General features: G+C 45.5%; 9 non-coding genes and 2 pseudogenes across 9 annotated transcripts; all 11 read right to left on the reverse strand.

Annotated features, from left to right (window-relative positions):
• Positions 1-12426: 12426 nt before the first annotated feature.
• LOC136573941 (U2 spliceosomal RNA) lies at positions 12427-12616 on the reverse strand. The gene has a single exon (XR_010786141.1). It is a non-coding gene; the product is annotated as a U2 spliceosomal RNA (small nuclear RNA).
• Positions 12617-19795: 7179 nt separating this feature from the next.
• On the reverse strand, positions 19796-19984 carry LOC136573914 (U2 spliceosomal RNA). Its single transcript, XR_010786122.1, has one exon. It is a non-coding gene; the product is annotated as a U2 spliceosomal RNA (small nuclear RNA).
• A 9406-nt stretch (positions 19985-29390) lies between these two features.
• LOC136574139 (U2 spliceosomal RNA) lies at positions 29391-29586 on the reverse strand. Its single transcript, XR_010786256.1, has one exon. It is a non-coding gene; the product is annotated as a U2 spliceosomal RNA (small nuclear RNA).
• Positions 29587-37287: 7701 nt separating this feature from the next.
• LOC136573859 (U2 spliceosomal RNA) lies at positions 37288-37475 on the reverse strand. The gene has a single exon (XR_010786076.1). It is a non-coding gene; the product is annotated as a U2 spliceosomal RNA (small nuclear RNA).
• Positions 37476-45652: 8177 nt separating this feature from the next.
• Positions 45653-45835, reverse strand: LOC136574151 (U2 spliceosomal RNA). The gene has a single exon (XR_010786266.1). It is a non-coding gene; the product is annotated as a U2 spliceosomal RNA (small nuclear RNA).
• Positions 45836-66390: 20555 nt separating this feature from the next.
• On the reverse strand, positions 66391-66574 carry LOC136574087 (U2 spliceosomal RNA). Its single transcript, XR_010786222.1, has one exon. It is a non-coding gene; the product is annotated as a U2 spliceosomal RNA (small nuclear RNA).
• A 7917-nt stretch (positions 66575-74491) lies between these two features.
• LOC136574160 (U2 spliceosomal RNA) lies at positions 74492-74669 on the reverse strand (annotated as a pseudogene).
• Positions 74670-82702: 8033 nt separating this feature from the next.
• LOC136574170 (U2 spliceosomal RNA) lies at positions 82703-82901 on the reverse strand. The gene has a single exon (XR_010786275.1). It is a non-coding gene; the product is annotated as a U2 spliceosomal RNA (small nuclear RNA).
• A 14056-nt stretch (positions 82902-96957) lies between these two features.
• On the reverse strand, positions 96958-97145 carry LOC136573860 (U2 spliceosomal RNA). Its single transcript, XR_010786077.1, has one exon. It is a non-coding gene; the product is annotated as a U2 spliceosomal RNA (small nuclear RNA).
• A 16994-nt stretch (positions 97146-114139) lies between these two features.
• Positions 114140-114263, reverse strand: LOC136574178 (U2 spliceosomal RNA; annotated as a pseudogene).
• Positions 114264-127899: 13636 nt separating this feature from the next.
• Positions 127900-128086, reverse strand: LOC136573876 (U2 spliceosomal RNA). The gene has a single exon (XR_010786092.1). It is a non-coding gene; the product is annotated as a U2 spliceosomal RNA (small nuclear RNA).
• Positions 128087-144179: the final 16093 nt, after the last annotated feature.

Consider the following 144179-nt stretch of genomic DNA (forward strand, 5'->3'; position numbering starts at 1 on the left):
ACTCTCCCTAACAGCAATCTCACACAACACGCCCTCAGGATCAGAAAATAAAAACTAATAGCAGAAAACTCATATGAAATAAAACAATAGTCCAGACAGGAGTGAACCCCTCCCCTGTCTGCGTGGTAGGTATTCAAACGAGGGGATATGCCACATGGTTGCTGCATATCCGTCAAATGAAAGTCAATAACCATTTCATATAGCAGTTCAGCGGACACGTCAAATGCTCTCTTTGACATATCACAATTCATGTCACCCACCAGAATAGTAGGTGACCTGCCCTGTAAAAAAAACATTATTTTTTCAAACAAAGCGCACCTTTGTTTCTCCACTGGTGCATATATGTTAATAACCCGGAGCGGTATATCTCTATATAACACTACTGCGGAGATACATCTCCCCGCTTCTATAACTTCACTACTATGTAGTGTTACCTCTTTGGAGTTCGTTAAAATACCGACCCCATCATTTTTGTTTTGCGTACTCCCAGACCATACCGCGTCACCGTAAGGCCATTCAGAAGAATTAATGTCAGCGTCTGTGCCGCACTCCTGCAAACAAAATATGTCGGCCTTTTCTTGCCGTAGTAAACTAAAAATCGCTGTTCTCCTGGCCTTCGATTTAAAAACACGTACGTTCTGGGAACATACCGAAATCATAATATAAATGGAAGCCTATAGCAACATTATCATGATACTATGCAACAGGACGTAAAATGAAACATTATGCATTATATACCTCTCCACTTAAGGTGGCTAAACCACATGATACTTAGGTAAGATGCAATCTCCTGGTGGCTCACTCTCAGTCCACGCCACTTTCCGCAGAACACTCCAAGTCCTGCGCCAGGATCTCAAAGGGATTACTTACATCCATGGGAGTCTCTTCACTTTTTATACATTTTCTTCTCTTTGCAACATTTTTTTCTGCAACAGTCACAAAGTCCTCCTCGCTGGAGTCAATAATATCACTGCCCCCCTCCCTCTTACCTGGGGCTGTGTCTGGGGAGGAAAACTCTTCAATGTTCCCTGAGGGATTAATGGGACTGTCCACCTCCCCAATAATTTCCTCCATTTGTCTAATCACCCCACACACCTGCTCCTCGGGCGTGCCACTCCCAATCTGTGGCTTCTGGCTTCCAATCCTTCTCCTGATGCCATCCTCCACCTCTTTGGTTTCCACCTCTGCTGTCTTGGACTTTTTAAGCACATCAGACTTATCCTTCTCAGAAGTCTGAGCAGGTTTTCCAGAGTTCTCTGCTGCAGTCACCACAGGTTTGGTGGTGGTAGTAACCTCACTCGCAGCACCAGATGTACCACCACTGCACTAGTAGAGGCTGCACTATCCATAGGAGTCGCACGGTTAACAGCAGTCTCACCCGCAGCAACAGATGTAATGCCGCTAGTAGAGGCCATATTGTCAGCAGACGCCACACGACTGACTATAGTCTCACGGCCGGTAGGAGCCGCACCAACCTTGGTTCTCCAGGCACCTCTGGATGGTAAGTTTAACGGGCAATCCTTACACATGTGGTCGGTCTCTCCACAGAGGTCACAACTTTTTGGTCTGGGGCAACTGCCAGTGTGGTGTCCCGACTCCTGGCAGTTCCTGCACACCAGGCCACTAGCACAGTCCTCTCTGGTGTGCCCAAAACGATTACAATTCCGGCAGAATGTGGGTTGCCCCGGATAGTACAGGTATCCCCTGTTCCCTGCAATTGTAAAGTTTGCAGGGGGGTGTGTCACGCCGCCCAGCTTAGTTGCGTCCATTCTGAGTCGAACACAAAATTTGTATTTAGAATTGAATATACCCAGAATATTTGTCATTCTTTCTCCGCCTTTTACGACTTCGCAATAGCGCTTGAGAAAATTTACGATCATGTCTCTGTCCGTATATGGGTTATAAACATGCAGTATGAGTGGTTTTTCTTGAATGCCGAAAAGAGGTATTACCTTGATTCCATCTAGTAGTGGGGTATCTTTATGGCTCCTCAACCACTCGTAGACTTTCAAGCAGACGCCTTCTCCGCAGAATGTGACATCATATTGACCGAGTCTTGGGAAGTCTTGGACGCAGAAGATCTCGTCTTTTGGTACACCGATCTCCACCATAATCAGATCCCGAACAACGTGCACAATGGTGTTCTTAGCTCCCATCTTCGTATCCACCATAAAACGAATTGTGTTTTGTAAGCCAGTCATCTTCAATAAACCTGTCGATCTCTCGAATCACAGGAACGTATACTGCCAAGCAGTAGGGTGATCACTAAGCCCGTCGACCAGACCAGAGTCACTTGGTCTTAGCCAAAAGGCCGAGAAGCGATAACCCGAAACGAGTTTCACCTGTAGCCCGGCCCGCCCAACTCCACTTCCAAGGCTTGAGGCAACACGCTCAGCCGGCACTCTGGGCGCACCCACAATGCACCCAGGCAGCTGGGAGAGTTTTAAAACTTTGCATAGCCCCGCCCCACGCCTTCTCAACCGCGCCCAGCCTCACACCCTCAGTCCTTCCTCTTGCACCGTGCTCACGCATCCTAGGCTTGCAGAGCCTGCTGCTGCTGCAGGACTCGTCAGCTCCCTACAAAGGATGGTTAAGCCGGCGATGACACTAGAAGCAAGCACTAGTTTGTCTCTGAAGGTGCGTCGGCCGGTCGGTTGGAGGGATCTCTTCGGCCGGCCGCATTTCGAGTGGGAACGGATGGAAACTTTTTACCTAAAATGAGGGAAATTGGCTTCGGCCCCATAGGGCTTTATTGCCTTCCCCTGGGCCAGCATTAGTAGACCCTAGTAAGGAGAATAATAGAGCGGCATGGTCATCCGAAGAACTTAAAAACATACAGCAGGCCTTTTTTTTCCCGCCATACATACATAACTACAGATTTTATTTTTTTTTTACATATATATATATACATATATACATACACATACACACACACACACACACACACATATACACACATATACACACACACACACACAATCTTAAATCTATCTTTAATCTATATCTACAAAATCTATAATTCAGAAATAATCCATATCTATATTCTACATAATTAATAAAGATAGATAGATAGACTCACATACATACATACATATGTAGGGGGTCAAAACACAGACCGTTGAGCTAATGCTGTCTGCCTCCAAATTGGTTTCAGGGTTGAGTACTCAGACAACACAAATGGTCAGCCACATGCACGATGAGAATGCCATGAGTGAAGTGAGTTTATTCAAAGAATTTACAGATGATGTAGGAAAGGTTTGCTGACGTATTGATTTGATTACTGCGCATGCCCCAGGCATGCATAACATCTGCAGATTTTAATTAGCATTACACATCTTTCAAAGGAGTCTCCTACACGAACAATGTATCAATGTCCCGTGACACCAGTAATAAAAACAAAACATTCCTTGACGCTTCTGCTAGAAGGGAGTGAACTCTCTCAAGGGAAAGAATGCATGAGAAAGAGGGGAAGCTGATAAGGATTCGAAGTCATTATTATAATTGGGTCTAACATTTTCTAGGTATGAGAGGTGAAATAAATACAGATACACGATTGAAGCAATACAAGCAAAGAGATACAAAATGGAGTCGCTGTAAGAAGACGCAACTTATAAACACATAAGTATTCTGTGAAATACACTTATCAATTTAAAAGGCATAAACGTGAATTAACCCCTCACATTCCCCCGTTTTGGACATGGAGTCAAGACAAGTATGACTCCTAGTCCATAAACACGTGATTCATATCGGCGAAGAGAAAGCTTTTTCAGTACATTTAGAAATACATGAAATTATAACCTTAATTGCTCTATAAATGCATAATAAAATCATCACAACTTGTAATATACTTTGTAGGATCCCCATAAACCAACCTCCTAAACCAGAAAACCAATTGGCAGGGTTCAAAGAACTAAATGTGTTACCCCACCAGCTATCTCTGGTTTCTGAGTTTTCATTTGTCCATGCAAACAGTTCTTTTGACGGAACAGGAACAGCCAAGAAAGGAAAACCAGTGGCACCAGGTGTGTGTACAAGTCCAACAGTACTTGGTGGTGCCTAACAAGGTGGTTTTGGGCATTGTCCCTTTGCACCCTCTCACAAGGGCAAAGCATGGAGTGGAGAGTCCAAAAGTCCATCAATAAACAAAATGTCCTTCATTTTCCTTCTCATGGGGGGGACAAAGGTAGGGCGTGAAAAGTCCCATTAGTCTCAAGACAAGCAACAGTTCTTTCAACTTTACTAAAGTAGGTGTGGTCAGCAGGACTTGACAGGGCCCTTTGACTCTGGGCCCTAGGGATTTTCCTGACACGTCTCTTTACGACCGCCCAATTTCCAGGTAGTAGGGAATGAGATCCCTCTAGGTTGTCTGGACCTGGAATGGGAGAAAAAGACTAGATTCTGGGTTACCATTAGTTGGTCACACAGGTGCTTTACATATCCGGCTACTATGTCATAGCCCTGCTGTAGGGCCTGTGGATGATACAGCCCCAATCTTGGCACAAAGCCAAATAACACTTCCTTTAACTTAAGCGTACCATCTAGTCTGTAAACCTTGTCTAAACTCTGCAGGTGTGAAGTGTGTACCTTCGTTTGAGTCAATCACTTCCGGTACCTCGTATCTGCGGATTACCTCATTCGTCAGCTCCTGTACGATTACATGCTTATTTACTTTGGTAACAGGGTAGGTCTCCGACCTGGAAAGACATCAACAACAAGCATATTCATACTTCCCAATAAGTGGGAGCTAAGTGTAGTCAAATTGCAATCCCTGAAATGGGTAGAGTGGTCTAGGCAAGTGTTATGTGGCAAATTTACTTCTGCCCTGTTGCTTACGGCAAAGGTCATGCAAAATTGGACAAGTGATGATGCAGCAACTACAGGAAACCCAGGAGCCACCCGTCCTTGTTCAAGCGTCGACATCATTGCTGCTTTGAGCGGGGTGCTGGATGAGGCAAGCATCGCCACCATGCTGAAGGAGGTGCTAGAAGGCCTGGAGTACCTGCATAAGAACGGCCAGATCCTCAGGGATGTTAAGGCTGGAAACATCCTCCTGGGTGAAGACGGTTCCGTGCAGATCGCAGATTTCGGCGTCAGTGCATTTCTAGCCACAGGAGGCAACATTGTCAGGAATAAAGTCAGTAAGACCCTTGTGGGCACGTCATGCCGGACGGCACCGGAGGCGACGAAGCAGACCAGAGGGCACGACCTCAAGGCGGACTTCTGGACCCCCGGTAGGTGTGTCTTTCCGTGCATTCGCTGGGCCATCATGGGGCACAGGGACCGTGGTGGGCAAGTTCTGTTGACTGTCCGCCATTCACCGTCCCATTTCTGCTGCTCCCCTATTTAGTCCATTTGTCTTTTTCTTCATTGCTGGCTTGTAACTGTAAAGTCTTTAGCATATCAAAGTCCAAGTTCATATCAAAGTAATCAAAGTCCAAGGTTTATATCAAAGTCCAAAGTTATTGTTAAATTCTTCTTTTCTTCTTTTCTTCCACGGCTTAAGGGCCGCTGCCTTTGCTGTGTGATCTGTGAGGCGTTGCCTCTTGTTTCTCTGCTGTAGGAATTGGTGTGAGCTTTCCACTTTGTCACCGCTGCACCATTCTTAACAAGCTGTCTGGCCTTCCATGTTAGGCCATAGTCATGAGCTATGCCAAATGCATACTGGGAGTCAGTGTAAATGTTTGCCGTCTTACCTTCTACCACTCCACACGCCTCAGTGAGGGCCTGTACTTCTGCTTCCTGTCCTGGGACATGCGGAGGCATTCTGCTTTTAGGACATCTTGTTGCGTGACCACTGCATATCCAGTGTGGAGTCGTCAATTACCCTGGTACCATCTACGAAAACAACTCAGAATATACATTATTAACAAGGGCTTTCAGTTAACATTTATTATGGCCACCTGTTCTGGCAACATGATGGCTTCCATTAGTAAACTTACAGCTTTTCTATTCTTGATGGAGGAAACACAAAAGGCTTAGTGATACATTGAGGTAGCTATTTGGGTCAGGAGTACATAAAAAAAAGTAAATCATCAACATATTACAAGAGGGTGGTGCCCTCGGGAATTGGCCAGGCGTCTAATATCAGCTTCATGCATCTGGTGAACTGGTTTTGGGCTATTCTGTGCCCCTTATGGCAGCACTGTCCAACAGTACTGCTTTCCTCTGAAAATAAATGCAAACAAATGCTGACAGTCTGGCTGGCCCTTTAAACTCTTTCCCTTTAACGGGGAACAAAAGGGGTATTGGCTGGGAAGACACATTTCTTAAGGGCTTTAAGTTAACATAAAGAAGAGACAGTGTCTGCAATTGCATCTTCCTGGACATGTGCCAGGGGGTACTGACGGACCAAGGGGGCTTAGAGCTTGCTCCTCTGCGTACGTAAAAGTGAGGACGGGTAGAGGTGTCGCTTGGTCTGCTGCCATCCGACATAAGGTCGGGTGACTTTCAGACCCAGGGTGCATACAAGCCTCACCGGACAGGTGAGGTTTGATACAACCTCCCAAGGGTCCCATCACGCAATTCTCAATATGCTTTCAGGACCTTCCAGCATAAGGAAACGAGTGAGGTATCGTGACCCTTTAAACATTACCTCAAGCGGTTCAGTTTCTGCCAGCTGAATTGGCACTTCTGAAGCCCCTTTCACAAATTACCGCTAAACAATCAGGTTGGTATTCTATTTCAAATAGATCATAACCTTGTTGTAAAAAGGAAAAAGAAAAAAAATTAAAAATTTAAAAAAAGATGACCTGCAATACCTAGATCACCTATATCTTCTCTCCCCCCCCCCCCCCCTTTTGAACTAGGGTACTTAATTGGAAGGGTAACCGAGTTCAAGGTAGTAGAAAAATGACAAGAGCACATTGTAGCTGGATTTGACGGGCCAGAAATAAGTGCTTGGGTTGCACTTGCGTGTATATGCTCCGGGTGTCATGGGGGGGTGAGGACCACTAGGGGGAGTTGGTTCAAGACCAACTCCGAAGATTTGTTAACCATTGCCTGTACTGCTGCCACCGCACAAACACATGAGGGAGCTCCTCGAACCACTGGATTCTGAGTAGCATCCAGGTGGCCGTGGTTGTCCCCTGGACTTTTGTGTCAATACTGTCACCTGGCCAGAAAATTCAGTACAGAAAAGAATAACGGATGAAGTATAAAAGGGTGAGAAAAAAGAATGAGTAGTTGTATAAGAGCGAAAACAAAGTGGACCAACGGGGGCAGTATGAAAACAAGGCCCAGAAAGGTGCAGAGTTTGGCAGCAGGTGTAAGTACAGGTATGGCCGTCCGTACGTTTGTTCTATAGAGCATTCTCAGAAACAGTATAATTATGACTTGTTGGCAGGCTTACAAATTATCAGCACACAGCGCCTACATCACACATTAACTCTCATCCGTTCATGCAGTCAAGTCTCATTCAAATATTAGTAAGAGTTCACACAGGACGTAACGCATATGATTCAACTGTCCTCATCTTGCAAACAAATGCATTCAATCACTGCCAGATTCCACAACAACCACTTTGCAAAACTAATGAAAGGAACACACATTTAGCAATTATGCACACGTCCGACCAGTGACAGAACTAACATTTACACAAAGTACAGCAAAAACAGTAAGATTCACTGGATTCATTACGGGTTTCATTCTATTCAAGCAAGCAGAGTTACTCGTCCAGTGTTCTCTGCTCTAATCTTTTTGGCCTTGAGCGGCACGCATTCCTTCTCTGTAAACTCTCAACATACCCCCCCCCCTTTTGGAGACAAGGGGTGGGGGCGACTTGCAGCTGCGGCTTTCACAAGAAGCACACATTCCTCTGTCTCTCTCGTACTCTTCCATTTCCAAAACCATACAATTCACACAATACATTCAACGTCTGTCTTTTTCCTCTGACTTAGAATTTTTTTCATCTCTCTCTCTGGAACAGAACAATCTTATATTTTTGCAAACAGTCAGAAATATCCAGGCTCCAAGCAACAAGAGAAACCTAATATTTCTCTGCACTGACTATCAAACCCAGACAGCAGAGGAGTAGTTAAACACATAAAAGAAAGGACAAAAGACTAAACGTATAACAAAAAATTAGATAGAAATTAGATTACATAACATGAAGACACACAGACGATATTGGTTATTTGACACATAATTATCCACAGATTCTACATGAACTTGCTTTATGTCCCAAAGGAACACAAACTATAAAAGAATTCCCTTTTTCTGATAATTACCGTATCTACACGTTTCTCAATCCATCTATTCTAACATACTTTCCCCAACTTTTGCTTATCTCTGAATCTTTTTTTTAGACTTTGTGGGTCTCAGATTCCCAAAATTCTAACTTGCTTTGTCTGTCCTTTGTTATTTCTCTAACTTGCTTTTCCATAGAGGCATACTCCTTGCCTTAAACATTTCTACTATATTTGATTATGGCCTCTACTCCTTTATCTAGACCGGCGTCTTTGATAGCTTTCGTGTGTTTTGTTCCGTACTGCCGCCAGAACTCATAGTTGAAAGTTCCTGCTCTTTTAAGCCCTATCAGCTTGTAAACTTTACGGGCTTGTTTATAACTGTCCTCCCCCTCTCTCTCCCTAATTATCTCAATAGGGGTCAAGAAAGTCGTAGACTGTCTGGACCCCATGCTAATAATTGGGCTTGCCATTTTTGATTTACCCAATCACAGAGTAGTGAGGATGCACAAAGCGTCCTCTGGGTAAATCTGGCTGTCACAAAGACCTATCTGGCTGTCACAAAGACCTATAGTAGTGAGGATGCACAAACGTCCTCTGGGTGCACAGAGCAGAGTAGACTTTTATGGACAGAGAGGAGACCACGGCTCACCTCTATACGCGGCTTTTGTAATCTTATAACAAATGACAGCTAGGAAAATGAGTGCGGCAGTCAAAGTACAACAGAAAGTTATCAGTTCAATGCTTCCAGCAGACAGCATGGCAATATACACATGTGGGTTCTTCCGTCTAGCACGGTTATCAAGAACACCGTAAATAACACAGGCAGAAGTATCCTATAAACATACAGCAACAAACCTTTCTGTCGACACGTGGCTTTTGAAGACAGGGGGGCTCAGATCTTTGAGTGGTAAGTCAAATGGCTTACCTTACAACGGTGTTTTGTAGATCTGAGGTCCCGTGTCCCCTAGTCCGGATGGTCAGCAGGCAGGGTTGTCAGATATCGGCTGCAGGTAAGGAGTTAAATTCTGGCCCTCGTTGGATGCGCCAAGTAATGTAGGGGGTCAAAACACAGACCGTTGAGCTAATGCTGTCTGCCTCCAAATTGGTTTCAGAGTTGAGTACTCAGACGACACAAATGGTCAGCCACATGCACGATGAGAATGCCATGAGTGAAGTGAGTTTATTCAAAGAATTTACAGATGATGTAGGAAAGGTTTGCTGACGTATTGATTTGATTACTGCGCATGCCCCAGGCATGCATAACATCTGCAGATTTTAATTAGCATTACACATCTTTCAAAGGAGTCTCCTACACGAACAATGTATCAATGTCCCGTGACACCAGTAATAAAAACAAAACATTCCTTGATGCTTCTGCTAGAAGGGAGTGAACTCTCTCAAGGGAAAGAATGCATGAGAAAGAGGGGAAGCTGATAAGGATTCGAAGTCATTATTATAATTGGGTCTAACATTTTCTAGGTATGAGAGGTGAAATTAATACAGATACATGATTGAAGCAATACAAGCAAAAAGATACAAAATGGAGTCACTGTAAGAAGACGCAACTTATAAACACATAAGTATTCTGTGAAATACACTTATCAATTTAAAAGGCATAAACGTGAATTAACCCCTCACACATACTGTATGCAAATGAGCCAGGTGTTTGGAAGGTTGATGATGTCACTCCTTTGTGATGTCATGAGCCAGGTGTATGGCAGGCTGATGTCACTCCATTGTGATGTCATCAATTTAGAAGCATTAATACCAGGCTTGGCAGCCATTTTAGTCAGTCTCTGCTGCAGCTGGGAGACGGGAGATGGTCTTTATTTCCACCAAGAAGCTGCAGAACTACCGGTAACGGCATCATTTTTATGTTATTCAATATAGGTTTTCTTGGTTTCATGGAGGGGGGGAAACTTTTGCCTTATCTCAAAGCAATGTAAAAATAACTTTGACAATGAAACTTAATAAATACATTTCGAGTTGAACTATATCATGTTTGTCTGTGATATTTTATAAGGTCTACAAACAGGGGAATGAGGGGAGGGTAAGGGGGGGAGTGGTAAGGGAGGGTAGGTATCTATGACACGGGAGAAAGAGAAAATAAAACAAAAAGGGGGGGGCGGGCTCCAGGATTGTTGTTTCTCTTTACGATTGTGGTTTAACCCCTTGAGTGGCGGGTTTCCTACCACCCTGTCGTGCCCACCAGGGCAGGTTTTTTAAAATTGTCTAATCATTGAATTTCAACTAATTTTGCAGTTGCGTCTCAAGAGCCATAACTTTTTCATTTTTCCATTGACATGGCCATATAAGGGCTTGTTTTTTGCGGGACAAGTTGTGATTTTTTTTAAACAGGGGGGAGGAAAAAAAGAAATGGGGAAAAAAGAAAAAAAGGGGCCATGTCATTAAGGGGTTAAATAATGTATTAACTTCCTTCTCTGGGTCATTACGACGCATGGATACCACATGTGTGATTGTATTTTTGGATTTTTTTACAAAGTAAAGGGAGACAAGTGTTTTTATTTTTTTTTTTATAATTTTTGACCTTTTTTTTTTTTTTTAATTTTTTTTTTTTGTCCCTTTAGGGGACTTCCACAGGGACCCATCAGGACCCCTGATCACATTCCAGGGGGCCGATGGTGACAGCCCTTTACATGCTGCAGTCACAGACTGCAGCATGTAAAGGGTTAACACAGCAGAGATTGGAGGTTTTCTCTGATCTCTGCTGTAAGAGCTGGTACCTAGCTGTCCTTTCACAGCCAAGCACCAAGCTCTCCCTGCCACAGAGACCATCGGCTTGCTTCTGACAAGCCGATGGTCTCTATGGCAACCTGTAAACAAAGCAGGAGGTTGCCGACATATCGGCAATATCTTCTGCTGGTTTTTCAAAGCCCTTGCACTGCTCTGTGTGGGTCTGTGCAGGCAGAGCACACTGACACAGCTTGTGGCATTGTGCTCTGCAGCTCCCATAGTGATATATAGCCCGGAAATCGTCCGGGCTATGTCACTATGAGCAGTGGAGCTCGTCCCGGAAAATTTCCGGGCGTGCCACTCAAGGGGTTAAACGTGTTACTCACATGTCCCTGTCTATAACCACCTAGTAAATAGGGGTGAGCTCGGGGCATCTATCCATATCGCCCAGGTGTGATACAATTTATCATAGCCTGACGGCTCATCTAGAAGCCTCGTTCTCTCCCTACGCTCTATTTCGTGGATCATTGTTATTTTTAGCGGAGTGCATTTTTTATGCAGCAAACAAGGGGGAGACAGCGGCCTACCAAAATCTAGTTGGCTGCTGCTGTGGCTTTCTTTTTTTTAAAAAAAAGGTAGGTTCCGTTCTTCCATGGTGAGGAATAGGCAGGGAGGTTCCGTTTTTGCCAGCTGGGGAATGCTTATAGGCAAGGCCTTATCCCTGGTGGTGCATGTAACGTCAGACCACGTTTCAGACATGCAGCAGCAGCGGCGGTGGCAGCAGCAGCATTCAGTCCGTCAGTGGCTGACAAACGAGCTCCATGCAAGTTTACATTAAACAGACACATTTCTTTCTTTACTGTATTGACTGCGGTCTGTAATCGAGCGGTTGAACTGTTTCTGTGTCCATGCATTGAATAAAGCAATACATCCTTGGAAAGTAGACTCTGAAGCGCGCATCCAGGGCCGGCCGGGGGGCCGCTTTTCGACTACCAGCGACTGCAGGTCACTCACACAGGCTGGTTGGAATGGCCTAGCATTATCCTGATCCGGAGGTGTAACTTGAAGCTGCGGGGCCCCAGTACAAAGTCTGGAACTGGGCCCCCAAACTATAAAGCTTCATTGATAGCATTGGTTTACAATGTGGGGGAAGAGAGACTTTATGGGCCCCCTAGGGCTCCGGGCCCCAGGTGCGACCGCACCCCCTGCACATACACCCATGACCCGAATACGTGGAGCATACAGACGCAGGCTGCCAGGATACGCTGTGCCTGCCCGATGTTTCCAACTTGGCTATTAGCGCAGCGGTAGGTACGAACTATAGAGTGCCGCTGGCATATGAACTGCTGTGTGTGTGTGTTGTTTTGCTTCCAGTTGTACCTGTGCTGTGCACACTCTGGCAGACGCAGCTGCTCAGTGGATACAATGTTGCGAGCTCCACGGCAGCAGACGGGCTGAGTGTCAATCAAAGTGCTTGGTTGTTAGCCGCCACAGCTGCGCTGCACCTCTTGCTCGTCGTTTCTGTTTTTGAATACTGAATTAAGAAAGGGGGTGCACCGGTCCTGGAGGTACTGCAATACCAGGTCAATGCGTGGAGTGGACAGAGCAAGCTCTTTTTCCAGCTCCCTGTTCTAAAAATCCATTTAAAATATGGTCCCCAGATAGGGGACGTATCAGATATTAAACTGATAAGAACAGATTTTTTAGTTAACATCCCCAACTAGTGGGGTGACTTTATTTTAACAACAAGAGTTTACATTCTATCAAAAAAACCATTAAGAACATTTTAAAACATAAAAATGTTCTAAAACGAAACTCTTATTAAAATACATGTTATATAAACATAAAATGGGCACTTGGTGGCATCACAATATGGAACTCCACTCACTTAAAAGCCATTTTCTGGATAAAATAGGAAAGTTTTTCTTATCTATTAAAAAGTAGTCATACATTTCGCTAAAACAAATAGATAAAACATCCTGCACCGATAAAACCTCATGCTTAAACAATAAAATGTTTCGGGCCTTCCATAGAGCTGCCTTCACGCAGTTGATGATCTTCCATGCCATTATCTTCTCGGTCCGCGTGGGGCACTCCAGACATCCATATAGCACGGTCTCTATCTTTATTCCTTTGATCCGGGTGATTTTCTTTACCAGAGGGCTTATTTCAGTCCATATGATTTTTGTAAAAAAACAAGTCCACATAAGATGTTGTACGGTCTCCTCTTCTTGACATCCTGGTCTTGGGCAGGCGGCAGAGTTGGTCAGCCCTCTTCGATGCTGGAATGCCCGGCATGGAAGACACTCGTGAACGCAGCTCCAGGCAAGGTCCTTCTGTGCATTAAAAAGAGAAATATTAACAGCTCTCCATATTTCTTTTGTTTTCTCTTCATTAAAATTGCTTGCAGGCGCCATAAAACCACTTTCCTTAATATCCTTATAAGTTCTTTTACTATTTAAAAGGTATTGCACCGTCTTACCACTAAAATTATATAAAATCACTATCTTGGCTAAAATCGTGTACTCACTCGTCAGGTTAAAAGAGTAGGGGGAATTTAAAACCGTAGAGAACCACCCATGTCTTCTCATAAAATAACCTGTGTTAAAACGAATAAAATACGACCAATAGTGATTCTTAAAAACAGCGCTAAGACACATGCTAAAATATTTCGTTAAAAGAAAAGCTCTAAAATCTTAGGGACAATAAAAAGCCTTCTGGTATACCCATCTTCTCTAAAACCTTAAAAAGATAAAAATGCGACACTCTGTCAAAGGCCTTCTCAAAGTCTATAGATAAAATGGCAATTTTGCCATGCCTTGACTTCGTGTTGCTGATGCAGTCCTTTAAAAGGTTTAAATTATCATGTATGGCCCTCCCAGGGACGCCACAGACTTGGTTTTGATGTATGATTTTATGTATGATTTCTTTAAGTCTGTTGGCGCATATTTTAGCCATGATCTTGTAATCGGGGTTTAGAAGGGTGATGGGTCTCCAGTTCTATATGTCTGTCTTATCCCCTTTCTTGTATAGTAAAGACATCTCACCCTTCCGCCATGACCCTGGGAGGCTCTTGGAATTAAAAACTTCTGTAAAAAGAGAATAAAAATCCTCTTTTAAAATTCCATAAAACGTGACATAAAACTCGATGGGTATACCGTCCGGACCAGGCACCTTGCCTGGTTTAAAACTACGTATGGTGTCTAAAATCTCCTGCTCCGAAATATTACGTACTAAAAGGCTCTGGGAGGCAGGGTCTAAAACATCTGTGATCTCCTTTAATGAGTCTTCCATAAAATTTATATCCACACTTTTAGTGTTAAAAAGATCCGCATAAAAACCATGTACCTTTCCTAAAAGACCCTGTACGTCTGTGACTCCATCCAGTTAATTTAAAACACATTTTTTATCTGTGATTTTCTTAAAAAAATACCTAGAGCAGGTCTCATTGTCTTCAAGGTGCTTGACTCTAGAGCGAAATATAATTTCCTTACCTCTCAGGCATTTGGCAATCTCCTTTTTTACGTCTAAAATCTCTCTAGTCACATCAATATCATGCTCTCTCATCTTGTACAGGGTCTGCAGACGGGTGTTTAAATTAGAATAAAAAGCCCGTTTTTCTTTGGCTTTAGAGATCCCAACCCTGATAAAATAGTCCTTAATCTTAGTTTTCATCTTTTCCCACCACTGGCTGGTGGGAATGTTGGGATCTCTTACCCGTCTGCACTCTTTAAAAAAGGTAATAAAACCTGCGGATCTTGTAGAAGGGACACGTTCATCTTCCAGGCATTCTTACTGGTTCTCCTTCTTTCGCCAAGGTTCGCTTTAAAAAATAAAACCTTGTGGTCAGAGAAAGTGTTATTAAAAACATCAGATCTAAAAGGTTGTACCTGGTGAGAGCAGAAGATAAAATCAATCCTGGAGCTGCAGGTGGTGTTGCTCCAGGTCACGCCGGCCTCTTCAGGTAAAAGCGGGTTGCATGTTTTAAAAACATCCGTAAGCAGGTGATCTGTTATAATATTTAACATGTTAGCCGTTTTATCGTAGTTCCTGCTTACGGAGTTAGAGAACCGGCGTTCCCCCCTTAAAACACAATTAAAATCTCCAGCTAAAATAAGGGGATAAGAATCGTTGATAAAAAGGGGTAAAATCTCCAACATTTCTGCTCTCACCTTTTTTTTCCGGAGAACCATAAAAATTTAAAAACTGACATTTCATACCGTTGATAAAAGCTCTGACCAATAAAATTCTGCCTGGTAAAATTTCATAAAAATTTTCAATAAAAACGTTCCCTTTAAAAAGAATGGCGACAGCTGCTGATCTGGACTCGTTAGATCCAGACCAGACCGATGGACCGTGCACCCAATCTTTTTCATACTTCTTATATTGGGATTTGTGCAGGATGCCGCATTCCTGCAGGAAGAACACGGAAGCAGCAAAAATGGTTAAGTAGTTAAACAGGGCAGCCCATCTCACTTTGCTCTCGAGACTTCTTACATTAAAAGTGAGACATGAAAGGTCCGCCATCATTGAGTGTGTGCGTATGTGTCTTGGAGTACGCTCACGATGTTCAACTTAAAAACCACACTCTCCGGCTACACCAGAGACCCCGCTGGAGCTCTCATACCCCCCCCCCCGCATCCGAATCCACGGTGAATAATGATGATGCTGGAGAGGAACTCCCATCACTCAGCTGACCCCCCAGGACACCCGAGGCAGGTATGTTTGACAGGTCCCAGATGGACGCCATAGGAAGTGTGTCCACCCCAGGGGTCGGCAGATCGCCTTCATGTTGCTCGGTTTTCCCCTCTACAGGGGTGGGTACTTCGCTCCTGGCCACTTCCTCGGAGGTTGCCCCCGCGTCCCCCACCTGGCTGGAGGGGGCACTGGTGGCTGGCACCTTAGGGGGACCGCCCGGTTTCGCTGCGTCAGCAGGTACTTCCGGAGGTCCCCCCCCCGTACCACCTCCGAGTACAGGGTGGCCTTTGAGCTTTTCCGCCTTTTCATAGCTGCCGTGCTTCCCCCGGGGTCTTCTGCCTCAGGTACCCTTTGCAGCCGGCGTCTCCTGCGGGCTGGGACCGGCTTCATTTGGACTCCCCCCTGACCCAGGGTCTTGGGGATGTGAGTCCATCGGCCGATCTGCAGCCCTCCTCTTGCTGCGCCGCTGCTCTTTGGCTTTACCTTCCTCGCTTTGGGGGGGTCTGCTGGTGGTATCCATGTCCTCCGGTTCCTCTCCTTGGGGGGGTGCGGTTTGGTCTGCTGGCTTCCTTGGCTGCCCTCGCTGCTCCGTATTTCGTGCCCTATGACGACATTCAAAAGAAAGATGACCAACTCTGCCGCATGTATCGCATTTTTTCGCCATAGGGCACTGGTTGGTCTCATGCTCTGAGCCACCACAATTCCTGCAGGTCACGCCGCAACTGTCTTTCTCATGGCCATATTTCCTACAGTTGCGGCAGTAGGCTGGTATTCCCGCGAAATAGGTCGCCACTCACGTTACCCAGTTTAAAACGAGCAGGCGGTAGTTTTAGACCTCCTGGGCACCCAGGGTCTTTTATACACGTGACCTGAAATCTCCATTTGGATGTCCAAATACCAAGCTCATTCATAATCTTTCCCATACACTTTACTGATTTGAAGTATCCACTTAGGAAGGCTTCTACTTCCTTCAGGTCAGCGTAGGGAGAATACATTTTAATCACCACAAGCTTGGTCACATCTAGGACGTGCTCAACCAGCTGGACACCCTCAAGCCGTGCATCTTGTTTTGTAGGAATCGCATTAATCAAATCACTGAAAATACCTTTCTGGGTAAAGGTAACGTCATAGGTCCTACGCTTGGGGTAGTCCTGTATCGCCAGTATCTCTCGTTTTTGAATGTTGAATACTCCCATGAGCACGTCCTCCACCACATAACGCAGGCCACGTGTACCCGCCGCTTCATCAGTAAAAATAACTCGTATGGTATTTAGTATCCGGGCGTATGCCGGTATTGAGTCTGGGTCCGCACCCATGACTCGTGTTATAACGCCTTACAACAACGCTGTTGTAAGTTTTACTCCTCAACTTGACACAAGGCCAAGCGGGCAAGGGGGATCGCAACTCGTTATCTCTAGGACTAGGCCCTCTCCCCAATAGCAGCAGGCGGGTTTAGCCCACCGAAGTGGGCGATCCCGCCAGGCCGAGGAGAGGGGTACCTGAGATACCCTCTGGCTAAGCTCTCCTGCACAAGTGCACTTGATCTTAGCCAAAAGGCCGAGAAGCGATAACCCGAAACGGGTTTCACCTGTAGCCCGGTCCGCCCAACTCCACTTCCAAGGCTTGAGGCAACACGCTTAGCCGGCACTCTGGGCGCACCCACAATGCACCCAGGCCGCTGGGAGAGTTTTAAAACTTTGCATAGCCCCGCCCCACGCCTTCTCAATCGCGCCCAGCCTCACACCCTCAGTCCTTCCTCTTGCACCGTGCTCACGCATCCTAGGCTTGCAGAGCCTGCTGCTGCAGGACTCGTCAGCTCCCTACAAAGGATGGTTAAGCTGGCGATGACACTAGAAGCAAGCACTAGTTTGTCTCTGAAGGTGCGTCGGCCGGTCGGTTGGAGGGATCTCTTCGGCCGGCCGCATTTCCAGTGGGGACGGATGGAAACTTTTTACCTAAAATAAGGGAAATTGGCTTCGGCCCCATAGGGCTTTATTGCCTTCCCCTGGGCCAGCATTAGTAGACCCTAGTAAGGAGAATATTAGAGCGGCATGGTCATCCGAAGAACTTAAAAACATACAGCAGGCCTTTTTTGCCCGCAATACATACATACATACATAACTACAGATTTTATATTTTTTTTACATATATACTATACATATATATATATATATATATATATATATATATATATATATATATACACACACACACACAATCTTAAATCTATCTTTAATCTATATCTACAAAATCTGTAATTCAGAAATAATCCATATCTATATTCTACATAATTAATAAAGATAGACTCACATACATACATACTGTATGCAAATGAGCCAGGTGTTTGGAAGGCTGATGATGTCACTCCTTTGTGATGTCATGAGCCAGGTGTATGGCAGGCTGATGTCACTCCATTGTGATGTCATCAATTTAGAAGCATTAATACCGAGCTTGGCAGCCATTTTAGTCAGTCTCTGCTGCAGCTGGGAGACGGGAGATGGTCTTTATTTCCACCAAGAAGCTGCAGAACTACCGGTAACTGCATCATTTTTATTTTATTCAATATAGGTTTTATTGGTTCCATGGAGGGGGGGAAACTTTTGCCTTATCTCAAAGCAATGTAAAAATAACTGACAATGAAACTTAATAAATCAATTTCGAGTTGAACTATATCATGTTTGTCTGTGATATTTTATAAGGTCTACAAACAGGGGAATGAGGGGAGGGTAAGGGGGGGAGTGGTAAGGGAGGGTAGGTATCTATGACACGGGAGAAAGAGGAAATAAAACAAAAGGGGGGGCGGGCTCCGGGATTGTTGTTTCTCTTTACGATTGTGGTTTAAACGTGTTACTCACATGCCCCTGTCTGTAACCACTTGGTAAATAGGGGTGAGCTCCGGGCATCTATCCATATCGCCCAGGTGTGATACAATTTATCATAGCCTGACGGCTCATCTAGAAGCCTCATTCTTTCCATACGCTCTATTTCGTGGATCATTGTTATTTTTAGCTGAGTGCATTTTTTTATGCAGCACACAAGGGGGAGACAGCGGCCTACCAAAATCTAGTTGGCTGCTGCTGTGGCTTTCTTTTTTTTTTTTTAAAAAAAAAGGTAGGTTCCGTTCTTCCATGGTGAGGAATAGGCAGGGAGGTTCCGTTTTTGCCAGCTGGGGAATGCTTATAGGCAAGGCCTTATCCCTGGTGGTGCATGTAACGTCAGACCACGTTTCAGACATGCAGCAGCAGCGGCGGTGGCAGCAGCAGCATTCAGTCCGTCAGTGGCTGACAAACGAGCTCCATGCAAGTTTACATTAAACAGACACATTTCTCTCTTTACTGTATTGACTGCGATCTGTAATCGAGCGGTTGAACTGTTTCTGTGTCCATGCATTGAATAAAGCAATACATCCTTGGAAAGTAGACGTCCGTTCGTTGGAGTTCTTTGCTCCCCGAGTGTTGCTCCATCTCTAAACGTTGGTCTGGATCTTCATGGATGAATACTGCCCATCCCACGTGGAGCGTGTATCTCAGCCCGCGTGGAGTGCTGCAGTCCAATGAGGTATTCCGTGCTGCATGGCAAGCCTCGGGCCTGTGTGATTGGGGGTCCGCTGCGGTCTGTCCACTCTGAAGCGCGCATCCGGGGCCGGCCGGGCGGCCGCTTTTCGACTACCAGCGATTGCAGGGCACTCACACAGACTGGTTGGAATGGCCTAGCATTATCCTGATCCGGAGGTGTAACTTGAAGCTGCGGGGCCCCAGTACAAAGTCTGGGACTGGGCCCCCAAACTATAAAGCTTCATTGATAGCATTGGTTTACAATGTGGGGAAGAGAGATTTTATGGGCCCCCTAGGGCTCTGGGCCCCAGGTGCGACCGCACCCCCTGCACATACACCCATGACCCGAATACGTGGAGCATACAGACGCAGGCTGCCAGGATACGCTGTGCCTGCCCAATGTTTCCAACTTGGCTATTAGCGCAGCGGTAGGTACGAACTATAGAGTGCCGCTGGCATATGAACTGCTGTGTGTATGTGTTGTTTTGCTTCCAGTTGTACCTGTGCTGTGCACACTCTGGCAGACGCAGCTGCTCAGTGGATACAATGTTGCGAGCTCCACGGCAGCAGACGGGCTGAGTGTCAAAGTGCTTGGGTGGTAGCCGCCACAGCTGCGCTGCACCTCTTGCTCGTCGTTTCTGTTTTTGAATACTGAAATAAGAAAGGGGGTGCACCGGTCCTGGAGGTACTGCAATACCAGGTCAATGCGTGGAGTGGACAGAGCAAGCTCTTTTTCCAGCTCCCTGTTCTAAAAATCCATTTAATATATGGTCCCCAGATAGGGGACGTATCAGATATTAAACTGATAAGAACAGATTTTTTTTTTAAGTTGACTAACCCTCCAAATGGGGGGCGTTTATTTTGAACAACACGTTTTGACATTAGACATATTTAGAATGTTCATATATAGTACATTTAAAAACACATAGAACATATTTAAAACATACCATAAAAAACATTCAAAACATACATTACATGTTGTTAAAATTCACATTAAAAAACACATAAAAGGGCACTTGGTGGCACTATATAATGGAGTTCCATTCCCTTAAAAGCCATTTTCTTGATAAAATAGGAAAGTTTTTCCTGTCCACAATATAATATTGATACATTTTATTAAGAGCCATAGATAAAATATCTTTCACAGATAAAACTTCGCGTTTGAAGACTAAAATGTTCCTGACCTTCCACAGAGCTGCTTTCACCGAGTTGACTATCTTCCATGCCATAATTTCTTGCGACCGTGTGAGGCATTCCAGACATCCATATAATATTGCTTCTAGCGTTCTTCTCCTCAGTCCAGTTATCTTTCGTATTAATGGTAAAATCTGAGTCCATACTCTCTTGGTTAAAAAACAAGTCCATAACAGATGGGTAGTTGTCTCCTCTTCTCCACATCCGGGTCTTGGGCACGCGGCGGTGTTGGTCAGTCCTCTACGATGCTGGAATGCCCGGCACGGAAGACAGTCATGGACGCAGCTCCAGGCCAGATCTTTCTGTGAATTAAAAATGTGGTTATTTATCTTTCTCCATATTTCTTTGGTTTTGCTCTCATTAAAATTACTAATTTGAACATAAAACCACTTTCTTTAATATTTTTTATCATTAATTTACTATTCATTAAAATCTGCGCACTTTTTCCGGTAAAATCATATAAAACCACAATTTTTTCTAAAATCTTATATTCTGGTGACAGGTTAAAAGAATAAGGTGAGTTTAAAACTGTTTTAAGCCACCCGTGACGCCTCATAAAATAACCTGTGTTATATCTTAAAAAATAAGACCAGAAGTGGTTTTTAAAAAGTGCGCCCAGGCACATGCTAAAATACTTGGTGTATAAAAAGGCTTTAAAATCGGTAAAGTCTTTTCCACCCATTATTTTTGGTTTCATCACAATCTCGCGTTTAAGTTTCTCCATCTTTGAACTCCATAAAAAGGTAAAAGCAGCTTTAACGATTTTGTTAAAAACTCTCCCAGGAGGGGGGAACACCAAACTCAAATATAATAAAATAGGTAAAATCACCATTTTGGTTATTAAAACTTTCCCCTCCATGGTCAGCTTTCTCATACCCCACATACAAAATTTCTTATTTATTTTTTGTGCCACCAAGTCCCAACTATTAAGACCTCTGTTGTCCTCGTTGAAGGAGACACCTAAAATCTGCACCGAGTCGGACACAGGAATGGGGACATCTGACAAGGGCAGGTCCCCGATGTTTAAAATACTACTTTTGTTAAAATTGAGCTTAAAACCCGAGGCGCAGCAATAAAACTCAATTTGTCTAATAGCCTTCTGGATCGACAGGGTGTCCTTTCCAAGTATTGCCACATCGTCCATGTACCCCACTACTTTGGCCTCGATTCCCCCCCCCCCCCCCCCCCCCCCCCCCCACCACCACCGGGCAGGGGGATCCCACGGATCTGCTTGTCCCGACGTATTGTGCATAAAAGAGGCTCTAGTGTGCACATAAAAAGTAGTGGGGACAAGGGACACCCCTGCTTCACCCCGGAGTTTAAAAGCACTTCCTGTGTTTTAAAACCATTTACTAAAATTCTGCTGGTGCAATTATTGTAAAACGCTTTAAGAGACAATAAAAAACCTTCCGGTATACCCATTCTCTCTAAAACCTTAAAAAGATAAAAATGTGACACACGGTCAAAGGCTTTCTCGATATCTATTGTTAAAATTGCCATTTGACCTTTCCTTGACTTGGTGTCACTTATACAGTCTTTTATGAGGTTAAGATTCTCCCATATAGCCCTCCCGGGCACCCCACAGACCTGGTTGGGGTGTACAATTTTGTTTATCACGGTCTTTAATCTATTTGCACATATCTTAGCCATTATTTTATAGTCACTGTTCAGAAGGGTGATCGGTCTCCAGTTTTTGATCTCGGTCTTGTCTCCTTTTTTGTATAGGAGAGACATGTCACCCTTCTTCCAGGACCCCGGGAGGGCTTTGGACATAAAAACTTCTGTAAAAAGGGAGAAGAGGTCATCCTTAAAAATACCAAAAAAGGTGACATAAAACTCTATGGGTATACCATTGGGCCCAGGCACCTTACCTGGTTTAAAACTTTTGATTGTGTCTAAAATCTCCTGTTCTGTGATGTCCCGTAATAAAATTTCACAAGAACCAGGATCTAAAACGTCAGTGATCTCCTTCAACGAGTCATTCATAAAATCAATGTCAACAGTTTTTGTATTAAAAAGATCCGCATAAAACTCATGCACTTTCTTTAAAATACCCTGTATGTCCTTGGTGCCACCGAGATCATCGAGGACTGTGCGTTTGTCACGTATCTTCTTGAAGAAGTACCTGGAGCAGGTTTCATTCTCCTCCAGATGTTTTACTTTTGAACGGAATATGATCTCTTTTCCCCTCTGCTCCAGGCACCGGGCGATCTCTTTCTTCACCTCGATGATCTCGTGGTCCACCTCTATATCATGTTCACGGAACTTATACAGGGTTTGCAGACGAGTGTTCAGATTTGAATAAAATATACGTTTCACTCTAGCTTTGGTGATCCCAACCTTGATGAAGAATGTTTTGATTTTTTGTTTCATCATCTCCCACCACTGGCTGGTGGGAGTGTTGGGATCCTTCACTCGTCTGCCGTTTCTATAAAAAGCGATAAAATCGGATAAAACCTGCGGATCTTCTAAAAGGGACACGTTAAATTTCCAGGCATTCTTTCCAGTTTTTCTTTTTAAAACTGTATCAACTTTAAAATATAAAAGCTTATGGTCAAAAAACACGTTGGTAAAAGAATCATATCTAAAAGGCAGTACTTGATAAGAGCAGAACATAAAATCTATCCTGGAGCTGCAGATCTTGTTGCTCCAGGTGACGCCGGCTTCCTCTGATGCGTTGGGGTTGCATGTTTTAAAAGCATCAGTGAGCTTGGCGTCTAAAATTACATTTTTTAACAAAGATGATGTTTTGTCGTAATTTCTGCTCACTGAGCTGGACAGCCGGCGTTCCCCCTTTAAAATACAATTAAAATCCCCCGCTAAAATTAGAGGATCAGAATCGTTTAAAAACGAGGGTAAAATCTCCAACATCTCTGCTCTTTCATTTTTATCTGTTGCACCATAAAAATTTAAAAACTGCCACTTTATACCATTAATAAACGCTTTGACCAATAAAACTCTGCCTGGTAAAATTTCGTTTATAACATCAATTAAAACGTTCCCTTTAAAAAGAATGGCGACCCCCGCCGATCTGGTCTCGTTAGAGCCGGACCAGACCGACGGTCCATGTACCCAGTCCTCTTGGTATTTTTTGTACTAGGCTCTATGCGGGATGCCGCACTCCTGCAGGAAAAAGACGGAGGCAGCAAAAATTGTCAGATAGTTGAAGAGGGCGACCCTCCTCACGTGGCTCTCGATGCTTCTGACGTTAAATGTGAGTCCCGACAGAGCAGCCATTGGAGACTATGGTATAACGTGGGTCTTCTCTTTAGAAGTCTCCGGGCAAGCCAAAGACCGCGCTGGCACTCCCACACCCCCCCCCCCCCCGCATCCGAATCTAACGTGAACGCTGATGCTGGAGAGGAACCTACTTCACTCAGTGGACCCCCGACGGTGCCCAAGAGAGGGATCTGCTTGAGGTCCCATATTGATTCGATTGTTTCTTGAATCTCCATGGGGGCTAGCAGGCCAGCTCCCATGTCCTTCTCTGTCCCCTCTGCCGGGGTGGGTACTTGGCTCATTTCCTCTGCCTCCTGGACAGGAGGGGACGGGGCATTCTGGGATGGCACCGCAGGAGGTACTTTCACCGGGTCCTCCAACTTCGTCGGGATCTCCGGTGTTCCCCCCTGCACCACCTACGAGTACAGCCTGTCACCTGAGCCTTTCCGCCTTTTTTGAGCTGCCACCGTGCCCCCAGGGTCCTCCGCCTCAGGCACCGTTTGAGCGGGCATCGTGGGAGGGCCTGGACCAGCTTCCTTGGCTCTACTACCTCGACCGCTTTCCCGGGAGGGAGAGCCTGTCCGCCGATCACTCACCCTCCGCTTGATGCTCCGCTGCTCCTTGCCTTCGTTTTGGGGGGGTCCACTTGCAACCTCCATCTCCTCAGGTTCCTCTCCTGGGGGGGTGTTTTCTGGTCATCTGGCTGCCCCGGCTGCTCTTTGGGTCCGGGTCGCCCTTGCTGCTCCGTCCTCTGTGCTCTGTGGGGGCAAAACGTATAGAGAGGTGACCAACACCGCCGCAAAAATAGCACCCTTTTCCTTTCTGGCATTGACTCGTCTCGTGATCCGTACCCCCACATTTCTTACAAGTGCTTGCACAGGACTCTTTTTGATGACCGTATTTTGAGCAAATCCTGCAAAAATCGGGCATTCCCGCAAAGTATAGGTCGCCATTCACCTTGCCCAATTTAAAACGCGCTGGCAGTAAGATCACTCCCCCCAGCTTACTGGGGTCACTTACACACGTGGTCTGGAAGTGCCATTTTGAAGTCCATATTCCAAACTCGTTCATAATCTTACCCATACATCTGACCGCTTTGAAATATCGTAAAAGAAAATCCTCAACTTCCTTCACGTCAGTGTAGGGCAAATACATTTTAATCACCACGAGTTTAGTGATGTCGAGGACGTGCTCGACTAACAAGACTCCCTCCAGCTTCGGATCTTTTTTTGTTGGTATGGCTGCGACCAGGTCCCGGAAGATGCCGGTCTCTGTCAGGGTCACATCGTAGACCCGTCGCTTCGGGTAGTCCTGTATAGCCAGAATCTCGTGTTTTTGTACGTTAAAAACGCCTTTAAGCACGTCCTCAGCCACATATTTCAGACCACGTGTATCCGCACTATCTGAAAAAGACACACGTACAGTGTTCTTTATCCGCGCATAAGCCGGTATGTCGGTAGGGCCCTCGCCCATTTTTGATATTGGAGAATATCACAAAAACCGCTTTTGTGATAAGATATGATAAGCACCCTCTCCTGGCCCGGAGACAAGAAGAGGCAGGGGGATCGCAACCCGTTTACCCTGGGAATAATCCCTCTCCCTGATGGCAGCAGGCGGGTGAAGCCCACCGAAGTGGGCGATCCCGCCAGGCAAAGGAGAGGGGTACCCGAGTTACCTTCCGGCTAAGACTTCCTGTACCAGGTACACTTGGTCTTAGCCAAAAGGCCGAGAAGCGATAACCCGAAACGGGTTTCACCTGTAGCCCGGTCCGCCCAACTCCACTTCCAAGGCTTGAGGCAACACGCTTAGCCGGCACTCTGGGCGCACCCACAATGCACCCAGGCCGCTGGGAGAGTTTTAAAACTTTGCATAGCCCCGCCCCACGCCTTCTCAATCGCGCCCAGCCTCACACCCTCAGTCCTTCCTCTTGCACCGTGCTCACGCATCCTAGGCTTGCAGAGCCTGCTGCTGCTGCTGCAGGACTCGTCAGCTCCCTACAAAGGATGGTTAAGCCGGCGATGACACTAGAAGCAAGCACTAGTTTGTCTCTGAAGGTGCGTCGGCCGGTCGGTTGGAGGGATCTCTTCGGCCGGCCGCATTTCGAGTGGGGACGGATGGAAACTTTTTACCTAAAATAAGGGAAATTGGCTTCGGCCCCATAGGGCTTTATTGCCTTCCCCTGGGCCAGCATTAGTAGACCCTAGTAAGGAGAATATTAGAGCGGCATGGTCATCCGAAGAACTTAAAAACATACAGCAGGCCTTTTTTTCCCGCCCGCCATACATAACTACAGATTTTATATTTTTTTTACATATGTACATTATATATATATACAGTGTATGTATATATAATATATATACACATATACACACACACACACACACACACAATCTTAAATCTATCTTTACTCTATATCTACAAAATCTGTAATTCAGAAATAATCCATATCTATATTCTACATAATTAATAAAGATAGATAGATAGATAGATAGACTCACATACATACATTCTGTATGCAAATGAGCCAGGTGTTTGGAAGGCTGATGATGTCACTCCTTTGTGATGTCATGAGCCAGGTGTATGGCAGGCTGATGTCACTCCATTGTGATGTCATCAATCTAGAAGCATTAATACCGGGCTTGGCAGCCATTTTAGTCAGTCTCTGCTGCAGCTGGGAGACGGGAGATGGTCTTTATTTCCACCAAGAAGCTGCAGAACTACCGGTAACTGCATCATTTTTATTTTATTCAATACTAGCGTACCCGTCGCGCGTTGCTGCGAAGACAGACATACATACATTCGTTGCTGCGAAGACAGACAGACATAGCTATCCAATCCAGTTATTTACACTTTGCTTGTCTGCCTGCGTGCCGTGGATTATTCTAGGGGTTTTCCCCAGCTCGCAACATTGTATCCAATAAGCGAGTTCTCCACTAAACATTGTTCTCCATGAAAGAACTGAGCATACCTTTTTTTAAAATGACGGCAGCAGCGACCAATGAGATTTTGTAGGCCGCTGCTTCCCCCTTGCAGGCTGAATAAAATAGCCGTTGTGTGGAACATCCAATTTATCCGGCTGCTGTGGCTTCTTGGGAAGATAGCCTAGTACATGTTTGCCCACTTCCAACTCCAATGGAGACTGACTGTAAATGGCTGGTGTGCTCTAGTATTTATGGTTCCAAGCTGTACGTGTCATTGCATACAGTCTATCTATCTATCTATCTATCTATCTGGGTTATTGCATACAGTCTATCTATCTATCTATCTATCTATCTATCTATCTATCAGGGTTATTGCATACAGTCTATCTATCTATCTATCTATCAGGGTTATTGCATACAGTCTATCTATCTATCTATCTGGGTTATTGCATACAGTCTATCTATCAATCTATCTATCTATCTATGACATCAGGAAATGAGAGAATTAGATTCCGTACGTAAAATTTGAACGCTAATTCTTTGGCGCTTTGAATTGAATAATCAAGTTGGGACCCATTAGCTTTTCCCATTTATGACATAATCAATGCTCGTGCCAAATTTCAAGTTTCTATGACATTGGGAAGTGAGAGAATTAAATTCCGTACATAAAATTTGGACGCTGATTCTTTTGCGCTTAGAATTGAATAATCGAGTTGGGATGAGACCTAAGGCCTTGCCCATAAGCATTCCCCAACCTCCAAGAACTGAACCTACCTACCTGAATGAGATTTTGTAGGCCGCTGCTTCCCCCTTGCGGGCTGAATAAAATAGCCGTTGGGTGGAACATACAATTTATCCGGCTGCTGTGGCTTCTTAGGAAGATATCCTAGTACTTGTTTACCCACTTCCAACTCCAATGGTAATTGGCTGGCGTGCTCTAGTGGTTCCAAGCTGTACGTGTCATAATAGAGCCTTAATGACATCACAATGCAGCTTTATAGAACATGTTGGGGCATGTTCAAGGGCGTCCGATGTTGATGACATCAGTGATGACATCACAATAGCAGGTGGCTTACTTATTCGATCTACGTGGGGGGGGCGTAACTTTCGACGACGCTCGCGCGCCATTTATCGTAGGATATTTGTACTATGCCTATAATCTTCCCAGGAGTGTACTCAACAACTTCCCAAAGTTTCATGGCGATCGGATGAATGGTGTAGTAGCGCATAAAGGACAAACACGCACGCAGACATGCACGCACGCACACAGACAGACATACATTCAATTTTATATATATAGATAGGTTTTATTGGTTTCATGGAGGGGGGGAAACTTTTGCCTTATCTCAAAGCAATGTAAAAATAACTTTGACAATGAAACTTAATAAATGAATTTCGAGTTGAACTATATCATGTTTGTCTGTGATATTTTATAAGGTCTACAAACAGGGGAATGAGGGGAGGGTAAGGGGGGGGAGTGGTAAGGGAGGGTAGGTATCTATGACACGGGAGAAAGAGAAAATAAAACAAAAAGGGGGGGGGGGGGGCGGGCTCCAGGATTGTTGTTTCTCTTTACGATTGTGGTTTAAACGTGTTACTCACATGTCCCTGTCTGTAACCACCTAGTAAATAGGGGTGAGCTCCGGGCATCTATCCATATCGCCCAGGTGTGATACAATTTATCATAGCCTGATGGCTCATCTAGAAGCCTCATTCTCTCCATACGCTCTATTTCGTGGATCATTGTTATTTTTAGTGGAGTGCATTTTTTATGCAGCACACAAGGGGGAGACAGCGGCCTACCAAAATCTAGTTGGCTGCTGCGGCTTTCTTTTTTTAAAAAAAAGGTAGGTTCCGTTCTTCCATGGTGAGGAATAGGCAGGGAGGTTCCGTTTTTGCCAGCTGGGGAATGCTTATAGGCGAGGCCTTATCCCTGGTGGTGCATGTAACGTCAGACCACGTTTTAGACATGCAGCAGCATTCAGTCAGTGGCTGACAAACGAGCTCCATGCAAGTTTACATTAAACAGACACATTTCTTTCTTTACTGTATTGACTGCGGTCTGTAATCGAGCGGTTGAACTGTTTCTGTGTCCATGCATTGAATAAAGCAATACATCCTTGGAAAGTAGACGTCCGTTCGTTGGAGTTCTTTGCTCCCCGAGTGTTGCTCCATCTCTAAGCGTTGGCCTGGATCTTCATGGACGAAATACTGCACATCCCACGTGGAGCGTGCATCTCAGCCCGCGTGGAGTGCTGCAGTCCAATGAGGTATTCCGTGCTGCATAGCAAGCCTCGGACCTGTGTGATTGGGGGTCCGCTGCTGTCTGTCCACTCTGAAGCGCGCATCCAGGGCCGGCCGGGCGGCCGCTTTTCGACTACCAGCGACTGCAGGGCACTCACACAGGCTGGTTGGAATGGCCTAGCATTATCCTGATCCGGAGGTGTAACTTGAAGCTGCGGGGCCCCAGTACAAAGTCTGGAACTGGGCCCCCCAACTATAAAGCTTCATTGATTTACAATGTGGGGAAGAGAGACTTTATGGGCCCCCTAGGGCTCCGGGCCCCAGGTGCGACCGCACCCCCTGCACATACACCCATGACCCGAATACGTGGAGCATACAGACGCAGGCTGCCAGGATACGCTGTGCCTGCCCGATGTTTCCAACTTGGCTATTAGCGCAGCGGTAGGTATGAACTATAGAGTGCGGCTGACATATGAACTGGTGTGTGTGTGTGTTGGTTTGCTTCCAGTTGTACCTGTGCTGTGCACACTCTGGCAGACGCAGCTGCTCAGTGGATACAATGTTGCGAGCTCCACGGCAGCAGACGGGCTGAGTGTCAATCAAAGTGCTTGGTTGTTAGCCGCCACAGCTGCGCTGCACCTCTTGCTCGTCGTTTCTGTTTTTGAATACTGAAATAAGAAAGGAGGTGCATCGGTCCTGGAGGTACTGCAATACCAGGTCAATGCGTGGAGTGGACAGAGCAAGCTCTTTTTCCAGCTCCCTGTTCTAAAAATCCATTTAATATATGGTCCCCAGATAGGGGACGTATCAGATATTAAACTGATAAGAACAGATTTTTTTTTTTTTTTTTCACCCTCAGATTGGGTTGAAACTTACTTTACTTTACTTTCAAGTAAACTGCCATTGCATATTTACTGCAACGTTCATCCCTTTCATCATCAGGCTTTATTACTGTTCTTAATTTTCACAAAAACAAAATTACAAAGAAAAGCATTCTATTTACAATCTAACAAGTTGAATCCACTTCTTCACCTTTAAACGCCCTCCGCATCCACCCCCCTCCTCCTCTTATCCCATAGGTAGCATATGAATAACTTTCCCAGTACCATTCTTACACTCGCATTCACACTCAGCTCTTCTCTTTTATACACATACACATTCCTCACATCCCACAGCACTTCTTTCACACATGACAAAAACAACCACAACAGTCTTTCTTTCACTCCATCACTGGCACCTAGACCGAACATCAGTACCTCAAAGGATAGAAACTGAATACCTGTTAACTCTTTACATAGCGGTCCTAATTTTTTCACCACTTTCTGGGCATAGGCACAATTCCAGAATAAGTGGACTATGCTCTCGCTGCCTCCACACTGGACTCTAGGACAGGTCTCTCTCGCTATTAGACCTCTGCTCCTCTGAAATTCTCTTACAGGTAGTACGCCATGCAAGCTCTGCCATACGATTTCTTTCTGTCTGCCAGTCATTCCATCCATTCTCACTTTCGCCCATACTCTCTGCACATTTCTTCCACCAACCCGATTTATCTCACTCACCCTTTCCCTACTCTCAATCATTCTCACAAGCAGACGTTTATTTCGGAGCATACTCACTTCCACTTCACTCAACTCATACTTCTCTACAAACTTTACAATCCACTCATACCACTTTGGAACCACGAACGCAACAGGCTTACTCAAGTCATTCTTACACCACTTCAACCTTACAAACAGTCACCCGGCCAAATATCTCATCATACACGACACCTTTCCCTCTCTCTCAATCACAGCCAACAGAAAAACTAATCCATTCACTCCAAAATAAACTTCCAGGTTCGGGAAACTCATACCACCATTCCTCCAATTCTTCACCACAGTCTCTCTTTTCAAGCGCTCCATCTTAGATCCCCAGAAAAAAACAAATAGAATCCTATTTAAACTCCTGAGCCTCATATAGTCAGGCGGGAAGATCATTGCCACATACAAAAAGATAGGCAGGATAATACTCTTTATTACTACTATTTTTCCCAGGAGACTAAGATCTCTCATTCTCCAGAAGGTCAACCGTTTCTCCACTCTTTCCTTTGCTGCCTCCCAACTCTCTTTACCATCCACAGAATCATTAAACATGATCCCCAAAATTTTGATTGGGGAAGTAGGCGGAGTGAGAGATTTAGGTTTGAATGTAGTGTCTGGACCAAACACCTTACATTCACTCTTTGACCAATTCCCTCTAAAAGCAGACGCACCACAAAAAATAGTCGCTAACAACTTGACTCTACGCACAGCACTCTCTGACTCGCACACCACACACACATCGTCCATATACGCACACACTTTTAACTCTTTCCCACCACTTCCTGGAATATGGATCCCTCTCACAACTTTATCTTTTCTCAACAGGCACAACAGTGGCTCAATTGCACAAATTAATGCGACTGCGGACAGCGGACAGCCCTGCCGCACCCCTGAACATCCACTCACCTTTCTTCCCACACACCCATTCACCAACACTCTGCTATACATTCCATTATACAAACTCTGAACTCTCCACACAAAATCACTTGGGAAACCCATTCGCAACAACACTCTAAACAAAAAACTATGAGACAATCTATCATACGCCTTTTCAAAGTCTATCGATACAACATACACACTCTTCTCTCTACTCTTACAATCCCACAACACATCTCTCAACAACACCAGACTCTCTTGCACTCTTCTACCAGGCACCGCACAGAACTGCTCTTCACTCACCACACATTCAACCACATCTCTCATTCTGTTGGCCACTATCTTCGCATAAATCTTGTAATCACAATTAAGTAATGTGATAGGCCTCCAATTTTTCAGACTTTTCAAACTTCCTTTTTTTGGTATCAACACAATCAGTCCCCCACGCATACTCTCAGCCACTTCCACATTCTCCCACATATACTTACACACCGCACACACATCCACTCCCACCACCTTCCACAACAGACGATAGAATTCCACAGGCAACCCATCCTCACCAGGCGTCTTATTCACAGCCATTCCTTGTACCACTCTCTCCACCTCATCCATAGATATGTCTCTCATCACAGATGCTCTCTCTCCCTCTCCGAGCTTACTCTCTAGCACACTCAGCACCTCACTCTCCAAACTCTCATCCCTCTCTTTCACCGCATACAGATCCTCATAGAACGCAGCCACTTCCTCACTCACACCATCCCCACTCACCTCACATCCATCCTCTTTCATCACCACCTCTATTGTTGGTTTCTTTGCAAAGACTTTTTTAAAGAAAAACCTAGAGCATTTCTCTCCATACTCCATCTTCTCCAGTTTGGCCCTGTATATGATACTTCTGCCTTTTTCTGTCATGTACCTGTTAATTTCTCTCCTCACACTCACCAACTCATCCTGCACATCCACACCATTCTCTCTCATTCTCTCCAAAAAACTTAGACGTGTGTTTAGTTTTGTGTACTCCTCTCGCCTTCTTGCTGCCAGTTTATATCCCAAAGACTTGAAATATGCTTTAGTCTTCTTTTTTACCCAATCCCACCACTGCAGATTAGCAAACTTGTTTTTCCTCTCACACCACCTGTTATACAGACACTCATACTCCTTTCTCACATCCTCACTCTCCAGATGACTTATATTAAGTTTCCACAGCCCCCTCCCATGTACCCCTCTCACATTCACATCCACACCACACAGCAAACACTCATGATCCGAGAAAATAACTGGTTTTTGTTGGTAACTTAACGGCGTAATATTTTCTGAAACAAAACAATAATCCAGCCGGGAATGAAGGCCGCCTCTATCAGCATGGTACGTAAATAATTTAGGATTAACTTTACATAAAATCTGCATATCTTGCAACCTAAAATCAGAAATAATCTCGGACAAAACCTTCCCAGACAAATCAAACGCCTTCTTGTCCAGGTCGCAGTTCATATCACCCACTACGATTACTGGCATTCTGCCCTGAATAAACAATTTAATTTTTTCAAATAAAAGTTTTCTCTCCTTCTTACTGCTGGGAGCATAAATATTTACCAACAAAAACTTAGTATTCTTATATATCAAAACCGCCGACAGACACCTCCCCACCTCGATTACTGTGTAGCTGTCTAGCTGCACCTCCCCCGACTTAAGCAATATGCCTACCCCATCATTTCTGTTTGCCTTACTACCAGACCATATACATGCCCCATAAGGCCATTCTTCAGGTTTTATGTCACCAGTAATCCCGCATTCTTGCAGGCAGAACACATCCGCATTCTCCTGTCTGAGGAATTTCAGTATGGCCGTTCTCCTGACCTTACTGGTAAACACACGCACATTTTGTGAACAAATGGAAAAACCCATATTTACATCCCCTTATACGTGCTGATTAAATACATCAGGGTGAGTACCCTATGCAAGATTCATTTATAAGTCTTCACCACTGTCAGTAGTAAGGACAAGGTCCTGCGCCACTTTTTCCAGCGGGTCGCCGGTTTCCATGGGTTTTTCTTTACTCCTCTCACACTTCCGTTTTTTAGCAGAGTCCCCCACCACTTTTGCGAACTCTTCATCGCTTGAGCCTTCAGGATCCCCACCACCACCCTCCCTCTTACACAGGGAAGTCTCTGGTGAGGAGAAACTTCTAATGTTCTCAGGGTCTGAGGGATGTACCGGGCTCTCCACCCCTTCAATTACTTCCTCCAGGTGTCTTATTATCTTGGACACCTGGGCCTCAGACACCTCAGCCGTCTCAGACATTTCAACAGTCTCTGGTGTTTTAGAAGCTACAGGCGTTTTACCAACCACTGGCCTTTTAGCTGCTCCAGATATTTTAGACAACTTAAGAACCATTGGAGCTTTAGCGGTTCCAGACACTCCAGCCTCCTCCAACGCTTTGGTAGGCACCTTAGCAGCCACTGCAGCCCAAGACATTTTTGCAGCCTCAGTTTTTGTGGCCTCAGACACTTTTACAGTCTCAGATACCTTTGGGGCCTCTACAGCTCCAGACACCTCAGCGACCCCTGCAGCTGCGGCATGTGCACCTTTGAGGTTTTCAACCCTCCTTTGTATGCCGGGGGATTTACCAGCTCTCTCTTGCTCTGGCGCCTCCTCCCACTCTCCTCCTGTTCTGGGCCTTATACTCGCAGTGCAATCCTTGAATATGTGATCACTGGAACCACACAGGTCGCACCGCTTTGGTTGCGGGCAATTACCAGCATGGTGACCAGTAGCTTGGCAGTTTCTACATACTTGCCCTTTCACGCATTCAGTTTTAACATGTCCGAACTCAAAACAATTGCGGCAGAAAGTGGGTTGCCCCGGATAGGTTAAATTGCCTCTGTTCCCTGCAATTGTGAAGTTGGCCGGTGGGTGCTTCACACCTCCAATGCTGTCGGCACTCTGTCTGAACCGGACATAAAACTTATACTTGCAGTTGAAAATGCCTAAGATATTTGTCTGCTTGTCTCCTCCTCTCACCTGGTCGCAATATCTCCTTAAGAAGCTCTTAATTAGTTCCACCTCAGTAAAAGGGTTGTAGACATGCACCAGGACTGGCTTTTCATGTATGCCAAACAAAGGAGAGATTTCAACTCCATCCAACAAGTCAATGTCCTTATGCTTTCTGAGCCATTCATATACATTAAAGCAGATGTATTCCTCCGTAAAAGTCACATCGTACATACCCTGCCGTGGGAAGTCCTGCACGCTGTAGATGGCTGCTTTAGGTACCTTCATCTTCTCCAAGAGAATATCCCGGACGATAAAGACGACCGTGTTCTTGTTGGAGTCTCCAGTCGGAACTTCAAAACGTATGGAATTCTTCATGCCGTACAGTTTCAGGGGTCAGCTGTCGGTCCAAAAACCACAGGAAAAAGATGCTGCTCCAAGCAAAAAACTGGGCGCACTCAGATCGCTCCTCCGACACAGACCGAGCCTTACACTTGATCTGAGCCAAAAGGCCGAGAAGCGATAACCCGAAACGGGTTTCACCTGTAGCCCGGTCCGCCCAACTCCACTTCCAAGGCTTGAGGCAACACGCTCAGCCGGCACTCTGGGCGCACCCACAATGCACCCAGGCAGCTGGGAGAGTTTTAAAACTTTGCTTAGCCCCGCCCCACACCTTCTCAACCACGCCCAGCCTCACAACCTCAGTCCTTCCTCTTGCACAGTGCTCACGCATCCTAGGCTTGCAGAGCCTGCTGCTGCTGCTGCTGCAGGACTCGTCAGCTCCCTACACAGGATGGTTAAGCCGGCGATGACACTAGAAGCAAGCACTAGTTTGTCTCTGAAGGTGCGTCGGCCGGTCGGTTGGAGGGATCTTTTCAGCCGGCCGCATTTCGAGTGGGGACGGATGGAAACTTTTAACCTAAAATAAGGGAAATTGGCTTCGGCCCCATAGGGCTTTATTGCCTTCCCCTGGGCCGGCATTAGTAGACCCTAGTAAGGAGAATATTAGAGCGGCATTGTTATCCGAAGAACTTAAAAACATACAGCAGGCCTTTTTTTCCCGCCATACATACATAACTACAGATTTTATATATTTTTTACATATATACATTATATATATATATATATATATATACACACACACACATACACACACAAACAATCTTAAATCTATCTTTAATCTATATCTACAAAATCTGTAATTCAGAAATAATCCATATTCTATATAATTAATAAAGATAGATAGACTCACATACATACATACTGTATGCAAATGAGCCAGGTGTTTGGAAGGCTAATGTCACTCCTTTGTGATGTCATGAGCCAGGTATATGGCAGGCTGATGTCACTCCATTGTGATGTCATCAATTTAGAAGCATTAATACCGGGCTTGGCAGCCATTTTAGTCAGTCTCTGCTGCAGCTGGGAGACGGGAGATGGTCTTTATTTCCACCAAGTAGCTGCAGAACTACCGGTAACTGCATCATTTTTATTTTATTCAATATAGGTTTTATTGGTTTCATGGAGGGGGGGGGGGAAACTTTTGCCTTATCTCAAAGCAATGTAAAAATAACTTTGACAATGAAACTTAATAAATCAATTTCGAGTTGAACTATATCATGTTTGTCTGTGATATTTTATAAGGTCTACAAACAGGGGCATGGGGGGAGGGTAAGGGGGGGGAGTGGTAAGGGAGGGTAGGTATCTATGACACGGGAGAAAGAGAAAATAAAACAAAGGGGGGGGGGGGCGGGCGGGCTCCGGGATTGTTGTTGCTCTTTACGATTGTGGTTTAAACGTGTTACTCACATGTCCCTGTCTGTAACCACCTAGTAAATAGGGGTGAGCTCCGGGCATCTATCCATATCGCCCAGGTGTGATACAATTCATCATAGCCTGATGGCTCATCTAGAAGCCTCATTCTCTCCATACGCTCTATTTCGTGGATCATTGTTATTTTTAGTGGAGTGCATTTTTTATGCAGCACACAAGGGGGAGACAGCGGCCTACCAAAATCGAGTTGGCTGCTGCTGTGGCTTTCTTTTTTTTAAAAAAAGGTAGGTTCCGTTCTTCCATGGTGAGGAATAGGCAGGGAGGTTCCGTTTTTGCCAGCTGGGGAATGCTTATAGGCAAGGCCTTATCCCTGGTGGTGCATGTAACGTCAGACCACGTTTTAGACATGCAGCAGCAGCATTCAGTCAGTGGCTGACAAACGAGCTCCATGCAAGTTTACATTAAACAGACACATTTCTTTCTTTACTGTATTGACTGCGGTCTGTAATCGAGCGGTTGAACTGTTTCTGTGTCCATGCATTGAATAAAGCAATACATCCTTGTAAAGTAGACGTCCGTTCGTTGGAGTTCTTTGCTCCCCGAGTGTTGCTCCATCTCTAAACGTTGGCCTGGATCTTCATGGACGAATACTGCCCATCCCACGTGGAGCGTGTATCTCAGCCCACGTGGAGTGCTGCAGTCCAATGAGGTATTCCGTGCTACATAGCAAGCCTTGGGCCTGTGTGATTGGGGGTCCGCTGCTGTCTGTCCACTCTGAAGCGCGCATCCGGGGCCGGCCGCTTTTCGACTACCAGCGACTGCAGGTCACACACACAGGCTGGTTGGAATGGCCTAGCATTATCCTGATCCGGAGGTGTAACTTGAAGCTGCGGGGCCCAAAGTACAAAGTCTGGGACTGGGCCCCCAAACTATAAAGCTTCATTGATAGCATTGGTTTACAATGTGAGGAAGAGAGATGGGGAAGAGAGACTTTATGGGCCCCCTGCACATACACCCATGACCCGAATACGTGGAGCATACAGACGCAGGCTGCCAGGATACGCTGTGCCTGCCCGATGTTTCCAACTTGGCTATTAGCGCAGCGGTAGGTACGAACTATAGAGTGCGGCTGCCATATGAACTGGTGTGTGTGTGTGTGTGTTGTTTTGCTTCCAGTTGTACCTGTGCTGTGCACACTCTGGCAGACGCAGCTGCTCAGTGGATACAATGTTGCGAGCAGACGGGCTGAGTGTCAATCAAAGTGCTTGGGTGGTGGTAGCAGCAGCCGCCGCCACAGCTGCGCTGCACCTCTTGCTCGTCGGTTTTGTTTTTCTGCTTTTGGAAACTGTTGTAGGAAAGGGGGTGCACCGGTCCTGGAGGTACTGCAATACCAGGTCAATGCGTGGAGTGGACAGAGCAAGCTCTTTTTCCAGCTCCCTGTTCTAAAAATCCATTTAATATATGGTCCCCAGATAGGGGACGTATCAGATATTAAACTGATAAGAACAGATTTTTTTTTTTAAGTTGACAAACCCCGAGGGGTATTTTTATTTTAACAACAAATTTCCAGACATAGTAAAAATGCTCATATAGTACATTAAAACACATTGTACAACATATTAAAACATACCATATAAAACATTTCAAAACTTGTCTTATATATTTACATGTTGTTAAAATCCACATTAAAATCACATAAAAGGGCGCTTGGTGGCACTATATGATGGAGCTCCATTCCCCGATCAGCCATTTTCTGGATAAAATAGGAAAGTTTTTCCTGTCCACAATATAATATTCGTACAAATCATTAAGAGCAATGGATAAAATATCTTTAACCGATAAAACCTCATGCTTAAAAACTAAAATATTTCTGGATTTCCATAGAGCTGCCTTCACTGAGTTGACCATCTTCCATGCCATAATTCTCTCGGTCCGTGTGGGGCATTCCAGACATCCATATAGTATTCCTTCCAGTGTTCGTTTTTTTTAGTCTTGTTATTTTCTTAAGCAACGGTAAAAACTGAGTCCATATCCTCTTTGTTAAAAAGCAAGTCCATATCAAATGCTGTGTTGACTCTTCCTCTGTGCATCTGGGTCTTGGGCATGCGGCGGTGTTGGTCAGTCCTCTACGATGCTGGAATGCCCGGCATGGAAGACAGTCGTGTATGCAGCTCCAGGCCAGCTCCTTCTGTGGGTTAAAAATATGATTATTAACCAATCTCCACGTATCTTTTGTTTTGCGCTCATTAAAATTACTGACTTGAACATAAAAACCACTTTCCTTAAAACTCTTTATCATTAATTTAGAATTCATTAAAACCTGTGCACTTTTTCCAGTAAAATCGTATAAAACCACAATTTTCTCTAAAATCGCATAGTCTTTGGATAGATTAAAAGAATAAGGGGAGTTTAAAACTGTTTTGAACCATCCGTTCCGCCTCATAAAATAACCAATATTATAACTAGAGATGAGCGAACGTGCTCGGCCCCGCCCCTTTTTCACTCGAATACCGCGATTTTCGAGTACTTCCGTACTCGGGCGAAAAAATTCGGGGGTCGTCGTGGCGGCACGGGGGGGTTGCAGCTGGGAGTGGGGGGGGGGGGCGGAGAGGGAGAGAGAGAGGGCTCCCCCCTGTTCACCGCTGCTAACCCCCACGCCGCCCCGCCTCTCCCCGCCCCCCGGAGCACCCGAGTGCTTTTCACCCGAGTAGTGAAGTACTCGAAAATCGCGGTATTCGGGCGAAAAAGGGGCGGGGCCGAGCACGTTCGCTCATCTCTAATTATAACGTAAAAAATAAGACCATGCGTGGTTTTTAAAAAGTGCGCCCAGGCACATGCTAAAATACTTTATGTATAAAAAGGCTTTTATATCGGGGAAGTCTTTACCGCCCATTATTTTTGGCTTCATCACTATTTCTCTTTTCAGTTTTTCCATTTTGGAGCTCCAGAAGAAGGTAAAAACAGCTTTTACGATTTTGTTAAAAACTCTACCAGGAGGGGGAACACTAGGCTTAAATACAATAAAATCGGTAAAATCACCATTTTTATGATTAAAACCCTCCCCTCCATGGTCAACCTTCTCATATTCCACATACATATTTTCTTGTTTATCTTTTGTGCCACCAAGTCCCAGCTGTTAAGACGTCTGTTGTCCTCGTTGAAGGAGACACCTAAAATCTGCACCGAGTCGGACACAGGAATGGGGACATCTGACAATGGCAGGTCCCCGATGTTTAAAATACTACTTTTATTAAAATTTACCTTAAAACCCGAGGCGCAGCAATAAAACTCTATTTGTCTGGTTGCTCTCTGGATCGACAGGGTGTCCCTTCCAAGAATTGCCACATCGTCCATGTACCCCACTACTTTGGCCTCGATCCCCCCCCCACCGGGCAGGGGGATCCCACGGATCAGGTTGTCCCGACGTATTGTGCATAGGAGAGGCTCTAGTGTGCAGATAAAAAGTAGTGGGGACAAGGGACACCCCTGCTTTACCCCGGACTTTAAAAGTACTTCCTGTGTCCTAAAACCATTGACTAAAACTCTACTCGTGCAGTTGTTGTAAAACGCTTTTAAAGACAATAAAAAACCTTCCGGTATACCCATTCTCTCTAAAACCTTAAAAAGATAAAAATGTGACACACGGTCAAAGGCTTTTTCAAAGTCGATAGTTAAAACCGCCATTTTCCCGTTTCTTGTCTTTGTGTCACTAATACAATCTTTTAAGAGATTAAGATTCTCCCATATGCTCCTCCCGGGAACTCCACAGACCTGGTTGGGGTGTACAACTTTGCTTATTACGGTCTTGAGTCTATTTGCGCATATTTTGGCCATTATCTTGTAGTCACTGTTCAGAAGGGTGATCGGTCTCCAGTTTTTGATATCCGTTTTGTCTCCTTTCTTGTATAAAAGAGACACGTCACCCTTCTTCCAGGACCCCGGGAGGGCTTTCGACATAAAAACCTCAGTAAAAAGGGAGAAAAGGTCATCCTTAAAAATACCAAAAAAGGTGACATAAAACTCTATGGGTATACCATCGGGCCCAGGCACCTTACCTGGTTTAAAACTTTTAATAGTGTCTAAAATCTTCTGTTCTGTGATGTCCCGTGATAAAATCTCACGAGAACCAGGATCTAAAACGTCAGTGATCTCCTTCAACGAGTCATTCATAAAATCACTGTCAACAGTTTTTGTATTAAAAAGATCCGCATAAAACTCATACACTTTCTTTAAAATACCCTGTATGTCCTTGGTGCCACCGAGATCATCGAGGACTGTCCGCTTGTCATGGATTTTCTTAAAGAAGTACCTGGAGCAGGTCTCGTTCTCCTCCAGATGTTGCACTTTCGAACGGAATATGATCTCTTTTCCTCTCTGCTCCAGGCACCAGGCGATCTCTCTCTTCACCTCGATGATCTCGTGGTCCACCTCTATATCATGTTCACGGAACTTATACAGGGTCTGCAGGCGAGTATTCAGATTAGAATAAAATGTCCGTTTTTCTTTAGCTTTGGCGATCCCAACCTTGATAGAAAATGATTTGATTTTTTGTTTCATCTTCTCCCACCACTGGCTGGTGGGAGTGTTGGGATCTTTTACTCGCCTGCAGTTTCTATAAAAAGTGATAAAATCAGATAAAATCTGCGGATCTTCTAAAAGGGACACGTTAAATTTCCAGGCATTCTTACCGGCTTTTCTCTTAAAAACGGTATCAACTTTAAAATATAAAAGCTTGTGATCAGAAAACACGTTAGTAAAAGAATCACATCTAAAAGGCAGTACTTGATAAGAACAAAACATAAAATCTATCCTGGAGCTGCAGATCTTGTTGCTCCAGGTGACGCCGGCTTCCTCTGATGCATTGGGGTTGCATGTTTTAAAAGAATCAGTAAGTTTGGCGTCTAAAATCACATTATTTAGTATAGCAGAGGTCTTGTCATAATTTCTACTTACTGATCTGGAAAGCCGGCGTTCCCCCTTTAAAATGCAATTAAAATCCCCCGCTAAAATAAGAGGATCAGAATCGCTAATAAAAAGGGGTAAAATCTCTAGCATTTCTGCACGTTCGTTCTTATCTGCTGATCCATAAAAGTTTAAAAACTGCCATTTTATACCATAATTAAAAGCTTTGACCAATAAAAGTCTGCCTGGTAAAATTTCGTTAATAGTATCAATTAAAACGTTTCCTTTAAAAAGAATGGCGACCCCCCGCCGATCTGGTCTCGTTAGAGCCGGACCAGACCGACGGTCCATGTACCCAGTCGTCTTGGTATTTTTTATACTGGGCTCTATGCGGGATCCCGCACTCCTGCAGGAAGAAAACGGAGGCAGCAAAAATTGTCAGATAGCTGAAGAGGGCGACCCTCCTCACGTGGCTCTCGATGCTTCTGACGTTAAAAGTGAGTCCCGATAGAGCAGCCATTAGAGACTAGGTGATAACGAGGGTCTTCTCTTAGAAGTCTCCGGGCAAGCCAAAGACCTCGCTGGCACTCTCGCACCCCCCCGCATCCGAATCCATCGTAAGCAGGGATGCTGGAGAGGAACCTACCTCACTAAGTGGACCCCCTACGGTGCCCGAGAGAGGGATCTGCGTGAGATCCCATATCGATTGTATTCCCTCCGGAATCTCCAAGGGGCTAGCAGGCCAGCTCCCGTCTCCATCTCTTCCCCTTCTTTCGGGGTGGGTACTCGGCTCGTTCCTGATCCACCGTTCTCGGAGGTGGCTCCCCCCGCCCCCTCCTGCCGGGGAGGGGGAAGGGCCCTCTGTGATGACACCGCAGGGGGTACTTTCTCCGGGTCCTCCGGCTCCGCCGGGATCTCCGAAGTTCCCCCCTGTACCACCTCCGAGTATAACCTTCCGCCCGAGCCTTTCCTCTTTTTGTTTGCTGCTGCTGCCACCGTGCCCCCCGGGTCCTCCGCCTCAGGCACCGCTTGAGCGGGCATCTTGGGAGGGTCCGGACCGGCTTCCTTGGCCCTACTACCTCCACTGGTTTCCCGGGAGGGAAAGCCTGTCCGCCGGTCACTCACCCTCCGCTTGATGCTCCGCTGCTCCAAACCGTCCTTCTTGGGGGGGTCCACTGGAGACCTCCATCTCCTCAGGTTCCTCTCCCTGGGGGGGTGTTGTTAGGTTCTCTGGCTGCCCTGGCCGCTCCTCGGGTCTGGGTCGCCCTTGCTGCTCCGCCTTCTGTGCTCTGTGGGGACAAGACGAGTAGAGGTGACCAACACCGCCGCAAAAAAAGCACCCTTTTCCTTTCTTACATTAACTCGTTTCATGGTCTGTGCCCCCACATTTCTTACATGTACTTGCGCAATTTTCTTTTTGGTGCAGAAGTCAGGCATTCCCGCAAAGTACAGGTCGCCATTCACTTTCCCCAATTTAAAACGCGCGGGAGGTAAGATCACTCCCCCGGGCCGACTGGGGTCACTTACACACGTGGCTTGGAAACGCCATTTTGAGGTCCAAATACCAAACTTGTTCATAATCTTTCCCATACATCTGACTGATTTAAAATAACGGAGCAGGAAATCTTCGACCTCTTTCACGTCAATGTAAGGAGAATAAATCTTAATCACTACGAGTTTAGTGATGTCAAGGACGTGCTCGACTAGCAAGACACCCTCAAGCCTCGGATCTTTTTTCTCCGCAATCGCTGCCAACAAATCACGAAAAATGCCGTTTTCAGTAAAAGTCACGTCATAGATCCGACGCTTGGGGTAATCTTGTATTGCTAGTATTTCGCGTTTCTGCACGTTAAACGCCCCTTTAAGCACGTCCTCGACCACATACCTCAAGCCACGTGTGTCCGCACTATCCAAAAAAGAGACACGTATCGTGTTCTTAATCAGCGCATAAGCCGGTATATCGTGTGGGCCCTCGCCCATTTTTAAGAGATGGTAAAATCACAAAGCCGCTTTGTGATATACAATAAATAATCGCCCTCCTCTGGCCCGGAGACCAGAAGAGGCAGGGGGATCGCAACCCGTTTACCCTGGGACTAATCCCTCTCCCCGATAGCAGCAGGCGGGTGAAGCCCACCGGAGTGGGCGATCCCACCAGGCAGAGGAGCGGGGTACCCGAGTTACCTTCTGACTAAGACCGCCTGTACCAGGTACACTTGATCTTAGCCAAAAGGCCGAGAAGCGATAACCCGAAACGAGTTTCACCTGTAGCCCAGCCCGCCCAACTCCACTTCTTCCAAGGCTTGAGGCAACACGCTCAGCCAGCACTCTGGGCGCACCCACAATGCACCCAGGCAGCTGGGACAATTGTAAAACTTTGCATAGCCCCGCCCCACGCCTTCTCAAGCGCGCCCTCATCCTAGGCTTGCAGAGCCTGCTGCTGCTGCTGCAGGACTCGTCAGCTCCCTACACAGGATGGTTAAGCCGGCGATGACACTAGAAGCAAGCACTAGTTTGTCTCTGAAGGTGCGTCGGCCGGTCGGTTGGAGGGATCTCTTCGGCCGGCCGCATTTCCAGTGGGGACGGATGGAAACTTTTTACCTAAAATAAGGGAAATTGGCTTCGGCCCCATAGGGCTTTATTGCCTTCCCCTGGGCCGGCATTAGTAGACCCTAGTAAGGAGAATATTAGAGCGGCATGGTCATCCGAAGAACTTAAAAACATACAGCAGGCCTTTTTTTCCCGCCATACATACATAACTACAGATTTTATATATTTTTTTACATATATACATTATATATATATATATATACACACACACACACACACACAATCTTAAATCTATCTTTAATCTATATCTACAAAATCTGTAATTCAGAAATAATCCTTATCTATATTATACATAATTAATAAAGATAGATAGACTCACATACATACTGTATGCAAATGAGCCAGGTGTTTGGAAGGCTGATGATGTCACTCCTTTGTGATGTCATGAGCCAGGTGTATGGCAGGCTGATGTCACTCCATTGTGATGTCATCAATTTAGAAGCATTAATACCGGGCTTGGCAGCCATTTCAGTCAGCCTCTGCTGCAGCTGGGATACGGGAGATGGTCTTTATTTCCACCAAGAAGCTGCAGAACTACCGGTAACTGCATCATTTTTATTTTATTCAATATAGGTTTTATTGGTTTCATGGAGGGGGGGAAACTTTTGCCTTATCTCAAAGCAATGTAAAAATAACTTTGACAATGAAACTTAATAAATCAATTTCGAGTTGAACTATATCATGTTTGTCTGTGATATTTTATAAGGTCTACAAACAGGGGAATGAGGGGAGGGTAAGGGGGAGAGTGGTAAGGGAGGGTAGGTATCTATGATACGGGAGAAAGAGAAAATAAAACAAAAAGGGGGGGGGGGGCAGGCTCCGGGATTGTTGTTTCTCTTTACGATTGTGGTTTAAACGTGTTACTCACATGTCCCTGTCTGTAACCACCTAGTAAATAGGGGTGAGCTCCGGGCATCTATCCATATCGCCCAGGTGTGATACAATTTATCATAGCCTGACGGCTCATCTCGAAGCCTCATTCTCTCCATACGCTCTATTTCGTGGATCATTGTTATTTTTAGCGGAGTGCATTTTTTATGCAGCACACAAGGGGGAGACAGCGGCCTACCAAAATCTAGTTGGCTGCTGCTGTGGCTTTCTTTTTTTTTAAAAAAAAAGGTAGGTTCCGTTCTTCCATGGTGAGGAATAGGCAGGGAGGTTCCGTTTTTGCCAGCTGGGGAATGCTTATAGGCAAGGCCTTATCCCTGGTGGTGCATGTAACGTTAGACCACGTTTCAGACATGCAGCAGCAGCATTCAGTCAGTCAGTGGCTGAGAAACGAGCTCCATGCAAGTTTACATTAAACAGACACATTTCTTTCTTTACTGTATTGACTGCGGTCTGTAATCGAGCGGTTGAACTGTTTGTGTCCATGCATTGAATAAAGCAATACATCCTTGTAAAGTAGACGTCCGTTCGTTGGACTTCTTTGCTCCCTGAGTGTTGCTCCATCTCTAAGCGTTGGCCTGGATCTTCATGGACGAATACTGCCCATCCCACGTGGAGCGTGTATCTCAGCCCGCGTGGAGCGCTGCAGTCCAATGAGGTATTCCGTGCTACATAGCAAGCCTTGGGCCTGTGTGATTGGGGGTCCGCTGCTGTCTGTCCACTCTGAAGCGCGCATCCAGGGCCGGCCGGGCGGCCGCTTTTCGACTACCAGCGACTGCAGGTCACTCACACAGGCTGGTTGGAATGGCCTAGCATTATCCTGATCCGGAGGTGTAACTAGAAGCTGCGGGGCCCCAGTACAAAGTCTGGAACTGGGCCCCCAAACTATAAAGCTTCATTGATAGCATTGGTTTGCAATGTGGGGAAGAGAGACTTTATGGGCCCCCTAGGGCTCCGGGCCCCAGGTGCGACCGCATCCCCTGCACATACACCCATGACCCGAATACGTGGAGCATACAGACGCAGGCTGCCAGGATACGCTGTGCCTGCCCGATGTTTCCAACTTGGCTATTAGCGCAGCGGTAGGTACGAACTATAGAGTGCGGCTGCCATATGAACTGGTGTGTGTGTGTTGTTTTGCTTCCAGTTGTACCTGTGCTGTGCACACTCTGGCAGACGCAGCTGCTCAGTGGATACAATGTTGCGAGCAGACGGGCTGAGTGTCAATCAAAGTGCTTGGGTGGTGGTAGCAGCAGCCGCCACAGCTGTGCTGCACCTCTTGCTCGTCGGTTTTGTTTTTCTGCTTTTGGAAACTGTTGTAGGAAAGGGGGTGCAGCGGTCCTGGAGGTACTGCAATACCAGGTCAATGCGTGGAGTGGACAGAGCAAGCTCTTTTTCCAGCTCCCTGTTCTAAAAATCCATTTAATATATGGTCCCCAGATAGGGGACGTATCAGATATTAAACTGATAAGAACAGATTTTTTTTTTTTTTTAAGTTGACAAGCCCTCCATATGGGGGGTGTTTTTATTGTTAATTGGTGTTTTGCAATTGTTAAAAACAGTACATTAAAACATATTAAACAACACATTAAAACATACCATTTAAAACATTCGTCTACATAAAATACATGTTAAAAATACAGAACAAGTTAATATCACATAAAAGGGCACTTGGTGGCATCATATTATGGAGCTCCATTCTGATAAAAGCCATTTTCTCGCTAAAACTGGGATTTTTCTTATCCACTAAAAAGTACTGGTGCATCTCATTAAGAGTAATGGCTAAAATGTCCTTCACAGTTAAAATTTCATGTTTAAAAACTAAAATGTTTCTGGATTTCCATAGAGCTGCTTTGACCGAATTGACCATCTTCCATGTCATAATTTTCTGAGTCCGTGTGGGGCATTCCAAGCATCCATACAGGACGGCATCTAATGTTAGTCTCTTGAGTCCTGTTATCTTAATCAGTAACGGCAATATCTTAGTCCATACTCTCTTTGTGATATAGCAGGTCCACATCAGGTGGGTCGTTGTTTCTTCTCCTGCACATCCTGGTCTTGGGCACGCGGCAGTGCTGGTCAAACCTCTACGATGCTGGAATGCCCGGCACGGAAGACAGTCATGGACGCAGCTCCAGACCAGATATTTCTGTGAATTAAAAATATAATAATTAACCATTGTCCAAGTTTCTTTGCTTTGTCTTTCGTTAAAATTACTTACTTGGACGGGGGCGTGGCCTGATGCGGAGAGTGAGAGACGTGTAGATCTCAGCTCCGTCTTTGAGACCCTTCAAAAGCGACTCCCAGCTATCCCAGCACGGAAAAAACTGCAAGAACAATCTCATAAACCTCCAAGGAGCATCATGCCAAAGAGGAAGAATGCAAAGACACCGCTGAACAAAGTGTCGGACTTCTTCTCCTCCCGCGGCTCGGCACAAGCACAGCATGCCGACAAAGATGGCGCCGTCCCGCGCAAAAGCACAGAAGCAGACAGAGAAGATCTGCAAACACCGACAGCATCTCCAAAGACAGCGGAGGCACGAGCTGTCAACGCTGAAACACAGAGCGGAGGCTCTCCGGGAGCTCGTCGGCAGGAAGGGGTGAGTGACAAAGCCGAAAGGCTTCATGACAGCACAGCAGAGCCACTTAAAACGGCGCTGATCAGCCCTCATTCCCCACTGTCAGCCCCCTCTCCCTCCATAAGCCCGGAAAAACAGAGACCCCGCTTCTCCTCCTCATCAAATACAAGTCACCAGCGACTTACCTTTGAAGAGGATTTAATTCACAGTGTTCCCTCCTCTAGTCTCCCAGCGTCTGAGGATTTTATTAAAAATATGATTCTTGCATTGCATGGATCCTTACAGAAGGACTTTCAAACCCTCTCTGCCACAGTTAATAGCTCTATACAAGACATGGAAATCCGTACAGACCATGTTGAAAATAAAATGAGTGAAATAACAGCATCTCATAACAACTTAATAGATGCTCATTATGCTTTAGAGCAAGAAGTAGAGCTCATTAAAAGTAAACTAACCGATATGGAGGACAGGAGCAGGAGGAACAACATCAAAATAAGAGGTGTTCCTGAGAGTGTTCCTCAAACAGAGCTAAAAAAGTTTCTCACTAAATTGATCAAAACCATTCTTCCCGACACCAGCGATCAGGACTGTATAATTGACAGGATCCACAGACTTGCAAAACCGAGCTTCTTGCCAGATTCTGTTCCAAGAGACGTGATAGCTAGACTGCACTTTTTTCATATAAAAGAGGAATTAATGATGACTTCCAGGAAAACCCATCCGCTACCGTCTCCATATGCGAACATCAATTTATTTACAGATTTATCACAGTCCACAATACAAGCTCGTAAATCCTTTGCGATGGTAACCGCAGCACTGAGATCAGCCAAAATCCCTTACAAGTGGGGTTTCCTGACAAAAATTTTGATCCATAAAAATAATGTCATGCATATTATTTCCTCCCCAGAAGCAGGTGAAAAAATTCTAGCGAAATGGGACATTCCGCTTAAAGATGTGATGCATGCTGTTAAACCTCAAGGATCCCAAACTCCATCTAATAGACGCTCACTACCCTCAACGCCACCAAGAGGAGAACAAACCAACCCGGAATGAACTACCGCCGTTTTGTCTAGCTGGGGCTTCAAGAAGCGTGAGTAAAAGAAGGGTCTTACCCTGCAAGGCGGACTTTTACCCCCCAAACACAACACAACAGGTTGAACTTGACACCTTATATAGGTTTGACTGTTGGAATATACAGGTCTTACACCAACTGGACAGTAGTCAATTAGCATATTACTACCCAAGAGAAGACCTATACTTGGTTTAATGTTTTATATTTGCATTGTTTTGTTTTTCATTTCAGCTGCCAGACGAAACTTTAACACTAAGCTTTCCGTAAAAATTTATTTTGTCTATTAAAATTTATTCACAAAATGCAAAGGGACTAAATACTCCATTTAAGAGATCAATGATCTGGAGAGACGCCAAAACAAATAGAGTAGATATACTCTGCGTACAGGAAACGCACTTCACAGAACTAACCTCCCCTAAATTTAAAAATAAAAATTTTCCCCAGATTTTTTCGGCCAGCGCTCAGAACAAAAAGCACGCAGGAGTATTAATAGCCTTCAGAGAGGGTCTCCGCGTCTCCATAGCAGAGCAAATATCTGACCCTAAGGGGAGATATATCATCCTGCAGGGCTTACTTAAGGATATTCCATTTACGCTTGCTAATATTTATGCCCCAAACAGCTCTCAGATATCTTTTCTAAACAAAACAATAAAAAAAGTCAGGAAGATTCAAAAAGGCAAATTAATTATCTGCGGGGACTTCAACATAATCCCAAACAAAGCACTAGATACCACAGCATCTAACAGAACAGCCGCAGTCTTACAACCTTGGTTACACAAAGAAGGTCTGTACGATACTTTCAGATGCCTTAATACCACTTCAAAAGAATTTACTTTCTTTTCCCCGAGACACAAGACCTTTTCTCGAATAGATCTATTCATAGTAGATAGATGGACTCTTATGTCTATATCAAACTCTTCCATAGGAACAACCACGTGGTCAGATCACTCCCCTACCCACATGATCCTCAACATTAACGCCCCTTTCAATCCCACGAGAGTGTGGCGTAATTACATAAATCTATTTAAAACTCCTAGCGCCCAAGATCAAATTAAAAAAGCGTTGTTGGAATACTTTGCTCTAAATGTAAACCCAGAAATAAATAGTTTCACTCTTTGGAATGCCCATAAGGCAGTGATTAGGGGAACCCTGATAAAGTTAAAGGCGCAAGAACGGAAAAATAAACAAGCCAGAATCAGCACGATACTGGACAAAATCAAAAAACAGGAAAAAATTGAACAGGACATCCCTCAAAATAATCTCCAGTCGGAGCTAATCCCATTGAGGAGAGAATTAAGGCAAATTTTATTAGATGATTTTAACAGAAGTCTTACTTATTCCAAAGCTAACTTTTACGCTAATATTGATAAACCATCAAAATTAATGGCAAATATGGTAAAAAAAAAAGCAAATAAAAGCCAAGATTCCTCACATAAATTGCGGTAAAAATCCTACAATACAGATTTCCCACCCACAGCAAATTGCGGAACAATTCCAAAAATTCTACGCCAGTTTGTACAATCTGAAAGATTGTATGAAGACTCCTCAACCTACACCGGAAATCATAGACAATTTCCTGAGCGGATTGGCTCTTCCCTCGCTGGGCCTGCAAAAACAAGCTCTTAACAAACCAATTTCCATGTACGAAGTCAACAAAGCTATAAATATATCCAAACATCATAAATCTCCGGGACCAGATGGGCTGTCAAATGAATATTATAAATCCTTTGCTCCCATCCTATCCCCATATCTAACCTCCATTTTTAACGAGGCTATGACAAAAGGTACAATGCCCGAGGAGATGCTCCAAGCCATAATAATAACGCTACCTAAACCGGGCAAGGCCCCTACAACGCCAGCTAACTTTAGACCTATTTCGCTTCTGAACACCGACACAAAACTGTACTCGAAGATATTGGCCCTGAGATTACTAGAGGTCTTGCAGGAGATAATTCATAGCGATCAGGTGGGGTTTACAAAGGGTAGAAATGCTGCAGACGGTGCAAGAAGAACCCAAAACCTAGTGGAAATTATGGGCTCAAGTCGGACGCCTTCTCTCCTCCTTTCCTTGGACGCGGAGAAGGCGTTCGACAGGGTCCATTGGGGGTTCGCATTTGCGGTCCTCAAAAAATTTGGAGTGGGGGAAAACTATCTGCAAGCAGTTCGAGCCCTCTATACGAAACCATCCGCTAGAGTGTTGGTAGACGGGGCCATGTCCTCCCCCTTTTTCATAACTAACGGTACCCGCCAAGGGTGCCCCCTTTCCCCCCTGTTTGTGATGATCATAGAGCCCCTGGCAGAGTCAATTAGGTTAGCCACCAAAATCAGAGGAATACCAGCTAGTTCACGCCAACATAAAATCGGACTCTTTGCCGATGATATCATTCTAACCCTAAGCGACCCCTTAAACTCCTTGAGAAAGATACGAGAATGCATATCGCAGTTTAGCAGCGTTTCTTACTACAAATTGAACTCAGACAAGTCGCAAATATTAGGAATCAATATAGACAAGAAACTAAAACTAAACATTCAAAAAGAATTCCTTTTTCAGTGGCATACAGAAATCCCTTATTTAGGAATCAAAATATGCCAATCTAAGACAAAGATCATATCATCCAATTTAGAGCCACTAGTAAATAAGCTCAAAAAAGAATTGGAAGACTTGGCCAAAAAAGAACTCTCTTGGTTCGGGAGGATAGCAATGTATAAAATGTTGATCCTGCCGAAGATTCTTTACTTCTTCCGCACACTATCTCATCCTATTCCCAAGAACACAATTGCCATCTTCCAAAAACAATTATCAGAGTTTATTTGGAATGGGAAAAAACCCAGGATAGCAGCATCAATCATGCATTTACACAGAGGGCAAGGGGGCTTGGGAGTCCCAAATCTTCTAACTTACTATCAAGCAATTATCATAAACCAATCTAGCGCTTTGCTGAGAGATTCACAACTCCCTCCCTGGGGACACATAGAAAAGCATAGAAACCGTAACAGAACTCTAAGCTCTCTTATACTGGCCTCTAGTCTGACCACCCTATACCCAGAGAGGATCACGCCATTATTGGCACAAAACCTCCCTCCCATAGTGGAGGAAACTCTGCACTGCTGGAACCTTCTAGCAAGCAAATACAAATCCGACCCCAAAGGCTCACTCACACAACTCCCTCTAGAAACTCTCTCATATTTCATACAGGATATAAACACCAAAGAGTGGAGCAGGAGAGGGATTAAATACGTGTCAGACCTCTTTGATATGGATAAACCTCTCTCCTTTAGCGCAATCCAGGAAAGATTCAATTTACCAAACACAGAAGCATATTCTTATATGAAGATCGCCATGTTTCTCAAAAACTCCCATCTAGAGAGATGTACTCTCCCTAAACAACTAGAATCTCTTCTCCAGAAATGCATTACCTCCCCTATTTCAATGACCAGAATATTATACGATAGCATAACTGGAAATATGAATAATGTGAAAAAAATGCACTTAATAAACTGGGAGAGAGATTTGGGGAAGAGTTTCCATCCTTCGGAGTGGCTGAAATCATTTAGGTGGGCGAATAAGGCCACCCTCTCAGCCAACTTACTCCAGACCCACCAAAAGGTGGTTTCTAGATGGTACTATACACCGACAAAACTAGCAAGATGCTTTCAAAACGCAGACAGTGAATGCTGGAGGAGATGTGGAGGAGAAGGATCTCTTTATCATCTGTTTTGGTTATGCCCCAGAATTCAGCCGTTTTGGAGAGAGGTTTTCAACAATATACAAAATATCACTGTAGTGAGGTTGCCGTACTCCCCACAATTGGCCCTACTACTTCTAGAGTGTGACTCTATTCCCAAAGAGAAAAGAAAATGGGTTTGTCACTTCCTCTTAGCAGCAAAAAATATTATTGCAAAAAAATGGAGAATGGAATCCCCCCCTTTGATTAAAGATCTATTAGACATGATAGCAGACCACCACATATACGAGAAAATTTACGCAAAAAACAATAATAATCTGCATAATTTTGACCAAAACTGGAAACACTGGCAGCAGTTTGAATTAAAAGAACAGTTTAAAGTTTGAATAGAAAATTTTGGTTTATAGAAAATTAACATTTTTTCAGGTAATCGACTAAGGCTTACATCGCCTCATACCTTACGAAATCCTACTACAATAGGAAAGATTATGTAGTACAAATCCAGACAATAATGCATGTTTGAGAGTTATAAGGTAACGTTAAGCTTATTATATACATATGCTAACTTGCAATCATTATAATGTATAAAGATGTAAACATTATGCTCCGAACAAATATCAAACACTACAAGGAAAATGCTGATACAATTTGTCCTTTCTTTCCTATGTATACTTACATGCCATGTGTATGTACGCAATGCTATGTATATCTTGAAAATGTTCAATAAAAAATTACTTGAGAAAAAAATTACTTACTTGAACATAAAAACCACTTTTCTTAATATCCTTTAAAATGACTTTACTATTCATTAAAACTTGTGGGCTTTTGCCAGTAAAATCATATAAAATCGCTATTTTCTCTAAAATCTTGTATTCTCCGGGCAGATTAAAAGAGTAAGGGGAATTTAAAACCGTCTTGAACCAATTGTTCCTCCTCATAAAATAGCCTGTGTTATACCGGATAAAATAGGACCAATAGTGGTTTTTAAAAAGAGCACCAATACACAAACTAAAATACTTTGTATATAAAAAGGCTTTAAAATCAGGGAAATCTTTTCCTCCCATCTCCTTCGGCTTCATCACGATTTCCCTGCTTAGTTTCTCCATCTTGGAGCTCCATAAAAATGTGAAGCATGCTTTAACAATTTTATTAAAAACTCTGCCAGGAGGGGGAAACACTAAGCTCAGATACAATAAAATAGGTAAAAACACAGATTTGGTGATTAAAACCTTCCCCTCCATGGTCAGCTGCCGCATGCTCCACATACAGATTTTCTTGTTTATCTTTTGTGCCACCAAGTCCCAGCTGTTAAGACCTCTGTTATCCTCGTTGAAGTAGATTCCTAAAATCTGCACCGAGTCGGACACAGGAATGGGGACATCTGGCAAGGGCAGGTCCCCGATGTTTAAAACACTACTTTTGTTAAAATTGACTTTAAAACCCGAGGCGCAGCAATAAAACTCAATTTGTCTAATAGTCTTCTGGATCGACAGGGTTTCCCTTCCGAGGATTGCCACATCGTCCATGTACCCCACTACTTTAGCCTCAATCCCCCCCCCCGCCGGGCAGGGGGATCCCACGGATCTGCTTGTCCCGCCGTATGGTGCATAAAAGAGGCTCTAATGCGCATATAAAAAGTAGTGGGGACAAGGGACACCCCTGCTTCACCCCGGAGTTTAAAAGCACTTCCTGTGTCCTAAAACCATTGACTAAAATTCTACTCGTGCAGTTGTTGTAAAACGCTTTTAAAGACAATAAAAAACCTTCCGGTATACCTATTCTCTCTAAAACCTTAAAAAGATAAAAATGCGACACGCGGTCAAAGGCTTTTTCAAAGTCGATAGTTAAAATTGCCATTTTTCCGCTTCTTGATTTTGTGTCGCTAATACAATCTTTGATCAGGTTAAGATTCTCCCATATTGCCCTCCCGGGCACCCCACAGACCTGGTTGGGGTGTACAACTTTGCTTATTACGGTCTTGAGGCGGTTTGCACATATTTTGGCCATTATCTTGTAGTCACTGTTCAGAAGGGTGATCGGTCTCCAGTTCTTGATGTCCATCTTGTCTCCTTTCTTGTATAAAAGAGACACGTCACCCTTCTTCCAGGACCCCGGGAGGGCTTTAGACATAAAAACCTCAGTAAAAAGGGAGAAAAGGTCATCCTTAAAAATACCAAAAAAGGTGACATAAAACTCTATGGGTATACCATCGGGCCCAGGCACCTTACCTGGTTTAAAACTTTTAATAGTGTCTAAAATCTCCTGTTCTGTGATGTCCCTTAGTAAAATCTCACGAGAACCAGGATCTAAAACGTCGGTAATCTCCTTCAACGAGTCATTCATAAAATCACTGTCAACAGGTTTAGTATTAAAAAGATCCGCATAAAAACCATACACTTTCTTTAAAATACCCTGTATGTCCTTGGTGCCACCGAGATCATCGAGGACTGTCCGCTTGTCTCTTATCTTCTTGAAGAAGTACCTGGAGCAGGTCTCGTTCTCCTCCAGGTGTTGCACTTTCGTACGGAATATAATTTCTTTTCCCCTCTGCTCCAGGCACCGGGCGATCTCTTTCTTCACCTCGATGATCTCGTGGTCCACCTCTATGTCATGTTCTCTGAACTTATACAGGGTCTGCAGGCGAGTATTCAGATTAGAATAAAATGTACGTTTTGCTTTAGCTTTAGCGATCCCAACCTTAATAAAAAATGTTTTTATTTTCAGTTTCATCTTCTCCCACCACTGGCTGGTGGGAGTGTTGGGATCTTTTATTCGCCTGCAGTCTTTATAAAAAGTGATAAAATCAGATAAAACCTGCGGATCTTCTAAAAGGGACACGTTAAACTTCCAGGCATTCTTACCGGATTTTCTCTTTAAAACTGAATCAACTTTAAAATATAAAAGCTTATGATCCGAGAAAACATTGGTAAAAAGGTCACATCTAAAAGGCAGTACTTGGTAAGAGCAGAACATAAAATCGATCCTGGAGCTGCACAGTCTGTTGCTCCAGGTAACGCCGGCTTCCTCTGATGCATTGGGGTTGCATTTTTTGTAAGCATCAGTGAGCTTGGCGTCTGAGATGATGTTTTTTAGCAAGGCTGAGGTTTTATCATAATTTCTGCTCACTGAGCTTGAAAGCCGGCGTTCCCCCTTTAAAACACAATTAAAATCTCCCGCTAAAATCAGAGGATCTGAATCGTTTAAAAAAAGGGGTAAAATCTCTAACATTTCTGCTCGGGTGTTTTTATCTGTTGCACCATAAAAATTTAAAAACTGCCACTTTACTCCGTTAATAAAAGCTTTGACCAATAAAATTCTGCCTGGTAAAATTTCGTTAATAACGTCAATTAAAACGTTTCCTTTAAAAAGAATGGCGACCCCCGCCGATCTGGTCTCGTTAGAGCCGGACCAGACCGACGGTCCATGTACCCAGTCCTCTTGGTATTTTTTGTACTGGGCTCTATGCGGGATCCCGCACTCCTGCAGGAAAAAGACGGAGGCAGCGAAAATCGTCAGGTAGTTGAAGAGGGCGACCCTCCTCACGTGGCTCTCGATACTTCTGACGTTAAACGTGAGTCCCGATAGAGCAGCCATGGGGGACTAGGAAATGTGTGGGTCTCTGCTCAGAAGTCCCCGGGCAAGCCAAAGACCTCGCTGACACTCTCACACCCCCCCGCATCCGAGTCCATCGTGAATGTCGATGCTGGAGAGGAACCTACCTCGCTTAGTGGACCCCCTACGGTGCCCGAGAGAGGGATTTGTGTAAAGTCCCACACTGACTCGATTCCTACTGGGAACTCCAAGGGGGCTAGCAGGCCAGCTCCCATGCTCATATCTGTCCCCTCCGCCGGGGTGGGTACTTGGCTCTCACGTGTCTCTGTGCTCACGGAGGAGGCACCCCGCGCCCCCTCCTGGCAGGGAGGGGGAGGGGCCTTCTGCGATGACTCCGCAGGGGGTACTTTCCCCGGGTCCTCCGACTTCGTCGGGATCTCCGGGGTTCCCCCCTGCACCACCTCCGAATAGAGCCTGCCTCCTGAGCCTTTCCGCCTTTTTTGTGTTGCTGCCGCCGTGCCCCCTGGGTCCTCCACCTCAGGCACCGCTTGAGCGGGCATCTTGGGAGGGCCTGGACCGGCTTCCCCGGCTCTACCACCTCCACCGGTTTCCCGGGAGGGAGAGCCTGTCCGCCGGTCACTCACCCTCCTCTTTATGCTCCGCTGCTCCTTACCGGTCTGGGGGGGTCCACTGGAGACCTCCATCTCCTCAGGTTCCTCTCCCTGGGGGGGTGCGTTCCGGTCATCTGGCTGCCCTGGCTGCTCCTTCGGTCCGGGTCGCCCTTGCTGCTCCGTCTTCTGTGCTCTGTGGGGGCAAAACGTGTAGAGGTGACCAACACCGCCGCAGAAATAACAACCTTTGCCTTTTTTGCACTCGCTTGTCTCGTGATCAGTGCCCCCACATTTCTTGCAAGTACTCGCACAGTTTTCTTTTTGGTGACCGTATGTTGAACAAACCCTGCAGAAGTCGGGCATTCCCGCAAAGTACAGGTCGCCATTCACTTTGCCCAATTTAAAACGCGCGGGCTGTAAGATCACTCCCCCCGGCCAACTGGGGTCACTTATACACGTGGCCTGGAAACGCCACTTTGAGGTCCAGATACCAAACTCGTTCATAATTTTTCCCATACATCTGACGGATTTAAAATATCGTGATAGGAAAGCCTCAACCTCTTTCACGTCAATGTAAGGAGAATACATCTTAATCACCACGAGTTTAGTTATGTCGAGGACGTGCTCGACCAGCAAGACCCCCTCAAGCTTCGGATCTTTCTTCTCTGGGATGGCCGCCACCAGATCTCGAAATATGCCAGTTTCAGTTAGGGTAACGTCATAGATCCGTCGCTTGGGGTAGTCTTGGATCGCTAGAATCTCTCTCTTTTGCACATTAAATACTCCTTGTAGCACGTCCTCAACCACATACCTCAGGCCACGTGTATCCGCACTATTCGTAAGAGACACGTACTGTGTTCTTAATCCGCGCATATGCCGGTATTTCTTGTGGGCTTTCGCCCATGTTTGTAGAAAGGGTAAGTCACAAAACCGCTTTGTGACACCACAAAATATAGCGCCCTCCTCTGGCCCGGAGACCAGAAGAGGCAGGGGGATCGCAACCCGTTTACCCTGGGACTAATCCCTCTCCCCGATAGCAGCAGGCAGGTGAAGCCCACCGGAGTGGGCGATCCCGCCAGGCAGAGGAGAGGGGTACCCGAGTTACCTTCTGACTAAGACCGCCTGTACCAGGTACACTTGATCTTAGCCAAAAGGCCGAGAAGCGTTAACCCGAAACGGGTTTCACCTGTAGCCCGGTCCGCCCAACTCCACTTCCAAGGCTTGAGGCAACACGCTCAGCCAGCACTCTGGGCGCACCCACAATGCACCCAGGCAGCTGGAAGAGCTTTTAAACTTTCCATAGCCCCGCCCCACGCCTTCTCAACCGCGCCCAGCCTCACACCCTCAGTCCTTCCTCTTGCACCGTGCTCACGCATCCTAGGCTTGCAGAGCCTGCTGCTGCAGGACTCGTCAGCTCCCTACAAAGGATGGTTAAGCCGGCGATGACACTAGAAGCAAGCACTAGTTTGTCTCTGAAGGTGCGTCGGTCGGTCGGTTGGAGGGATCTCTTCAGCCGGCCGCATTTCCAGTGGGGACGGATGGAAACTTTTTACCTAAAATAAGGGAAATTGGCTTCGGCCCCATAGGGCTTTATTGCCTTCCCCTGGGCCAGCATTAGTAGACCCTAGTAAGGAGAATATTAGAGCGGCATGGTCATCCGAAGAACTTAAAAACATACAGCAGGCCTTTTTTTCCCGCCCGCCATACATAACTACAGATTTTATATTTTTTTTACATATATACATTATATATATATATATATATATATACACATACACACACACACACACACACAAACAATCTTAAATCTATCTTTATTCTATATCTACAAAATCTGTAATTTAGAAATAATCCATATCTATATTCTACATAAATAATAAAGATAGATAGATAGATAGACTCACATACATACATACATACATACATACATACTGTATGCAATTGAGCCAGGTGTTTGGAAGGCTGATGATGTCACTCCTTTGTGATGTCATGAGCCAGGTGTATGGCAGGCTGATGTCACTCCATTGTGATGTCATCAATTTAGAAGCATTAATACCGAGCTTGGCAGCCATTTTAGTCAGTCTCTGCTGCAGCTGGGAGACGGGAGATGGTCTTTATTTCCACCAAGAAGCTGCAGAACTACCGGTAACTGCATCATTTTTATTTTATTCAATATAGGTTTTATTGGTTTCATGGAGGGGGGGAAACTTTTGCCTGATCTCAAAGCAATGTAAAAATAACTTTGATAATGAAACTTAATAAATCAATTTCGAGTTGAACTATATCATGTTTGTCTGTGATATTTTATAAGGTCTACAAACAGGGGAATGAGGGGAGGGTAAGGGGGGGGGGGTGGTAAGGGAGGGTAGGTATCTATGACACGGGAGAAAGAGAAAATAAAACAAAAAGGGGGGGGGGGGGGGCGGGCTCCGGGATTGTTGTTTCTCTTTACGATTGTGGTTTAAACGTGTTACTCACATGTCCCTGTCTGTAACCACCTAGTAAATAGGGGTGAGCTCCGGGCATCTATCCATATCGCCCAGGGACTAGCGACAAATAACCTTACCTCTTTGCTCGCTTACTTAACTAAAATAACTAAAATAACCATCAGACCTTCTGTTGGGTAAAATTGTGGGGTAGGCCACAGCTTTATTAAACCAACGCTTATCAAAACTTTATTAAATTAAGAAAAACCTTTATGAGAAAAAACCTTTTCCATGCCGTAAACGTCCAACTTTGAGTCCACAATAGTCCCGAGGAAATTCGTGAGCCCAGGTCCTTGGCTGCTAACCTTCCTCGACTCTCCTTCTCCAGCATGGAAAAAACTCCAGGCCTAACGTAGCTGTGACAACTTCCGAGAAAAAACAAAAAACAGAAAAACCTTGATCCGAACTAAAAAACAAATAACATCAACGTCGCTCATCCTTCCTCACCCTGCCTCGGGGCGGGCGGGCGGGTGGGTGCTTCTCTTCTTATATCCTTCTTCCACGCTGTTCACCGCTGCACTGAGCTCCACTTCCTTCTTCTCCCCTTTTCCCTTTGCTGTCCTAGCTCCGCCCACCTTCGCTCGCTTCTCCTTTAACCCATTCCTATCCCCCTTGTCGCTCGTCCCATGCCGTCTCATTAATTCATTTCACGGCATAAGAGACTAACGACAAATAACCTTACCTCTATGCTCGCTTACTTAACTAAAATAACTAAAATAACCATCAGACCTTCTGTTGGGTAAAATTGTGGGGTAGGCCACAGCTTTATTAAACCAACGCTTATCAAAACTTTATTCAATTAAGAAAAACCTTTATGAGAAAAAACCTTTTCCATGCCGTAAACGTCCAACTTTGAGTCCACAATAGTCCTGAGGAAATTCGTGAGCCCAGGTCCTTGGCTGCTAACCTTCCTCGACTCTCCTTCTCCAGCATGGAAAAAACTCCAGGCCACGCGGAATGCGTCGTTTACTCCTACGCATGACGCCCCACCCCACCAACTCGTGCCAAAGCCATCTCCACCCCATCTTGCAAACCCGACAGAAAAGTGTCCAGACCGACATCGCTCAGGTGGACTCCATCATCTCTGAGTGCTCCTCTCTCCTTTTCTTCCAACTCCCAATGTCTGATAGCGATGTCACCTAGTGACTGCACAAACTTTGAAATCTTCAAATTAATTAATCTCCTGACCCTATCTATCGCTTCCGGATCGCGCACTCCTCGCCAACTCCTTCTGGCCACTATATCTGACCAAACCAAAATTCCTTCTTGGAAGCAATCCCGGAACCTTAGCAAGTCTTGCTTCATGATGACCAGTAAGTCTCTCATTTTCATCCTTCCTAGGTCATTCCCCCCAGCATGAACGACCAGTACGACTCTTCGGGGGGTCCACCTGCTGATGTCCATAACAATCCGTAACAAACTAGGCCATTGAAGCCCTCGGACTCCGTGCCAATTTACGGCAGTTCCGGTTAAATTCAGACTCCGACCTGATGGCCGTACGGCTGCCCTCTTTTCAGCCCAGTAAATGTAGGAATGTCCTATGATCCACACCTTCCACGGCTCCGCAGCTGGAAGTAAGCACAGAAAAAACACAAGAAAAACCTCGAAATGGCTAGGAAAAAACGTAACAAGCAAAAGAAAATTCACGGCCGACGAAAAATATCATATAACCATCAGATCTGGCCTCACATACGATTTATATGCCTGAGACCTCCATCTTCCCAACCTTTTTACTTCTACTTCGTTCATCCCGCCTAACTCGGCCGTCGTTGCCGCACCTATTCTGAAAGAATGAGTGCCAAACTCCGAAGCCTCTAGGCCTACCTCGCGCAACGACGCGCGTAACACCGACGAAAATTGGAAACGAGTAAGCGGTAGTCCTGACGCATGAACCAAAAATTGCCCGCTTGTGACTCTTGAAGCCAAATAACGCCTAACCGTGTCCACCGGACACCAACGTGCGCCCAGGCTGCCAATTGACAGCCATTCGCCTCTGCCATAGATGTCCGTCTTTGACCGACTGACGCGCACACGTAATGTATCGTTTAAAAGTAGCACGTCGTTAAAGAGGAGGCCTCCCTCTTTCTTCTTACTTGCGGGAACTAACTCGCTGATCCTTAACGCTGCGAAAAAAGCTAACAGGAATGCTGCTCTAAATAACAACGCTTCCTCTGCATTAACGCACGTGGTTTCCAAAACGTCCAGCAGCTTGCATAATAAATTGTACGTAATGGGCCGGCGGGAATCTACCCGCCGCTTGTCCTTTTTCCACCCGCGCAATATTTGCCGGATGGCAAAGTCCTTTGTAACGTCCTCTATCCCGTGCAACTTCAACAAAAAGGCGACACCCGCCAAATGTTTCTTGGCGACGTCAAAAGACACTCGACGAGATCGTAGCGCGGATAACATATCCATTACTGCCCCCCGCAACGCGGCCACCTGTGAATGCCAACCATGCAGACCAGACTGTATTATAACTTCTCCATGTTCCCTTTGAAACCGACGCTTCCACCAGCTTCAACAACTGCTCTCAACTAGGCTCCATAAGAAAAGCGGGCAACGTAACCCCACGGTCTCCGCCCGTGGGTGCCGTTCCCTGAACAAGTCCATCTGAAAACGAGAGAGTGCGTCAGCTGCTCCGTTCAAAAACCCCGGCACGTGCTTCGCGCGTAAATATATATTCCGTTGCAAACAAATCAGTACGACATGCCTCAATAAAGCCAACACCGGCTGAGACCCCGAAGACTGTTTGTTGATAATTCGTACAACTGCCGCGTTGTCTGACCAAAAACAAATCTTGCTGTCCTGGAGCTCCGCTCCCCACAGCTCCAGGGCCACCACAACCGGGAAGAATTCCAGTAACGTAATATTTTTTACCAGCTGATGCTGTATCCACGACCTTGGCCAGGACTCCCTGCACCAATGGTCTTTGAATATCACTCCGAAACCATCCGAACCGGCCGCATCCGCAAACAGGTTGACGTCGTCCCCCGACCATTCCTCCTTTTGACACAACACTTGCCCGTTGAAAGTTTCCAAAAAAAAACGCCACATATGCAAATCATCTCTAATCCCGCGCGTGACCCGGATAAAATGGTGGGGCTCGCTGACCCCCGCTGTAGCTAAAGACAACCGTCTAGAAAACGCGCGGCCCATGGGGATGACCTTGCAAGCAAAGTTAAGCAGCCCCATGAGAACCTGAAACTGGCGCAGAGTGGCTTTTTTACACCGTTCCACGTCCGCTACTGCTTGTCGTAGCCGCGCTATTTTTTCCGTTGGTAACCGAAAAACCATTTCAGCCGTGTCAATTTCAATGCCCAAAAAGGTTAAACAAGTCACGGGGCCCATTGTCTTTTCCGCCGACAACGGGACCCCCAAACGCTGCATGAGATCCTGGAAAGTATTCAACAAAAACCCCTAACACCGGACGTTTCTGTAGCGATAAACAGAAAATCGTCTAAATAATGCGTCACCGACGTGATACCCGTTTCATACCTAAGGATCCATTCCAGGAAGGAACTAAACAGCTCGAAAAAATAACACGAAATCGAGCAACCCATAGGCAGGCACATGTCATAAAAGAAAAAATTATCGATCATGCAACCCAAAAGGTGAAAACAATCCGGGTGAACCGGCAATAAGCGGAAAGCGGATTCGATATCCGTTTTCGCCAATTGCGCCCGCTTGCCTGCCTTGGTAACCAAACGAACCGTGTGATCAAAAGACGTATAAACCACTGAGGCTTGCTCTTTTGAAATACCATCATTCACCGACTCCCCTTTTGGGAAGGACAAATGATGGATCAGACGGAACTTGCCCGTCTCCTTTTTGGGTACCAGGCCTAGCGGAGACACACGTAAATTGGGAAATGGCGGTTCAGGGAAAGGGCCCGCCATGCGCCCCATTTCTACCTCTTTAAACAATTTTTCAATTAAGAGCTCTCGATTTTCAACAGCGGACTTTAAGTTACGAGATAACGTGACGGCTGACTGCTCAACAAAAGGAATAACAAAACCAGTAGAAAATCCTTGCTCAAGGATTTTTGCTTCCTGCCTTCTGTGGTACTTGTCTAACCACGGAAGCAGGCGCTTGCTTCTCACCGGTGTTCGTTGCTCCGCTGGCACCCGCCACTGCTGGCGTTCTCTGCTTTCGGAAACAGCGAATCGCCGCGTGTTGCCCTCCGCAGACAGAGCACTCGTGCCTGTACCTGCAGGAGGCATGAAATCTGCAGTGGCCCTCGTTGAAAAGCCAACATGAGCCGTTAGGTCGGGTTGCGGCCGCAGCAGGCTGTTGATTTCCCCCCGCGGCTCCCCCTTGAAAAGGCGCTTTTTGCGGACGCTGTGACAAGATCAACTGGATCCACACGTCAGTCGCTTTTGACGCCCAGCTAACATGACTCACACCCGATACACGGCGCCGAAAATCCTCATCATACCGCCACCACGCGGTCCCGCCGTGTAATTTGTAAGCGCTAAAAATCGTATTCAAATAAACCATTAATTCAGGGCCTTTGTTCGGCTGATGTTGACAAGCAACATAAGCCAATACGGAAAAGGCCTGTAACCAATTACCGAACGTTTTTGCAACCTTTTGCTTCTTTTCCGTGTTGCGTTCGGCTAATCTTTCCTTATCCACAGTAACATGATCCGCGGATAACAACGACCAAATATCAACGTATACACCTTTGCCGATTTTCTCCAACACATCCTCAGTTAAACCAACCCCTAAAGGGGCAACACCACAAAATAGCGAATCCGCATATCTCAAACCTTCCAACGGATCTGTTTCAGAAACCATCTCAACCGCAGCCGGGCCCTCGCCCCCTGCTGCGCTTGAATCAACCTTGGTCAATAATGACTTTAAAACTGTAACCAAATCATTTTTGTCCGCTGCTCTCGCGGGATCCATCACATTAAACCAAGCTTTTTTATAGTCACACTCACCGGCTCGACCGACCTCCGGCATCGCCAAGGGCGTGGTCCCCGCCAGTCGACTCCCGATCCTGCTGTCCTGTCTGTTTGATGGCTGCCGATCCCTCGAACGTGTAGCCCTCTGCGCCGCTCCTGCTTGTGTAGCTCCGGGATAGCCCCCATATGGCCGCTCCTGCTCGTCCTCGTGCCTCCTGCGGCGTATGTAATCCCCGCTCGGGATGGTTGATGACGCCGCCACCGGCTGACGTTGGCTCTCTTGCTGGTAAAACGCCTGACGCGCCCTACGCCTATCGCCTCTGCGCGCCTCTTGCTCTCTGAAAGCTTCCCTACCGCGCTCTGGGCCTACCCTACCTAGCTCGCTGTCACTGTCGCGCCCGAAGCTCTCTCTACCACTCCTTTCCTTCTGCCTGCGCCTAGCATTTTGCCCCTGGCGTCTGTTAGCGGTGTGGCTAGCGGGGCTATGGGAAGAGTACCCGGAAGGGTCAGCGGCCGTGAACACATACTTGGGGTTCACATAACAAATGCTATGGGACCTACTGGAGGCGGGCTCACCTCTCGATGGCCGGAGGTCACCTTGCCTATGGCGTTGTGAAACCTCGTGGGTACGGTCGTGGGATGCTGGCCGTGGGCGGGTTTGCTGCTCATAAACGGACCCCTCAGAACTAGAGGTATACAAAGGGTTAATTACCCTATGGCCCGATGCCTGAAAGGGGCTGCGCCGATAACGCGGGCTCTCACTGCACTCCCGTGGGCTGACCCCCCCCCTCTACCTACCGCTAACGCGCTGCGTGCTGTGCTGCTTGCGCTGCTAAACTCGCTATGCGATGGGCTACTTGGCTCCCTCCCCCCTGTGCCCCCCCTGGCGACTAACCCCCTACGCCTTGTCTCCCTCCAAGCTGATGTGCCCCCTCCCCCTTGCGCTCCTACCTGCTCTACTCTACACGCGGCGCCGCCATCTTGCCTGAGCCTGCGGCCATACCGCGCGCTCCCCGACGCTTCCTCCGCTCTGCCCCGCTCCTCACCTCCTCCGGTTCGCGTCGTCCTGCGCCCGACAGCACGCTGCTCAGTCGCTCCGGATCCCGCTGCCGCTGACAGACCCATCCTCCGCTCCATGCTCCCGACCGTTGGTGACCGCTGGCTCCTTGCACGCGCTACTTCCGGTGCGCGGTTTGAATTTGGCGCCTTCTTCCTTCCGACCGCTCCAGACTCCTTCGCTCCCTCGCCGCCCCGGCTCGTTCTATCGCTGCGCCGTTTTGCCGCCAGGCTCGGGCTGAGCCTCGCTGGGGGATTTCTTCGCCTCTTCGGACGGCCACGCTCCTCTTCGCGCTCTTGGGCTGCGCTCCTCTCCGCTTCCTTCTCCGGTGCCTCTGACGCCACAGGGATTCCAGACTCCGACTCGGCTCTGCAGGATCGCAGTAAGTCTTCCAGCCATGCTGTGCCGTCTTCCCGCACCGCCTGCTTTATTTGCGTTCTCAGCTCCTCCATCTTCTGTTCTTCTCCCGCTGCCGCTCACGCTGTCTCCGACTACCGATTTCTTTTCTTCTTCCACTCGACTGGACTTCTTTCCCCGGTCTCCTCTTCGGCTTGCTTGTAGGAAAAAACAGTCTTTTGTGCTTATGAAAAATCCTTCTTCTTTCTTTTCCTCAATCTGGCTGCTCGTTCCTTCTGCTTCTCTTCTTATATCCTTCTTCCACGCTGTTCACCGCTGCACTGAGCTCCACTTCCTTCTTCTCCCCTTTTCCCTTTCCTGTCCTAGCTCCGCCCACCTTTGCTCGCTTCTCCTTTAACCCATTCCTATCCCCCTTGTCGCTCGTCCCATGCCGTCTCATTAATTCATTTCACGGCATAAGATGTGATAAAATTTATCATAGCCTGACGGCTCATCTAGAAGCCTCATTCTCTCCATACGCTCTATTTCGTGGATCATTGTTATTTTTAGCGGAGTGCATTTTTTATGCAGCACACAAGGGGGAGACAGCGGCCTACCAAAATCTAGTTGGCTGCTGCGGCTTTCTTTTTTTTTTAAAAAAAGGTAGCTTCCGTTCTTCCATGGTGAGGAATAGGCAGGGAGGTTCCGTTTTTGCCAGCTGGGGAATGCTTATAGGCAAGGCCTTATCCCTGGTGGTGCATGTAACGTTAGACCACGTTTCAGACATGCAGCAGCAGCATTCAGTCAGTCAGTGGCTGAGAAACGAGCTCCATGCAAGTTTACATTAAACAGACACATTTCTTTCTTTACTGTATTGACTGCGGTCTGTAATCGAGCGGTTGAACTGTTTCTGTGTCCATGCATTGAATAAAGCAATACATCCTTGTAAAGTAGAGGTCCGTTCGTTGGACTTCTTTGCTCCCCGAGTGTTGCTCCATCTCTAAGCGTTGGCCTGGATCTTCATGGACGAACACTGCCCATCCCACGTGGAGCGTGTATCTCAGCCCGCGTGGAGCGCTGCAGTCCAATGAGGTATTCCGTGCTGCATAGCAAGCCTCGGGCCTGTGTGATTGGGGGTCTGCTGCTGTCTGTCCACTCTGAAGCGCGCATCCAGGGCCGGCCGGGCGGCCGCTTTTCGACTACCAGCGACTGCAGGTCACTCACACAGGCTGGTTGGAATGGCCTAGCATTATCCTGATCCGGAGGTGTAACTAGAAGCTGCAGAGCCCCAGTACAAAGTCTGGAACTGGGCCCCCAAACTATAAAGCTTCATTGATAGCATTGGTTTGCAATGTGGGGAAGAGAGACTTTATGGGCCCCCTAGGTCTCCGGGCCCCAGGTGCGACCGCATCCCCTGCACATACACCCATGACCCGAATACGTGGAGCATACAGACGCAGGCTGCCAGGATACGCTGTGCCTGCCCGATGTTTCCAACTTGGCTATTAGCGCAGCGGTAGGTACGAACTATAGAGTGCGGCTGCCATATGAACTGGTGTGTGTGTGTGTGTGTGTGTGTGTGTGTTGTTTTGCTTCCAGTTGTACCTGTGCTGTGCACACTCTGGCAGACGCAGCTGCTCAGTGGATACAATGTTGCGAGCAGACGGGCTGAGTGTCAATCAAAGTGCTTGGGTGGTGGTAGCAGCAGCCGCCACAGCTGTGCTGCACCTCTTGCTCGTCGGTTTTATTTTTCTGCTTTTGGAAACTGTTGTAGGAAAGGGGGTGCACCGGTCCTGGAGGTACTGCAATACCAGGTCAATGCGTGGAGTGGACAGAGCAAGCTCTTTTTCCAGCTCCCTGTTCTAAAAATCCATTTAATATATGGTCCCCAGATAGGGGACGTATCAGATATTAAACTGATAAGAACAGATTTTTTTTTTTTTTCCCCCTCAGATAGGGTTAGTAAACTACTTCACTTAAACGCTCAAGTGAAACTTCGCTCACATGACTACTGCCATGCTAACCCACTTCATCATCAGGATTTATTTTCTTTTTTGCATATAACATAACAATACATATAATTACATAGAACTCATGTCAAGTTTACCAACTGCATCCATTTCTTTATTTTCCATATGCCCTCTTCATCCACCCCCATCCTTTTTTATCCCACAAATAACAAATAAACAGTTTCCCTAGCACCATTCTTACACTCGTTCTCTCACACAAATCCACTCTTTTGTACACATACACATTCCTCACATCCCACAGTACCTCTTTCACACATGACAAGAACAACCACAGCACTCTCTCTTTCACCCCCTTACTCACAACCAACCCAAACATCAATAACTCAAAGGAAAAAAAGGTAACGCCCGTAAGCTCTTTGCACAAAGGGCCCAACCTCCTCAGAACGTCCTGTGCGTAAGAGCAATTCCAAAATAAGTGTGTCACACTTTCAGAGCCGTTACACTGCCGCCTTGGGCATGCCTCATTGGCTATTAAGCCCCTGTTCCTTTGGAACTCTCTGACTGGTTGAGCACCATGTAGGCTCTGCCACACAACCTCAGTCTGTCTGTTGGTCATCCCATTCATCCGTACTTTCTCCCAGACTTTCTGCACATCCTTTCCAGCAACCATGTTTATCTCACACATCCCCTCTCTCACTTCAATCATTCTCACAACCAGACGCTTATTCCTTAACATACACACTTCCACCTCATTCAACTCATACTTCTCAACAAACTTCACCAACCATTCATACCACTTAGGTACCACAAACGCAACAGGCTTCCTCAGATCATACTTACACCACTTCAGTCTCACAAACAGTCTCCCAGCCAAATACCTCAACATGCACGACCCCTTCCCCTCCCTCTCAATCATAGCCAACACAAACACCAACGTATTCACCCCAAAATACACCTCTAAGTTCGGAAAGCTCATGCCTCCATTCCTCCAGCTCTTAACCACCACTTCCCTTCTCAGTCGCTCCATTTTGGAATTTCAAAAAAATACAAACAAAATTCTGTTCCACCTTCTAAGGTACAAATAATCAGGTGGAAAAACTAACGCTATATACAAAAAGATAGGCAAGATTATGCTCTTGATAATCACTATTTTCCCCACCAAACTCAAACTTCTCAGCTTCCAAAAAGTTAGCCGAGCCTCCACTCTCTTCATGACCTCCTCCCAACTATCTTTCCCGTCTATACTGTCATTAAATAGGACACCCAAAATCTTAATTGGCCCAGTGACCACATTCATACCTAGATCCCTTACACTACCGCCCCCATACACTTTACACTCACTCTTCAACCAATTCACCCAGAACGCAGACGCACCACAAAAAATAGAAACCAATAATTTAACCCTTCACACCGCACATTCTGACTCACACACCACACATACATCATCCATATACGCATTCACCTTCCATTCTTTCCCCTCACTCCCAGGAATATGGATTCCTCTCACAATCTTATCCATTCTCACCAAGCATAACAAAGGCTCAATTGCGCATATGAAGGCTACCGGGGATAGCGGGCAGCCCTGCCGCACACCAGAAAACACATTCACCCTTCTACCAACACGTCCATTCACAAGCACTCTACTATAGATCCTTTCATACAGACTTCTGACTCTCCCTACAAACTCACTTGGAAAACCCATTCGCACCAACACACTAAACAAAAACCCATGCGACAACCTATCATACGCTTTCTCAAAATCTAACGAAACCACATACACATCTTTCTTCCGACTCTTACAATCCCACAACACATTTCTCAACAAAACCAGACTCTCATGCACACGTCTCCCAGGCACCGCACAAAACTGATCCTCACCCACAACCCATTCAACCACATCACGCATCCGATTGGCAATGATCTTCGCATATATTTTATAATCAGCGTTTAACAACGTGATTGGCCGCCAGTTTTTTAGACTTCTGCGATCTCCTTTTTTTGGAATTAACACAACCACTCCCTCACGCATACTCTCAGCCATCCCAACACTCTCCCACATATACTTACATACCGCATAGACATCCATCCCAACCACACTCTACAACATACGGTAGAACTCAATCGGAAGACCATCCGCACCAGGCGTCTTGTTAGCAGCCATACTTTGCACAACCTTCCACACCTCCTCTGTAGTTATCTGCCTCATCACATATCCTCTCTCAGCATCCCCAAGCTTTCTCTCAAGCACACTCAGCACATCACTCTCCAGCCTCTCATCCCTCCATTTTTCCGCATACAACTCATCATAGAACGCAGCCACTTCCTCATTCACACCATCCCCACTCACCTCACATCCATCCTCTTTCACCAGCACATCAAGAGCAGGTTTTTTGGAAAAAACTTTCTTAAAAAAGAACCTAGAACACTTTTCATCCTGTTCCATTTTTTCTAGTTTGGCCCTGTACATTATCCCTCTCCCTTTCTCTATCATATACGCATTAATCTCTCTTCTCACACATACCAACTCATTCTGCACATCCATACCACTTTCTCTCAACTTATACAACAAACATAATCGGGCATTCAGTTTGGCAAGCTCCTCCCTCCTCCGTGCTGCCAGCTTATATCCAAGTGTCTTGAAGAACCTCTTTGTTTTCCCCTTGACCCACTCCCACCACAGTAATATGTTTGTAAAGTCTCTCTTTCTCTCACACCACCTCTTGTACTCACACTCATACTGACTGCGGACGTCCTTATCCGCCAAGTGGCTGATGTTTAATTTCCACAGCCCCCTCCCATGTATACCCCTCACATTCACATCCAACTCACATACCAGGCACTCATGATCCGAGAACACCACCGGCTTCTGCTGGTAAAACAACGGCACCAAATTATCTGAAATAAAACAATAATCCAAACAAGAATGGATCCCCCCTCTGTCCGAGTGATACGTATTTAACTTAGGATTAATATTACACAAAACTTGCATATCCTGCATATGAAAATCACTTGTTATTTCGGACAGGGTTTTACCGGAAATATCAAAGGCTTTTTTGTTAATGTCACAATTCATGTCACCAATCATAACGACCGGCATTCTACCTTGAATAAAAAATTTCATTTTTTCAAATAGCAACTTTCTTTCATTTTTGTCATTTGGCGCATACACATTAATCAGCAAAAACCTGCTGCCCCTGTAGGTCATAACAGCGGACAGACATCTACCCTCTTCAATAATCATATAGCTTTCTAGCTCCACCCCACCTCCCTTAACCAGAATACCAACACCATCATTTTTGTTTTGGGCACTCCCCGACCAGACAGCCTTTCCATAAGGCCACTCATCCTCCCTTAACCCTCCCACAATCCCACACTCCTGCAAGCAGATCACTTGTGCTTTCTCCTCTTTGAGGAGATCCAATATTGCATTTCTCCGGGCCTTGTTTTTAAACACCCGCACATTCTGGGATAGAATCACAAACCCCATTTCAGCAGACCTTACACTTTGCACAACTTAAACATCAGAGCAAGTCTTTGCCCCATGTAATGTCTTATCTATACATCTGCATCACTGCCCACAGAACCTTCACTGTCTTCCTCCACCTCCTCCAGCGGGTTGCTGGTTTCCATCTCTTCCACCTTTTTCCTCGTATACTTTCTTTTCTTTTTTCTATCTTCTGCCACCTCTGTGAACTCCTCCTCGCTTGTGCTGTACCCACCACCCTCCCTTTTACACAAAGCGGTCCCTGGAGATGAATCAGCAGAACATTCAGGTGAGGAAAACTGGCCAATATTAGCAGGGTCAGAGGGATGGGTGGGGCTCCCCACGCTCTCAATCACCTCCTCCAGGTGTCTTATTGCCTCAGACACCTGGGTCTCAGCCACAGTAGGAACGTCCATGCTTTCCACAGGTGCTGCCTTTTTAACTACGATCTTCCTCCTTATGCTCGGGCCTTCTCTAGCCACCTCCTCTGCAGTTGCAGCCCTCTGCTCTTTCTTCTCCTGCCTCCTTCCAGCCACCTCCTTAGCAGTTGCTGCCCTCTGCTCCTTCTTCTCCTGCCTCCTTCCAGCCACCTCCTCAGCAGTTGCTGCCCTCTGCTCCTTTTTCTCCAGCCTTTCAGCAGTTGCTGCCCTCTGCTCCTTTTTCTCCAGCCTCCTTCCAGCCACCTCCTCAGCAGTTGCTGCCCTCTGCTCCTTTTTCTCCAGCCTCCTTCCAGCCACCTCCTCTGCAGTTGCATCCCTCTGCTCCTTCTCCTCTCTCTTTCCAGCCACCACCTCTGCAAACGATGGCCTCTGCTCATTCTCCTCCCTCCTTCCAGCACTTGTGCTCTCCTCAGCAAACAGCCTGGTTCCCCTGCAGTCTTTGTACATATGCTCATACGAGCCACAGAGGTCACATGCCTTAGGCTTGGGGCAACTGCCCGAATGATGTCCAGTGCCTTGGCAGTTTTTGCACACCTGCCCCTTGGTACATTCAGAGCTCACATGCCCAAATTCACAACAGTTGCGACAGTATCTGGGTTGCCCAGGGTATGACAGATACCCCCTGTTGCCGGCAATTGAAAAATTTGCAGGTGGGTGCTTCACACCACCGATACTGCTTGTACTCATCCGGAATTTAACATAGAATTTGTACTTGCAGTTAAATATTCCCAGTACATTCTGCTGCCTCTCACCTCCTCTCACCTGTTCACATTGTCGTTTCAGTAAGCTGGTAATCAGTTGGACATCTGTGAACGGGTTGTACACATGGACAATCAAGGGTTTTTCACAAATGCCAAACAGCGGTGTTACCTTCACCCCTTGCAGGTAATCCTCGTTGTGGTGATTGCGCAGCCATTCAAAGGCATTAAGGCAGGAGTACTCATCAACAAAAGTAATGTCATAGGTACCTTGTCGGGGGAAGTCTTGTATGCTGAAGAATTGGTCTGTGGAAAGTCCAGCTTTCTCCAGGAGAATATCTCTGACGAGGTAAACCAGGCTGTTCTTGCTTGAATCGCTCGGGTCAACATCCAGACGGATAGAGTTCTTCAGTCCAAACATCCTTAGAAAGAAACTGTCGGTCCACGAACCACAGAAAAGGTTTGCACTAGGCAAAAGTCGCTGGGTCCACCCAGGACACTCGCACCCCTGACCAAGCCCAAGCTTACACTTGAGCTTAGCCAAAAGGCCGAGAAGCGATAAGCCGTAACGGGTTTCACCTGTAGCCCGGTCCGCCCAACTCCACTTCCAAGGCTTGAGGCAACACGCTCAGCCAGCACTCTGGGCGCACCCATAATGCACCCAGGCAGCTGGGAGAGTTTGTAAAACTTTCCATAGCCCCACGCCTTCTCAACCGCGCCCAGCCTCACACCCTCAGTCCTTCCTCTTGCACCGTGCTCACGCATCCTAGGCTTGCAGAGCCTGCTGCTGCTGCTGCAGGACTCGTCAGCTCCCTACAAAGGATGGTTAAGCCGGCGATGACACTAGAAGCAAGCACTAGTTTCTCTCTGAAGGTGCGTCGGCCGGTCGGTTGGAGGGATCTCTTCGGCCGGCCGCATTTCGAGTGGGGACGGATGGAAACTTTTTACCTAAAATAAGGGAAATTGGCTTCGGCCCCATAGGGCTTTATTGCCTTCCCCTGGGCCAGCATTAGTAGACCCTAGTAAGGAGAATATTAGAGCGGCATGGTCATCCGAAGAACTTAAAAACATACAGCAGGCCTTTTTTGCCCGCCATACATACATAACTACAGATTTTATATTTTTTTTTACATATATACATTATATATATACACATTATATATATATATATATATATACATTATATATATATATATATACATATATATACATATATATGTATATATATATATATATATATATATATACACACACACAAACACACACACACACACACACACACACACACAATCTTAAATCTATCTTTAATCTATATCTACAAAATCTGTAATTTAGAAATAATCCATATCTATATTCTACATAATTAATAAAGATAGATAGATAGATAGACTCACATACATACATACATACATACATACATACATACATACATACTGTATGCAATTGAGCCAGGTGTTTGGAAGGCTGACGATGTCACTCCTTTGTGATGTCATGAGCCAGGTGTATGGCAGGCTGATGTCACTCCATTGTGATGTCATCAATTTAGAAGCATTAATACCGGGCTTGGCAGCCATTTTAGTCAGTCTCTGCTGCAGCTGGGAGACGGGAGATGGTCTTTATTTCCACCAAGAAGCTGCAGAACTACCGGTAACTGCATCATTTTTATTTTATTCAATATAGGTTTTATTGGTTTCATGGAGGGGGGGAAACTTTTGCCTTATCTCAAAGCAATGTAAAAATAACTTTGACAATGAAACCTAATAAATAAATTTCGAGTTGAACTATATCATGTTTGTCTGTGATATTTTATAAGGTCTACAAACAGGGGAATGAGGGGAGGGTAAGGGGGGGGAGTGGTAAGGGAGGGTAGGTATCTATGACACGGGAGAAAGAGAAAATAAAACAAAAAGGGGGGGGGCGGGCTCCGGGATTGTTGTTTCTCTTTACGATTGTGGTTTAAACGTGTTACTCACATGTCCCTGTCTGTAACCACCTAGTAAATAGGGGTTAGCTCCGGGCATCTATCCATATCGCCCAGGTGTGATACATTTTATCATAGCCTGACGGCTCATCTAGAAGCCTCATTCTCTCCATACGCTCTATTTCGTGGATCATTGTTATTTTTAGCGGAGTGCATTTTTTATGCAGCACACAAGGGGGAGACAGCGGCCTACCAAAATCTAGTTGGCTGCTGTTGTGGCTTTCTTTTTTTTAAAAAAAAAAGGTAGGTTCCGTTCTTCCATGGTGAGAAATAGGCAGGGAGGTTCCGTTTTTGCCAGCTGGGGAATGCTTATAGGCAAGGCCTTATCCCTGGTGGTGCATGTAACGTCAGACCACGTTTCAGCATTCAGTCAGTCAGTGGCTGAGAAACGAGCTCCATGCAAGTTTAAATTAAACAGACACATTTCTTTCTTTACTGTATTGACTGCGGTCTGTAATCGAGCGGTTGAACTGTTTCTGTGTCCATGCAAAGTAGATGTCCGTTCGTTGGACTTCTTTGCTCCCCGAGTGTTGCTCCATCTCTAAGCGTTGGCCTGGATCTTCATGGACGAATACTGCCCATCCCACGTGGAGCGTGTATCTCAGCCCGCGTGGAGTGCTGCAGTCCAATGAGGTATTCTGTGCTACATAGCAAGCCTCGGCCCTGTGTGATTGGGGGTCCGCTGCTGTCTGTCCACTCTGAAGCGCGCATCCTTGGCCGGCCTGGCGGCCGCTTTTCGACTACCAGCGACTGCAGGTCACTCACACAGGCAGGTTGGAATGGCCTAGCATTATCCTGATCCGGAGGTGTAACTAGAAGCTGCAGGGCCCCAGTACAAAGTCTGGAACTGGGCCCCCAAACTATAAAGCTTCATTGATAGCATTGGTTTACAATGTGGGGAAGAGAGACTTTATGGGCCCCCTAGGGCTCTGGGCTCCAGGTGCGACCGCACCCCCTGCACATACACCCATGACCCGAATACGTGGAGCATACAGACGCAGGCTGCCAGGATACGCTGTGCCTGCCCCGATGTTTCCAACTTGGCTATTAGCGCAGCGGTAGGTACGAACTATAGAGTGCGGCTGCCATATGAACTGGTGTGTGTGTGTGTGTTTTGCTTCCAGTTGTACCTGTGCTGTGCACACTCTGGCAGACGCAGCTGCTCAGTGGATACAATGTTGCGAGCAGACGGGCTGAGTGTCAATCAAAGTGCTTGGGTGGTGGTAGCAGCAGCCGCCGCCACAGCTGCGCTGCACCTCTTGCTCGTCGGTTTTGTTTTTCTGCTTTTGGAAACTGTTGTAGGAAAGGGGGTGCACCGGTCCTGGAGGTACTGCAATACCAGGTCAATGCGTGGAGTGGACAGAGCAAGCTCTTTTTCCAGCTCCCTGTTCTAAAAATCCATTTAATATATGGTCCTTAGATAGGGGACGTATCAGATATTAAACTGATAAGAACAGATTTTTTTTTTAAGTTGACAAGCCCTCCATATGGGGGGCGTTTTTATTTACACAACATATATTTACATAGACATGTTTTTAAAAGATGTTTGTCCATAGTACATTAAAAACACATTAAATAACATATTTAAAACATACCATTTAAAACATTTGTCTACATACAATACACGTTGTAAAAACCATTCCGAAACAGCCTAAAATTCACATAAAAAGGGCACTTGGTGGCATCATATTATGGAACTCCATTCTGATAAAAGCCATTTCCTTGCTAAAATTGGAAAATTTTTCCTATCCACTATGTAGTATTGGTGCATCTCGTTAAGACTGATGGATAAAATGTCCTTCACAGATAAAATCTCGTGCTTAAAAACTAAAATGTTCCTGGCCTTCCATAGAGCTGCTTTGACCGAGTTGACCATCTTCCATGCCATAATTCTCTGCGTCTGTGTGGGGCATTCCAGGCATCCATATAAAACAGCGTCCAGTGAAAGTCTCTTTATTCCAGTTATTTTAATCATTAGCGGTAAAATCTTGGTCCAAACTCTCTCGGCAATAAAACAAGTCCATAACAGATGGGTTGTCGTCTCGTCTTCTCCACATCTAGGTCTTGGGCATGCGGCAGTGTTGGTCAAACCTCTACGATGCCGGAATGCCCGGCATGGAAGACAGTCATGGACGCTGCTCCAGGCCAGGTCTTTCTGTGAATTAAAAATATAATGGTTAACCATTGTCCATGTCTCTTTGCCTCTCTTTTCGTTAAAATTGCTTACTTGCACATAAAAACCACTTTCTTTAATATTCTTTAAAATAATTTTACTGTTCATTAAAACTTGTGTGCTTTTCCCAGTAAAATCATATAAAATGGCTATGTTTTCTAAAATCTTATATTCATGGGGCAGATTAAAAGAATAAGGGGAATTTAAAACCGTTTTAAACCATCCATTCCTCCTCATAAAATAGCCAGTATTATATCGGATAAAATAGGACCAATAGTGGTTTTTAAAAAGGGCACCAATACACAAACTAAAATACTTTGTATATAAAAAGGCTTTAAAATCAGGGAAATCTTTTCCTCCCATCTCCTTCGGCTTCATTACGATTTCCCTGCTGAGTTTTTCCATCTTGGAGTTCCATAAAAATGTGAAGCATGCCTTTACAATTTTATTAAAAACTCTGCCAGGAGGGGGAAACACCAAACTAAGATACAATAAAATGGGTAAAATCACTGACTTTGTGATTAAAACCCTCCCCTCCATGGTCAGCTGCCGCATGCTCCACATACAGATTTTTTTGTTAATTTTTTGTGCCACCAAGTCCCAGCTGTTAAGTCCTCTGTTATCCTCGTTGAAGGAGACTCCTAAAATCTGCACTGAGTCGGACACAGGAATGGGGACATCTGGCAAGGGCAGGTCCCCAATATTTAAAATACTACTTTTGTTAAAATTTACCTTAAAACCCGAGGCGCAGCAATAAAACTCAATCTGTCTTATAGCCTTCTGGATCGACAGGGTGTCCCTTCCAAGTATTGCCACATCGTCCATGTACCCCACTACTTTAGCCTCGATTCCCCCCCCCCCCCCCCCCCCCGCCGGGCAGGGGGATCCCACGGATCTGCTTGTCCCGACGTATGGTGCATAAAAGAGGCTCTAGTGCGCATATAAAAAGTAGTGGGGACAAGGGACACCCCTGCTTCACCCCGGAGTTTAAAAGCACTTCCTGTGTCCTAAAACCGTTTACTAAAATTCTGCTCGTGCAATTATTGTAAAACGCTTTTAAAGACCGTAAAAAACCTTCCGGTATACCCATTCTCTCTAAAACCTTAAAAAGATAAAAGTGGGACACACGGTCAAAGGCTTTTTCAAAGTCTATAGTTAAAATTGCCATTTTCCCGTTCCTGGACTTTGTGTTACTAATACAATCTTTTAAGAGGTTAAGATTCTCCCATATGGCCCTCCCGGGCACCCCACAGACCTGGTTGGGGTGTACAATTTTACTTGCTACGGTCTTGAGTCTATTTGCGCATATTTTTGCCATTATCTTGTAGTCACTGTTCAGAAGGGTGATCGGTCTCCAGTTCTTGATGTCGGTCTTGTCTCCTTTCTTGTATAAAAGAGACACGTCACCCTTCTTCCAGGACCCCGGGAGGGCTTTAGACATAAAAACCTCAGTAAAAAGGGAGAAAAGGTCATCCTTAAAAATACCAAAAAAGGTGACATAAAACTCTATGGGTATACCATCGGGCCCAGGCACCTTACCTGGTTTAAAACTTTTGATTGTGTCTAAAATCTCCTGTTCTGTGATGTCCCTTAATAAAATCTCACGAGAACCAGGATCTAAAACGTCAGTGATCTCCTTCAACGAGTCATTCATGAAATCAACGTCAACAGACTTAGTATTAAAAAGATCCGCATAAAACTCATACACTTTCTTTAAAATACCCTGTATGTCCTTGGTGCCACCGAGATCATCGAGGACTGTGCGCTTGTCTCTTATCTTCTTAAAGAAGTACCTGGAGCAGGTCTCGTTCTCCTCCAGGTGTTGTACTTTGGAACGGAAGATGATTTCTTTTCCCCTCTGCTCCAGGCACCGGGCGATCTCCTTCTTCACCTCGATGATCTCGTGGTCCACCTCTATATCATGCTCGCGGAACTTATACAGTGTTTGCAGGCGAGTGTTCAGGTTGGAATAAAATGTATGTTTTTCTTTAGCTTTGGCGATCCCAACCTTGATAAAAAAGTTTTTAATTTTTAGTTTCATCATCTCCCACCACTGGCTGGTGGGAGTGTTGGGATCTTTTACTCGCCTGCAGTCTTTATAAAAGGTGATAAAATCAGATAAAACCTGCGGATCTTCTAAAAGGGACACGTTAAACTTCCAGGCATTCTTACCGGATTTTCTCTTAAAAACGGTATCGACTTTAAAATATAAAAGCTTATGGTCAGAGAAAACATTGGTAAAAAGGTCACATCTAAAAGGCAGTACTTGGTAAGAGCAGAACATAAAATCTATCCTGGAGCTGCACAGTCTGTTGCTCCAGGTGATGCCGGCTTCCTCTGATGCGTTGGGATTAAATTTTTTAAAAGCGTCAGTGAGCTTACTGTCTAAAATCACATTTTTTAATATAGATGAGGTCTTGTCATAATTTCTGCTCACTGAGCTAGAAAGCCGGCGTTCCCCCTTTAAAATACAATTAAAATCACCTGCTAAAATCAGGGGTTCTGAATCGTTAATAAAAAGGGGTAAAATCTCTAGCATCTCTGCTCTTTCATTTTTATCTGTTGCACCATAAAAGTTTAAAAACTGCCACTTAATACCATTGATAAAAGCTTTGACCAATAAAACTCTGCCTGGTAAAATTTCATTAATAACGTCAATTAAAACGTTACCCTTAAAAAGAATGGCGACCCCCGCCGATCTGGTCTCGTTAGAGCCGGACCAGACCGACGGTCCATGTACCCAGTCATCTTGGTATTTTTTATACTGGGCCCTATGCGGGATCCCGCACTCCTGTAGGAAAAAAACGGAGGCAGCAAAAATAGTCAGATAGCTGAAGAGGGCGACCCTCCTCACGTGGCTCTCGATGCTTCTGACATTAAAAGTGAGTCCCGATAGAGCAGCCATTGGAGACTAGGGATATGCGTGGGTCTTCTCTTTAGAAGTCTCCGGGCAAGCCAAAGACCTCACTGGCACTCTCACACCCCCCCCCCCCGCATCCGAATCTATCGTGAACGGTGATGCTGGAGAGGAACCTACCTCACTTAGTGGGCCCCCTACGGTGCCCGAGAGAGGGATCTGCGTAAGATCCCAAATCGACTCGATCACCTCCGGAATCTCCATGGGGGCTGGCAGGCCAGCTTCCGTGACCGTTTCTGTCCCCTCAGTCGGGGTGGGTACTCGGATCGCTTCCGACTCTGCCTCCTCGGAGGTGACCGCCCGTGCCCTCTCCTGGTCAGGAGGGGGCGGGGCACTCTGGGATGGCACTGCAGGGGGTACTTCCACCGGGATCTCCGGTGTTCCCCCCTGCACCACCTCCGAGTACAGCCTACCACCCGAGCCTTTCCTCCTTTTTTGTGTCGCTGCCGCCGTGCCCCCAGGGTCCTCCGCCTCGGGCACCGCCTGAGCGGGCACCTTGGGAGGGCCTGGACCGGCTTCCCCGGCTCTGCCACCTCTACCGGTTTCCCGGGAGGGAGAGCCAGTCCGCCGGTCACTCACCCTCCTCTTAATGCTCTGCTGCTCCTTGCCACCTTGTGGGGGCCCACTGGAGACCTCCATCTCCTCAGGCTCCTCTCCCTGGGGGGGTGCTGCTTGGTCTTTTGGCTGCCCTGGCCGCTCCTCGGTCCGGGTCGCCCTTGCTGCTCCGTCTTCTGTGCTCTGTGGGGGCAAAACGTGTAGAGGTGACCAACACCGCCGCAGAAATAGCATCCTTTGCCTTTTTTGCACCCGCTTGTCTCATGATCAGTACCCCCACATTTCTTGCAAGTACTCGCACAGGAATCTTTTTGGTGACCGTATGTTGAACAAATCCTACAGAAGTCAGGCATTCCCGCAAAGTATAGGTCGCCATTCACTTTGCCCAATTTAAAACGCGCAGGCGGTATGATCACTCCCCCCGGCCAACTGGGGTCACTTACACACGTGGCCTGGAATCGCCACTTCGAGGTCCAAATACCAAACTCGTTCATAATCTTTCCCATACATCTGACTGATTTAAAATAACGTAAAAGGAAGTCCTCGACCTCTTTTACATCAATGTAGGGAGAATACATTTTAATCACCACAAGTTTGGTTATGTCGAGGACGTGCTCGACCAGCAAGACACCCTCAAGCTTCGGATCTTTTCTAATCGGGATAGCTGAGACCAAGTCTCTAAAGATGCCCGCTTCGGTCAGGGTCACGTCATAGATCCGTTGCTTGGGGTAGTCTTGGATCGCTAAGATCTCTCGTTTCTGCACCTTGAAAACTCCTTGCAGCACGTCCTCGACCACATACTTCAGACCACGTGTGTCCGCACTATCTGAAAAAGAGACACGTACAGTGTTCTTGATCCGCGCATTTGCCGGTATTTCTTGTGGGCTTTCGCCCATGTTTGAGAAAATGGTGAGTCACAACCAACCGCTTTGTGACACACACAATAAATAGGAAGCGCCCTCTCCTGGCCCAGAGACCAGAAGAGGCAGGGGGATCGCAAGTCGTTTACCCTGGGACTAATCCCTCTCCCCGATAGCAGCAGGCGGGTGAAGCCCACCGGAGTGGGCGATCCCGCCAGGCAGAGGAGAGGGGTACCCGAGTTACCTCCTGACTAAGACCGCCTGTACCAGGTACACTTGATCTTAGCCAAAAGGCCGAGAAGTGATAACCCGAAATGGGTTTCACCTGTAGCCCGGCCCGCCCAACTCCACTTCCAAGGCTTGAGGCAACACGCTCAGCCAGCACTCTGGGCGCACCCACAATGCACCCAGGCAGCTGGGAGAGTTTTTAAACTTTCCATAGCCCCGCCCCACGCCTTCTCAACCGCGCCCAGCCTCACACCCTCAGTCCTTCCTCTTGCACCGTGCTCACGCATCCTAGGCTTGCAGAGCCTGCTGCTGCTGCTGCAGGACTCGTCAGCTCCCTACAAAGGATGGTTAAGCCGGCGATGACACTAGAAGCAAGCACTAGTTTGTCTCTGAAGGTGCGTCGGCCGGTCGGTTGGAGGGATCTCTTCGGCCGGCCGCATTTCGAGTGGGGACGGATGGAAACTTTTTACCTAAAATAAGGGAAATTGGCTTCGGCCCCATAGGGCTTTATTGCCTTCCCCTGGGCCAGCATTAGTAGACCCTAGTAAGGAGAATATTAGAGCGGCATGGTCATCCGAAGAACTTAAAAACATACAGCAGGCCTTTTTTTCCCGCCATACATACATAACTACAGATTTTATATTTTTTTTACATATATACAGTACATTATATATATATACACATTATATATATACACATTATATATATATATATATATATACACACACATTTTATATATATATATATATATATATATATATATATATATATACACACACACACACACAAACAATCTTAAATCTATCTTTATTCTATATCTACAAAATCTGTAATTTAGAAATAATCCATATCTATATTCTACATAAATAATAAAGATAGATAGATAGATAGATAGACTCACATACATACATACATACATACATACTGTATGCAATTGAGCCAGGTGTGTGATGTCATGAGCCAGGTGTATGGCAGGCTGATGTCACTCCATTGTGATGTCATCAATTTAGAAGCATTAATACCGGGCTTGGCAGCCATTTTAGTCAGTCTCTGCTGCAGCTGGGAGACGGGAGATGGTCTTTATTTCCACCAAGAAGCTGCAGAACTACCGGTAACTGCATCATTTTTATTTTATTCAATATAGGTTTTATTGGTTTCATGGAGGGGGGGAAACTTTTGCCTTATCTCAAAGCAATGTAAAAATAACTTTGACAATGAAACTTAATAAATCAATTTCGAGTTGAACTATATCATGTTTGTCTGTGATATTTTATAAGGTCTACAAACAGGGGAATGAGGGGAGGGTAAGGGGGGGGAGTGGTAAGGGAGGGTAGGTATCTATGACACGGGAGAAAGAGAAAATAAAACAAAAAGGGGGGGGGGGGGGCGGGCTCCGGAATTGTTGTTTCTCTTTACGATTGTGGTTTAAACGTGTTACTCACATGTCCCTGTCTGTAACCACTTGGTAAATAGGGGTGAGCTCCGGGCATCTATCCATATCGCCCAGGTGTGATACAATTTATCATAGCCTGACGGCTCATCTAGAAGCCTCATTCTCTCCATACGCTCTATTTCGTGGATCATTGTTATTTTTAGTGGAGTGCATTTTTTATGCAGCACACAAGGGGGAGACAGCGGCCTACCAAAATCTAGTTGGCTGCTGCTGTAGCTTTCTTTTTTTTAAAAAAAGGTAGGTTCCGTTCTTCCATGGTGAGGAATAGGCAGGGAGGTTCCGTTTTTGCCAGCTGGGGAATGCTTATAGGCAAGGCCTTATCCCTGGTGGTGCATGTAACGTCAGACCACGTTTTAGACATGCAGCAGCAGCATTCAGTCAGTGGCTGACAAACGAGCTCTATGCAAGTTTACATTAAACAGACACATTTCTTTCTTTACTGTATTGACTGCGGTCTGTAATCGAGCGGTTGAACTGTTTCTGTGTCCATGCATTGAATAAAGCAATACATCCTTGTAAAGTAGACGTCCGTTCGTTGGAGTTCTTTGCTCCCCGAGTGTTGCTCCATCTCTAAGCGTTGGCCTGGATCTTCATGGACGAATACTGCCCATCCCACGTGGAGCGTGTATCTCAGCCCGCGTGGAGTGCTGCAGTCCAATGAGGTATTCTGTGCTACATAGCAAGCCTCGGGCCTGTGTGATTGGGGGTCCGCTGCGGTCTGTCCACTCTGAAGCGCGCATCTGGGGCCGGCCGGGCGGCCGCTTTTCGACTACCAGCGACTGCAGGTCACTCACACAGGCTGGTTGGAATGGCCTAGCATTATCCTGATCCGGAGGTGTAACTAGAAGCTGCGGGGCCCCAGTACAAAGTCTGGAACTGGGCCCCCAAACTATAAAGCTTCATTGATAGCATTGGTTTACAATGTGGGGAAGAGAGACTTTATGGGCCCCCTGGGGCTCCGGGCTCCAGGTGCGACCGCACCCCCTGCACATACACCCATGACCCGAATACGTGGAGCATACAGACGCAGGCTGCCAGGATACGCTGTGCCTGCCCGATGTTTCCAACTTGGCTATTAGCGCAGCGGTAGGTACGAACTATAGAGTGCGGCTGCCATATGAACTGGTGTGTGTGTGTGTGTTTTGCTTCCAGTTGTACCTGTGCTGTGCACACTCTGGCAGACGCAGCTGCTCAGTGGATACAATGTTGCGAGCAGACGGGCTGAGTGTTAATCAAAGTGCTTGGGTGGTGGTAGCAGCAGCCGCCACAGCTGTGCTGCACCTCTTGCTCGTCGGTTTTGTTTTTCTGCTTTTGGAAACTGTTGTAGGAAAGGGGGTGCACCGGTCCTGGAGGTACTGCAATACCAGGTCAATGCGTGGAGTGGACAGAGCAAGCTCTTTTTCCAGCTCCCTGTTCTAAAAATCCATTTAATATATGGTCCCCAGATAGGTCCCCTAGGTCAGATATTAAACTGATAAGAACAGATTTTTTACGTTTACATTTATTGAACTTAGACATAGAAAAACAAGCATAAATAGACATTTCTCAAATCAACATATTCCACAAATGAAAATTCCACATACTAAGGGCTTTGCTTTTGCCTAAGATCTTCTTATCAAGCAAATAATATACATGCAGTTCACTTATCGCCATTTTAAGACAGTTTTTCCCACTTATGCAGTCTCTTTTAAACAGCAAGATGTTTCTCACTTTCCATAAGGCGTTCTTGACACAATTTAAAGTGCACCATAAGACTCTTTCTTTTTCTTTAGTAAGATTTGGTAACAGTCCGTAAAAAACAACTTCATGGTTCAGAAAATCAAGGCCAGCTAAAAACTTTAAAAGTTGGCTGCATTCTCTCCAAACCTCTTGAGCAAAGTGACAGTTCCACATGACATGTAAAGAAGTCTCATCATCACCGCAATGCTGCCTAGGACAAATGGCAGTGTTGCTGAATCTTCTTCGGTGTTGGAAGTCTCTCGTAGGCAGGCACTCATGTACGGTCATCCAAGCGATGTCCTTGTGCTCATTTGTCAGGTACGGTGCATGTACTCTCTTCCAGATAGAAGCGCATCTGTTGTAGGAGAAATTCAATAGAGGAGTCATGGTTTCCGCCTTCTTGACCTCTAACAGCAGCTTTTTAGCATCTTTTAGATTTCCCATCTCAAAGGAATCCAGATTGTACAGTCTTATAATTTTCTCCAGGATGACCTATTGCTTGGGGGAAAAAATTAGGACTGGAGCGGTCAAAGAAAAAGACATCCACTTACGCTTTCTGAAAATGTGTCCAGCGGCATATCTCAAAAAATAGGACCAGGTATTCTCCAGGAAGATGGTTCTGAGGCAGAGACTGAAAAATTTAGAGTACAGAAATAACTTGACATTGGGCACATTCTTACCTCCAAGATGGTGAGATTTATGCATGGTTTGCCTGTTAAGCTTCTCATACTTGGAGCTCCATATGAACTGGAACAGCATTCTCTGCAATCTTTTCACCGTGATGTCATTGGGAGGGAACACACAACTAAGATATAACATCATTGGAAGCAGGAGGGCTTTGATGATTAGGATCTTACCTTCCAAGGTGAGTCTTCTGAGTTTCCAGAAGTCAAGCTTCCTCTCCAGTTTCCCTTTTACAGCTTCCCAACTCTGGGTTCCCTCATTCTGCTTGTCAAAGGTTACTCCTAGGATCTTTATTGCATCGGACTGCATTTTGAGGTTTGGGATTGTCACGTCCGACCAATTCCCGATAGTGAAGCAGCTGCTTTTGCTCAGGTTTAACTTAAAGGCCGAAGCCTCACAAAAGAACTCTGTCAATCTTATTGCCCTTCTTAGTGCTGTAGGCGAGGTACAAAAGATGGATATGTCGTCCATGTAGCCCAGGACCTTCACTTCTCTGCCTTGACCACCGGGGATAGGAACGCCTCTCACGACTTTGTCTTTCCTGAGCATTGACAGCAAGGGCTCTATTGCGCAAATAAACAAAATTGGCGACAGAGGACAGCCTTGTTTTACTCCTGAGTGCAGAAAAATTTCTTTAGTCAGAGAACCATTTATTGAAATTTTACTAAAAGAGTCTTTGTATAAAACCGCAATTTGCCTAATAAAATCTTCTGGAAAGTGCATTTTTCTTAAAACAGACCATAAAAACTTGCGGGATACACGATCAAAGGCTTTTTGGAAGTCAAGAGACAAAATTGCCAGATTCTGCTGCCTCTCTTGCTGATACCATATTATGTCCCGGATGGTGTTAAGATGTTCTTGCACTCCTCTTCCAGGGACACCACATACTTGGTCAGAATTTATCACTTTTTTTAAAACTCCTTTAAAACGGTTCACCAGGGTTTTGGACATAATTTTGTAGTCTACATTTAGTAATGTGATGGGCCTCCAGTTTTCCAGGTGAGACCTATCCCCCTTCTTAAAAATCATGGAAACAAGTCCGCTCCTCCAAGAAAGAGGTAAAACATCACACTTAAAAGCTTCTTTAAAAACTACAAGTAAATCCACACTTAAAATGTCCCAAAACGTTCTGTAAAACTCCACAGGGAGGCCGTCCCCTCCAGGGGTTTTGCCGTAGGAGAGGCTTTTAGTAGCAGCATCTAGTTCTTGTAAAGTGATATCAGTACATAGCAGCTCTTGATCAGATCTCTCTAGTTGGCAATCTAAAGTGTTTAGTGCATCTTCAGCAAAGGACCAATTCATGGACTTGTCACTAAAGAGCTCTTGATAGTATTCTTGGGCTTTAGTCAGGATGCCATCTGATGAGGTTTCGCCCTCCAGCTCTTTAATTCCTTTGACGCCACAACTTTTTTAAAGAAGAATCTGGTACATTTCTCATCCTCTTCCAGGACTTTAACTTTGGAGTTGTAAATCAGCTCTTTGCCCTTAGAGAGTATCTCTTTAGCTATTTCCTTTTTTGTACTTACAATAATGTCCTCCATGTCTGCACCATGCTCTCTGAGCTTAAAACAGGTCTGAAGCTTTGTGTTGAGCCTCTTGTGCCAGCTGGCTCTCTTCCTTGCTCTGGCGATACTGGCCTTGACAAAAAATTCTTTTATTTTAGTTTTACTGTGTTCCCACCAGTCAAGCAAAGAAACATGGTTGTTTTGCTGATTTTTTAGTTTTTTGTAGAAGGCAACGAATTCTGTTTTTGTGTCTGGGTCTTGTAGTAATGTTGTGTTGAGCCTCCAAACACCCCGAGCTCTATGGAGACTGGGCAGCTCCACTTGCGCAAGGAGCAGCTTGTGATCAGAAAAGATGTTGTTGGTATAATCAATTGACTTGGCGATCACTTGCTCTGTTATGAAGAAAAAGTCAATTCTGGATTTGGAGGTTGTGCTTTCCCAAGTGTATCCTGGGTCAGCTGCGTGTAGTTCATGCCAGACATCTTTAAGTCTGAAGTCCATCAACAAGTCTTTTAGTTGTTTTTCAGTTTTATCTTTGCGTGGCGCATCTGATCCCCATCTCTTCTCACCAGGCAAGATGCAATTAAAGTCGCCACCGACTATTAGCGCAGAAGAACCGGGTAGATAATACTGCAGGTCTTGAAGAAGCTGAGATCTTTCTTCTTTTACTGGAGAGGCATAAATATTCAGTAGTCTAAAGTCTGTTCCCCCAAGGCTGGCATTTATAAGGAGAGCTCGCCCAGGCACAATGTGCAAAAAGGATGTTATTTTAAAGTCATGGGACTTGAACAAGACTCCAACGCCTGTTGACTTGCATTCGTTATCTCCAGACCACACGGAGGGGCCTAGAGTCCAGCTCTCTCTCAGTTCAGCATAGTTCATGTCAAAGTCAATGCCACATTCCTGCAACAAAATTATATCACAGTTCACTGTTGATAAATAAGAAAATAAAGCAGCCCTTCTTGCAGGACTCTTTAAACTCCTCACATTCAGCGAGGCAATCCGGATGTTGCTGGCCATAGGATGATGGTTAGGTGCTGCTATCCGAGTCGGACATTATCCCAACCGTACCCGGGCTTGAAATGTTGCCGGATGGGTCCGAGAACTCTATGTTAATAGGATCCGAAGGGGGTGGATCAGGAGGCAGCTGCAGCCTAGATGGGACTAGCTTGTAGGCTCGAGTAGTGGAAGGAAGCTCAGATGTCTCAGTTGTGGGCTGCATGTTAGTCAGTTTTATGGGCATCTTTTTGACTTTTGCACTGCCTCCCTCCGCCTTTCCTGTTTTCCTCTTCCTCTGTACTTCAAAGTCCATCTCCTCACTTTCTGAGGTCCCACTAGTAAGACCTTTAGCCGCCGCCGAGGAGTCCTCCCCAACCAGGCCCTCTGGAGTCTCTGAGCAGACCACTGGAGTTGTGCGATTGCCAGATGAGCCGGTAGGTTGCTCATTAGATGGATCAGCAGGCTGCTCTTTAGGCGGGTCAGCAGGTCGTTCTTTAGGTGAGTCCACAGGCTGCTCTTTAGGAGGGTCAGCAGGCTGCTCTTTGGGTGGAGGCCTGACTGGTGGCCTCTGCTCCACTGATGTACCGGCAAGGACCGGCTGCCTCCTGAGCGCATCAGCATATGACCTAGGGGTCTTTTTTAATGGACAGTCCTTGAAAGGATGGCCAGGCAGGTTGCAAATATTGCACACAATTTCATTGGGGCAAGCTGCGGTTGCATGCCCCTTCTTGTAGCATTTTTTGCATATAGCCACTTCCTCCTTGCAACTATCATGAGTGTGGCCAAACTCATTGCACTTGCGGCAGAAAAGGGGCATCTCAGGATAGAACAAACGCCCTCGATCTCTGCCAATGGAAAAACTGGATGGAGGGTGATTCAGTCCACCAATTCCCTCCGAATTGCGCTGAAGTTTCACAAAGAATTTATATTTACCAGTCCAGAGTCTCTCGGCATTCAGAACCTTATGGGAAAACCGGACCTCCGAACAATAATTCCATAGGAAGCGGGAGATGTCCTCTAAGTCCACGTGGGGATTGTTCATGTGGACAACCAGCGGTTTCTCACCTCCAGAATACAAGACAACGAAGGTCAGTCCTTTAAGGTCTTCTTCATGCAGACTTGCTTTGATGTAGAAGAAGCAGCTCTGGCAGGCAGATTCAGAGTCCAAGGTGAGGATAAATCGACCAGGAGAATCTTGTAGAGCCAGGATGTCATCTCTCTTCACCTTCAGGATCTCCAGCAGGACTCTTCTCACCAGGAAACTCAGGGAGACTTTCTCACGAACCTCTTCAGCGACGTCGATTTTGAAGGAATTCTTAATGCGCAGGTCACCAGGCTCAGCAAAGCGCACTGAAGCCATCATGCTCACTGCCATTTCAGTAGGGTATTGTCGATCGCCTTCCCAGGAATCTTTGCAGGTCCTCCCCCTATAGCAGCAAGAGGCTTAAGACGAATAAATCCGCCGATGCCTCAGGGCCGAGGGTACGACAAGCTCAGAACTTCCAGCACAGACACTTGGTCTAAGCCAAAAGGCCGAGAAGCGATAACCCAAAATGGGTTTCACCTGTAGCCCAGCCCGCCCAACTCCACTTCCAAGGCTTGAGGCAACACGCTCAGCCAGCACTCTGGGCGCACCCACAATGCACCCAGGCAGCTGGGAGAGTTTTTAAACTTTCCATAGCCCCGCCCCACGCCTTCTCAACCGCGCCCAGCCTCACACCCTCAGTCCTTCCTCTTGCACCGTGCTCACGCATCCTAGGCTTGCAGAGCCTGCTGCTGCAGGACTCGTCAGCTCCCTACAAAGGATGGTTAAGCCGGCGATGACACTAGAAGCAAGCACTAGTTTGTCTCTGAAGGTGCGTCGGCCGGTCGGTTGGAGGGATCTCTTCGGCCGGCCGCATTTCCAGTGGGGACGGATGGAAACTTTTTACCTAAAATAAGGGAAATTGGCTTCGGCCCCATAGGGCTTTATTGCCTTCCCCTGGGCCAGCATTAGTAGACCCTAGTAAGGAGAATATTAGAGCGGCATGGTCATCCGAAGAACTTCAAAACATACAGCAGGCCTTTTTTGCCCGCCATACATACATAACTACAGATTTTATATATTTTTTACATATATACATTATATATATATATATATATATACACATTATATATATATATATATATATATATATATATACACACACACACATACATACACACACACACACAATCTTAAATCTATCTTTATTCTATATCTACAAAATCTGTAATTTAGAAATAATCCATATCTATATTCTACATAAATAATAAAGATAGATAGATAGATAGATAGACTCACATACATACATACTGTATGCAATTGAGCCAGGTGTTTGGAAGGCTGATGATGTCACTCCTTTGTGATGTCATGGCCAGGTGTATGGCAGGCTGATGTCACTCCATTGTGATGTCATCAATTTAGAAGCATTAATACCGAGCTTGGCAGCCATTTTAGTCAGTCTCTGCTGCAGCTGGGAGACGGGAGATGGTCTTTATTTCCACCAAGAAGCTGCAGAACTACCGGTAACTGCATCATTTTTATTTTATTCAATATAGGTTTTATTGGTTTCATGGAGGGGGGGGGAAACTTTTGCCTTATCTCAAAGCAATGTAAAAATAACTTTGACAATGAAACTTAATAAATCAATTTCGAGTTGAACTATATCATGTTTGTCTGTGATATTTTATAAGGTCTACAAACAGGGGAATGAGGGGAGGGTAAGGGGGGGGAGTGGTAAGGGAGGGTAGGTATCTATGACACGGGAGAAAGAGAAAATAAAACAAAAAGGGGGGGGGGGGCGGGCTCCGGAATTGTTGTTTCTCTTTACGATTGTGGTTTAAACGTGTTACTCACATGTCCCTGTCTGTAACCACCTAGTAAATAGGGGTGAGCTCCGGGCATCTATCCATATCGCCCAGGTGTGATACAATTTATCATAGCCTGACGGCTCATCTAGAAGCCTCATTCTCTCCATACGCTCTATTTCGTGGATCATTGTTATTTTTAGCGGAGTGCATTTTTTATGCAGCACACAAGGGGGAGACAGCGGCCTACCAAAATCTAGTTGGCTGCTGCTGTGGCTTTCTTTTTTTTAAATAAAAAGGTAGCTTCCGTTCTTCCATGGTGAGGAATAGGCAGGGAGGTTCCGTTTTTGCCAGCTAGGGAATGCTTATAGGCAAGGCCTTATCCCTGGTGGTGCATGTAACGTTAGACCACGTTTCAGACAGGCAGCAGCAGCATTCAGTCAGTCAGTGGCTGAGAAACGAGCTCCATGCAAGTTTACATTAAACAGACACATTTCTTTCTTTACTGTATTGACTGCGGTCTGTAATCGAGCGGTTGAACTGTTTCTGTGTCCATGCATTGAATAAAGCAATACATCCTTGTAAAGTAGACGTCCGTTCGTTGGACTTCTTTGCTCCCCGAGTGTTGCTCCATCTCTAAGCGTTGGCCTGGATCTTCATGGACGAATACTGCCCATCCCATATATATATAAAATCACTATCTTGGCTAAAATCGTGTACTCACTCGTCAGGTTAAAAGAGTAGGGGGAATTTAAAACCGTGGAGAACCACCCATGTCTTCTCATAAAATAACCTGTGTTAAAACGAATAAAATACGACCAGTAGTGATTTTTAAAAACAGCGCTAAGACACATGCTAAAATATTTCGTTAAAAGAAAAGCTCTAAAATCAGGGAAATCCTTCCCCCCCATGGCTTTGGGTTTTAAAACTATTTCTCTTCTGAGCTTTTCCATTTTGGAGTTCCATAAAAATGTGAAGCATGCCTTTGTGATTTTCTTTAGCAGCCGGTCTGGAGGGGGAAACACCATACTTAAATACAGTAAAATGGGTAAAATAATCATTTTCGTGATTAAAACCTTCCCCTCCAGCGTCAGCTGCCGCATGCTCCACATACACAGTTTTTTGTTTATTTTTTGTGCCACCAAGTCCCAACTGGTAAAACCGTTGTTGAACTCATTAAAGGAGACCCCTAAAATCTGCACGGAATCAGAAGCCGGTACAGGAATGTCCGATAAAAGCATGTCTCCAATATTTAAAATGTTGCTTTTATTAAAATTTACTTTAAAACCGGAGGAGCAGCAAAAATACTGAATTTGTTTCATGGTTTTTTGAATTGAGAGGGTGTCCCTGCAGAGCACCGCGACATCATCCATGTACCCCACTACTTTAGCCTCAATACCCCCCCCACCCGGAAGGGGGGTTCCTCTGATGTGCTTATCAGCTCGTAATGCGCATAAAAGAGGCTCCAGTGCACAGATAAAAAGTAGTGGGGACAAGGGACACCCCTGCTTCACCCCGGATTTTAAAAGGACATCCTGCGTCTTAAAACCGTTCACTAAAATCTTGCTCGTGCAGTCATCATAAAAGGCTCTTAGAGACAATAAAAAGCCTTCTGGTATACCCATCTTCTCTAAAACCTTAAAAAGATAAAAATGCGACACTCTGTCGAAGGCCTTCTCAAAGTCTATAGATAAAATGGCAATTTTGCCATGCCTTGACTTCGTGTCGCTAATGCAGTCCTTTAAAAGGTTTAAATTATCATGTATGGCCCTCCCAGGGACGCCACAGACTTGGTTTTGATGTATGATTTTATGTATGATTTCTTTAAGTCTGTTGGCGCATATTTTAGCCATGATCTTGTAATCGGCGTTTAGAAGGGTGATGGGTCTCCAGTTCTTTATGTCTGTCTTATCCCCTTTCTTGTATAATAGAGACACCTCACCCTTCCGCCATGATCCTGGGAGGCTCTTGGAATTAAAAACTTTTGTAAAAAGAGAATAAAAATCCTCTTTTAAAATTCCATAAAACGTGACATAAAACTCGATGGGTATACCGTCCGGACCAGGCACCTTGCCTGGTTTAAAACTACGTACGGTGTCTAAAATCTCCTGCTCCGAAATATTACGTAATAAAAGGCTCTGGGAGGCAGGGTCTAAAACATTCGTGATCTCCTCTAATGAGTCCTCCATAAAACTTATATCCACACTTTTAGTGTTAAAAAGATCCGCATAAAACCCATGTACCTTTCCTAAAAGACCCTGTACGTCTGTGACTCCATCCAGTTCATTTAAAACACATTTTTTATCTGTGATTTTCTTAAAAAAATACCTGGAGCAGGTCTCATTTTCTTCAAGGTGCTTGACTCTAGAGCGAAATATAATTTCCTTGCCTCTCAGCTCCAGGCATTTGGCGATATCCTTTTTTATATCTAAAATCTCTCTAGTCACATCTATGCCGTGCTCTCTCATCTTGTACAGGGTCTGCAGACGGGTGTTTAAATTAGAATAAAAAGCCCGTTTCTCCTTGGCTTTGGAGATCCCAACCCTGATAAAATAGTCCTTAATCTTAGTTTTCATCTTTTCCCACCACTGGCTGGTGGGAATGTTGGGATCTCTTACCCGTCTGCACTCTTTAAAAAAGGTAATAAAATCCGATAAAACCTGCGGATCTTGTAGAAGGGACACGTTCATCTTCCAGGCATTCTTACTGGTTCTCCTTCTTTCGGCAAGGTTTGCTTTAAAAAATAAAACCTTGTGGTCAGAGAAAGTGTTATTAAAAACGTCAGATCTAAAAGGTTGTACCTGGTGAGAGCAGAAGATAAAATCGATCCTGGAGCTGCAGGTGGTGTTGCTCCAGGTCACGCCGGCCTCTTCTGGTAAAAGCGGGTTGCATGTTTTAAAAACATCCGTAAGCAGGTGATCTGATACGATGTTCTTCAGCATGTTTGAGGTTTTGTCATAGTTCCTGCTTACGGAGTTAGAGAACCGGCGTTCCCCCCTTAAAACACAATTAAAATCTCCAGCTAGAATAAGGGGATAAGAATCATTGATAAAAAGGGGTAAAATCTCCAACATTTCTGCTCTCACCTTCTTTTCCGGAGAACCATAAAAATTTAAAAACTGACATTTCATACCGTTGATAAAAGCTCTGACCAATAAAATTCTGCCTGGTAAAATTTCATAAAAATTTTCAATAAAAACGTTCCCTTTAAAAAGAATGGCGACCCCTGCTGATCTGGACTCGTTAGATCCAGACCAGACTGATGGACCGTGCACCCAATCTTTTTCATACTTTTTATATTGGGATTTGTGCGGGATGCCGCATTCCTGCAGGAAGAACACGGAAGCAGCAAAAATGGTAAGGTAGTTGAACAGGGCAGCCCGTCTCACTTTGCTCTCGAGGCTTCTTACGTTGAAAGTGAGACAGGAAAGGTCCGCCATCATTGAGTGGGTAGAAGGACGGTATCGTATATGCCCACGGTGCTCAACTTAAAAACCACACTCTCCTGCAATACCAGAGACCCTGCTGGAGCTCTCATACCCCCCCCCCCCCCGCATCCGAATCCACTGTGAACAGGGATGATGCTGGAGAGGAACTGCCATCACTCAGCTGGCCCCCCCGGACACCCGAGGCAGGAATGTCTGATAGGTCCCAGATGGATGACATAGGAAGTGTGCCCACCCCAGGGGTTGGCATGTCGGCTTCATGATGCTTGGTTTTCCCCTCTGCAGGGGTGGGTACTTCGCTCTTGGCCACTGCCTTGGAGGTTGCCCCCGCGTCCCCCGCCTGGCAGGCAGGGGCACTGGTGGCTGGCACCTTAGGGGGACCGTCCGGTTTCGCTGCGTCTGCAGGTACTTCCTTAGGTCCCCCCCCGTACCACCTCCGAGTACAAGGTGGCCTTCGAGCTTTTCCGCCTTTTCATGGCTGCCGTGCTTCCCCCGGGGTCTTCTGCCTCGGGTACCCTCGCAGCCGGCGTCTCCTGCGGGCTGGGAACGGCTTCATTTGGACTCTCTTCTGACCCAGGGACCTGGGGGTGGGAGTCCATTGGCCTATCCGCAGCCCTCCTCTTGCTACGCCGCTGCTCTTTTGCTGTACCTTCCTCATTTTGGGGGGGTCTGCTGGTGGTATCCATGTCCTCCGGTTCCTCTCCTTGGGGGGGCGCGGTTTGGTCTGCTGGCTTCCTTGGCTGCCCTCGCTGCTCCGTATTTCGTGCCCTATGGCGACACTCAAAAGAAAGATGACCAACTCTGCCGCATGTATCACATTTTTTTGCCATAGGACACTGGTTGGTCTCATGCTCTGAGCCACCACAATTCCTGCAGGTGACGCCGCAACTGTCTTTCTCATGTCCATATTTTCTACAGTTGCGGCAGTAGGCTGGCATTCCCGCAAAATAGAGGTCGCCACTCACGTTACCCAGTTTAAAACGAGCAGGCGGTAGTTTCAGACCCCCTGGGCACCCAGGGTCTTTAATACACGTGACCTGAGATCTCCATTTAGATGTCCAAATACCAAGCTCGTTCATAATCTTTCCCATACACTTGACTGATTTGAAGTATCCACTTAGGAAGGCTTCTACTTCCTTCAAGTCAGCGTAGGGAGAATACATTTTAATCACCACAAGCTTGGTCACATCTAGGACGTGCTCAACCAGCTGGACACCCTCAAGCCGTGCATCTTGTTTTGTAGGAATCGCATTAATCAAATCACTGAAAATACCTTTCTGGGTAAATGTAACGTCATAAGTCCTACGCTTGGGGTAGTCCTGTATCGCCAGTATTTCTCGTTTTTGTATGTTGAATACTCCCATGAGCACGTCCTCCACCACATAACGCAGGCCACGTGTACCCGCCGCTTCCTCAGTAAAAACCACTCGTATTGTGTTTGCAATTCGGGCGTATGCCGGTATGGAGTCTGGGTCTGTGCCCATGACTCCTTTGGGTTTTCCAACGCTTTACAACACCGCTGTTGTAATTTTTGTCCTCACTTGGTACAAGACCAAGAGGGCAAGGTGGATCGCGACTCGTTATCTCTAGGACTAGGCCCTCTCCCCAATAGCAGCAGGCGGGTTTAGCCCACCGAAGTGGGCGATACCGCCAGGCCGAGGAGAGGGGTACCTGAGAAACCCTCTGGCTAAGCTCTCCTGCACAAGTGCACTTGAACTTAGCCAAAAGGCCGAGAAGCGATAACCCGTAACGGGTTTCACCTGTAGCCCGGTCCGCCCAACTCCACTTCCAAGGCTTGAGGCAACACGCTCAGCCAGCACTCTGGGCGCACCCACAATGCACCCAGGCAGCTGGGAGAGTTTGTAAAACTTTCTATAGCCCCGCCCCACGCCTTCTCAACCGCGCCCAGCCTCACACCCTCAGTCCTTCCTCTTGCACCGTGCTCACGCATCCTAGGCTTGCAGAGCCTGCTGCTGCTGCTGCAGGACTCGTCAGCTCCCTACAAAGGATGGTTAAGCCGGCGATGACACTAGAAGCAAGCACTAGTTTGTCTCTGAAGGTGCGTCGGTCGGTCGGTTGGAGGGATCTCTTCGGCCGGCCGCATTTCGAGTGGGGACGGATGGAAACTTTTTACCTAAAATAAGGGAAATTGGCTTCGGCCCCATAGGGCTTTATTGCCTTCCCCTGGGCCAGCATTAGTAGACCCTAGTAAGGAGAATATTAGAGCGGCATGGTCATCCGAAGAACTTAAAAACATACAGCAGGCCTTTTTTGCCCGCCATACATACATAACTACAGATTTTATATTTTTTTTTACATATATACATTATATATATACACATTATATATATATATATATATATATATATATATATATATATATACATACACACATACACACACACACACAATCTTAAATCTATCTTTAATCTATATCTACAAAATCTGTAATTTAGAAATAATCCATATCTATATTCTACATAATTAATAAAGATAGATAGATAGATAGACTCACATACATACATACATACATACTGTATGCAATTGAGCCAGGTGTTTGGAAGGCTGACAATGTCACTCCTTTGTGATGTCATGAGCCAGGTGTATGGCAGGCTGATGTCACTCCATTGTGATGTCATCAATTTAGAAGCATTAATACCGGGCTTGGCAGCCATTTTAGTCAGTCTCTGCTGCAGCTGGGAGACGGGAGATGGTCTTTATTTCCACCAAGAAGCTGCAGAACTACCGGTAACTGCATCATTTTTATTTTATTCAATATAGGTTTTATTGGTTTCATGGAGGGGGGGAAACTTTTGCCTTATCTCAAAGCAATGTAAAAATAACTTTGACAATGAAACTTAATAAATCAATTTCGAGTTGAACTATATTATGTTTGTCTGTGATATTTTATAAGGTCTACAAACAGGGGAATGAGGGGAGGGTAAGGGGGGCGGGAGTGGTAAGGGAGGGTAGGTATCTATGACACGGGAGAAAGAGAAAATAAAACAAAAGGGGGGGGGGCGGGCTCCGGAATTGTTGTTTCTCTTTACGATTGTGGTTTAAACGTGTTACTCACATGTCCCGGTCTGTAACCACTTGGTAAATAGGGGTGAGCTCCGGGCATCCATCCATATCGCCCAGGTGTGATACAATTTATCATAGCCTGACGGCTCATCTAGAAGCCTCATTCTCTCCATACGCTCTATTTCGTGGATCATTGTTATTTTTAGTGGAGTGCATTTTTCATGCAGCACACAAGGGGGAGACAGCGGCCTACCAAAATCTAGTTGGCTGCTGCTGTGGCTTTCTTTTTTTAAAAAAAAGGTAGGTTCCGTTCTTCCATGGTGAGGAATAGGCAGGGAGGTTCCGTTTTTGCCAGCTGGGGAATGCTTATAGGCAAGGCCTTATCCCTGGTGGTGCATGTAACGTCAGACCACGTTTTAGACATGCAGCAGCAGCATTCAGTCAGTGGCTGACAAACGAGCTCTATGCAAGTTTACATTAAACAGACACATTTCTTTCTTTACTGTATTGACTGCGGTCTGTAATCGAGTGGTTGAACTGTTTCTGTGTCCATGCATTGAATAAAGCAATACATCCTTGTAAAGTAGACGTCCGTTCGTTGGAGTTCTTTGCTCCCCGAGTGTTGCTCCATCTCTAAACGTTGGCCTGGATCTTCATGGACGAATACTGCCCATCCCACGTGGAGCGTGTATCTCAGCCCGCGTGGAGTGCTGCAGTCCAATGAGGTATTCCGTGCTACATAGCAAGCCTTGGGCCTGTGTGATTGGGGGTCCGCTGCTGTCTGTCCACTCTGAAGCGCGCATCCGGGGCCGGCCGCTTTTCGACTACCAGCGACTGCAGGTCACACACACAGGCTGGTTGGAATGGCCTAGCATTATCCTGATCCGGAGGTGTAACTTGAAGCTGCGGGGCCCCAGTACAAAGTCTGGAACTGGGCCCCCAAACTATAAAGCTTCATTGATAGCATTGGTTTACAATGTGGGGAAGAGAGACTTTATGGGCCCCCTGGGGCTCCGGGCCCCCTGCACATACACCCATGACCCGAATACGTGGAGCATACAGACGCAGGCTGCCAGGATACGCTGTGCCTGCCCGATGTTTCCAACTTGGCTATTAGCGCAGCGGTAGGTACGAACTATAGAGTGCGGCTGCCATATGAACTGGTGTGTGTGTGTGTGTGTGTGTGTTGTTTTGCTTCCAGTTGTACCTGTGCTGTGCACACTCTGGCAGATGCAGCTGCTCAGTGGATACAATGTTGCGAGCAGACGGGCTGAGTGTCAATCAAAGTGCTTGGGTGGTGGTAGCAGCAGCCGCCACAGCTGCGCTGCACCTCTTGCTCGTCGGTTTTGTTTTTCTGCTTTTGGAAACTGTTGTAGGAAAGGGGGTGCACCGGTCCTGGAGGTACTGCAATACCAGGTCAATGCGTGGAGTGGACAGAGCAAGCTCTTTTTCCAGCTCCCTGTTCTAAAAATCCATTTAATATATGGTCCCCAGATAGGGGACGTATCAGATATTAAACTGATAAGAACAGATTTTTTTTTTTAAGTTGACAAACCCCGAGGGGTATTTTTATTTTAACAACAAATTTCCAGACATAGTAAAAATGCTCATATAGTACATTAAAACACATTGTGTAACATATTAAAACATACCATATAAAACATTTTAAAACTTGTCTACATATATTTACATGTTGTTAAAAATCCACATTAAAATCACATAAAAGGGCGCTTGGTGGCACTATATGATGGAGCTCCATTCCCCGATCAGCCATTTTCTCGATAAAATAGGAAAGTTTTTCCTGTCTACAATATAATATTCATATAATTTGTTAAGAGCAATGGATAAAATATCTTTAACCGATAAAACCTCATGCTTAAAAACTAAAATATTTCTGGATTTCCACAGAGCTGCCTTCACTGAGTTGACCATCTTCCATGCCATAATTCTCTCAGTCCGTGTGGGGCATTCCAGACATCCGTATAATACTCCTTCCAGTGTTAGTTTTTTTAGTCTTGTTATTTTCTTAAGCAACGGTAAAAACTGAGTCCATATCCTCTTTGTTAAAAAGCAAGTCCATATCAAATGCTGTGTTGACTCTTCCTCTGTACATCCGGGTCTTGGGCATGCGGCGGTGTTGGTCAGTCCTCTACGATGCTGGAATGCCCGGCATGGAAGACAGTCGTGTATTCAGCTCCAGGCCAGATCCTTCTGTGGGTTAAAAATATGATTATTAACCAATCTCCATGTTTCTTTTGTTTTGCGCTCATTAAAATTGCTGACTTGAACATAAAAACCACTTTCCTTAAAACTCTTTATCATTAATTTAGAATTCATTAAAACCTGTGCACTTTTTCCAGTAAAATCGTATAAAACCACAATTTTCTCTAAAATCGCATAGTCTTTGGACAGATTAAAAGAATAAGGGGAGTTTAAAACCGTTTTGAACCATCCGTTCCGCCTCATAAAATAACCTGTGTTGTAGCGTAAAAAGTAAGACCATGCGTGGTTTTTAAAAAGTGCGCCCAGGCACATACTAAAATACTTTATATATAAAAAGGCTTTTATATCGGGGAAGTCTTTACCACCCATTATTTTTGGCTTCATTACTATTTCTCTTTTTAGTTTTTCCATTTTGGAGCTCCAGAAGAAGGTAAAAACAGCTTTTACGATTTTGTTAAAAACTCTACCAGGAGGGGGGAACACTAGGCTTAAATACAATAAAATTGGTAAAATCACCATTTTTATGATTAAAACCCTCCCCTCCATGGTCAACCTTCTCATATTCCACATACATATTTTCTTGTTTATCTTTTGTGCCACCAAGTCCCAGCTGTTAAGACCTCTGTTGTCCTCGTTGAAGGAGACACCTAAAATCTGCACCGAGTCGGACACAGGAATGGGGACATCTGACAATGGCAGGTCCCCGATGTTTAAAATACTACTTTTGTTAAAATTTACCTTAAAACCCGAGGCGCAGCAATAAAACTCTATTTGTCTGGTTGCTCTCTGGATCGACAGGGTGTCCCTTCCAAGAATTGTCACATCGTCCATGTACCCCACTACTTTGGCCTCGATCCCCCCCCCCCACCGGGCAGGGGGATCCCACGGATCAGCTTGTCCCGTCTTATGGTGCATAGAAGAGGCTCTAGTGTGCAGATAAAAAGTAGTGGGGACAAGGGACACCCCTGCTTTACCCCGGACTTTAAAAGTACTTCCTGTGTCCTAAAACCATTGACTAAAATTCTACTCGTGCAGTTGTTGTAAAACGCTTTTAAAGACAATAAAAAACCTTCCGGTATACCCATTCTCTCTAAAACCTTAAAAAGATAAAAATGTGACACACGGTCAAAGGCTTTTTCAAAGTCTATAGTTAAAACCGCCATTTTCCCGTTCCTGGACTTTGTGTCACTAATACAATCTTTTAAGAGGTTAAGATTCTCCCATATGCTCCTCCCGGGCACCCCACAGACCTGGTTGGGGTGTACAACTTTGCTTATTACGGTCTTGAGTCTATTTGCGCATATTTTGGCCATTATCTTGTAGTCACTGTTGAGAAGGGTGATCGGTCTCCAGTTTTTGATATCAGTTTTGTCTCCTTTCTTGTATAAAAGAGACACGTCACCCTTCTTCCAGGACCCCGGGAGGGCTTTCGACATAAAAACCTCAGTAAAAAGGGAGAAAAGGTCATCCTTAAAAATACCAAAAAAGGTGACATAAAACTCTATGGGTATACCATCGGGCCCAGGCACCTTACCTGGTTTAAAACTTTTAATGTTGTCTAAAATCTCCTGTTCTGTGATGTCCCGTGATAAAATCTCACGAGAACCAGGATCTAAAACGTCAGTGATCTCCTTCAACGAGTCGTTCATAAAATCACTGTCAACAGTTTTTGTATTAAAAAGATCCGCATAAAACTCATACACTTTCTTTAAAATACCCTGTATGTCCTTGGTGCCACCGAGATCATCGAGGACTGTGCGCTTGTCTCGTATTTTCTTAAAGAAGTACCTGGAGCAGGTCTCGTTCTCCTCCAGATGTTTCACTTTCGAACGGAATATGATCTCTTTTTCTCTCTGCTCCAGGCACCGGGCGATCTCTTTCTTCACCTCGATGATCTCGTGGTCCACCTCTATATCATGTTCACGGAACTTATACAGGGTCTGCAGGCGAGTATTCAGATTAGAATAAAATGTGCATTTTGCTTTAGCCTTGGCGATCCCAACCTTGATAAAAAATGATTTGAATTTTTGTTTCATCTTCTCCCACCACTGGCTGGTGGGAGTGTTGGGATCTTTCACTCGCCTGCAGTTTCTATGAAAAGTGATAAAATCAGATAAAATCTGCAGATCTTCTAAAAGGGACACGTTAAATTTCCAGGCATTCTTACCGGCTTTTCTCTTAAAAACGGTTTCAACTTTAAAATATAAAAGCTTGTGATCAGAAAACACGTTAGTAAAAGAATCACATCTAAAAGGCAGTACTTGATAAGAACAGAACATAAAATCTATCCTGGAGCTGCAGATCTTGTTGCTCCAGGTGACGCCGGCTTCCTCTGATGCATTGGGGTTGCATGTTTTAAAAGCATCAGTAAGTTTGGCGTCTAAAATCACGTTGTTTAGTATAGCAGAGGTCTTGTCATAATTTCTACTTACTGAGCTGGAAAGCCGGCGTTCCCCCTTTAAAATGCAATTAAAATCCCCCGCTAAAATAAGAGGATCAGAATCGCTAATAAAAAGGGGTAAAATCTCTAGCATTTCTGCACGTTCGTTCTTATCTGCTGATCCGTAAAAGTTTAAAAACTGCCATTTTATACCATTAATAAAAGCTTTGACCAATAAAATTCTGCCTGGTAAAATTTCATTAATAGTATCAATTAAAACGTTCCCTTTAAAAAGAATGGCGACCCCCGCCGATCTGGTCTCGTTAGAGCCGGACCAGACCGACGGTCCATGTACCCAGTCCTCTTGGTATTTTTTATACTGGGCCCTATGCGGGATCCCGCACTCCTGCAGGAAGAAAACGGAGGCAGCAAAAATTGTCAGATAGCTGAAGAGGGCGACCCTCCTCTCGTGGCTCTCGATGCTTCTGACATTAAAAGTGAGTCCCGATAGAGCAGCCATTGGAGACTAGGTGATAACGAGGGTCTTCTCTTAGAAGTCTCCGGGCAAGCCAAAGACCTCGCTGGCACTCTCGCACCCCCCCGCATCCGAATCCATCGTAAGCGGGGATGCTGGAGAGGAACCTACCTCACTAAGTGGACCCCCTACGGTGCCCGAGAGAGGGATCTGCGTGAGATCCCATATTGCCTGTATTCCCTCCGGAATCTCCAAGGGGGCTAGCAGGCCAGCTCCCGTCTCCATCTCTTCCCCTTCTGTCGGGGTGGGTACTCGGCTCGTTCCTGATCCACCGCTCTCGGAGGTGGCTCCCCCCGCCCCCTCCTGCCGGGGAGGGGGAGGGGCCTTCTGCGATGACACCGCAGGGGGTACTTTCTCCGGGTCCTCCGGCTCCGCCGGGATCTCCGGAGTTCCCCCCTGCACCACCTCCGAGTATAACCTTCCGCCCGAGCCTTTCCTCCTTTTGTTTGCTGCTGCTGCCGCCGTGCCCCCCGGGTCCTCCGCCTCAGGCACCGCTTGAGCGGGCATCTTGGGAGGGTCTGGACCGGCTTCCTTGGCCCTACTGCCTCCACCGGTTTCCCGGGAGGGAGAGCCTGTCCGCCGGTCACTCACCCTCCGCTTGATGCTCCGCTGCTCCAAACCGTCCTTCTTGGGGGGTCCACTGGAGACCTCCATCTCCTCAGGTTCCTCTCCCTGGGGGGGTGTTGTTCGGTTCTCTGGCTGCCCTGGCCGCTCCTCGGGTCCGGGCCGCCCTTGCTGCTCCGCTTTCTGTGCTCTGTGGGGACAAGACGTGTAGAGGTGACCAACACCGCCGCAAAAAAAGCACCCTTTTCCTTTCTTACATTGACTCGTTTCATGGTCTGTGCCCCCACATTTCTTGCATGTACTTGCGCAATTTTCTTTTTCGTGACCGTATTGTGAGCAAATCCTGCAGAAGTCAGGCATTCCCGCAAAGTACAGGTCGCCATTCACTTTCCCCAATTTAAAACGCGCAGGCGGTAAGATCACTCCCCCGGGCCGACTGGGGTCACTTACACACGTGGCCTGGAATCGCCATTTTGAGGTCCAAATACCAAAGTCGTTCATAATCTTTCCCATACATCTGACAGATTTGAAATAACGTAGTAGGAAGTCCTCGACCTCTTTCACGTCAATGTAGGGAGAATACATCTTAATCACTACGAGTTTAGTGATGTCAAGGACGTGCTCGACTAGCAAGACACCCTCAAGCCTCGGATCTTTTTTCTCGGGAATCGCTGCCACTACGTCACGGAAGATGCCATTTTCGGTAAAAGTTACGTCATAGATCCGACGCTTGGGGTAATCTTGTATCGCTAGTATTTCGCGTTTCTGCACGTTAAAAGCTCCTTTAAGCACGTCCTCGACCACATACTTCAAGCCACGTGTGTCCGCACTGTCCAAAAAAGAGACACGTATCGTGTTCTTAATCCGCGCATAAGCCGGTAGCCATTTTAGAAATCGTCGTGATCACAAGACCGCTCTTGTGATGTCCAACTAGGTGGGTGCCCTCCTCTGGCCCGGAGACCAGAAGAGGCCGGGGGATCGCGACTCGTTTACCCTGGGACTAATCCCTCTCCCCGAACGCAGCAGGCGGGTAAAGCCCACCGGAGTGGGCGATCCCGCCAGGCAGAGGAGAGGGGTACCCGAGTTACCTCCTGACTAAGACCGCCTGTACCAGGTACACTTGATCTTCGCCAAAAGGCCGAGAAGCGATAACCCGTAACGGGTTTCACCTGTAGCCCGGCCCGCCCAACTCCACTTCCAAGGCTTGAGGCAACACGCTCAGCCAGCACTCTGGGCGCACCCACAATGCACCCAGGCAGCTGGGAGAGTTTGTAAAACTTTCCATAGCCCCGCCCCACGCCTTCTCAACCGCGCCCAGCCTCACACCCTCAGTCCTTCCTCTTGCACCGTGCTCACGCATCCTAGGCTTGCAGAGCCTGCTGCTGCTGCTGCAGGACTCGTCAGCTCCCTACAAAGGATGGTTAAGCCGGCGATGACACTAGAAGCAAGCACTAGTTTGTCTCTGAAGGTGCGTCGGTCGGTCGGTTGGAGGGATCTCTTTGGCCGGCCGCATTTCGAGTGGGGACGGATGGAAACTTTTTACCTAAAATAAGGGAAATTGGCTTCGGCCCCATAGGGCTTTATTGCCTTCCCCTGGGCCAGCATTAGTAGACCCTAGTAAGGAGAATATTAGAGCGGCATGGTCATCCGAAGAACTTAAAAACATACAGCAGGCCTTTTTTGCCCGCCATACATACATAACTACAGATTTTATATATTTTTTTACATATATACATTATATATATACACATTATATATATATACACACACATATATATATATATATATATATATATATATATACATACACACACACACACATACACACACACACACACACAATCTTAAATCTATCTTTAATCTATATCTGCAAAATCTGTAATTTAGAAATAATCCATATCTATATTCTACATAATTAATAAAGATAGATAGATAGATAGACTCACATACATACATACATACATACATACTGTATGCAATTGAGCCAGGTGTATGGTAGGCTGATGTCACTCCATTGTGATGTCATCAATTTAGAAGCATTAATACCGGGCTTGGCAGCCATTTTAGTCAGTCTCTGCTGCAGCTGGGAGACGGGAGATGGTCTTTATTTCCACCAAGAAGCTGCAGAACTACCGGTAACTGCATCATTTTTATTTTATTCAATATAGGTTTTATTGGTTTCATGGAGGGGGGAAACTTTTGCCTTATCTCAAAGCAATGTAAAAATAACTTTGACAATGAAACTTAATAAATCAATTTCGAGTTGAACTATATCATGTTTGTCTGTGATATTTTATAAGGTCTACAAACAGGGGAATGAGGGGAGGGTAAGGGGGGGGAGTGGTAAGGGAGGGTAGGTATCTATGACACGGGAGAAAGAGAAAATAAAACAAAAAGGGGGGGGGGGCGGGCTCCGGAATTGTTGTTTCTCTTTACGATTGTGGTTTAAACGTGTTACTCACATGTCCCTGTCTGTAACCACTTGGTAAATAGGGGTGAGCTCCGGGCATCTATCCATATCGCCCAGGTGTGATACAATTTATCATAGCCTGACGGCTCATCTAGAGGCCTCATTCTCTCCATACGCTCTATTTCATGGATCATTGTTATTTTTAGTGGAGTGCATTTTTTATGCAGCACACAAGGGGGAGACAGCGGCCTACCAAAATCTAGTTGGCTGCTGCTGTGGCTTTCTTTTTTTAAAAAAAAGGTAGGTTCCATTCTTCCATGGTGAGGAATAGGCAGGGAGGTTCCGTTTTTGCCAGCTGGGGAATGCTTATAGGCAAGGCCTTATCCCTGGTGGTGCATGTAACGTCAGACCACGTTTTAGACATGCAGCAGCAGCATTCAGTCAGTGGCTGACAAACGAGCTCTATGCAAGTTTACATTAAACAGACACATTTCTTTCTTTACTGTTGATAGGGGTCAATCAATATTAATCAATAACCTAACATAAGAAAGATAAGGAAACAGTGTAATAAATGTGACATTAGTTATTTGGTTATATAATGTTATGTATTATATGTAAAACATTCCGGAAGTTGCTAGTAGAATTTGGATATAGAATCATATGTAAAAAGGTATATTCAAGCGTTTATTTGAATATTGATTTTAGAATACTAAATGTATGATTAATTAGATTTTATTCAGTTATCTTACTGAATACCAACTTTGTGCTGACTCCCGAGTAGGTGGCCGAACCAGTTTTGTCTATGTGAAAACTAGAAACAATGTCCCCTCTTTTGATGTGCAAATTGCTGATGAACTTTGAAGATTACACTTCTAGTCAAACAAGAAATGTAATTAACAAAAGTAGACAGCCAAGAGCCAACCTGTATTATCACATTGTAACTGTTTCTATGTCTACTTCAAACAGTTTTGTTGATACCTTTTGTTTAGAAAAGCTTGTTGATTTACAGTCGCCAAAAGTACTTTGTAACCAGGCATCAGGTAACATTTGGAAACGCCTTCTTTACAACTTGCATATAAACTAGCAATGTACAACAATAAACAGAATTCATTCTGATCACTAGACGGTCTTATGTGTAGTGGTTATTATGGTTCTCTATGAGTACTCTATATAATATTTCCTCTTAATTTGGATACAGGCAACATTTGCATTTCGGTCTGCGTTCCAGACCCCCCACAGTTTATTTGGCGCCCGACAAGTGGGGCAGAAGCTAACTCCTTACCTGCAGCCGATACCTGACGACACTACCTGCCGACCAGCCGGACCAGAGGCCACGGGACCCCAGATCTACAAAACACCGGTATACGGTAAGCTCTTGACTTGCCACTCAAGCTCTGGGCTCTCCTGACTTCATTCAGTCCTCGTGTCGACAGGGGGTGAGTTGCTGTATGTTATATAAGACGCTTCTGCCTGTTATTTACGGTGTTCTTAGTAACCGTGCTAGACGGAAGAACCCTTGTGTGTATATTGCCATGTTGCCTGTAGTAATTGTTGAAATCTGTACGTTGATTGTCTGTGTCATGTTAGCCATAATTTGCTTTTACTGAGTCTGTTATAATATCACCAGAAGTCCCCTAAACCCCCCCCCCCCCCTTAAGGAGTCCGTAAAACTATTCCAGGACCAGGGACCAGGGGTCCTTAGTTTACTAGGTAATATCAGGTCCTGTTTACTTAGTGATGAATAGTGGGAAATAAAATAAATAGTTATCCTGCCAGTTTCGGACTTGGCAGAAGGGACCGCCAGATTTATCTGAGGAAAGCCGTATGCATCCTCAATGCTGTGTAACAGTGGTAAATCAAGAGGTAAGTCCATAAGAGAAAGGGAAGGGGGAGACGTAGGCAGACAAACGTATAAAATATAGAAAGATAGGACTTAGAAAAGCGGGAACCTTTAACTATGAGTTCTGGCAATAGTACTGGAAAAAGCATATGAAAGATATCAGAGACGCCGGTTTAGATAAAGGAACAGACAATATGAGAAACGTACAGGGCAAGCAGTATGCCTATATGGAAATCAGCTAGAGAAATAGTAAAAGACAAAGAAGGCACGTTAGCTGTGGGAAGAAGAATGTAGTAAGGTGTTTAGAATTTTAGGGAGTCTTAGACCAGCAAGTTTGGGGAAAAGATTCAGAGATAGTCAAAAGGTTGTATAAAAATATGTTAGACAGATGGATTAAGGCAAGTATAGATACGGCAGTAAGGGGTTATCAGAGAAAGGGAATCCTCTTATAGTTTGTGTCCCTCTGGGACATAAAGTAAGTTCATGCAAAATCTGTCGACAATTATGTGACAAATAACCACTATTGTTTGTCTTGTAAGTCTTGTTGTTATGTAAACTAATCTTTGTTGTACGTCTTAGTGTTCTTGTAATGTCTAATTTCTAAGTGTAAGAAAGTTATACCCCACTCACATCTGTGGGGGTTCAAAAGAACAATGAAGTATATATACTGTGTGGTTTTTTTTTTCCTGAGTGTAAAGTTGATGTAAGCAATTTTAGCTGAAGGTTATAGTAAAGAAAAAAACGAGTCAATGAGTTAAGGAAAGGTAGAAGGTTTAACAATGCACGGTAATAATAGTTGCTATCTGGAGTGGTGAATATAAGTATGTGGGTGGAAATGGGCATAAGTTGTATTATGTTTGTCATTGGGTAGCCTATTCTGAGCGAATTGTGTAAAAACCGCGGTACTAAGAGTTTTTCTTATCTATACATAATTCGCTCATTATTGGAAGTCTGGTGTACAGTAAATACAATCCCAATTTCTACTTCACATATTATCAGTCCGTATAGGAATGAAAAAAAAACAAAAAAAAACAAACCCCTTAGTGAGTGTGAATTTGCAGTTTTGTAAGGTGGGGGCAAGTGTATTACATTCTGGGTTAATCTTAAATAGTCAGCCCAGGTTATTTACACACAATAGAAGATGGTCACAGGCAGTGGAACCTGTTATACAGCTTTGCTATCTGTCTGGAGAAGTTTCTCTGTAGACTAGAGGGCCTACTTGTCTTTGCAAAGAAATGTGAATTGAGAATTGGTTATATTTGGCTGCACAGGAAAAAGCCCCTATGTTGTATTATATTAAATATATATATATACTTTGTTCAATATGGGAAGTTCTATGAACAGTAAATACAATCCCAGTTTCTACTTCACATGAGATACTTGTGTTATATGGTATATACTGTCCGGTGGCTAGAAACTAAATGAGGCAAGAAAGACCAAACGCTGAGCCAGACCACAGGGGGTGGAGCTAGGTGATGTAAGGAGATGGGAGGGAAGAACAATAGGAAGAGGTCTTCCTCCACCCTCAACACAGACCAGCCTAGGAGAGAAGTATACGTCTTGTAATTACTAATAATTAATGCTGTTTAAAGTCTGAATGTTTTAGTTGCTTATTAATATCTTAGCTATTGTTCTGTTTCATAGAGATAAAATTCAGTGTCATAGACAGGAAGACAGACGCTGATGAAATAAGAAACTTGTAATGAATTATGTGAATTATACGGTCTTAAAAATAGAGAACATAGGGATTTTAAGATATATTTTTTTGCTTTTTGGGTAAATCTCAGTTCTGTGATTGGTTGGACGTCTATATCACTGCTAAATGCTGTTAGTACTGCACTGTCTCTGAGAGAATGTTCTGTAGGAGAGACATGCAGATGACCAGCATCGAAGGGGTGGAGCTAGATAATGTAAAAGTAGGTAATGTTTCATCCTTCTTTTGTCTACAAAGGAGGGGGTGAGGAGCTTGGGCAGTTAGGAAGTTTTTTTTTCCCTTCTCAAATTTGATGAGACATTGCAGGCAGGATCAGATTAATAATGAATTTGCTTAAAGAATATCATATTCCAATATGAATACATGTTTGTGGATTATTCTGCCTTGTTGTAATTCATGTCTCTGTTATTTGTATTGATATCTTACAAGCCTTATCTGCATCCATCAAATTTTCACCGGATGGATCGATACGGGTTGAGACCTCAAGTTACAGTTCAGAGGAGGTTTGTAAACTAACTGCTCTCTTGGTAGATCCGGCTCATATATTTGTCTTGATAGCTACTGCAGAAACTCAGCTTTCCGCAGGTCCTGACAAATAGTAAGCCACCTCCAAGACAAACTCCAATTCCTGAGTCATTGCTTAGCACAAGGAACTGGACATCTGACATAGGTGATCCAGGTATTGCAGGTCAGCAATTTCTAAATTTTTAATTTTTAATTTTTTTTGCTACAAGGTTCTGATCTATTTTAAATAGAATACCAGCCTGATTGTCTAGCAGTAATTGGTGCAAGGGGTTTCAGGAATGCCAATTCAGCTGGCAGAAACTGAACTGCTAGAGGTAATGTTTAAAGGGTCACGATGCCTCATGCGCTTCCTTGTGCTGGAAAGTCCTGAAAGCATATTGGGAACCGAAATGATGGGACCCTTGGGATCTTGTATCAAATTTCACCCGTCCGGTGAGACTCGTATACACCCCAGGTCTGAAAGTCACCCGACCTTCTGTCGGATGGCAGCAGACCTAGCGACACCTCTACCTGTCTTCACTTTTACGCACGCAGAGAAACAAGTTCTTAGTATCGTTCCTTTGAGCCTTTGGGCTACCAGTCAGACGGACCTCGACAGACTGTCTGTATTTGTTTGTATTTAATTTCAGAGGGAAGCAGTACTGTTGGATAGTGCTGCCACAAGGGGCACAGTATAGCCCAATACCAGTTCACCAGATTCTTGAAACTGGTATTAGACGCCTGGCCAATTCCCGAGGGCACCGCCCTCTTGTAATATGTTGATGATTTGTTTTTAATTTACTTTTATGTACTGCTGACACAAATAGTTACCTCAATGCATCACTAAGCCTTTTGTGTTTCCTCCATCAGAGTAGAATGGCTGCAAAGCCAGCAAAGAGAAACTTTAGTTCTGCAAGTCTCACGTAGTGTTCCTGGGCCACTGCCTAGGTCAAGGTACTAAGCACCTGACGCCGGAATGCACGAAGGTGGTAAGTGACATGCAACTTCCCACCTCCCATGCCCAGTTGCGTACCTTCTTGGGACTGGTTTCATACTATTGGCAATGGACGCTCTGCCTCCATGACTATGCAGCCTCTGTACGACTGTTTGGGTTCACGGCCATTTGCCCTGACCCCGCAGGCCGAGTCAGCCTTCTATCAGCTGAAAGTACAGGTAACCGGGTGCACTGGGGCTGCCAGACTATGACAACCCTTTCCAAATGTACGTCACTGAGATGGAGGGACACGCCACCGCTGTACTGACACAAAAAGCGACCTGTAGCATACTACAGTGCCCATCTTGACGCGGTGGCTAGAGGGTCTCCATCCTGCGTCCGAGCGGTTCTAGCAGTTCAGGCACTAATGGACAAAAGTTCTGACGTTGTCCTAGATCACACCATGGTGATCTACACCCCACATGACATACATGGTATCCTGACACAGGTAAGCCGTAGACATCTGTCTCTTGCTAGACAGATCAAAATGGAACTTGCATTACACTCTTCATTCAATGTCTCATTTCAACGTTGCACCACTTTGAATCCGGCCACCTTATTACCATTAGGTGACACTGATTCAAATGGGGGAGTAAGTACAGAGGACCAGCTTTTTGCAAATTCTCTGACTGATGATGAAGAGGAGGCCTTTGACGCAGAACACCAGCATGATTGAGACAGCTGGGTTCGCACATGTCACTGACAAACCCCTCCTAAACCCCCACCTTGAAATGTTTGTGGATGGATCTAGATACCTGAATGACGAAGGAAGGTTTGTAACAGGTTTTGAAGTAGTCACACTGAATGAGATACTTGTACAAAAACCACTGCCGCCACACATGTCAGCGCAGGAACTGAGGCCTGTACGATTGAAAAATATACCACTACTAATATCTACACTGATTCCAGGTACGCCTTTGGTACTGCACACGAAAATCGTCAGGTAGTTAAAGAGGGCAGCCCTTCGCACTTGCGTTTCCAGACTCCGTACATTTAGTGTAATGCCAGATAGCTCAGCCATGGATGTTTGAGAGTATAGGGAGATGTTATCCTAGTCCTGGTTGCGTAACTCAGGACCCCTGCCATCCTATAACTCTCCGGCTAAGCCAGAGACATCGCTGGAACCGTCATACCCCCCCGCGTCCGAGTCCACGGTGTATAATGAGGACAACGGAGAGGTGCTCCCTTCACTTAATTGACCCCCCACGGTACCTGAGGCTGGAATCTGTGAGATGTCCCACACAGACTCCATTGGGAGTACGCCCTCCCCGGGGGCCAGCGAGTCAGCCTTCTCTTCCGCTTGATTCCCCTCCATAGGGGCGAGTACTTGGTCTTCAGCTTGTTTATCGGACGTAACCCCCGAGTCCCCCACCTGGAAGGGTGGGGGAGGGGCATTGTGCGGTGGCCTCTCCGGGGGAATGCTAGGTTTCTCTGCATGAGCAGATACTCCCTGCTGCTCCCCCTGCACTACCTCCGAATATAGCTTCTGTACTGACCCTTTCCTCCTTTTCATGGCGGCTGTCGCTCCCCCAGGGTCCTCTGCCTCAGGCACCTTTTGAGCAGGCGCCACCTGAGGGCTTGGACCAGCTTCATCCGGTTTCCCAGATTCCTGGGAAGGTTTACCCGTCTGCCGATCACTCGCCCTTCTTTTGTGGCGCTTTTGCTCTTTTGGCGCGCTCTCTTCCGTTTCGGGGGGTCTGGTCGTGGTGTCCATCTCCTCGGGTTCCTCTCCTTGGGGGGGTACACTTGGGTCTGCTGGCCGCCTGGGCTGGCTCTGGCTGCGTCTGGGCTGCCCCTGCTGCTCCTGGTTCTGTGCTCTATGGGGACAAGAATTATAAAGATGACCAACTCTGCCGCAAAAATGACATTTCTTCCCCATTTGGCACTGGTTTGTCTCGTGGTCTGCACCCCCACACTTCTTACAGGTGCTACCACATTGCTCTTTGTGATGGCCGTATTTTTGACAAACCCTGCAGAAGTCAGGCATCCCCGCAAAGTAGAGGTCGCCACTCACATTACCCAATTTAAAACGTGCCGGCGGAAGTCTTATGTCCCCTGGGTAGCTGGGATCTCTTATGCACGTGACCTGGAAACGCCATTTTGATATCCATATTCCCAACTCGTTCATAATCTTCCCAACACAACGAACTGATTTGAAGTACTCTTGTAGGAAGGATTGCACCTCTTCAACGTTCGTGTAAGGGGAATACATTTTAATCACTACGAGTTTGGTGACATCAAGGACGTGCTCGATTATCTGGACTCCCTCCAACCTGGGATCCTTCTTGGTTGGTAAAGCAGAAATTAGGTCACGGAAGATACCTTTCTGCGTAAATGTCACATCGTAAGTCCTTCTCTTAGGGTAGTCCTGAATCACTAGAATTTCGTGTAGTTGGACGTTGAAAACGCCCATGAGCACGTCCTTAACGACGTACGTCAGGCCACGTGCTTCCGCCGTATTCTCTGCTAGGATGACACGAACAGAGTTTAAATTCCGGGCATAAGCCGGTATGAATTCTGGGTTTTCACCCATGTTTTTAGCGCAATTTGCTCCACCAGTGTGTTGCAATTGCCCTCTCTTGGTCTGCGAACCAAAAGAGGCTAGGGGGATCGCTGCTCGTTACCCTAGGACTAGTCCCTCTCCCCTATAGCAGCATGCGGGTTAAGCCCACCGAGGTGGGCGATCCCGCAAGGCCGAGGAGAGGGGTGCCTGAGTACCTTCCAACTAAATCTCCTGTACAAAGTACACTTGATCTAGCCAAAAGGCCGAGAAGCGATAACCCGAAATGGGTTTCACCTGTAGCCCGGCCCGCCCAACTCCACTTCCAAGGCTTGAGGCAACACACTGAGCCGCCACTCTGGGCGCACCCACAATGCACCCAGGCAGCCGGGAGAATTGGAAAACTTTGCATAGCCCCGCCCCACGCCTTCTCAACCGCGCTCCCCCCTCCCCCTCCTCAGTCCTTCCTCTTGCACCGTGCTCACGCATCCTAGGCTTGCAGAGCCTGTTGCTGCTGCAGGACTCGTCAGCTCCCTACAAAGGATGGTTAAGCCGGCGATGACACTAGAAGCAAGCACTAGTTTGTCTCTGAAGGTGCGTTGGCCGGTCGGTTGGAGGGATCTCTTCGGCCGACCGCATTTCGAGTGGGGACAGATGGAAACTTTTTACCTAAAATAAGGGAAATTGGCTTCGGCCCCATAGGGCTTTATTGCCTTCCCCTGGGCCGGCATTAGTAGACCCTAGTAAGGAGAATATTAGAGCGGCATGGTCATCTGAAGAACTTAAAAACATACAGCAGGCCTTTTTTGCCCGCCATACATACATAACTACAGATTTTATATTTTTTTTACATATATACATTATATATATATATATATATATATATATATATTATATATATACACATATATATATGTATACATACACACACACACACAATCTTAAATCTATCTTTAATCTATATCTACAAAATCTGTAATTCAGAAATAATCCATATCTATATTCTACATAATTAATAAAGATAGATAGATAGATAGACTCACATACATACATACATACATACATACATACTGTATGCAAATGAGCCAGGTGTTTGGAAGGCTGACGATGTCACTCCATTGTGATGTCATGAGCCAGGTGTATGGCAGGCTGATGTCACTCCATTGTGATGTCATCAATTTAGAAGCATTAATACCGGGCTTGGCAGCCATTTTAGTCAGTCTCTGCTGCAGCTGGGAGACGGGAGATGGTCTTTATTTCCACCAAGAAGCTGCAGAACTACCGGTAACTGCATCATTTTTATTTTATTCAATATAGGTTTTATTGGTTTCATGGAGGGGGGGAAACTTTTGCCTTATCTCAAAGCAATGTAAAAATAACTTTGACAATGAAACTTAATAAATCAATTTCGAGTTGAACTATATCATGTTTGTCTGTGATATTTTATAAGGTCTAAAAACAGGGGAATGAGGGGAGGGTAAGGGGGGGAGTGGTAAGGGAGGGTAGGTATCTATGACACGGGAGAAAGAGAAAATAAAACAAAGGGGGGGGGGGCGGGCTCCGGGATTGTTGTTTCTCTTTACGATTGTGGTTTAAACGTGTTACTCACATGTCCCTGTCTGTAACCACCTAGTAAATAGGGGTGAGCTCCGGGCATCTATCCATATCGCCCAGGTGTGATACAGTTTATCATAGCCTGACGGCTCATCTGGAAGCCTCATTCTCTCCATACGCTCTATTTCGTGGATCATTGTTATTTTTAGTGGAGTGCATTTTTTATGCAGCACACAAGGGGGAGACAGCGGCCTACCAAAATCTAGTTGGCTGCTGCTGTGGCTTTCTTTTTTTAAAAAAAAGGTAGGTTCCGTTCTTCCATGGTGAGGAATAGGCAGGGAGGTTCCGTTTTTGCCAGCTGGGGAATGCTTATAGGCAAGGCCTTATCCCTGGTGGTGCATGTAACGTCAGACCACGTTTTAGACATGCAGCAGCAGCATTCAGTCAGTGGCTGACAAACGAGCTCTATGCAAGTTTACATTAAACAGACACATTTCTTTCTTTACTGTATTGACTGCGGTCTGTAATCGAGCGGTTGAACTGTTTCTGTGTCCATGCATTGAATAAAGCAATACATCCTTTGAAAGTAGACGTCCGTTCGTTGGAGTTCTTTGCTCCCCGAGTGTTGCTCCATCTCTAAACGTTGGCCTGGATCTTCATGGACGAATACTGCCCATCCCACGTGGAGCGTGTATCTCAGCCCGCGTGGAGTGCTGCAGTCCAATGAGGTATTCCGTGCTACATAGCAAGCCTTGGGCCTGTGTGATTGGGGGTCCGCTGCTGTCTGTCCACTCTGAAGCGCGCATCCGGGGCCGGCCGCTTTTCAACTACCAGCAACTGCAGGTCACTCACACAGGCTGGTTGGAATGGCCTAGCATTATCCTGATCCGGAGGTGTAACTTGAAGCTGCGGGGCCCCAGTACAAAGTCTGGAACTGGGCCCCCAAACTATAAAGCTTCATTGATAGCATTGGTTTACAATGTGGGGAAGAGAGACTTTATGGGCCCCCTGCACATACACCCATGACCCAAATACGTGGAGCATACAGACGCAGGCTGCCAGGATACGCTGTGCCTGCCCGATGTTTCCAACTTGGCTATTAGCGTAGCGGTAGGTACGAACTATAGAGTGCGGCTGCCATATGAACTGGTGTGTGTGTTGTTTTGCTTCCAGTTGTACCTGTGCTGTGCACACTCTGGCAGACGCAGCTGCTCAGTGGATACAATGTTGCGAGCAGACGGGCTGAGCGTCAATCAAAGTGCTTGGGTGGTAGCAGCAGCAGCCGCCACAGCTGCGCTGCACCTCTTGCTCGTCGTTTCTGTTTTTGAATACTGAAATAAGAAAGGGGGTGCACCGGTCCTGGAGGTACTGCAATACCAGGTCAATGCGCGGAGTGGACAGAGCAAGCTCTTTTTCCAGCTCCCTGTTCTAAAAATCCATTTAACCCTTTGCAATCCAATATGGGATTCAGAGTTTCCTAGGGGGTTTTCTCCTTCTGCCATTATACAATGGCGCCATCTGCAGACTAGAGCCAGTACTGCGGCATGGGACATGCTGGAGAGTCCCCTGACAACAGAGCGGCCTGTAATATATAGTAAGAATACTATGCCGGATGTCTTCCAACATCAGAGCTGTACAGCCTTCAATCAGAATGTCTTCAGACGTCAGACAGTGGATTGGAGAGGGTTAATATATGGTCCCCAGATAGGGGACGTATCAGATATTAAACTGATAAGAATAGATTTTTTTTAAGCTGACAAACCCTCCAAATGGGGGGTGTTTTTATTTACATAACATATATATACATAGACATTTTTTTAAATGTTTGTCCATAGTACATTAAAAACACATTAAATAACATATTTAAAACATACCACTTAAAACATTTGTCTACATACAATACACGTTGTAAAAACCATACCAAAACAGCTTAAAATTCACATAAAAGGGCACTTGGTGACATCATATTATGGAACTCCACTCTGATAAAAGCCATTTCCTTGCTAAAATTGTAACATTTTTCCTATCCACTATGTAATATTGGTGCATCTCGTTAAGACTGATGGATAAAATGTCCTTCACAGATAAAATCTCGTGTTTAAAAACTAAAATGTTCCTGGCCTTCCACAGAGCTGCTTTGACCGAGTTGACCATCTTCCATGCCATAATTCTCTGCGTCTGTGTGGGGCATTCCAGGCATCCATATAAAACAGCGTCCAATGTAAGTCTCTTTATTCCAGTCATTTTTATCATTAGCGGCAGAATCTTTTGTCTAAACTCTCTTAGCGATAAAACAAGTCCATAACAGATGGGTCGTTGTCTCGTCTTCTCCACATCTGGGTCTTGGGCATGCGGCAGTGTTGGTCAAACCTCTACGATGTTGGAATGCCCGGCATGGAAGACAGTCATGGACGCAGCTCCAGGCCAGATCTTTCTGTGAATTAAAAATATAATGGTTAACCATTGTCCAGGTCTCTTTGCTTTTCTTTTCGTTAAAATTGCTTACTTGCACATAAAAACCGCTTTCTTTAATATTCTTTAAAATAATTTTACTGTTCATTAAAACTTGTGGGCTTTTCCCAGTAAAATCATATGAAATGGCTATTTTTTCTAAAATCTTATATTCATGGGACAGATTAAAAGAATAAGGGGAATTTAAAACTGTTTTAAACCATCCATTCCTCCTCATAAAATAGCCAGTATTGTATCGTATAAAATAAGACCAGTAGTGGTTTTTAAAAAGAGCACCAATACACAAACTAAAATACTTCGTATATAAAAAGGCTTTAAAATCAGGGAAATCTTTTCCGCCCATTATCTTTGGCTTCATCACTATTTCCCTGCTTAATTTTTCCATTTTGGAGTTCCATAAAAATGTGAAGCATGCCTTTACAATTTTATTAAAAACTCTGCCAGGAGGGGGAAACACTAGGCTCAGGTACAATAAAATAGGTAAAATCACGGATTTGGTGATTAAAACCTTCCCCTCCATGGTCAGCTGCCGCATGCTCCACATACAGATTTTCTTGTTAATTTTTTGTGCCACCAAGACCCAGCTGTTAAGACCTCTGTTATCCTCGTTGAAGGAGACACCTAAGGCCTTAGTCAGACGGGCGTTTTTTTGCGCGATTTGCGGATCGCATGATGGATGCGCATCCGCAAATCGCGTGACCGGTGCGCGCAAGTCGCCCGCAAATCGCCCGAAAATCTGCTCCTAGCCGCGTTTCATTAGAAACGGGCCGGAGCTGTCCAGCGCATTGCATTCAATGGAGACGGCAATACAGCCGTCTCCATTGAAAGCAATGCGCTGCGGGCGAGCCCGGGATGAATTGTCGGTAAGGGCTTAAATATATAAGCCCTTACCTGCAATGCATCCTAAAATGTGTAAAACGGTAAGGGCTTAAATATATAAGCCCTTACCTGCAATGCATCCTAAAATGTGTAAAAATAAAAAAATATATATGTACTTACCTTCTCCCGGCAGCTGGAGCTCAGAGCGGCCGTCCTGCAGTGGGTGTGAAGGGGGTGTGAGTCAGACCTGCCCCCTGATTGGCTCAGCGCTGAGCCAATCAGAGGCATGCCTCACTCACACCCATTCATGAATTCATGAATGGATGCGAGTCAGACCCGCCCCTGATTATCTCAGCGCTGAGAGGCAGCAGTCACTCACCCATTCATGAATTCATGAATGGGTGTGTGAGTGAAACTGGCCTCTGATTGGTCAGGCTGTGACCAATCAGAGGCAGATCATTCAGCAGGCGGGGATTTTAAAGCCCCGCCGGCTGAATAGTACCGAGAAGCAGTTCAGGAGAACTGACAGCGGCCGCGGCTGGACTCCGGCTGCAGCGGAAAGGTGAGTATACAATTTTTTTTAATTTTAACACATTTTAGGATGAATTGCAGGGAAGGGTTTATATATTTAACCCCTTCCCGACAATTCACCCCGCGCACGCCGGCAGCCCATTGCTTTCAATGGAGCGGCTGTATTGCTGCTCCATTGAATTCAATGGGCAAACATCGTTCTTCTCTGCCACAGCTGTTACAGCTGTGGCAGAGAAGAATGATTTGTCTTCTATATGTTCTCAATGGGGTCGGCGCTGCTGCCGCCGGCCCCATTGAGCGCATATACAGAAGAGAACAGGAATCGCAGATCGCAGATAGGTGCGATCTGCGATTTTTTGTTCTATAATTTATCGGACGAGCGCATAAAAAGCGCTCATGTGTCCGATACCATTGCAAAGCAATGGTTTTTAAAAATCGCCGGACGCATGCGCATGCGCAAATCGCGCGAAAAAACGCCCGTCTGACTGAGCCCTAAAACTTGCACTGAGTCGGACACAGGAATGGGGACATCTGGCAGGGGCATTTCCCCGATATTTAAAATACTGCTTTTGTTAAAATTTACCTTAAAACCCGAAGCGCAGCAATAAAACTCAATCTGTCTTACAGCCTTCTGGATCGACAGGGTGTCCCTTCCGAGAATTGCCACATCGTCCGTGTATCCCACCACTTTGGCCTCGATTACCCCCCGCCCCCTCCCCACCCCCACCCCCCGCCGGGCAGGGGGATCCCACGGATCTGCTTGTCCTGTCTGATTGTACATAAAAGAGGCTCCAGTGCACAAATAAAAAGTAGTGGGGACAAGGGACACCCCTGCTTCACCCCGGAGTTTAAAAGTACTTCCTGTGTCCTAAAACCATTGACTAAAATTTTGCTCATGCAATTCTCATAAAACGCTTTTAAAGACAATAAAAAGCCTTCCGGGATACCCATTCTCTCTAAAACCTTAAAAAGATAAAAGTGGGACACACGGTCAAAGGCTTTCTCGAAATCTATTGTTAAAATGGCCATTTTCCCGTTCCTGGACTTTGTGTCACTGATACAATCTTTTAAAAGGTTAAGATTCTCCTATATGGCCCTCCCGGGCACCCCACAGACCTGGTTGGGGTGTACAATTTTACTTGCTATGGTCTTTAGTCTGTTCGCACATATTTTTGCCATTATCTTGTAGTTGCTGTTCAGAAGGGTCATCGGTCTCCAGTTTTTTATGTCAGTTTTGTCTCCCTTCTTGTATAGGAGAGACACGTCACCCTTCTTCCAGGACCCCGGGAGGGCTTTCGACATAAAAACCTCAGTAAAAAGGGTGAAGAGGTCATCCTTAAAAATACCAAAAAGGTGACATAAAACTCTATGGGTATACCATCAGGCCCAGGCACCTTACCTGGTTTAAAACTCTTAATAGTCTCTAAAATCTCCTGTTCTGTGATGTCCCGTAATAAAATCTCACGAGAGCCAGGATCTAAAACGTCAGTGATCTCCTTCAACGAGTCGTTCATAAAATCAATGTCAACAGACTTAGTATTAAAAAGATCCGCATAAAACTCATACACTTTCTTTAAAATACCCTGTACGTCCTTGGTGCCACCGAGATCATCGAGGACTTTCTGCTTGTCATGGATTTTCTTGAAGAAGTACCTGGAGCAGGTCTCGTTCTCCTCTAGATGTTGAACTTTGGAACGGAATATGATTTCTTTTCCCCTCTGCTCCAGGCACCGGGCGATCTCTTTCTTCACCTCGATGATCTCGTGGTCCACCTCTATGTCATGTTCTCTGAACTTATACAGGGTCTGCAGGCGAGTGTTCAGGTTAGAATAAAATGTGCGTTTTTCTTTGGCTTTATTGATCCCAACCTTGATAAAAAAGTTTTTACTTTTTTGTTTCATTTTCTCCCACCACACGCTGGTGGGAGTGTTGGGATCTTTTACTCGCCTGCAGTCTTTTTTTTTTTTTTTAAACAATAGATTTTTATTATTTTCTAAGAAGGGTTACAGAAATAGAAGAGGGATTCACGATTTGGGTATTAGCAGTTTACAAAGTTCTTATATATGTAGCAATCATTTATGTAAATCAGATTATTAACTGTATTCGTATTCACGAAAGGTCCAACAAATTTTGGTTAAAACAGAGTATAAACATTGTATAACTGGTTTGAAATATAATGTTAGTGTGTAAGTGGGAAAGAGGGGGGAGGGGGGGAGAAGGTTGGGGTATGTTGGGGATTTATGAGGGAAGTGTAGAGTATAATGCTTGTTAGTTAAGTGATGATATGTGCAGATTCACCGAGAAGATTTTGTTTGAAGGAGGAATGTGTTGATCCAGGGTTTCCACATTATTTCAAATCTGTTGAAATCATTGTTTCTGAGGGCCAAAATTTTTTCAAAAAGGCAGTGTTCCGAGACTAGGTTGATGAGATCGGACAGCGTTGGAATAATCTCAGATTTCCAACGTCTTGCTATAATAGATTTTGTTGCTAATAGTATGTGACCCGCTAACTTTTTGAGGTGTATAGGCATTTTGTTTGTGCTTAGTAGTATCAGAGCGAGTTCTGGTACAAAAGGAAGGCGGAAAGCTGTGAGTCTATATATTAGATTGTAGACTTCCTTCCATAAAGGGATTAGAAGAGGGCAGGACCAGAAAATATGAATGAGCGAGCCTTTATTGTTCCATTTCCTCCAGCACCTGTCGTTATCAGATAATCCCCTTCTGGATAAAACCAGAGGGGTGAAGTACCAGCGTGTAAGTAATTTCAGGTGTGTCTCAATTAAGTTCGCGCTCTGTGATGATCGCCTGGCCCATTCAAAGGCTCTGAGCCAATTGTCTAAGGGAAATTCTTTCCCAAAGTCTCTGTTCCAGTTAATGAGATGACATTTACCTGGCGGTTTCAGGTTACCTGAGAGGATGTCATAGAAAGTTCGAGTGTTCATTTTTATTTGTGGTTCCTCTAGATATGAATCAATTAGTTTGGGGATTTTAAGGTTATCTAGTTGGTGGTTATGAAGGTATGAGGAAATTTGATTATGTTTATAGATATCTGAGCTTGGGAGGTGGTATTTGTTGGTTAGATCCTGAAAGGGGAGGAGTTTATTAGATGAGAAGAGGTCGGATATTAATTTGAGTTCCTGCCTGGGACAAGATCCTATGTTTAAGTTAGGGATTAGAAGCTCTAAGGTTCCTATCGGAATTTTCAGGGGAGTAGAGGGAGTGGAGATGTTGGAGGTACGTACTAAGTCTGTCCAGGCCTCTAACTATGCCCTCATTGGTGGCGAAAAGGTGGGATCCTATTGAAGGTTTCGACGTAGTAGGGTGTAGGTTATCTATAATAGATGCGACTAGAAGATGTTTCAGAGGTTTTTGGTTATTAAAGTCCTTTTCCAAGGCAGGCCAACTAATTTTTGAGTTGTGTCTTGTCCAGGCTTACAAGCTGTTGAGAATAGTGGATTTACGGTATGAATTTAAGTTGAGGAGACCCAATCCGCCCTGACGTCTATTTAAAGGGGTTGTCCCGCGCCGAAACAGGTTTGTTTTTTTTCAATAGCCCCCCCGTTCGGCGCGAGACTAACCCGATGCAGGGGTTTAAAAAAAAAACCGGATAGTACTTACCCGAATCCCCGCGCTCCGGTGACTTCTTACTTACCTTGCGAAGATGGCCGCCGGGATCTTCACCCACGGTGGACCGCAGGTCTTCTCCCATGGTGCACCGTGGGCTCTGTGCGTTCCATGCAGATTCCAGCCTCCTGATTGGCTGGAATCGGCACACGTGACGGGGCGGAGCTACGAGGAGCAGCTCTCCAGCACGAGCGGCCCCATTCAGAAGGGAGAAGACCGGACTGCGCAAGCGCGTCTAATCGGGAGATTAGACGCTGAAATTAGACGGCACCATGGAGACGGGGACGCTAGCAACGGAACAGGTAAGTGAATAACTTCTGTATGGCTCATAATTAATGCACGATGTACATTACAAAATGCATTAATATGGCCATACAGAAGTGCTGAACCCCACTTGCTTTCGCGGGACAACCCCTTTAAGGTTAAGATGGAGAGTGCGATTCTTGGCTTTTTATTCTGCCACACAAATTTGGAGAGTTGGCTTTGAAACTTATTTAGGAGGTTTTTGGGTATCGGAATTGGTAGGGTGCGAAAATAATGTAAGATTTTAGGAAGAGTCATCATTTTGTAGATAGTGACGCGGCCCAGCCATGAGAGAGGGTATGTGTGATAGGTGTCTAATTCTTTTTGAAGTTCGGCTAGGAGTGGGGGAAAATTTGCTTCAACTAGACGCGATGTGGGGAAGCTTAAGTTTATTCCGAGGTATGGGATGGACTTGGATTGCCATTGAAAAGGGTATTCATTTTGTATGTCTATTTTTTGGGTGTCATGTATGTTTATGCCTAGGATTTGTGATTTGGTAATGTTTAATTTATAGTATGAAATATCTGAAAATTCTTTTAATATTTTTTGCGTTGTTCTTAGGGATGGAATTGGGTTGGACAACGTAAGCAGAATGTCGTCGGCGAATAGGCTTATTTTGTGTTGTCTTGAACTAGCTGCTATTCCCTGAACATCTGGACAGGTTCTTATGTATTCCACCAGGGGTTCCATAACCATGGTGAATATTAGAGGGGAAAGTGGGCAACCCTGGCGGGTGCCATTAGTGATTGGAAAGGAAGATGATAACATGCCTTCGGCGAAGATTCTCGCCGATGGGGTGGTGTATAGGGCTTGAATAGCTTTTAGTATGTTGCCGGAGAATCCGAATTTATTAAGGGTGGCAAAGGCATATTTCCAGTGGAGCCTGTCAAAGGCTTTTTCAGCGTCTAGGGCAAGTAGTACTGAAGGGGTATGTGTGATTTCAAGTTTGTGTAGAAGATTTAATATCCTTCTAGTTCCGTCTGAAGCTTGTCTGTCTTTAACGAAACCAACTTGATCCGAATGTATTAAATTGGGTAAGATATTTAAGAGTCTTAGTGCTAGAGTTTTGGTGTAGAGTTTTATATCGCAATTTAATAGGGATATTGGTCTAAAGTTTGAGGGTGAGTTGGGTTCCTTCCCTGGTTTGGGGATAGTTATTATTGTGGCTTCTAACATTTCGGATGGGAAGGATCCTTCAGAGATTCCTTGGTTGATGGCATTTGTTAGGTGTGGGGCAAGGTGTGTTGAGAAGAGTTTATAGTAGTCGTTAGAGAACCCGTCAGGGCCTGGGGCTTTGTGGGGTTTTAATAGAGAAATGTTCTCTATGATTTCGTTTGGTGTTAATGGGGCATTGAGGAGGTTGAGTTGAGAATTTGAGAGTTTGGGTAAGTTTATTCCTCTAAGAAATTGTTCAATATTGTGAGAGTGGGGTTGGGGAGTGAAGGGGTCGTCTTTTAGATTATATAGGTCTTTGTAATATTGGCGGAACGCTTCTATTATGTGGGAAGGATGATGGATTTTATTGTTGTGGTTATGTGGGTCGATAAGGTATGGAATTTTGGTTCTGGAGATCTTTTTTTTGACTACGTTTGCCATCAAGCGCGTGGGTTTATTGTTGGATGCGTAGTAAGTTGCTTTTGAGGATCTCATTTCTTTTTCAAAGTTGTCTATCAAGAGACTTCTAAGCTTTTGTCTTTGTTGGGATAGTTCGTTGTGTAGGGAAATGGAAGGGGAATTTACCAGAATGTTTTCTTTTTCTGTGATGCGTGTCAGGAGTTCGTTTAACTGGTGGGTTTTTTCTTTTTTTATATCTTGCGCTGATTTTAATCAGGATACCTCTAATATAAGCTTTATGGGCATTCCAGATGGTGGTGGGAGAGACATCTGGCGTTGAGTTGATTTTAAAATAGTCTTCTATTGCGGAGGAGATGTCGGCTTGATTTTTGGGAAGTGACATGAGGAACACATTGTTTCTCCAAGATCTTGTTGTGTTGCATGCTTGCCCTAGGGATATTGTTATTGAGACTGGTGCATGGTCAGACCATGTGGCTGTGCCTATGTGTGATGCGTTAATGAGCGGAAGGGTAGATCTATCCGTTAGGATTAGATTAATCCTGGAGAATGACTTGTGTCTTGATGAATAGAAAGTATATTCTCTTGATGATGTGTTGAGGCATCTAAAAGTATCAAATAGAGCATTATTGTGTAGCCAGGGAAGTAGTGACGGGGTAGATCTTGACGATCCTTTTGTAGAATCGAGAGTGTTATCTGGTACGGAGTTGAAGTCTCCACAGATTAGTAGGGTGCCGATTTCACATTTTCTTATCTTTTTTATGGTTTTATTTAAAAATCGGACTTGGGCTGTATTTGGGGTGTAGATGTTGGCAATAGTTAACGGCTTGCCATTTACGTGGCCTGACAGGATTAGAAATCTGCCTTTGGGGTCTGATTCTTGGTGTGTTATATCAATATGCAGCGAGTCTTTGAAGGCTATCAGGACTCCTGCTTGTTTTTTAGAAGCGCAGGCTTTGAAAATTTTTGGGAATTTTTTATGTGTCATAGTTGGGCAGGCATCAGAAGCAAAGTGTGTCTCCCGTGCACATATTATTTCGGCTTTTGAGTTGATTGCCTCCTTCCAAAATGAGGATCTTTTAAATGGCGAGTTTAGCCCGTTTACGTTTAAGGAGAGAATTTTTATGGACATTTTTGTTTATGTGGGATTGATTTGAGTGTCTGTGGAAGCCCTGTATCTTTCTGTGAAAAGTGAGAAGGTAGGAAGGTTTTAACATAAAAAGATAAAACAGGTGTTCTGCAGATGTCTAGGGTTACATTAGCATTTTCACATTTGTGTGTAGTTGTTAGTAATACAGAGAAAAAATAGAGGAATTTTAAACAGCAAACAGTTTTAGATTTAACAAGCTTGTTTGTATTTGAGGTAGACGTCATGAAGTATGTCGATTCAGCAAGGTGCGTGTGCACGCTGAATAAAGGGGGGGACGAGAAAGTTCGCCTGTCAAGGAGCTTTTTTGGGGCACAACCACCTTAGTAGTTGTTATGGATGAAAGGTAGATCCGCTTAATGGATTAGGTCTGGGTCCATTCTTGGGTTTGTTTTCCCTGTTTCTTTGGTGGAGACTGGGTTTGCTGTGGTAGCGGCAGCTTGACTCCCCAGGATTTTGGTATTTGTTGGAAGTCCTCTGGTTTTTTAAAGATATGCGTGACGTTGTCTTTACGTATAATTATTTTTGCTGGGAAGCCCCATCGGTATAAGATGTTGGCTTGACGTAGGGCTGTCAGGAATGGTTGGAATTTTTTCCTCTCGTTCATGGTGGCCTGTGAGAGGTCCGCGAAGAGTCGGATATTTGAGAAGGGCGCTGGAAGCTGGTTCTTTTTACGAGTTGCACTCATCAGGGCTTCCTTTATATGATAAAAGTGGATCCTAGCTATGGTGTCTCTCGGGTTAGATTCAGGTACAAATTTTGGTTTAGGGAGACTATGGGCTCTATCGATGGTTAAGTCGTGTGGAGTGGCCTCTGGAAGGAGAGTTGCCATGAATTTTTTTAAGTAATTGGACAGTTCTGATGGTGCAATAGACTCCGGAATACCACTGAATTTAATATTATTTCGCCTATTTCTATCTTCTATATCGGCGAGCTTGGTTTTGAGCTGGGAAACTTCTTCTACCAGGTCGTAGTGCGCGTCGATTAAGGCATTATGGGATTGTGTTATTTCACCCATTTTATTTTCGGTATGCGACACTCTCTCTCCAATAGAATCAATTGTACTTCTTATGGATGAGTTGAGAGATCTGAAGCTTGCTTGGAAGGAGTCGCTAAGGGCCACTACCATGTTTTTAATGAACTCTTCTGAAGCCGGCTGGGATGACGATGGTAGGGCCATTATGAATTTATGTATAGATTCTGGTTGATTGTCAAGGGCGCGCTCCTCGTCTGTTCTGGGGCGTTGTTTCAGCGGACTATCCGATGGGGAGAACTGTGTATATTGGGACCCCTGCTTTGTATGCACAGATATGGTAGTAGCCATTTTGTTATGAGCATGTGTGGGGGGTTTCTGCCTTTTTCCTCCTGCTAGCGAATGGGGTGAACTGTGGGGGTTGGCAGGTAGCAAATCCCCTGATTCATAGTCCTGCATAGGAGCTTTATCTTGCTCTGGCCGGGACTGCTGTGTAGGTGAAACACCTGAATCTATCACAGCTTTATGTTGGTGGCCATGTTTTGTGGAGACTGTAATGGCCGCCGCCATTTTAGTGTGGGAGTGTGCTGGGGGACTCTGTCTCTCTCTATCACTCTGGTCATGAGGGGAGGGTGAAGAGTCTTCACTCGCCGAGTCCTGCAGTTCCCGGTCCAGCGGGCGGCTTTCTGCGGGGTCCGATTCAATGCCGGCATTCTCCTCTCCTCCGCGCGCTGCTTCCGATACAGGAGAAGCCGGGAGGCTGTCAGCGCTCATGCGCGGGACCTCCGACGGGAGAAAGAACTCCTCTAAGCGTCTCGGTTGAGACCGGGAGGGCCGTCGGCGTGTCATCTCCAAAGCAGGGAGGACCGGAGGACTCGCTGTAGCTTTGCAGGTAAGCGGAGGGCTGCTTTAAAGTTGGTTTTGCGGTGGTAACAGCCGGAGCGCTAAGATTATGCTGCCATCTTTCAGCTCGGCTAGGCCACGCCCCCCACTCGCCTGCAGTCTTTATAAAAAGTGATAAAATCAGATAAAACCTGCGGATCTTCTAAAAGGGACACGTTAAACTTCCAGGCATTCTTAACGGATTTTCTCTTAAAAACGGTATCAACTTTAAAATATAAAAGCTTATGGTCAGAGAAAACATTGGTAAAAAGGTCACATCTAAAAGGCAGTACTTGGTAAGAGCAGAACATAAAATCAATCCTGGAGCTGCACAGTCTGTTGCTCCAGGTGACGCCGGCTTCCTCTGATGCGTTAGGGTTACATTTTTTAAAAGCATCAGTGAGCTTCCTGTCTAAAATCACATTTTTTAATATGGAAGAGCTCTTATCGTAGTTCATGCTCACTGAGCTAGAAAGCCGGCGTTCCCCCTTTAAAATACAATTAAAATCACCTGCTAAAATCAGAGGTTCTGAATCATTTATAAAAAGTGGAAAAATCTCTAGCATTTCAGCTCTTTCATTTTTATCTGTTGACCCATAAAAGTTTAAAAACTGCCACTTAATACCATTGATAAAAGCTTTGACCAATAAAACTCTGCCTGGAAAAATTTCATTAATAACGTCAATTAAAACGTTCCCTTTAAAAAGAATGGCGACCCCCGCCGATCTGGTCTCGTTAGAGCCGGACCAGACCGCCGGCCCATGTACCCAGTCATCTTGGGATTTTTTGTACTGGGCCCTATGCGGGATCCCGCACTCCTGTAGGAAAAAAACGGAGGCAGCAAAAATTGTCAGATAGCTGAAGAGGGCGACCCTCCTCATGTGGCTCTCGATGCTTCTGACATTAAAAGTGAGTCCCGATAGAGCAGCCATTGGAGACTAGGGATATGCGTGGGTCTTCTCTTTAGAAGTCTCCGGGCAAGCCAAAGACCTCGCTGGCACTCTCACCCCCCCCCCCCCCCCCCGCATCTGAATCTATCGTGAACGGGGATGCTGGAGAGGAACCTACCTCACTTAGTGGACCCCCTACGGTGCCCGAGAGAGGGATCTGCGTAAGATCCCAAATTGATTCGATCACCTCCGGAACCTCCATGGGGGTTAGCAGGCCAGCTCCCATAACCGTCTCTGTCCCCTCAACTGGGGTGGGTACTCGGCTTGCTTCCGCCTCTGCACCTTTGGAGGTGACACTCCGCGCCCCCTCCTGGCAGGGAGGGGGAGGGGCCTTCTGGGATGGCTCCGCAGGGGGTACTTCCACCGGGTCCTCCGACTTTGTGGGGATCTCCGGTGTTCCCCCCTGCACCACCTCCGAGTACAGTCTACCACCCGAGCCTTTCCTCCTTTTTCTAAACGTGTTACTCACATGTCCCTGTCTGTAACCACCTAGTAAATAGGGGTGAGCTCCGGGGCATCTATCCATATCGCCCAGGTGTGATACAATTTATCATAGCCTGACGGCTCATCTAGAAGCGTCATTCTCTCCATACGCTCTATTTCGTGGATCATTGTTATTTTAGCGGAGTGCATTTTTAATGCAGCACACAAGGGGGAGACAGCGGCCTACCAAAATCTAGTTGGCTGCTGTGGCTTTCTTTTTTTTTAAAAAAAGGTAGGTTCCGTTCTTCCATGGTGAGGAATAGGCAGGGAGGTTCCGCTTTTGCTAGCTGGGGAATGCTTATAGGCAAGGCCTTATCCCTGGTGGTGCATGTAACGTCAGACCAAGTTTCAGACAGGCAGCAGCGGCGGCGGCGGCAGCAGCAGCAGCATTCAGTCAGTCAGTGGCTCACAAACGAGCTCCATGCAAGTTTACAGTTAACAGACACATTTTTTTCTTTACTGTATTGACTGCGGTCTGTAATCAAGCGCTTGAACCTTTTCTGTGTCCATGCATTGAATAAAGCAATACATCCTTTTAAAGTAGACGTCCGTTCGTTGGAGTTCTTTGCTCCCCGAGTGTTGCTCCATCTCTAAGCGTTGGCCTGGATCTTCATGGACGAATACTGCACATCCCACGTGGAGCGTGTATCTCAGCCCGCGTGGAGCGCTGCAGTTCAATGAGGTATTCCGTGCTGCATAGCAAGCCTCGGACCTGTGTGATTGGGGGTCAGCTGCTGTCTGTCCACTCTGAAGCGCGCATCCGGGGCTGGCTGGGCAGTCGCTTTTCGACTACCAGCGACTGCAGGTCACTCACACAGGCTGGTTGGAATGGCTTAGCATTATCCTGATCCGGAGGTGTAACTTGAAGCTGCGGGGCCCCAGTACAAAGTCTGGAACTGGGCCCCCAAACTATAAGGCTTCATTGATAGCATTGGTTTACAATGTGGGGAAGAGAGACTTTATGGGCCCCCTAGGGCTCCGGGCCCCAGATGCGACCGCACCCCCTGCACATACACCCATGACCCGAATATGTGGAGCATACAGACGCAGGCTGCCAGGATACGCTGTGCCTGCCCGATGTTTCCAACTTGGCTATTAGCGCAGCGGTAGGTACGAACTATAGAGTGCGGCTGCCATATGAACTGGTGTGTGTGTGTTTTGTTTTGCTTCCAGTTGTACCTGTGCGGTGCACACTCTAGCAGACTCAGCTGCTCAGTGGATACAATGTTGCGAGCTCCACGGCACAGCAGACGGGCTGAGTGTCAATCAAAGTGCTTGGGTAGCAGCAGCCACAGCTGCGCTGCACCTCTTGCTCGTCGTTTCTGTTTTTGAATACTGAAATAAGAAAGGGGGTGCACCGGTCCTGGAGGTACTGCAATACCAGGTCAATGCGCGGAGTGGACAGAGCAAGCTCTTTTTCCAGCTCCCTGTTCTAAAAATCCATTTAATATATGGTCCCCAGATAGGGGACGTATCAGATATTAAACTGATAAGAACAGATTTTTTTTTTTTTTTTTAAAACCTGAAAGGCTTTATTTACACAACACTCAACATAGCCTCACCAAACACCTTACATTCACTCTTATCCCAATTCACTTGAAAAGCAGACGCCCCGCAAAACACTGACACCAACAGTCTCACCCTCCTCACAGCACACTCAGGCTCACACATCACACACACATCATCCATATAAGCACTCACCTTCCATTCTCTCCCATTGCTGCCAGGGATATGAATCCCCCGCACCACCTTATCTTTTCTAATCATGCATAGTAAAGGCTCCATGGCGCAGATAAACGCCACGGCCGACAAAGGACACCCCTGGCGCACTCCTGACTTCACATTCACTCTCCTTCCAACCTTCCCATTTACCAACATTCTACTAAAGATACTTTCATACAAACTCCTCACTCTGCACACAAACTCAGCCGGGAATCCAATTCGCAACAACACACGAAACAAAAACCCATGCGACAACCTGTCATACGCCTTCTCAAAATCCACACTCACCACATACACATTCTTCTTTCGCTTCTTGCCGTCCCACAACACATCCCTCATCAGACACAAACTCTCATGCACACGTCTCCCAGGCACCGCACAATACTGGTCCTCACTCACAACACACTCCACCACGTCACGCATACGGTTGGCAATTATCTTGGCGTAGATTTTGTAATCGCTGTTTAACAATGTGATGGGGCGCCAATTTTTTAACCGCTTCAGATCCCCCTTCTTTGGGATCAGCACAACCACACCCTCACGCATACTATCAGCCATCTCTGCATTCGTCCACATGTACTTGCACACCTCACACAAGTCCTTGCCCACCACATTCCACAACCTCCGATAGAATTCTACCGGTAACCCATCTGCACCGGGCGTCTTATTTAAGGCCAAGCTCTGTGTTACCTCAAATACTTCGTTTGTGGTCACCTCCCGCATAGTGGATACCCGCTCCACATCCCCAAACCTACCCTCTACCTCACTCAATACCTCATTCTCCAGACATTCATCCCTCCACTTATCCGCATACAACTCCTCATAGAACCCCGCAATCACCTCATGCACCCCCTCCCACCTCACCTCACACTCCTCCTCATTCACCACACACTCAAAGGTAGGTTTTTTGGCAAAAAAGAAACGTGTGCATTTTTCATCATGCTCCATTTTTTCCGCTTTAGCTCTGTATATAATGCTTCTGCCTTTCTGTGTTAGGTAGTTGTTTATATTCCTCTTAATCTGTATTATGTCCTGCTGGACCTCCATACCACTCTCACGGAGCTTTAAAAGGAAGCATAGACGGGCGCTGAGCCTTATGTACTCCTTCCTTTTCTCTCTCGCTCTTTTGTATCCTACAGACTTAAAGAAAGTTTTGGTTTTCTTTTTAACCCATTCCCACCACGCCAAGATGTTAGGGAACTCCATTGTGGTGAACCAGGGGTTAATACAACAGGCTAGCAAGGGCTATAGTTCTCATGTCACGTGGCAGGGTGGCTTCACTAACCTGATGATCCCGGGTTCCACACCATGCCCTTTTGTCAAGGGAGCTGCTTCAGTTATATGGAGTGCAGGATGGACGTCTGACACTGGGATTTCGTGAAACAGCTTTAACTTTACTACAATTACTTATGTACATTCCAGGTTACAAGTCAATCAAAGTATAACATGCGATATTACAAATAAGCCGTAGATGGATGATCATTTGGTTATCACGACTTTAAAGGTGGCTCCTTCAGCAGCGTTATTGACAATACAGTCTATGATGCTCTTGGAAATATCTCTTACTTCGCTTGTAGCAGGAATATCTTTGCTAACAGTTAGATTCAATTCTCGATATACACAGTCTAGTTTAGATTAACCTCTGCTGTGGGGCTCCATTCAAATTGCATTACAATTTTCACTTGGTACTCACAATTCCATTCCGTCACGCGGTACCTGGAAGGACGCATGCGGGGACAATTTCATCAGCGTGCTAGCTGACCATTACTGCTCTCCACCAAAAGTTAGAAACAGCATGAGCAGGGAGGTCCTTGTACAACTTATCCTCTCTGTCTTTAGCTCCAGCTCTGTCTTGCTTCCTCAGAGCTCATCACATAATAATCCCCTTCACAGCGTGGACTGGCACAAAAATGGCAGAGTGGGTTAAGGTCCCAGGAGCTCTCTCTCGCTCTGCCCTTTGTTCTTGGCTCACATGTTACTCTACTCCCTTCCCCCTCCAAGAGCCAACTGACTCCCTTTGTTGTCGGGTCCCTCCCACCTTCTTGGGGGATGTGGCACTCTGCAACATCTGCTGAGGGTCTGCTTGATAACCAAAATTACATCTCATCTGTACAATTTAACCCTTGTATCTCTGCATGATTACATGCACTTTCAGGTTAAAATGGCAACCATTACTGATATAATACAATAGAGCGGTCATCATCAGCCCCTCGCTTATTGTTTCTTCTTGCCATTTGACCTGTAAAGTTTACGAGTTTGTGGGGGGTCTGGAACGCAGACCGAAATGCGAATGTTGCCTGTATCCAAATTAAGAGGAAATATTATATAGAGTACTCATAGAGAACCATAATAAGCCACTACACAGACTGTCTAGTGATATCAGTATGAGTTCTGTTTATTGTTGTACATTGCTAGTTTATATGCAAGTTGTAAAGAAGGCGTTTCCAAATGTTAACTGATACCTAGTTTCTTATTTAGTTACAATGTACCTTTGGTGACCAACCCCTCATTCCAACAGGTTACAACATGACTGTAAATAAAAAAAAAGCTTATCAACAAAGCTGTTTGAAGTAGACATAAAAACAGTTACATGTGATAATAAAGGTCGACTCCTGGCTGTCTAAATACCTTGTCTCTTGACTACTGGCTGAGTACTTTTGTTAATTACATTTCTTGTCAGACAAGAAAGGTAATCTTCAAAGTCCATCAACAATTTGCACATCAAAAGAGAGGGCATTGTTTTTAGTTTACACATAAACAAAACTGGTTCAGCCACCTACTTGGGGTCAGTACATTGTTAGTAAGTTGGGATTCAGTAAGATAGCTGAATAAAATCTAATTAATCATACATTTAGTATTCTAAAATCAATATTCAAATAAGCGCTTGAATATACCTTTTTACATATGATTCTATATCCAAATTCTACTAGCAACTTCCGGAATGTTTTACATATAATACATAACATTATATAACCAAATAACTAATGTCACATTTATTACACTGTTTCCTTATCTTTCTTATGTTAGGTTATTAAAAATATTGATTGACCTCTATCATTCCCCCATTTGGACCTCAGAGCCACCATTATCTCCTGGTTCTGTCACCCATAGGTGCCGGGTTCCCAGGTAGGAATGATGCACTCTATGTCCATCTAGGATATGAAGACATAATATCAAATATTGCAAGTCAATCAAGTTTACAATACAGTAATCTTAGATTTATCAACATCAATATCATCATAGTCATATTAGACACTTAAAGGGGTGTATGTTTGAGTATGTGTCTCAAAGAGTCTCTATAGGAGTGGGGACAGATAATAGACAAGTCCGCAAAATGTCCTCTCCACTCCTGAGGTTGGGCATACACATGTGGGAAATATTTTCCCATCCAGTCCATTGCTTCTCCATGTGGATCGTTCGTAGTGGTGTTTCCCAATAAGAAGACAGTCCAATAAGACAAAATGCAAAAGTCAAAATCAAAATGTCCATTACCTCCCCCACCCAAACAACGCCGGGATCCCACCCATCACTTTTCCTCTGGCTCGGGAACTTTCTTGCAGTGGGAGGCATGTATCCACTTTTACAGAAGTAGGTGTTGACAACAGAACTTGGTATGGTCCGTCAAACCTTGGGTCCAAGGCCTTTATTACGTGTCTTTTTGCAACCACCCAGTCTCCAGGCTGCAAGAAATGAGTCCCCTCTAGATTGTCAGGGTCTGGAATTGGAGTAAACACTAGATCGGGTGTTATTTTCAGTTTACAACATAGTTCTTGTACATATTCAATAATCTTATCACACCCCTGCTGCAGGGCCTGTGGATGGTACAGGCCTAATCTTGGCATAGAGCCAAACAACACTTCTTTTAACTTAAGCATATCATTTCAGTTCTTTCAACTTTGTCTAAACTCTGCGGGAGTGTGAAACGCTTGTTCCACTCCCAGGCTGACATCACCTCTTGCATCACTTAACCTGTGAATTGTGTACCTCTGTCACTCTCAATTGTCTCTAGTACCCCAAATCTACATACAAGTTCTGACACAAGTTTAGTCACTGTACATTGTGCGGTGGCTTTGAACAGGTCCACGCACACAAGGACGTACTCACACCTGCCTGATTTGGGAAGCTGGATGTAATCGATTTGTAATCTCTGAATAGGATACAGTGGTCTGGGTGTGCACTTCACATGCCTTCACATATGCCTTCGCTAACCTGTCGAACCCTGGAGCATACGATACCTTGTCCATAACAGAAACCATGGCATTCCGAGAGGCATGCACTTTCCCGTGAGCTAGGACGGCGAGGTGGGGGTAGGCAGCCGCTGGTACATCATCTACGTCCCGTAGGATGCCAAATCCCAAATCAACAAGAGTGGTGGGACCAAGATCCAACTTACAGCACAAGGGGTCTTGCGTACTGTCCAGGAGGGCTGCAGCCTTGGCTGCCCTATCCCCTTGCTCTCTGGTGACTGCCCCTGCGTGTGTGCTTTAACCTTTATTATGGCCACCTGTCCTGGCAACATGATAGCTTAATGGGCTTGCCTTGTGCCGTGAGAAAGCTCCTGGACCGCCAGATGGGTCCATAATCGTGTGCAGTACCAAAGGCGTACCTGGAATCAGTGTAGATGTTAGCAGTGATAGCTTTTTCAATCGTACAGGCCTCAGTTCCTGCGCTGACATGTATGGCGGCAGTGGCTTTTGTACAAGCATCTCATTCAGTGTGACTACTTCAAAACCTGTTACAAACCTTCCTTTGTCATTCAGGTATCTAGATCCATCCACAAACATTTCAAGGTGGGGGTTTAGGAGGGGTTTGTCAGTGACATGTGCGAACCCAGCTGTCTCCTGCTCCATGAGCGCTGCACAATCATGCTGGTGTTCTGCGTCAAAAGCCTCCTCTTCATCAGTCAGAGAATTTGCAAAAAGCTGGTCCTCTGTACTTACTCCCCCATTTGAATCAGTGTCACCTAATGGTAATAAGGTGGCCGGATTCAAAGTGGTGCAACGTTGAAATGAGACATTGGATGAAGAGTGTAATGCAAGTTCCATTTTGATCTGTCTAGCAAGGGACAGATGTCTACGGCTTACCTGTGTCAGGATACCATGTATGTCATGTGGGGTATAGATCACCATGGTGTGATCTAAGAAGTTTCTCTTTGCTGGCTTTGCAGCCATTCTACTCTGATGGAGCAAACACAAAAGGCTTAGTGATGCATTGAGGTAACTATTTGTGTCAGCAGTACATAAAAGAAAATAAAAACAAATCATCAACATATTACAAGAGGGCGGTGCCCTCGGGAATTGGTCAGGCATCTAATACCAGCTTCATGCATCTGGTGAACTGGTATTGGGCTATTCTGTGCCCCTTGTGGCAGCACTATCCAACAGTACTGCTTTCCTCTGAAATTAAATACAAACAAATACAGACAGTCTGTCGAGGTCCGTCTGACTGGTAGCCCAAAGGCTCGAAGGAACGACACTAAGAACTTGTTTCTCTGCGTGCGTAAAAGTGAAGACAGGTAGAGGTGTCGCTAGGTCTGCTGTCATCCGACAGAAGGTCGGGTGACTTTCAGACCTGGGGTGTATACGAGCCTCACCGGACGAGTGAAGTTCGATACAAGATCCCAAGGATCCTATCATTTCGGTTCCCAATATGCTTTCAGGACATTCCAGCACAAGGAAGCGCATGAGGCATCGTGACCCTTTAAACATTACCTCTAGTGGTTCAGTTTCTGCCAGCTGAATTGGCACTCCTGAAACCCCTTGCACCAATTACCGCTAGACAAACAGGCTGGTATTCTATTTAAAATAGATCAGAATCTTGTTGCAAAAAAAAAAAAATTAAAAATTAAAAATTTTGAAATTGCTGACCTGCAATACCTGGATCACCTATGTCAGATGTCCAGTTCCTTGTGCTAAGCAATGACTCAGGAATTGGAGTTTGTCTTGGAGGTGGCTTACTATTTGTCAGGACCTGCGGAAAGCTGAGTTTCTGCAGTAGCTATCAAGACAAATACATGAGCCGGATCTACCAAGAGAGCAGTTAGTTTACAAACCTCCTCTGAACTGTCACTTGAGGTCTCAACCCGTACCGATCCATCCGGTGAAAATTTGATGGATGCAGATAAGGCTTGTAAGATATTAGTACAAATAACAGAGACATGAATTACAACAAGGCAGAATAATCCACAAACATCTATCCACATTGAAATATAATATTCCTTAAGCAAATTCATTATTAATGTGATCCTGCCTGCAATGTCTCATCAAATTTGAGAAGAGAAAAAAAAAACTTTTCCTAACTGCCCAAGCTCCTCACCCCCTCCCTTTGTAGACAAAAGAAGGATGAAACATTACCTACTTTTACATTATCTAGCTCCACCCCTTCGATGCTGGTCGTTTGCATGTCTCTCCTTCAGAACATTCTCTCAGAGACAGTGCAGTACTAACAGCATTTAGCAGTGATATAGACGTCCAACCAATCACAGAACTGACATTTACACAAAAAGCAAAAATATATCCTAAAATCCCTATGTTCTCTATTTTTAAGACCGTATAATTCACATAATTCATTACAAGTTTCTTATTTCATCAGCGTCTGTCTTCCTTTCTATGACACTGAATTTTATCTCTATGAAACAGAACAATAGCTAAGATATTAATAAGTAACTAAAACATTCAGACTTTGAATAACATTAATTATTAGTAATTACAAGACGTATACTTCTCACCTAGGCTGGTCTGTGTTGAGGGTGGAGGAAGACCTCTTCCTATTGTTCTTCCCTCCCATCTCCTTACATCACCTAGCTCCACCCCTTGTGGCCTGGCTCAGCGTTTGGTCTTTCTTGCCTCATTTAGTTTCTAGCCACCGGCCAGTATATACCATATAACACAATCTAACTCTCATACGGGCCCTTCATTAATACACAAATTCACACTCACTGGGGTTTTCATTCACTCATATACAGACTGATAAGTATCTCATGTGAAGTAGAAACTGGGATTGTATTTACTGTACATAGAACTTCCCATATTGAACAAAGTATATATATATAAGAAAAACTCTTATGTACCGCGGTTTTTAGATATTTTGTTCAGAATAGGCTATCCAATGACAAACACAATACAACTTATGCCCATTTCCACCCACATACTTATATTCACCACTCCAGATAGCAACTATTATCACCGTTCATTGTTAAACCTTCTACCTTTCCTTACACATTCTTTGTTCCCTATTAACCTGCACAGTCTGCTCACACCATTCACTACTACAGAGACAATACAAAACCCCCCCATACCTCACACCTTCTTTACACTCAGGAAAAAAAAAACCACACAGTATATATATACTTCATTGTTCTTTTGAACCCCCACAGATGTGAGTGGGGTATAATTTTCTTACACTTAAATGAAGAAGACTAAGACGTACAACAAAGATTAGTTTACATAACAACAAGACTTACAAGACAAACAATAGTGGTTATTTGTCACATAATTGTCCACAGATTTTGCATGAACTTACTTTATGTCCCAGAGGGACACAAACTATAAGAGGATTCCCTTTCTCTGATAACCCCTTACTGCCGTATCTATACTTGCCTTAATCCATCTGTCTAACATATTTTTATACAACCTTTTGACTATCTCTGCATCTTTTCCCCAAACTTGCTGGTCTAAGACTCCCAAAATTCTAAACACCTTACTACATTCTTCTTCCCACAACTAACGTGCCTTCTTTGTCTTTTACTATTTCTCTAGCTGATTTCCATATAGGCATACTGCTTGCCCTGTACGTTTCCCATATTGTCTGTTCCTTTATCTAAACCGGCGTCTCTGATATCTTTCATATGCTTTTTCCCGTACTGTTACCAGAACTTATAGTTAAAGGTTCCCGCTTTTCTAAGTCCTATCTTTCTATATTTTATACACTTGTTTGTCACACAGACTTCTATTTGTCACCCAGACCTCTATTTGTCACCCAGACTTCTATTTGTCACCCAGACTTCTATTTGTCACCCAGACCTCTATTTGTCACCCAGACCTCTATTTGTCACCCAGACTTCTATTTGTCACCCAGACCTCTATTTGTCACCCAGACCTCTATTTGTCACCCAGACTTCTATTTGTCACCCAGACCTCTATTTGTCACCCAGACCTCTATTTGTCACCCAGACCTCTATTTGTCACCCAGACCTCTATTTGTCACCCAGACTTCTATTTGTCACCCAGACTTCTATTTTTAAGGGAACTTCTGGTGATATTATAACAGACTCAGTAAAAGCAAATTATGGCTAACATGACACAGACTATCAACGTACAGATTTCAACAATTACTACAGGCAACATGGCAATATACACACAAAGGTTCTTCCGTCTAGCACGGTCACTAAGAACACCGTAAATAACAGGCAGAAGCGTCCAATATAACATGCAGCAACTCACCCCCTGTCGACACGAGACTGAATGAAGCCAGGAGAGCCCAGAGCTTGAGTGGTAAGTCAAGAGCTTACCGTATACCGGTGTTTTGTAGATCTGGGGTCCCGTGGCCTCTGGTCCGGCTGGTCGGCAGGTAGTGTTGTCAGGTATCGGCTGCAGGTAAGGAGTTAGCTTCTGCCCCACAATGGGCGCCAAATAAACTGTGAGGGGTCTGGAACGCAGACCGAAATGCGAATGTTGCCTGTATCCAAATTAAGAGGAAATATTATATAGAGTACTCATAGAGAACCATAATAAGCCACTACACAGACTGTCTAGTGATATCAGTATGAGTTCTGTTTATTGTTGTACATTGCTAGTTTATATGCAAGTTGTAAAGAAGGCGTTTCCAAATGTTAACTGATACCTAGTTTCTTATTTAGTTACAATGTACCTTTGGTGACCAACCCCTCATTCCAACAGGTTACAACATGACTGTAAATAAAAAAAAAGCTTATCAACAAAGCTGTTTGAAGTAGACATAAAAACAGTTACATGTGATAATAAAGGTCGACTCCTGGCTGTCTAAATACCTTGTCTCTTGACTACTGGCTGAGTACTTTTGTTAATTACATTTCTTGTCAGACAAGAAAGGTAATCTTCAAAGTCCATCAACAATTTGCACATCAAAAGAGAGGGCATTGTTTTTAGTTTACACATAAACAAAACTGGTTCAGCCACCTACTTGGGGTCAGTACATTGTTAGTAAGTTGGGATTCAGTAAGATAGCTGAATAAAATCTAATTAATCATACATTTAGTATTCTAAAATCAATATTCAAATAAACGCTTGAATATACCTTTTTACATATGATTCTATATCCAAATTCTACTAGCAACTTCCGGAATGTTTTACATATAATACATAACATTATATAACCAAATAACTAATGTCACATTTATTACACTGTTTCCTTATCTTTCTTATGTTAGGTTATTAAAAATATTGATTGACCCCTATCAAGTTCATCTACTATCAATAGCTAAACGTTTTTTGTCTGGCCTGGACATACATACAATGTTCACAACATCTGGCCCAACCTCATGGAACATGACCATACCTACTGTCTAATAAATGCGTTGTAAACCCTATATACTCCTGATGAACAGCTACGCATCAGTGGAGAAACGCATCGAGTAACAAATAAATGACATGGGGAATATGAATAGTTCAGAAATAACAAATAAAGGAAGTGTGTAGTATGAATGGAAACATTCCATACAACCAATCATATAAGATCTTCCAGGCCATTGTTTCAATTCATTGACATCCAATATGATTGTAACTTCAGATAATTTTTTTTTTATTATAGTACATTGGTTATATTAAGATATGTAAAATAATCATGTTGCTTGGACAGTATTGACAGCAAATACCTCGTGGTTCTTCATAACCAATACGAGCACGTCATTTTTCTACTGCCCAGTAAAGGTATAGTAGTTACATCTATGAATTAAACTCTGGACAGTCTGTTTGCCGATATATATAAACAGTTCAGCAGTACATCTATGCACTATAATAGTTATCTTACTATCAAGGGCTGAGTATCCATAGCCTTATACTTACCTGGATTAGGTGTCTATTTGATACCTCCAGATATTATTGTCTGTCTTTTTAGTGCCCTAATTATTAGGGATTATTTTGTTATTTGTTTGTGCCCCCTCGCTATATGTTTTTAAGTTATTTCTAATAAAAATTGGAAGTTTTAATTTTAGTCCCAACTGTGAAGGGCTTTATTCTAAATCTCTTGTGGACTTTCTGCTCTCTGTGACATATATTTTGACTAAAATGGCAGGTTTCTTGTCTTCAAATATAAATCCCAATAATTGGCTGAAGGAAGCTAATTCAGTGTTCTCAGAAGAGAACTATAATTCTACCACCTCCATCACTAACTTACGTACCAGTTTCAAAAACTTGACAAAAGAGTATAAGGAATTTATTCGTTGTTGGTGGGAAGTCCTAAGGGTCTAAGAAACACAATGTTACCACCACCACGCTTTAGGACTATGGAATTTATGAAGAAATGGGATGAGATTGCCATAGAATCATCTCTAAAAATGATACATCTGTGTCAGAACCAGCAATTCTCGGGGCCGCCGTGCCCGCACCACCGATCCTGCCACCCGGGTTACAGGAGTGTGGCGTAGGGGAGCCCCGGTTCTAGTGATCTCCCCAGGCCGCTGTAAAACTGGTCACCGCCGGGTTGCTAGAGAGGCAGCAGGTGCTTATCCAGTTACTTGACTACCAAGCAAGCTTCCCTGGTAACGGTCTGTTCTGTTAGGCTGGGGGCGTGTCCCCAGCACCTCCTTGATTGCCCTGCTGCTGTCAGGCTCCCCGCCCCAATCAGCTGCTGGGGCGGGAGCTCTGACAGCATTTAAAAGTGTGTGTTTTCCTTCCAGCCCTTGCCAGTGTTAGTTTGGTTCTCCAGCTGCGTTTATTCTGACTGTTCTTTGTGACCCCGGCTTTCCTAACCTCTGCTTTTGGACCTTGACTACGGTTTTGCCTTCCCCTCTGTACTGCGTACCCTCCTGTTGTCGACCCGGATTGTCTGACCACTCTACCGTTAGTTTGTCTTCAGTGTCTGTTTGTCTCCCTGTGTCCCGCTTCCCTAGTGAGGGTAGGGACCGCCACCCAGTTGTCGCCCTGGGAGTTAGCCCAGGGGGGCAAGTAGGCAGGGACAGGGGTTGCAGGATATCTCAGGGACCCCCTTATCCCAGACACTGTCCTGACAGTAACACTGGCCGAAGAAAGGTCAGACCCTTGCATCCGCCCGGCAACTTTGAACCCCTTGATGGAGGCCGTGGCGGCTTTAGCGAACCAGGTCCTGGTCCTTACAAACCTTGTCCAGGACCTAACCGCCCGCATGCAGCTACAGGAACAAGTGGCGGCTGCAGGTCCCATGCAGCCCCCTTCCGCTCCAGGAGCGATGTCAGAACCTCGAGCCACGCTTCTGGATTGCTTCTCCGGAGAGAGAGGTTAGTTTTTTGCATTTAGAGAGAGCTGCAAGCTCTACTTTGATCTCCAACCCCACTCCTCTGGTACTGAATACCAGAAAGTGGGCATTGTAATTAACCGCCTGACGGGAGAGCCCCAAAATTGGGCTTTCTCGTTACCAGCTGGCTCTCCCGCCCGACTATCCCTTGACGTCTTTTTTTCCGCCTTGGGTCAAATTTATGACGAACCCGACCGGACCGGCTACGTGGTCTCCAAGCTTCTGGCCCTGTGCCAGGGTTGCAAGATGGCGGAGGACTACTGTTCCCAATTCTGCCAACATTGTACGAAATCCGGGTGGAATGATGCCACCCTAAAAGACCTATTTTTGACCGGTCTGTCTGAGGGTCTTAAGGACCTACTCGTGGCCCACCCGGAGCCAAGAACCCTGGAGCAAGCCATGTCACTGGCTATTTGGGCCGACCGACGTTTGAGGGCCAGACACGCCGCTCGGACCACTCCACTCCCCACGCCCACTTCTTCTACTGACCCGACTTTTTCACCTCCCACCACCGAGCCCATGGAGCTGGGAGCCATGAACCCCAAACAACGATGGGAATATCGCCTGAAGAAGAACCTCTGCTTCTACTGTGGGGAGCCGGGTCACCGCATTGCAACCTGCGCTAAGAAGCCACGGCAGGAAAACTTCCGCTCCTAGGCAGTTGTCGGGAGGACTGTCTAGGAGCCAAGGTACTCCCTGTGTTGTCCAAAATGTTATTGCCCTGCACCCTAGAATTCTATTCTTTCCACCGTACTGGGCAAGCCTTCGTTGATTCTGGGGCTGCTGCTAATTTCGTTAACTTTAATTTCATTGCTCAACTGTCCGGGGTTTTGTTACGTTTAGAGACTCCGATTTTTGTTTCAGGACTGGACTCCACTCCATTGGAGGGGTAGTTAATCTGGTTACCCCTGAGGTAAGGTTTACTATAGGAGCCCTACATGTTGAAACCTGCACATTTCTGGTGATGAGAGATTTGTCTGTGGACGTCGTCTTAGGTCTCCCCTGGCTCCGGGAGCACAATCTGGTAGTAAATTGTGACACGTTGGTACTGGTAGAGTGGGGTTCCCGCTGTGCCAACCACCTATGTCCGGTGGAGGTAGGGATCTCCACCTGCGAGGGGATTCCCTTACCAGATTACCTCTCTGAGTTCTCGGACGTTTTCTCCAAGCAATTATCTGAAGCCCTGCCCCCTCATAGGGAATGGGACTGTAAAATCGATTTGATTCCTGGGGCCAAACTCCCTAAGGGCCGCATTTATAATGTTACGGTTCCAGAGAGAGAATCCATGAGGGACTATATCCAGGACAGCTTGGCCAAGGGGCACATCCGGCCCTCAGAATCCCCGGTGGGAGCCGGGTTTTTCTTCGTCGAGAAAAAGGATGGGGGTCTCCGGCCCTGTATTGACTATAGAGAGCTGAATAAAATCACAGTCAGAAACCAGTATGCTCTTTCGCTCATTCCTGACCTCCTCAACCAGGTCGCTGGTGCCCAAAGGTTTTCTAAACTTGATCTCAGGGGAGCATACAACCTCATTCGCGAGCGGGATGAGTGGAAAACCGCCTTCAATACGCCTCTCGGTCATTTTGAATACCTAGTAATGCCTTTTGGATTGTGTAACGCCCCCGCCATTTTTCAGGGGTACATGAATTCTGTGTTTTTTAGGATATAAACAATGGTATTGGGATCAATAGTAGCGCTCCTCCAGTGCTAAGTGGTGATGTACTTAGTAAGTGAAAAAAGAAAGGCGACTTACCCGGTACTAAGTGAGTAACCTTGGGAGGGTTAACTCACTAGTACCTCCAATTCCGGGATAGCCTGTAGGTAGGTTAGAAAGATCCTCCTTCCCTGATCCTGTACGGAGAGCTGCTAGGATGTCTGGGGTCCCTATTGCTAGGGAGCCCAGTGCAAACAAGAAAAGAAATAAAAATATCCAATATAGCGCTTCACGGGATGAAGGATTGATGAAATGTATCTTTGTCTACACCATGAGGTGCAGTTTTTATTGCAACGCGTTTCAACCCTATAAAGGATCTTTATCAAGCATACAAACATACAATATACAGTCATTAATATAGTAAACAGAGTGACTTACAATTAGCAGTCAATGCAATGCTCCCAGCCGCCGCCATATTGTGGGCGGAGTTTCGGCGTCGACGTGATGACGTCAGCATACTGAGGACGTTTCAGTGAAGTGTAATTAAAAACCATATATACTTCTAAAAATATATCTAAATATAAATATAGAACGAGCTGGAGAAGCAAAAGAGTCAATTTGAAAGTTTTAAATCTAAAAGTTTTAAATCTTTAGATCCGGGACAACATAAGGGGGATCTGGGCTGCCGCTCCGATCCTATGACGAGCCGCGGGACTACGTCATCGCGCCGCACGTAGGTCACCTAGCAACAAAGGAAGCCAGGGACTCCCGCACTCAGGGTTGACAGCTCGATCATGTGATGCATCCTACGGAATGACGCCACTTTGTTGCTAGGTGACCTACGTGCGGCGCGATGACGTAGTCCCGCGGCTCGTCATAGGATTGGAGCGGCAGCCCGGATCCCCCTTATGTTGTCCCGGATCTAAAGATTTAAAACTTTTAGATTTAAAACTTTCAAATTGACTCTTTTGCTTCTCCAGCTCGTTCTATATTTATATTTAGATATATTTTTAGAAGTATATATGGTTTTTAATTACACTTCACTGAAACGTCCTCAGCATGCTGACGTCATCACGTCGACGCCGAAACTCCGCCCACAATATGGCGGCTGGGAGCATTGCATTGACTGCTAATTGTAAGTCACTCTGTTTACTATATTAATGACTGTATATTGTATGTTTGTATGCTTGATAAAGACCCTTTATAGGGTTGAAACGCGTTGCAATAAAAACTGCACCTCATGGTGTAGACAAAGATACATTTCATCAATCCTTCATCCCGTGAAGCGCTATATTGGATATTTTTATTTCTTTTCGTGTTTCAGGATATCATAGGGGTGTTCGTCGTTGTATATCTAGACGACATTCTGATTTTTTTCCTCCAACTTGCCCAGCCACCGTACTCATGTTCAGACCGTGCTAGCTCGACTCAGACGTAACAAGCTGCTAAGCTCGAGAAATGTGTTTTCGGGGTACAAAAGATATCATTCTTAGGGTATATCATCACGCCATGCGACTTCCAGATGGATCCTGGGAAGGTGAAAGCCATCACGGAGTGGGCCCGGCCAGGTACCTTGAAAGCTCTTCAACGCTTCCTCGGCTTCGCCAATTACTATTGCAAGTTCATTAAAGACTTCTCTGTGGTGGCTAAACCTCTAACGGACCTCACCAGAAAGGGAGCAGATGTGAATACCTGGTCTTCTGATGCTCTTAGGGCCTTCGATACCCTAAAGGCGGCGTTCTCTTCAGCGCCCGTCCTAGTACAACCGGATCTGTCCTGCCCATTTGTGGTGGAGGTAGATGCCTCAGAGTTTGGTGTGGGAGCGGTACTGTCCCAAGGTCCCTCCACACTCACTAACCTTAGACCGTGTGCCTATTTTTCTAGAAAGTTCTCTTCCACTGAACGGAACTATGATATAGGCAACCGGGAATTGCTGGCTATTAAGTGGGCTTTCGAGGAGTGAAGGCATTTTTTTTGGAAGGAGCTCGTCACCAGATCACGGTACTCACAGACCATAAAAACCTCAACTATTTAGATTCCGCTAAGAGGTTAAATGCTCGGCAAGCCCACTGGGCCTTGTTTTCTTCTCGGTTCAATTTTGTTGTTACCTATAAACCCGGTTCAAAGAATGTCAAGGCAGACTCCCTGTCTAGGAGTTTTGGTTCTCCGGAACCTTCCGAGTCTGAGCCTGAGAGCATTCTCTCCCCTGGGGTGGTCCTCGCTGCTGTCTCCTCCGACCTTTCACCTCTCATACACGCCGCTCAACAATCCGCCACTGAAGCCCTTCCGGAAGGCAAACTTTTTGTTCCGTTGTCACTGAGATTGAAAGTGTTAGAGGAGACACATGCTTCAGTCCTAGCTGGACACCTCGGTATCAGGGGTACTCTAGAGTTAGTATCCAGAGTCTATTGGTGGCCGCATATGGCCAGGGATGTACGGTTATTTGTGTCCGCGTGCCCGGTTTGCGCAAGGGGGAAGAATCTCAGGAGACGTCCTGAGGGTCCTCTTCTTCCCTTGCCCATTCCGTCAAGGCCATGGTCCCATTTGTTCATGGATTTTATTACTGATCTGCCATCCTCGCTGGGGAATACGGTCATTTGGGTCATAGTTGACCGTTTCTCTAAAATGTCACATTTTGTTCCGCTTTGCAAGTTGCCTAACGCCAAACTTCTGTCTGAAATGTTCATCAAGGAGATTGTTCGGCTACATGGGATCCCCGAGGATATTGTGTCTGATAGAGGCGTACAGTTCGTCTTTCGCTTCTGGCGAGCCTTTTGTAAAAATC

This window comes from Eleutherodactylus coqui, chromosome 7, assembly GCF_035609145.1.
Source record: "Eleutherodactylus coqui strain aEleCoq1 chromosome 7, aEleCoq1.hap1, whole genome shotgun sequence".
Taxonomy (NCBI): domain Eukaryota; kingdom Metazoa; phylum Chordata; class Amphibia; order Anura; family Eleutherodactylidae; genus Eleutherodactylus; species Eleutherodactylus coqui.